Consider the following 122,627-nt stretch of genomic DNA (forward strand, 5'->3'; position numbering starts at 1 on the left):
TGACAGGGTCTACTGATTATCGAAATCCTCTGAGGTATTATTGTGGAATATATACACATTATATTTGGTTTAAATCCATTCTTAGTGATTCACGAGCCCCGGGCACGCAGACTAAAGGACAATGCTCCCACAGACGGCCGAGAACAATTTGACTGAAGGTGGTGCAACACTGGAATACAAACGGGAAAAAAAATTAAGTGATGAAGTTGAAGTGAATGCAAAGAGAAGTAAGAGACTATAATAGTTGAATGAAAAGTTGGTTAGTGTTGAGTAAAGGTGTGTGTGTGTGTGTTAAAGAATACAACACGTGGTAGAGAATAAGAAGATGTGAACGTCGGCGAATGGAAGGTAAAAGAAAATGCTGAATTGCTTTGGTCCAACGTCTAGGAAAAGGATAAAAAAAAATTAAATTGACAAAAAAAATAATACAGTATCCCCTCTCTCCCCATCCCATCCCCCCGCCCTCAAAAAAATCAGAATATTACTTTGTACGTCGAACCTGCAAAAGTCGTGAGTAAATTTAGATTAAAGGAATTCATGTTTTACTATAATATTATGTACAGTAGAAGAACAGAAAACTGGAAGATGAGAGTGTGATGTGTCGTGTGATCCTGCAGGAGGTTATTACGTATTAAAGAAAAGTATGTGTGTGTGGGGGGGTTATAATCCACCATCACTGGAGGAGACTGTGCTGTGGGCGTGGTTGGGTTGGGTTAGGTTTACATCTATGCAAAGGAGTGTTAGTTACAAGACTAGTGAAGTTATCCTAAAACTATATCTTCCGCTCGTGAGACTTCACTTGGATTACACAGTTCATTTTTGGTCACCGTACTACAGAATGGATATAGAATCCCTAGAGAGAATTCAGAGGAGGGTGTCTAGACTAATCCCGTCCATTAGGAACCTTGAGTACAGAGACAGGCTAAAGCTTCTTAATTTGCACTCCCTCGAGAGACGTAGAGTGAGGGGCGATATGATAGAGGTGTATAAATGGAAGTCAGGGTTAAACAAATGGGACATTACAAAGGTACTCAAACTATCCAACCAGGAGCGAACTCGTAGCAATGGTTTTAAATTAGACAAAGTTAGATTTAGGCGCGAAAGCGGCAAACATTGGTTTGGAAATAGAGTAGTGGATGAGTGGAACAAGTTACCAAACATCATTAACTTGAATACGCTGGGTAGCTTCAAACATCGGTTGTCCGGATATATGAGCGATAGGGGCTGGATGTGAATGGGACTGCCCAGTATTGGCCATTAGGTCTGCTGCAGTTTCCTCCATTCTAATGTTCTTATGAGGTTTGGATTGGGTTAGGTTAGGTGGGATTAGGTTAGGTAGGGTTGGGTTAGGTTAGGTGGGATTGGATTAAGTTAGGTAGGGTTGGGTTAGGTTAGGTGGAGCTGGGTAAGGTTTGGTTTTGTCCCTTTAATTTAGGTTAGGTTATTTTAGCATTGGGGTGATTAATTTTAAGGTGAAATAAACTTTGGAACTAATCTTTAAGTGATCCCAAATTTGTTAGGGTGTTTAATCATCAAATAAAGGTAGTAAGATAGGGTGCCTAATCTTCACTTGATCCCAAATTTCTCTACAAGAATGAATTCAATTATTACTAGACAAAGTTACGACCACTTGGTAATAATGACAGTACAGGATATAGCCTGGTGGAGGGGAAGGGTCAGAGGGGAAGGGTCACCTTTATGGCATTGTTATCAGTAAAGGTGATTCTAGACAAATAGGATTGGTAAGGAAGGAAGGAGGAAAGGTAATAATGATTGATAAATAAGGATACATTGTGATAAAGCAAGTACGGAGGAGTAAGAAATTAATATAGAACATAATGGGAGGGTGAAGGAGGGCAATAATGGTATGATAATAAAAAACTGATAGAAATATATATTAACAATAATGGTACAGATCAAAATTAACGAGAATGTATATGAAGAAAAACAATCTACATTATAATAGGAATAGAGAGATAGGGTTAATAATGCCGGAGAGAGGGAGACATAGGAGTTGATAAATGAGGAAGTATATAAAGTGGGAATGGATACGTGACACATGACAAATTGGCAATGTGGTGAGAGAGAGAGAGAGAGACCATAAAAGATCAACAGAGGTGAGTGAGTATACAATTAATGTCTAAGAGGGTATCAATACATTCTACTTAACCTGACCTGACCTGATTTGGCATTACTAACCAAAACCTTACTTGACCTGACCTAACCTAACCTAACCTTATGATACCTGACCTGACCTGATTTGGCATTACTAACCAAAACCTTACTTGACCTGACCTAACCTAACCTAACCTTATAATACCTGACCTGACCTGACCTGATTTGGCATTACTAACCAAAACCTTACTTGACCTGACCTAACCTAACCTCATCTTACTTTACCTGACTAACCTTCCCTTACCTGACTAACCTGACCAACCTTACTTAACCTTACCTATTTCTTTTAATTCTTGATGGTATGGATTAAGTGTAATTATTGACCTTGTTAAGCACTCAAATACCTCAGTTGTTTAGGTGCATTAATAACAGGCGACGTGAAGAATGATCGTAAGGTGGAATGGAATTTGGAGTAGTGAGCTGGTAATGAGATCCAGGGTTCGAAACTCCACGATATAAATATTTTGGTGTCTGTCTATCTGTCTGTTCGTGTGTATTTTTGTTTATCTTTTATTTTTTCTGTCTGTCTGCTTGTCGCCTGACTGTCTGCCTGTCTGTCTCCTTGTCGCCTGTCTGTTGTCTGTCTGTTTCTTTGTCTCTGGCTGCTGTGTGTCTGCCTCGTGTCTGCTTATCTCTTTATGTCCTGTGTCTGTATTAATGTTTTCTGTCTCGGTCTTTTGTGTGTGTGTGTGTGTGTGTGTGTGTGTGTGTGTACACCATAATCCAATCCATTTTTACCCTTCGCTATTAAGAAAAAAATAATAATAAATAACAAAATATATAAAAGAAGTTTGAAAAAGTTTCCTATTAAAAAGTATTTAAGAATATTTTGTATTAGCCAAACAATATTCCATATACGAGAGAGAGAGAGAGAGAGAGAGAGAGAGAGAGAGAGAGAGAGAGAGAGAGAGAGAGAGAGCTATGTAACAGTATATTAGATTACCTTGTTGGGTCCATTCCAATAATGACCTCAACCATCAGGGCTAAAGGTTAACTGCCCAACTGGCGAGAACTATGGGGGAGGGGGGGGGTCATGGATAGTTAAGGGGTCACGTTTGTATTGTGTATTTTCATGTATATTTTATTTTTCTTACTAGGGTTTGTTTTGGGTGTATTTTCATATGTCTTGGTATTAGTGTGTGTGTGTGTGTGTGTGTGTGTGTGTGTGTTACTGAGGATTTTACTTAATATCATAACTTTTAATGTACAGTTTTGTGCAGTACTCTGTATTTTTTAACGCATTTGAGTATTTTTCGGTGTATCTGTATATATTTTTGTACGAGGAACTTTTTAAATCTATATATCTCCTAAAGACGTGTTTTCTCTGCAGTCTTCATTTTTTTTGCATATTTTTCCAGCCCCTTTTTTCTGGGTAATTTTTTGTTGTGCATATTTACACGTCTTTTTATCTTCAAGAAAAATATACGTTAAACTCTTTTTCTTGTATGATGTACAGTATTATTTTTTTATCTAACGGCAGGAGACGTGTATTTTACTTTTTTTATATATCGTGAATCATTTTATTTTAATATTTATTTTTTTATTTTTTATTTATTTTTTGGTAAAGAAAATGTTTACTTTTTTTTTTAAAGTTTTAGGTGTTTGATATTTAATTATTTTTATTCTATTGTACCTCTCTCTCTCTCTCTCTCTCTCTCTCTCTCTCTCTCTCTCTAAGACAACAAGCTTGCCAGTACAGGTGGATACGTCCTTCACTCTACCACAATCACCAGCCCTTACGGTAACACTGGGTTGTGTAATATTTACCCACCAGATGATTGTGTTCAGTTACCTCGTTGATATACCGAGACAGAGATAAACTCAATAACGCTCACACTGGAGGACGCAAGTGAGTGTTGTCACCCTTCAGGAGGACGCAAGTGAGTGAGAGTTGTTGTCACCCTTCAGGAGGACGCAAGTGAGTGAGTTGTCACCCTTCAGGAGGACGCAAGTGAGTGAGTTGTCACCCTTCAGGAGGACGCAAGTGAGTGAGTGTTGTCACCCTTCAGGAGGACGCAAGTGAGTGAGTATTATTGTCACCCTTCAGGAGGACGCAAGTGAGTGAGTGTTGTTGGTGAAATATAACTGTACAGGGGAATATTTCTAGCGTGTGTGCCGGGTGCGTGCGTGGCTAACTCAGATACATCCTGACGTGACAAGTGGAAAATTTGAATTTATCGTCACTCACCGAGGAGGAGGAGTAGCGTCCAGGCAACACAACGACCTTTCATAAAAACATGTATATCAATTTTTTGGGTATTAATTTTCTCTGCAGCACTTGGTCCATGTGCTGTACAAGGTGATGCATATATAAACGTCTATAAAGATGAATGAGCTTCGTTAATTGGTAAAAAAAAATATAGAAGGTTCACACTTTTTGAACGGTGCTAATGAGGAGGCGAGAGAACCCTTGACGACATCCATCTTCTTTTACCCGACACTACACGGGAGTAAGGAGAGAGAGGCGTCAAGTTTTTCCTTCTGTCTATGTTTTTAAGAAAAAACTTTGTTTCTTTTATGAAATTTAAAATAAAGAAATGTGTTATATGTTTAAAGTTAATTGCATATTGAGAATATTAAAAGGAAACACTGAATATTTGAACGGGTTTTTATTATTTACATAAATTAAACGTTAATTACAAGACTAGCGAGGTTATCCTAAAATTATATCTTGCGCTTGTGAGACTTCACTTGGATTATGCAGTTCAATTTTGGTCACCGAACTACAGAATGGATGTAGAATCCTTTGATAAAATTCAGAGAGTGTCAAGACTAATCCCGGGCATTAGGAACCTTGAGTACAGAGACTGATCAAAGCATCTTAATTTGCAATCTCTGGAGAGACGTAGAGTGAGGGGCGATATGATAGAGGTGTATAAATGGAAATCAGGGCGAAACAAATGTGATATATCAAAGGTACTTAAACGATCCAACCAGGAACGAACTCATAGCAATGGTTTTAAATTAGACAAATTTAGATTCAGGCGCGAGATAGGTAAACATTGGCTTGGAAATAGAGTAGTGGACGAGTGAAACAAGTTACCAAACATCATCATTAACTCGAATACGCTGGATAGCTTCAAACATTGATTGGATGGATATATGAGCAATAGGGGTTGGGTGTAAACGTGACTGCCCAGTATGGGCCAATAGGCCCGCTGCAGTTTCCTCCATTCTTAAGTTCTTATGGTCCTGTGAGAGAAATATTAAATATTTTTTTAAGAAGGTATTATTCACAGTAAATAGATATACTGTACTGTATGTGTACTTAAAATTATAAGCTTATTATTTTTACGCAAATAACGAACCTTCACCACAAGGTTTAATATCAATAAAATAGTGAGAGTTTTATCACATAAGAAGAATGTAACTTGTAGTGGCCTTAGAATAAACCTCATAACGCTCGACGCCTCCCCTCCTCCCCTAAAAAACTGACAAAAATAAATAAAAAGTCTACGGTGAGCTATGATCACTGGACACCGTACGCGACGTGTAGTTCATGTATTAGTCAAATTGGACGTCACTCACGACAACAACTTGATGAGTTTATTATAAGCGTGTAATCTATTATAATCTAACTATTAGGGGTGAGGTTTACTCCTCTTAGGACCTATAGTTAATGTACCCCAGTCGTAATGGTAGAGCATTCTAGAATAGGTTGGGGTCCGTTAGCACCAGGACCCATATGGCTTGGAAACAGGAGATGATTGTAAACAGACTCTTGCATCAGTGTAATTTATCTACCAGTGTTAGCGAGGGTGTGGTCCTGTACAGACACAATAGTCCCATGTTCTTGCACATAGAACCACTTCTTGGACGTCTGTTCTCCCTGACATGTTCTGTTTAATATTTCTTATTTAGGTGTAGTTGAAGAGGAATAATATAATTTTTTGTTTTTATTTGATACTGTACTGTACCTGCAGCACGTCGGTCCTCTGTATGTTGCATCGTACAGCTCCCAGATTTAGTAATGTGTACAGTATTCAAGCTGACTTGTTCTGTACTATTTTAGACTTACCAGATTTCCAGTTCCCAGAGGCTGAATCCGGAGGCGGAAATGACCTCATAATGTGGGCACTTAGCAGCACAAAGCCCTTAAAGACCTTCTCTGGGGTCAAGGGCCTCAACCCTGCCACTTAGGAAAATGAATCACAAGGATGCCATGACAGATCTCATCATATAATGAGCCCTGTGAGCACACCCTTACGCTAACGAGACTCATAGTAAAAATAATAAGAATATGAAAAAGTCTTAGTTCAGATTTAGTTCTTCGTAATCCATGTTGATTGAGGCGAATCTGTATTAAGTTATACTCTCACCATCTCGTGTGGGGACGACAACTGGAGAGCCACATTACTGTACCACCAGTAATTAATGTCTGGGGTCTCTCTCCAACTCGTATTGACACCTTAATAGGAAGTTGCGCCAGGCGAATATCCTCCCTCATCCTGCCATCATTGGCGCTCTTTAACAGTATGACCTTAACACAAAATAAACAACAGGCGATATTATCGGATATTGGTAAGGGTCGAGACAGGGTGTTGATGAAGAGTGTTGCTGTACCAGAACGCTTGTGTAAATGAGGGCACGTAATAAGATGAACCTTTTTATTCGGTAATATAATGAGAAACGCCAGTGAGGGTGAGTTTGTATACCGAGAGGGGCGGTACTGTGGGGCAGGGAGTGTTTTGAGACGGTATTTTAATCTTAATGATATAAAGGAAGGAGAGTGGGGGTGTGTTTTAAAGGGAATCAGGGGGTGAGGAGGGGTAGGGGGGTGTTTTAAAGGGAATCAGGGGTATGAGGAGGAGGAGGAGGGGGGAGGGTAAGGTAAGGTATTAAACTGAGGGGTTAAACTAAGTTATCGAAAAAGCTGAAAAAATCGGGAGGATTTTCATTGTTATGGTGTTGAGGGATATAGAGGCGAAGACGATATGAATACGAGGAAGAGGAGGGATGAATTATGATGAAGCTTGTGGCAGACGGAGGAGGAGGAGATGAAGCTTGTGGCAGACAGGAGGAGGAGATGAAGTTGTAGCAGACGGAGGAGAGAAGCTTGGAGAGGAATGTTGTGTGAAGCTTGTCAGGAGGTGAAGTGAGGTGCTTGGAGGAGGTGGCAGGCAGACGGAGGAGGTGAAGCTTGAAGTGGACAGACGGAGGAGGAGGAGGGGGGGTCGATAAGTGAATCGGGGGTCGGAGAGTGGTTTCAGAAATTTACACACACATATATAACCACACACACACAGGGTACAAGAACTCCCCAAAGAACGAAACTATCACAGCATCACACGACAAACGCTACAAAAGATAACAAACAACTTCACGTGAGAAACAAGACGACCCAGACCTCTGTGACGGACAGTGTGCACTAGCCTTGTATTGGTAATATTGTCAGCAAGTAGTGGCTCGTGTTGTGATGATCTTGATGGAGTTTATAATATAATCTGGTCAGGCTGTGCAGATTATGTGGAACGTATACTTGTCCTGGCAAGAGAGTTTTGATATTTACTTGCCCAAATATTCTTTTTACTTCCCCTGACAATTTTTAAGAGGAAATTTACTTGTCCGGATATTTTTTTATGGGGGAAGTTAAACAGACATCTTAAAACATTTAAATTTATTGTGTGTATCAACTCACAGATCACTTGTATCCGACTAAGTGGTGTTAATGTTGAGATAACGTACCCGCCTCTTACATAGGTCACTGATCCTGACAAGCCGCTGGGGAATCTCCCTGGGTAAACATGTATAGTGAGGTGGTGTCACGCGGCACCTGACAAATTTCAGTCTAGATACTGTATTTTCCTCTCAAAATATTAGCTTGTCCGCCGGGCCAGTTTCCCTAGTCCACTCACTGCTATTCTATACAGCCTGGATATAGGGGTAGATGGTGTGTGTGTGTGTGTGTGTGTGTGTTGTATTCAAACAATACTTTATGTTATCAACAGAATACACAGACAACACCAGAAAAACAAGACTGACTAGACCTTTGGCGGAACCAGTGGATTATTAGTGTCTATATCTCTCTACTTAACCTCTTTTGCCTCGCCGACCGCCTCCCCTACCTTCCCTGCCTCCACCTCCTCACCCCCTCATCCCCACCTCCTCACCTCCTCACCCCACCTCCCACCCCCCACCCCACCTCCTCACCCCCCAACCTCCCACCTCCCACCTCCTCACCCCACCTCCCCCTCACCCCCACCTCCTCACCCCACCTCCTCACCCCACCCTCTCCCCTCCCCTCCCTCCTCACCTCCACCTCCCACCTCCCCCCCACCTCCTCCCCTCCCCTCCTCACCACCCCTCACCCCCCACCTCTCACCCCTCTTCCACCTCTCCTCACCTCACCCCCTCCCCTCACCCCCACCACCTCCTCCCCTCACCCCTCCCTCACCCCCCACCTCCTCCTCCCCCACCTCCCTCCACACCTCACCTCCATCCCTCCCCCCCACCTCACCCCCCACCTCCCCCACCCCCACCTCCTCCCCTCCCACCTCCTCACCTCCTCACCCCACCTCCTCCACCTCCCACCTCCCCCTCCCCTCCCCCACCTCCCTCACCCCACCTCACCCCACCCCTCCTCACCCCCCTCACCTCCCTCCCCCCCACCTCCTCCTCCCACCTCCCACCTCCTCTCCCCTCCTCACCCCTTCACCTCCCACCTCCTCACCCCCCACCTCCTCCCACCTCCCACCTCCTCACTCCTCACCCCCACCTCCTCACCCCCACCTCCTCACCTCCCACCTCCTCACCTCCTCACCCCCACCTCCCACCTACAGTTACTTCCACCTGGTTAACTCTTCGTTGGTCTTACATCAGATGAACCAATTTACATAATTTAGTTCCAAAACGGATGAAATTTTGTGTAGGTCTCGAGGCAATTTTGTTGATGACTGAAGTTATACATCGTTGACTTACCAGACCAGCTCAAAAAAGAACTATATAACTAGGAGTTGTTTGTGTGTGTGTGTGTGTGTGTGTGAGCAAGTATCATTCCTGCTTGCATGAGTCCTAGCGTATATGACTGTCTCTCAGGCAACAATAACACCTTGACGCCACATCAAACACAACACTGAGTACTCCTAAACACACAGCTGTACCTGGTCTAAGTCTCTGGAGCATCTCATGGTGTAACTTTGGAAAGGCGGAAACCTTGGTTTATTGTGTTATCTTGAGTATTAAACTTGCTTATTGACAACATTATCTCCTTGTCTTTCCTCTCTCAGACTCAACTCACACACACACACACACACACACACACACACACACACACACACACCCACACCCACACACCCACACACCCACACACCCACACCCACACCATAAGGGCGATTTCATTAAGCATCGATCCCCTCATCAAATTCAGAACCCACATTGAACCCCTCTCAGCCACCTCACTCACTAGTGTGTGTTAAAACATGCATTGGTAACCTTTCTCTCCCACGTAATTCCCAGTCATCCTTTGTTCATTACTAACCCAATCCCATTGATTCCCGATCGTTCCCGATTTTTGGCTATAGCCCACGCACACCCACGTGTTTCAAGAGCACACACACACACACACACACACACACACACACCGGGGTCTCATATATCCTTCCATCATCTCCATGTGTATTTTTCGGAAGCTTGTCTCTAATTTTTTAAACCAAAACTGCTTATTTAACCAGAATATTTACACAATATAATGGTTGGTAAATACTTCCATAAGATATAGTGTACATAGTTCAGCCTCTTGACAGTCTCTGCGTCTCTTGAAAGTTTCACCTACGAAAACAAAATTAAGGTTATGAGGTTAATTGCCATAAAGAATTATCTGGCGGTACATAACAAGGACACAGTTATAATTATGAGTTGAGTTACATGATTATACAAGTGTAAAATTATAATTATGAGTCGAGTTTTAGGATTATCTGGTGTAAGATTATAATTATGAGTTGAATCTCAGGATTATTTGGTTCACTGCTATACTGTTTAATAAAGTTTAGAATTATTAGTTTAATTATCATAGAAGGTAATCTGGTGGACGATCATATAACAATACTGTAGGTGGTATATGTAGTGTAAGCGTGTGTTATGACCTGTTAAAAACAACTAACTATCGTCTATATGGACCGTAGTAAACACATATTAAAATATATATATGGGTAAATTTACTACTAGTATAAGCCAGTGTGAATGGGATGCCTTTTATTAGTGTACGATTAATTTAATTTAGGTTGCATTGTATCTAGATAATTTATCGTGCGTCTAGTTAAAAGTTAATTATGGTTTGAGATTTTAAGAACTACTTTTAGGTTGCCGTATGTAAGATTAGTCGCACTTTCAGCCGTATTGATTACGTCTAAATTGTCACTAAATCCGCACCGAAAATACCTGGCGGCTTTATATTAAAAAACCTGATATTGAAAACTGGCAACATGTAGGTTTAATCAACATGGCTTAACAAAAGACTATACATGAATTAAATAACTTTCACTACACCCACTAACACCTAAATCAACTACAATAAATAACCGCTTTATCTTAAACACCACAATAAACCTACAGTACAGAACCATTGAATACACCTGGACGCAAGACTTGGGTGTTTCAGACCATCACCGTTCCCTGGGCAGCACCACCCACACACACACACGGTGCTTATTCTTGCTCGTGATATGCAACCCTCAGGGGGGACTGTCGGTAGAGGGGGTGGGGGGGAATCGTGTTGTGCAAATTGGAGGGTATGTCGGGGAGGTGTGTGGGTGGGGGATAGCTGTGTGTGTGTAATGTGAAGGTTATTTAGAGTAGGTTAACTGGGTTGACCTTGTTTATGAAAATTAACCGTGACCCAGGCTCAATCTAGATGAGATAATTCCCACTACCTGGACCCAAAGTGACCTGTTAACACCCCCCCCCCCATCTCCATCAGACTTGTAAATTAATAAATATAGTGTGGCCTCCATAAGGTCTCAAGCAAAAATCTGAGAACATGGATGACTGAGACCTAAGCACCAGAGACCGAGACCTATTTCACGGATTTCAGTTTAACCTAACCTAACCTAACCTAACCTAACCTAACCTAACCTAACCTAACCTAACCTAACCTAATGAACATATCCATTTATCTTTTGATTTAACTTTCTATCTACCTTTCATTGTATGTCTGTCTGTCCACCATATTTCCTGTATCTGTTAATATGTCTCTCCCTATCTCTTTGTGTCTGTCTGTATCTCTGTCTCCTTGTATGTCTGTCTGCCCACTTTATTTCCTGTCTGTCTCTGTTAAAATGTCTATCTCTACCTTTCTGTGTACCGTCTGTCTATCTAACCATCGGGTGCTTCTCTGTTCCGTGAATGCTTTGAAACATAGCCACAGATTTGCTCTTAAAGAAAAAAACACATTTTATGTACATTTTCGTCACTAACTCTCATGCTCAGGCAGAACACGACACGCACTTTACATCCACAGGAAAAGTATTATTGTAAGTGATTGACTGAATAAGTAAATAAGTTCAGGTTGAATTGTTGTGTTCAAGACCAGTGTGTCCAAGTGGTGAAGGCACGCACAGTTTTCAAGGTAGTAAACGATAACATACTGACCTTCGGCGAGCGTGTGACACAGACGTTAAGCGGTGGTGAAAAAAAAGAAATTATGGTAAAAAATTGAGTAGTCGACAGTGGGGGACATTTTTGGCCACGATTTAACCATTAACAGCGTAGGAGTTATTATGTACTTTAGTTTAATCTGTGCCTTTATTTTCATCTTTATCTGTAATTTTATCTTCACCTGAACCTCTTCACCTATTCTTGTATATATTTGTACCTTTATTTGTTTCTGTACCAATATTTGTGTGTGTACCTGCACTTGTATCAGCACCGTACCTGTAGTTGTATATCTTTTAGTAATTGTACCTGTATCATCGTTATGTGTGAAAATGTACGGTACTTAATTTATCGTCTCCTGCGTTATTGATTATCCTTATTATCCTTATTCCTTAATCATCGGTCAGTGTCACCTATGTATCATTCACCCTGACACATGTTACCTCCAGTGTTCTATCATTATCTATGTTTTGATTTGTTTCTTAGTTATTTCCGTTTTCATTTTAAGTTCTTCTTCTTCGTTATCCTCCTATTTCTTTTCTTTCTTTACCTCCCTCACTTCCTCCTTAAACTCTTTCCCATTTTCTTGATTGGCCTTTCCTCCTGCTGTTACACCTCTTTCCTCCTCAATCTCCTCGTTCTCCTCTTTCTCCTCTCCTCTCTCTCTCATCCTAACCACTATAATAACGCCTTCCAAAACCCTTCCCTCACCATCCTTCACTCACTCACTCACACACACACACACACACACACACACACACACACGGGAGAGAGATATATATGTCACTTGCCATTATATTTATCTTTTCCATAAAACAGTATTAATAACTTTCATACAATATTATTTTTTTTGGTTCTTGATGTAACTTTATACTGAGTCGCTTTTAGTTCACCATGACTCTGGGGAGGAAGAGTGGGAGGAGGAGGAGGAAGAAGAAGAGTGGGAGGAGGAGGAAGAGGATTTTAATGGTGAAGTGGACAATTTTATTACAGGGAGTGAAATATTAGTCTGCCTGGTGGTGGTGCTTGGTGAGGGTAGTGAAGATGTTGTATGTAGCTGGTGTTGGTTGGTTGGTGTGTGGTGGTGATGGTGTGCGGTGGTGGTGGTTTATAGTGGTGGTGATGGTGTGTGGTGGTGGTGGTGGTTTATAGTGGTGGTGATGGTGTGTGGTGGGGGATGATATGATGCGTGATGGTATTATTTTTTGCTCGTGGTGGTGATTGTGGTGATGTCAGTAGTACAAGTATTAGTTGGCGAGGACGTGTTTGGTGATGATGGTGCTGCTCCTCACTGGTGTTGGTGATGACGAACTATACTTGGTGCTTGTTGAAGGAGATAGTTACCTACTCCTACACCTACCTGTAATTGGTGACCTAAGGAATATTAACACCTCGAATATTCTATAAGATTCAAAATGCTTCAGGAAAATCTGTTACTTCAATACGAGTGAAAAATTATAATCTGTTCTTCTTTAACAATGATAATATGTTGCTGCTGTGTTTGAATTTACATATATATATTCATGAAGGTAAAACACATTCTGTATATGTAACTTTATCTGCTGTTTAGAGATATATGATAGTGCAAAATATTACAACAGTAGGAAACTTTGTATGTGGTTTAGGTAAGGCTAAGTGGGGATACCGTACCCAAGTGGTTAGAGATTAATTGGTAATTATCCTATTTAGCGTAGCATATGTATGTATGTATGATTGTATGTATGTATGTATGTATGTATGTATGTATGTATAGGGTATGTAGGTAGGTAGGTACAGTAGGCAGGCAGGTGTGCATGTAAGAAGCTCGGGGTCCCTGGCAACATGTCCTTTACATAACTCGTTTAAAAGTGAGGCCAGCGCGGTGGTGCAAATCATTCATAATGTTGACTTATATACAGCTATCAAGGGCGCCATCCCCCGTCCTCGGAGTCTTAATTTACACCCGGAGTTGTTTATTACCCTCAGGAATGTTTTAATACTCCTCACCGCTTGTTTGTGAGTCTTTCTTTGAGTCTAAGAATGTCTGTCTAAAGGGCGTCATGGTTAGGGCTGAATGTGAAGATTACTGACTTGTCGATTCAACTGGGTGTCTGTTTGTCCCCACATTCTTCCTTGCTGACTAATAGCCGCCAGAAGGTCATTCATATCATTCATTTTCTCGATCTATATAATAATGGCGATTGTGTAACGTCGTCATTACTTTGTACTAATATGACTTACATGCTCTCAATGGTGTAGTATTTGGTGATCATTACCATAAGAGACTACTAATCACACAGTTTTATCCTCAGCTTTAAGTTATTCTCTATATCAGGATAACTTGTGGGTCTGGATATTAACGCCCAGGTCATTGTTCAGTATACCAACACACTACGTAATGATGGTTCAACTGTATGTGTGTCTTATAACATTTAATACTATAACGATATCTTACGGGGATTCATTGTCGACCCGAGGGTGACCAAGAACTGTTTATGGCTGAGTTAGTGCGGTGTGCCCGGAACATAATATTTGTTAATACTTTTTCTGGCAGGTAAAATAAATATTGTCGGTCTGTCGGTCAGGAAGGAGTATATTGATCTGAGTAAACATAGGTGAAAAATATTAAATGTTTTAGCTCTCTCGTGTGCCTTATTATATATATAACTAATATAAATTAATTCATATATGCCATGCAATTTATCATAACATAATTACACCATAAATTAGGTTTGCTTATTTAAAATTAAGTTAATAATGATGTTATTCATTTTATAAATTACTGATATTTCTCAGGGTACAGATGACAGATGTATGTATGAATAGAGACACGCAGACAGATATAGACGCACACAAATACAGATACATGTAGATATACTCACAGACAGATAGACGGGCGAAGATAAACAGAGAAGCACTGTTATAGACGGGCAACTGAACATAAGGTAGAAAAACATAAAAATACCAACAAACAGAAACAGAATACAGACAGACCTATAGACAGAAAGATGACTATAATAAGACAGAAAAAACATAGCACATGGTAGAAAAGCAGACAGACAGACAGACAGACAGACAGACAGAAATAATTACTCTCTGACTTGTTCTAGTTCTAACTCTTGTCTCTCCCAGGATGGCCTAACGAAGATGGGGTGCGGACAGAGCACTGAGGGATTCTCCAATCACGGGGTGAGTAACTATACCTGTTGACCTATGATTGGTTGGTACCTGTACATGTTGACCTGTGATTGGTTGGTACCTGTACATGTTGATCTGTGATTGGTTGGTACCTATACATGTTGACCTGTGATTGGTTGGTACCTGTACATGACAGTGATTGGTTGGTATATCTGCACTTGACATAAGATTGGTTGGCATCAAAGGAAAAAAAATCGCATAGCATAGCACTGACGAGGTTAGTGACGTCACAGAGTAATTTCCGCTGGCTGGTTGCTATGGAGACGAGGGAAAGAGCTGGTTGCTAGGGAGGGGAGGTGAGGAGTTGGTTGCTAAGGGGAAGAGGGGAAGTGAATTGTTGATAGAGGGCGTGGTGAGGATTTGTTTACAAAGTGACGAGGGGGAGATGTTGGTTGTCAAAGGGGAAAAGGGGAAATGGTTACTGGGAGTTGGCATCCAAGTAGATACAACACTCGTCTTCTATCCTGGTGGTCGTTGGTTCGATCCCGGGGCATTCCTAGTTCACCCACCAGTTTACATGAGGAAGTGAAGGCGGTCGAATGCAGTACCGGCTACACTGGAAGAAGCCTTACTACAGTGTACAGCATCCACACTGCTTAATGGGTCGTCATGTCTTTGAGATCCACTTTAGCTCTGATGGGCGAGGGGGGAGGTTGGTCGTTAGGCGGTGAGGAAGGAGTCTATTGGTTGCAGGGACGGGGTTGCTTGGGTCGGGGAGGACGGGTTAGCTGGAAGAGGAGAATTACTTAAGGGATGAGGTTAGGTTGTTTATTGGGGCGGCGTCGGCGCTAGGGGAATGGGTAGACCTAGGGGATGAGAGGGAAGGGAGCAGTGTCAAGTAACTTATCTAAATTACTCGGCCTTAGGAGATATTTGGAGGTGAGAGCTAATAGGAATAAGGAGGAGGAGGAGGAAGTGAAGGAGAAAAGGAGAGGAAGAAAGAATAGTCGGGAGGAGCAAGTAGTAGAAGAAGGGAAGGGGGGTGGAGTAGGTGGAGGTGGGGGAAGTAGATGAGGGGGTGGAGTAGGTGGGAGGTGGGGGAAGTATGAGGGGGTGGAGGTGGGAGAGGGGGGGTGGGAGTAGGGGAGGGAGAAAGTAGATGGAGGGGGGTGGAGTAGGTGGGGTGGGAAGTAGATGAGGGGGCGGTGGAGTAGGTGGAGGTGGGGAAGTAGATGAGGAGGGTGAAGTAGGTGGAGGTGGGGAAGTAGATGAGGGGCGGTGGAGTAGGTGGAGGTGGGGAAGTAGATGAGGGGGCGGTGGAGTAGGTGGAGGTGGAGAAGTAGATGAGGAGGGTGAAGTAGGTGGAGGTGGGGAAGTAGATAGGGGCGGTGGAGTAGGGTGGAGGGGGAAGTAGATGAAGGGGCGGTGGAGTAGGTGGAGGTGGGGAAGTAGATGAGGGGGGGTGGGAGTAGGTGGAGGGGAAGTAGATGAGGGGGTGGAGAGGTGGAGGTGGGGAAGTAGATGAGGGGGCGGTGGAGGGTGGGAGGTGGAGAAGAGATGGGAGAGGGTGAAGTAGGTGGAGGTGGGGAAGTAGATGAGGGGGCGGTGGAGTAGGTGGAGGTGGAGAAGTAGATGAGGGGGGTGGAGTGGGTGGAGGTGGGGAAGTAGATGAGGAGGGTGAAGTAGGGTGGTGGTGGGGAAGTAGATGAGGGGGGGTGGAGGAGGGGGGGGTGGGGGGGGGATGGGGGGAGTGGGTGGGGGGTGGGGGGAGGATGGGGTGGAGGTGGTGGAGGGGGAAGAGATGAGGAGGGTGAAGTAGGTGGTGGTGGGAAGTAGATGAGGGGGTGGAGTAGGTGGGAGGTGGGGGTAGATGAGGGGGGTGGAGAGGTGGAGGTGGGGAAGTAGATGAGGGGGGTGGGAGTTGGTGGAGGTGGGGGAGGGATGGAGGAGGGTGAAGTAGGTGGTGGTGGGGAAGTAGATGAGGGGGTGGGAGTAGGTGGAGGTGGGGAAGTAGATGAGGGGGGCGGTGGAGTAGGTGGAGGTGGGGAAGTAGATGAGGAGGTGGGAGGTGAGGGGAAGTAGATGAGGAGGGTGAAGTAGGTGGGAGGTGGGGAAGTAGATGAGGAGGGTGAAGTAGGTGGTGGTGGGGAAGAGATGAGGGGGGGGAGTAGGTGGAGGTGGGGAAGTAGATGAAGGGGTGGGAGTAGGTGGGAGGTGGGGGAAGTAGATGAGAGGTGGAGTAGGTGGGTGGGGAAGTAGATGAGGAGGGTGGAGTAGGGTGGTGGGGAAGTAGATGAGGGGGGGTGGAGTAGGTGGAGGTGGGGAAGTAGATGAGGGGGCGGTGGAGTAGGTGGATGGAGAAGTAGATGAGGGGGGTGGAGTTGGTGGAGGTGGGGAAGTAGATGAGGGGGGCGGTGGAGTAGGTGGAGGTGGAGAAGTAGATGAGGGGGGTGGAGTAGGTGGAGGGTGAAGTAGATGAGGGGGGTGGAGTAGGTGGTGGTGAAGTGGTGATGGAGGGGGGTGGGAGAAGAGATGAGGGGGGCGGTGGAGTGGGTGGAGGTGGAGAAGTAGATGAGGGGGGCGGTGGAGTAGGGTGGAGGTGGAGAATAGATGGGGGGGTGGAGTTGGTGGAGGTGGGGGAAGATGAGGGGGGCGGTGGAGTAGGTGGAGGTGGGGGAAGTAGATGAGGGGCGGTGGAGTAGGGTGGAGGTGGGGAAGAGATGAGGGGGCGGTGGGAGTAGGGTGGAGGTGGGGAAGAGATGGGGGGCGGTGGAGTAGGTGGAGGTGGGGAAGTAGATGAGGAGGGTGAAGTAGGTGGTGGTGGGGAAGTAGATGAGGGGGGTGGAGTAGGTGGAGGTGGGGAGAGATGAGGAGGGTGAAGTAGGTGGTGGGGGAAGTAGATGAGGGGGGGTGGAGTAGGTGGAGGTGGGGAAGTAGATGAGGGGTGGGAGTAGGTGGAGGTGGGGAAGTAGATGAGGGGGGCGGTGGAGTAGGTGGTGGGGAAAGTAGATGACGGGGTGGTGGAGTAGGTGGAGGTGGGGAAGTAGATGAAGGGGGTGGTGGAGTAGGTGGAGGTGGGGAAGTAGACCCCAATCTTATAGGCCTTAACCTAACCTAACCCCCTCTGTCCAAGGTCGTCATGTATACAGGACACAGGTAAACGCCGTCTTTGACAGGTGCTGAGGCCCGAGTTAATTAGCCCCCACCTTGCTGCTTAAGACACCTTGTTAAACACCAAGCTTGATTACACCTTAATTAACCCCAAGTTTAGAGCAGCTCAAAAGAGGTTTAAATATATGTGGTTTTATTCCATCTCTTGGTTTGTTCTAGATTAATTTATTCAATAATTTTCATTTATTCAGAGTGTGTGTGTGTGTGTGTGTGTGTGTGTGTGTGTGTGTGTGTGTTATTATGGTCATGAACTCTGTATACCATAACTTAAACTCCATAGTATATTTGGATGCGTTGATTAGCTCTATGAACGCCTCTCCTAAATGATGCACTGATTTCCCCCCTGTAGGTTCACCCAGTCATGCCTGCCGAGCTAACACATCTTTATATATTTTCACGATATCTTTTATTTATCTCAATGTTTCTCTATATTTTTTGTAATTATTATTTTTATTTTATGCTCCCTTCGTTTATTTGTTTGTTTACATATCTCCGTATTATTTTAATCAGTTAATTATACTATAATTTGGTTTAGTTATTTTCCAATCTTCCTTCACTCATCTGTACAAACTCACACTGTCAAACTTGTTTTCAATTTTCTTCTCAGGGATAAATTTTGCTTTCGGGTCATTACTGGGAATTACATTACAAGGATTCGAGGAAGGACTGACACTTTACTTCCCAATTCCTCTAGGAGTTAGTATTCAGATCCTCAAATATTCACATGTTAAGTGAGTCCTTGTGGTTAGGTTAGGTTAGGTTAGGTTAGGTTAGGTTAAATGAGGTTAGGTTAGGTGACATTAGGTTAGTGTCTTAGTGAAACTGAGGTATAATGATTCTGTTTGATGCATTCCATTCATCTTCTACTGAGGGGAACATATTTAACTTAGGCACTTATAAGAACTCGGGGACCTGGTTCCTGTCTCTAAATGGAATTACGAAAAGTTTAAATTGTATTATCATTATTTATGTTGTTTATAAGTGTGTGTGTGTGTCCATGCATGTATGAATGAATGAAGGAATGAATGAATGCGTGTCTATGTGTGTATGTATCTACGCGTACAATTTCCCTCACCTCACCTTCACGCTGTAGTTGTTGTCTAGGGTAATAATCACTTCTTAATGCGTGTTTCGAACCTTAAGCACCTCGGTATTTTTAATGTTTTATGGTAAAGGATTTAACATGGGATAATAACAGCTGGACAGACGTGCACACAGACAGAGACGGTAATATGGTTTGTAAATAGGTGGATTGACGTTCATTAGATGGATGGTAACATACATAAAGAGACGAAACTAACAGAGACAGATGAATGTAAATGAACCAACAGACACATAGAAGAAAGTCAATTATAAGCAGCTAACCATTCATGTGAGAGGGGATTAACACACACACACACACACACACACACACACACACACACACACACACACATGACCTCCAAGACAATATACTGGGCTGCAAATTCATATCACGAACGATACCCATGAGGCTTGACCTAAAGTGATGGCGACAAGTGTAGATCCTTAGCAGGTGACCTACGACCTAAGTAAAGAAAAACAAAATTGTTGATAATTATGTCGATTTTTTTAATCCGCGTTTAGTTTATTTGCTCTTCATCTCAGGTTTCATATGTTAGTTAAGAACAGCTGACCTATGACCCAAGATTCGTACTTCGTCATCCTGTGGCTTAAATAAGGTCAAAATACCTAATGATCAATATGGTCATATACAGTAATGTAGGTCACTTTCTCATTCAAGATTATATCACTGGTACATCTTCCTGGGCTTTAAATATGCTCCAAATTGACGTTTATATCCCATTACTTAGATCACGTTATATATCTGTATATGACAGGTGGGTAATATACTTGGCCACTATGTATGATTGATACGTATATACATCACATATCCACCACATAACAGGATACAAGTAGTGAAGATTTGAATTATTTTGATGTATGAGTATTATTGACTGATATATACTGGTACAGAGGCGTGATAAATATCCTGTTGTGGCCTGGTAGTATTAGTATACAGTATGGTGCTAATCCGCAAACCCGTTCGTGGGGTATTTTGGACACACACACACACACACACACACACACACACGTAGAATAAATTGAGTGTCTTATCATGTGTGTAGTGCGTGACGCCAGGCCCAGTGTCTCTTGTCCTGGAGTGACTTGCTCGTTGCAGTATATGTTTCACGCTTCCACACCGAGAAGGTAAATCGTTGTTCGTGTTCTTTCATGTCTAAGAAAACAAAATAATACCCGCAGTCAACATACCATGGACTAGAAAGATTTCTTGATGACCAGTTTTATTTATTTATTGTTTGTTTCTTTCTTCGTTTCCGTCTTAACTGAAACATAGTGAAGTCCTCTGAGGTTAACACAGGGGCTGCAGAGATATAAACCAAACATAAGCTCCTTGGTCAAGATCAGCTGCCATGACGTGTTGCATTAACAGCTCACAGGAACTTCAAAGAGATTTTTAATGGCATGGCGCGAGGTACAATTTAAATTACACAGCGTGTATATATTTTGTTCTACTTTCACACACAATATCAAGGTGCAAAGTGGAGTATTGTGTGGTCACTCTCCATTCGAGAACAGGTCTGTCTGTGTTTTGTCTTCTCTGACTTAGTGACTTTCAACAAACCTTTGGATATATGTACAGGGGCAGATCCAGGAATATCAAAGTGTGGGGGGGTGGGGGGGTCCAAGAAGTTTTGAGTGGGGGAACATGACGACCATTATCATGGCCATTTTGAAGCCATGTGCACTTGATATTACGAGATATTTGGAGGTCAATAGTAATTACCAGGGCCCGGATAGTTATGCACTAAAAAACCATGAAATATGGTGGATTTGGTTGTAGGTGATAGCGGTGGTGCTGGTAGTTGATGGTGTAGCGACGGTATAATGATAATAATAATAATAATAAACGGTTTATTAATAGAGTTGCAGCCGGTGGCTGAAAATATACAGACATAATGATATAATATGCGTTGAATACATTTACAGGGCTGTACAATACATAAATCAGGAGCTGTTTATTATTTTAACAATAGATGGGATGGTGCTGTTCTTATATCTATCAGTGCGGGCTCTTATGGGCTGTATTTTGTTGTAGTGGCGGACTGCCCGAGTTGGGCGGGGGACTGCCGGTGGCAGTCGGTGGCGATGACGAGAATGGTGCAGTAGTCCACTGCCAAATCCTGCTAGTGCTTGGTGGTGGAGGTCATTGAGGGATGGCAATTCTCGGGTGGAGAGAGCGTTGTTGTAGCCCGAGTAGTCTGCGCCGAGCATGATTCTACAGGCCCTCTTCTGTACCTTCTCTAGTTGATGTTGGGTTGAGTTAAGAGAAGACGACCAGGCTGATGACGCATACGTTAACTTGGGGAGAATCAGTGTGTTGTAGATGGTCCTCAGCTCTGGTGTGGGTGCCCCAAGTGACCTGAGTCGTCGTAGCATGTAGAGACGGTACGAAGCTGCCTTGATTGTGTTGTTACCCCCAGGAGTTGAGTATGGTGGTGGTGGTGTGTTAATGTTAATTGGTGGTGTGGTATAGTGGTTATGGTGGTCATGGAGGGTTAACATAAGTCATTTCTATCACAAAATTACCCCTCCCATACCACCTCCCTCCCGGAAGCTTAGTATGAAATCATTAGTGAGGCTGAACCATATTTCGACCCCATCAACTCTTAAAGGAGGATCCGATGCTCATCTGTTCCTTATCATGTCTTATAACTATCTACCGCCTCGTTACTGGAGATTGGATCCTATCTCAACCCGCGTATATGGAGAATAGCGCGAAATATCCAGTGTTCAAATAATTCGCCAAAAGGGATCGTTTCCTATATCGACCAATAGACTATAAACACATCAATCCCATCACACATCTCGCAATAATAAGGGTAAAAGGAATCCGATGCTCAGTTGTTCATTATTTGTCTTCAATGTCTCGTCTTTATAGTTGAAATACGATCGTGTTTGAGGGGGTGACATACATTAGTTTATACAAGTTAACTCACTTTAGAGATGACGCATTACACACGGGAGACAAAAGATCCCACATGTGTTTTATAATGAAGGTAATAAACAACATGAGGATTATACCACACCACTCACTGTGCTAAGATGGTGGTGATGATAATGTTGGTGGTGATAATGGTGGTGGTGTTAATGGTGGTGGTAGTCGGTGGTAATGGTTTTTGGTTGTGGGGTTGTGGTGGTAGTATGGTAGTGGTGATGATGGAAGTGATGGTGGTAGTGGCTGCTGAGTTGTGGTGATAGTAGTACTTTGTGGTGGTAATGATGATGATGATGATGGTGGTGACGAGAAGGATGATGATGATGGTGGTGGTGATAAACATAGTATTAATAACTTAGCAATGATGATGATGATGATGGTAATAACATGACGATAGTGATGCTGACATGGAGTAGGATATTGTTGATGGTGAGGATGGTGACTTTGATGATAACTGTGATATTAATGGTGAGGGGGATGACTGTAATGATGATGATGACATTGATAATCCTGATAATAAAGATGATGGCGATGATGACCGTACTGATAACTACAGCTCGGCAGTAACACACGGGGTCAACGTGATGGGTTGAAGTGTGTCCAGCAAGAGTGAGTGCCGGGTCGATGGTCCATTGTCTGACTAATTGTTCTGGAGTGTGTGTGTGTGTGTGTGTGTAGAGGGGGAAGAGGGGTGTGTTTTGGGGAAGGGGTTGTGGTGTGTGTGTGGGGGAGAGTTAGTTGAGGGAAGAATTGAGGGTTCATTTGAGGGAGGGAGGGGGTGAAGGTTTAGATGGGGGGTGGTGAGGGTTCAGAGGAGGGGAGGGAGGGGTGATATATGGATTAGTGAGAGAGAACATGAGTGACTCAGACCACGTCACCATTGAACACGTCACCACACGCTACTGAACACGTCACCACACGCTACTGAACACGTCACCACACGCTACTGAACACGTCACCACACACCACTGAACATGTCACACACACTACCACAATCACACACACCTGAACACGTCACCACACACCACTGAACGTCACGTCACCGCAGACACACCACCACGTCATTACACACCACTGAACACGTCATCACACACCACTAGACTCGTCGAAGGCTTTGCTGAAGTCGAGGTAAACCCTATCATAATCGTGTCCGTCGTCACTTGATTCGAAAACAGTTGAAAAGAATGATAATAGATTTGTCAGACATGAACGATCACTTGTGAAGACATGTTGGGAATCATTGATCAACTTGTGTTTCTCGAGGTGATTTAGAATTGGGTTTGTTAATATTGCTTCCAGAAATTTTCATACAATTGATGTTTAACTGATTTGGCGGTAGTTAGAGGATGGTGATCTATCTCCCTTCTTGAAATCTGTGTCAAATTCGCTAACCTCCAGTGTTCTGGTACTACATCCATTCTCAATGACATTAGAAAATTTGCTAAGGTTTTAGTTTATTAATTTGTTTACTAACATCGTTACTAGTCACTCGCTTAATCTATATTCTTTGGAATCCCTGGAGATAGTAGGTACCTTGGGTATTATATTTAAGTACCTCGGGAACCTCGTTTGGTAAATTTTCCCTGTAATTGTTGGTGTGACAACTCAGCTAACTGTCACACTTGTGTAACAACACAGCGATAATGGCATAGAAACTGTCACCAAGAGAGAGAGTGGCAAAAAATGTTCTCCTCAGTTTATCGCAGAATTCAGTATCCCGGGTTGTCATCGGAACTGACCTGGCAATACCAGGCTCCAGCTTTATATTGACGAGTCTCTGTATTATTGAATCTACTACTAAATGTGATACCTGAATATTTTCAATCCTAAAAGGATCCAACTATGTAATTGATCTCCAGGCTGATCAAAGAGATATTCCCAGACAGAGTATCCAAAGCTGAAATATCTTTAATCAACTTTGGACCATTATTTAACAGTAACCTAAAGTGGATTAAATTCATTAAAAGTTTAAATCCAGATTATATACTGTGGCTATTTTCAGTCAATCTACTCGGAGACTGAGATGAATATGTGGCATCTTAAGTTTGACAGACAGCAGCCATCACTTCTCAAATAAAGAACCTCAGCTTACTCCCACGTTTGATTAAAGAAAGACAGGTAGTGTTTCTGTGGGCAGGCTGTATGCGAGTGATGCACCACCTGAACTAGTCGAGGCAGTTCAACAAATCTTACAAAGGTCATAGTTCGAGACCCAAAAACATTTCCATCGATTTTTGTCAGTGCACGAGACCCCAAAGCTAACTCAGTCCAATATTCATACGAGGTGACCAGCTGTCAGAATGCACAAAGAAACAAAAGAGAAAGTTTAGGACACACAATGGCTCGTCATGCTGCAATGCCAAGGACTAAAATTTGCAACATGACTGTCAATCACTAGAGCTGCACAAAAGGTGAGAGGTTTACCTGGTGGAAATAAATTAAGTGGCTGACAGGACAAGAACCAGACTATACTACACTTTACCTTAATTTACTATATTTTTATCCAATTTCTGGAACTTAATACATAAATATTAAATAAATAAAGCGACCTGAAGAATAAAGGTTCCAGAATCAGATCAGCTTTTATGTAGAGCTGGGAACTATTCCGGCTGGTACACTCAGGGTTGTCAATCCACCCTCTTCATGAGTTACGAGCTCTGGGAGTATTGTCTCACGAATCCCAAGCCTCTGAAATACTATGAGACGCGAGGTGCACACGGTAGCCTGGGACCAGAATATTTTACAGCAACTTGATATAATTTTACTCTTGTCATGGTCCGGCAACGTTGATCCTTCACATGCTTCTTCGTTTACATTTGTTTTCTTCTCTTCTTGTTTTTCTCGTCCTTTCGTTCTTCTTACTTATCATTCTTTTAGTCCCCCTTATCCTCCTCTTTCCGGGCATCGTCTCCTCATCCAAGGTAAAATGAACTTTTGTAAGTTTTAATTTATTCAGAGTGTGATGTTGTGTTGTTGGCGGACGACAAAATTTGGACCACTCTCACTTACTCTTTCTCACTCATTCACTTTCATTCTCATTTATTCTTTCCTACCGAGTTCTCTCTCTCTCTCTCTCTCTCTCTCTCTCTCTCTCTCTCTCTCTCTCACACACACACTTCATTGACTCACTCATGGTGCCCAAGCTTGGTTCACATACTCCAGATGACTCTCAAACTAGTGTCACATATGAACACTTACATATATTTCTTCATCTAGACGCACCAGTGTCACCCCTATGAGCCCTACAATTCGTTATGCCTTATTTATAATTTCTTCCAATTGATCAGCTAATCTTAAATTAATGTCAGTCACAACACCAATGTCTTTCTCGGACTGAATATCTCTCTTTTATAATTATAGTATATATTCATAATTACTTGTACCGGCATTTTCTTTTTTCATTTTGTATGTTATTTAGAGGAGGAATTTTCAGCATTTTTTTTAAATTCTCGTTTCATGTATAGAGTGAGAGGCGGTATGAGCCAAGTGTATAACTGGAAGTCATTGTTAAACAAAGGTAATATAACGACGGTACTTAATCCATCTAAACAGGAGTGAATTCGTAGTAATAGTTTTAAATCAGACAGATTTAGATGAAGGCGAGATATAGGTAAACACTGGTTTGGAGATAGGGATGAGTGGAGCAAGTTACCAAACATCATCATTAACTAGAACACGCTGGGTAGCTTCAAATAAACGGGACTACCTAGCATGGGCCAATAAGTCCTCTGCAGTTTCTTCCATTCTTATGTTATATCTATCTATCTATTTATCTATCTATCTGCGTGTACTTTTGTTTCATATAGATTGTTTCCCTGAAGCAGTGTTCCCGCCAGGCTAATTATGTTTATGCAACAGCGAGTTATTCAGCTAAAATAATCGTTAAAAAAGACAAACTACTGTTAGCCCGAGGTTAAACAAATTCAACTATTTTAATCTCCAATCTAATTAAGTGTCAATTTTCATTATGACAACACTTGCTGTAACAAAAACTGCCTCTAATTCCCTATACCATGGTTGATCGCTCGAATCTGTGAAAAACAGTTACCTAACCTAACCAAAATGTGATATTTTCTTTGATTTTTTTCAATTCAATTCAATTCAATTTTCAATTTCAATTGTTTATTCCTTGATAGAGGAAGCGGGATCCTAGTGCTGTCACTAGGTACCCCTTTACAATGACACCAGAAGCATCTGGCAAGTGTGACAAGTATATACAGTATAAATATTATAAAGAGGCTTACTAAAGCCTGAGGAAGGAAGGATATTCCTTTAACACATAATCAATGTTATTTACAAAATATCTGGCCAGTATGGGGAGGATCATCGTGTCTCCGTCAGGGGGTCGTGGAGTGGTGGTCCAGCAGGCGTCACGGGATTTTTTTCTTGTATACTTTTTCCAATCACCAATTGCTCGATGTAATATTGTCGTTCATCGTCGCGAACAGTCACTAATACAGTATACTGTACTTACATCTCATCAAAATAGTTTGAGTGCTCTCTTTAACTGTATATTACATGGCTCTGTTAACACCTTCTTTGAATACTTGAGTAACCGAGGGATGTCTTCCCAGGTCACCTGAGGCCCCCCCCCCCCTCCGCGTGCTCAAAATTATTTTGCCTGAAGAGTAACCATCATAAAGCCAACCTAACGTAGGCTTAAGCCACAAGTAATGCTATGGTGGTTAATTTTCAGGTTATATATATATATATATATATATATATATATATATATATATATATATATATATATATATATATATATATATATATATATATAATTATTGTTATATTCTGTATAAGTGAATAATAAATTATATGAAGAAGTAAATACTGTATGTAGACCAGAATAACAGGATTCTCTGAAGCGAACTATTGAACATCGTGTAGAGGATGCACTCACAACAAGGTTCTGACTCCCTCTGTTGTCTTATTTTTTGTTGTTGGGTGAATAAGCTCTCAGTTTGTTGATGCTGTTTCCTAGTATCGCCTCCGGAGTTGTAAAATACTTCATTGTGCATCACATTGACGGCAACAAAGGTTCGGATTCCACTGGGAGTGAGGCGGTGCGTGAACCTTATAGTCTCTCTGATGAAAGGCGAGTTGGCAAGAAAACACCTGTTTGTAACAGAGTGGCCCCCAGGGTGAGGGGAGAGTGAGGGGGTGAGGGGTGGAAGGGTTAGACAGGGGATGAGGGTGGGGGTGAAAGGGGCAGGATGAGGGGGGTGGGGGTGAGGCAGAGGCAGGGGGTGGGGGGGTGGAAGGGGTTAGACAGAGGATGAGGGGTGGGGGGGTGGAAGGGTTAGACTCAGAGGATGAGGGGGTGGGGGTGGAAGGTTAGACTCGGAGGATGAGGGGTGGGGGGTGGAAGGGGTTAGACTCAGAGGATGAGGGGGTGGGGGGTGGAAGGGGTTAGACTCGGAGGATGAGGGGGTGGGGTGAAGGGGTTAGACCTCAGAGGATGGGGGGTGGAAGGGTTAGACTCAGAGGATGAGGGTGGGGGGTGGAAGGGTTAGACTGGAGGATGAGGGGTGGGGGTGGAAGGGGTTAGACTCAGAGGATGAGGGGTGGGGGGGTGGAAGGGGTTAGACTCAGAGGATGAGGGGTGGGGGGGTGGAAGGGGTTAGACCTGGAGGATGAGGGGTGGTGGAAGGTTAGACTCAGAGGATGAGGGGTGGGGGTGAAGGGTTAGACTCAGAGGATGAGGGTGGTGGAAGGGTTAGACCAGAGGATGAGGGATGGGGGTGAAGGGGTTAGACTCAGAGGATGAGGGATGGGGGGTGGAAGGGGTTAGACTCAGAGGATGAGGGGATGCGAATAAAGATAGGGGGAAGGACAGGATAGGGGAGCGGGTGTATGAGGGATAAAGAGAAAGAATAGGCATAATGGGAGGGGGAGAGATGATAACAATATAATTAAATAAAGGAGGAGATAATAACAATGGGTAACAAAAGAGGAAATGGCAATAAAAGATGAAGAAAAGAAAAGATGAAATACTAATCAGAAGAACAACAACAGTAAATGAGGTAAAAAAAGATAATGCTGATGAACGTGGGAAGACAGACTGTAGAAGAAGAGACTTGTAATAACTTGGAAGAAGGGACCTGAAATAGATTGAACAGACGGCAGTTTAAATGACTTGAAGCGGGATTATTTATATCGGTTGAGGGGGAGGGCGAGACGGTCCCTGTAGCCATCAAAGTCCTGCCCCGATCACTGTGAAAAGAAGCGTCGGAAGAGGCCGGGAAATTGCGATAGAGTCCGGATAATTTAAATGGAGACGCAGTGCAGACATACATGGTGATGCAACACACACACACACACACACACACACACACACACACACACACACACAGTCTTTCTCCAAATACCCTGAGGAAAAAATACCGGCCATTCCCCTACTGTTCAAGAAATATAGTGCAACCCCTCCCCCTCCCCACACACACACCAGTTCATTCGATTCGAGGAGCAACTTGGGAGTACTGTAGGTGGCACTCGTCTACCCGTCCGTCCTTGAACAATATTTCCTAAGAGACGTCTTCATGGATTGCGATGGACCTTGGAATTTTTTTTTTTTTACCCCAGTTCTCTTCACCTCCTGGGATAACTCGAGTCGCTTGTGTGGACGTATTGAAAGCAATCAACGTGGGAGTAAATAGACTGAACATATGTTAATCTGGTGGGTATATCGTTTGACTGAGGGTCGATTTACATGTGAATGGTGATATATACGATAGGTATTGATGGACACACAGACGAGGACACAGACGAGGACACAGACGAGGACACAGACACAGATATACTCATACATATAGACATAAACATATAGAAATAGAAACACATACAGACATGAAGACACATAGACATACGCATACATATAGACACAGACATACAGACATGAAGAGACACAAACATACAGACATGAAAAGACAGACATACACAGACATATAGACATATTCACCGATATATAGACAAAGATAAATAACAAAGGTATCCGGAGAAATATGCATTAAAACAAAATGGTCTCCACAATGTGTACCCTCCTGACACTGAGTCGTATATCGTGAGAGTTTATAAACCAAAGCGTGAACAATAACCGCACGAGGGTAACTAAAACGAGAATTTCACACACACCTCTTAAACACTCTCTGATGTAAACGCTAACACTGTACATGGAGAATATTGTAATTAAAAAAACGAATAGAATTTTTATCCACGTTATATTTTTTTGCTCGTGTTGGCGTCTCTTTCCCGGTATGTTTGGAAGGCTGGTGAACCACGTGTTTTAACTTTTATTATTTATACTGCCTGTGACTAATACTTTACAATATTATGTGTATATTCTAGTCAGTTATTGAAAAAGAATGAATAAATTAGGAAAATACTTAGAGTAGATATATATATATATATGTTGAGAAAATTTGAGCCCCGCTGGCATTCAAGAAAAATATGTGATATTTTTATAGTGAGGATCATAAATAAACTTATAGACGGATTTATTTGGGTGGAGCATAATCTTATTGGTGCGGAAAATATAGCGGGAGAAAATGTTGGGTGTAGCGTAGGGACTGTCTTGGTATACTGTAGTGTACATGTTGTTGTTAACTGTCCATATATATATACTGTATACTCTCTCTCTCTCTCTCTCTCTCTCTCTCTCTCTCTCTCTCTCTCTCTCTGGTCAAGAATCACATTTCGCTTGACTTTGATGCTGACCTTTGACCGACCTCCACCAGAGTCAGGTTTAAGGTGATAGGCCAAAGAATTTAACAGTTACAGCACACACACACACACACACACACACACACACACACACACACACACACACACACACACACACACACACACACACACACACACACACACACACACACACACTCGGCAGATTTCCACCAAATAGCCGGATAAAATATCACTCACCCTCATATTAACCTAACCTTTACCAATCTAACCTATACTTAACATGACTAAGATTTAACTTAATATGACCTAAACCTATCATTTTCTTTATTATTTCAATGTATATCCCAATCTTAATAACCTAACCTAACCTAACCCCCACTCCTACCAAAACCCAATCTAACAAACTTAACACCTCCATTCTAACCTAACCTAACCTAACCTAACCCCCACTCCTAACAAAACCCAATCTAACAAACTTAACACCTCCATCCTAACCTAACCTAACCTAACCCCCACTCCTACCAAAACCCAATCTAACAAACTTAACACCTCCAACCTAACCTAACCTAACCTAACCTAACCCCCACTCCTACCAAAACCCAATCTAACAAACTTAACACCTCTAACCTAACCTAACCTAACCAAAAAAAACCTAGTTACATCCGATGTTTTAATACGATATTTAATGACCAATTTACCCTCCACTAACAGCTAATGAAAACGGAACGCTTGCTATTATTATTTACGTCAGACAACAACAGTACTTCATGGCGTCATTCTGGGTGTATTGTAATATTTAAACATTACAGGTTAATGTGTTTACCGTAGCGAATATAAACAAGATTACAGTGTTCGTTTTTATAACTGCGATGGACTGTATTATGTAGTGTTGTTATTATTTAGTGTATGTAGATTGTATGTTTTGTATTCTGTGGTTCATTGTATCTGAAATCTGTTTGGTAATTAGTTTGTATATGATGTATTTCGTAGCCCGTATTTATTACCTAAGTGATATAATTGTGTTTATTATCTCAGTAATGTATTAGTATTTTGTACTCGTAATATCTGTAATCAATTATGAATTTCGTATTAATATGTAGGTTATGTATTTTTGTGCTGTACTAATATCTGTTTTCAGTGATATATTCTGTATTGATATCTGTATGATTATATATATGTATTTTGTATTAGTAATTATGACGTGTTTTATGTTTAAGAATATTGTACTATAATTATACTGAGTGTAATGTCACAAACACGCCCTTGCTGGCACAAGCACGCCCTTGTCACAAACACGCCCTTGTTGGCACAAACACGCCCTAGTTGGCACAAAAACGCCCTTGCTGGCACAAACACGCCCTTGCTGGCACAAACACGCCTTGCTGGCACAAACACACCCTTTCTGTCACAAACACGCCCTTGTTGGCACAAACCACGCCCTAAGTTGGCACAAAAACGCCCTTGCTGGCACAAACACGCCCTTGCTGGCACAAACCACGCCCTTGCTGGCACAAACCACGCCCTTGCTGGCACAAACCACGCCCTTGCTGGCACAAACCACGCCCTTGCTGGCACAAACACGCCCTTGCTGGCACAAACAACACCCCGCCTGTCACAAACCACAATCACAAACAAAATAAATCACCCACGATGCGCCACAAACCCAACACAAATTATAACCAACAACACCCAAATTATTACAAACAAACAACTATCACAAACCACACAATTTATCACAAACAACACAGTCAGTCGCAATCAACACATAAATTATCACAAACAACACAGTCATTCACAAACCACACACAAACAACTTAAGTCACTCACAAACTACACAAACAACACAAGTCACTCACAAACCACACACAAATTATCACAAACAGTCACAATCACTCACAAACCCACATACAAAACACCACCCGTCCATTTTAATTGAGAAGCGTAAACAAAACGTCGCTATTACCACTAACAGATCCAATATGTATATCTTATCGGGATCATCAGCCCTATAAGGGATAAATGACCACGACTCACCCACTGTAATGTATACGTTAAGGGTTTCGTTGACTGAGATTACTGAAGCTTGGATCTGAACGTCTGACTGACTGACTGATTGAATTTTTTGGGGGCATCTTATTATCTTATTGGTGACTTAGCTAGTGCGTACCTTGTTACCTTATTGGTGATTTAACTAGTACCTTGTTATTTTATTAGTGACTTAACTAGTACCTTGTTACCCTATTGGTGATTTAACTAGTACCTTGTTATCTTATTAGTGACTGAACTAGTACCTTGTTACCTTACTAGTGACTTAACTAGTACCTTGTTACCCTATTGGTGACTGAACTAGTACCTTGCTACCTTACTAGTGACTTAACTAGTACCTTGTTACCCTATTGGTGACTTAACTAGTACCTTGTTTATCTTGCTAATCAGGTCAGGTCTCCGTCAATGTGTTTGTTTGTTTATTTAATGTAATTGGTCTTAGATTTGTTTTATTCCGTTGATTAAATAGTGTGATGTTTACATTCCTTTATTACTATTGACATTAGAGTAATTAAGGTTAGGTTAGGTTAGTCATTCAGAAAGTCGATCAGTCATTCAGTAAGTCGATCAGTCATTCAGTGAGTCGAGCAGTCATTCAGTGAGTCGATCAGTCATTCAGTGAGTCGATCAGTCATTCAGTAAGTCGATCAGTTATTCAGTGAGTCGATCAGTTATTCAGTGAATCGATCAGTTATTCAGTGAATCGATCAGTTATTCAGTAAGTCGATCAGTGAATGATTCCATTTGTCATTATAAAACATTTTTCTTCATGTCGGATCACTTGAAGATTAGTCACTCAGCTTACTCCACCTGACCTGACCTAACCTAACCTGACCTAACCTAACCTAACCTAACCTAACCTAACCTGACCTAACCTAACCTAACCACTTTAAACGGCGGCTCCAAACGATTTTATTCAGCTGAGAGAAATATTCTGTCTCCCAAAGAGTTAATTATCAGGTGAAGTAAGGTAAGGTAGAGGTAATATTCAGGTAAGAAAGAAGGAACTGAAGACCAACTTGTCCCGTCTACCACACACGTTGTACAGACACACTGGCGTCATTGGTGGGTAAACACGACGCGTTTTACTTTATATTTGATATTGAGGGAAAAATAATATAGAAAATAGAGGGAAAATAATGTGGGAGGGAGGAAAAAAGCGTATAAAGGGAAACGGTATTAATAGAAGGCAAAAATTAGGAAAGTTGATAATGATGATAATAATAATAATAAGTAAAATAACAAATTGCTTATAATTATAGTAAAAAATAATAACAACAATGATAATAATAAAAATAAATACCGAATACCCGCATGTAATAATAATAATAATAATAATAATAATAATAATCTAACTCCACGTATTTTGTAACAAAGAAAAAATACTTGCAGGACAAAGTTCGTAAGACTTGAGACTGCGAGCGGGAACCTGAAAGGCCAGGCACCGTGGGACCAACTGGACAAGGCTCTAATTAAATGGTGTGGCTACGTGTGTGTGTGTGACGGGGAGGATTGTGGCCAAGGTGAGGGGAGTACAGTGTTGCCAGGTGGACGGGGAGAGGGTGTGGTCAAGATAGGATAGATTGTGGTTATGGTGGGGGAGGGAGTGGATATGGTCGTGGTGGTGGAGTGGATGTTGTGTGGTCAGGAGGAGACAATGGATGTGGCTGAGGAGTAAGGTAGGTGGATATTGTCAAGGAGAGGAGGTGTGGTTTTGTCTAGATGGTGTGGAACAGGGTGTATGGGTCAGTGGAGGGGGGGAGGGGATGGCTCAGGCCCTTGAAACAGATGTGTGGCTCAGTGGAGGGAGGGATGGCTCAGGCCCTTGAAACAGATGTGTGGCTCAGTGGAGGGGGAGGGATGGCTCAGGCCCTTGAAACAGATGTGTGGCTCAGTGGAGGAGAGGGGATGGATGTGTGGAGTGGAGTAGGGGGGATGCTGATCAAAACCGTAGTCAAGCAGCCTAATCGAGACACTTGTTGAGCTTAACTCTGTGTGTGTGTGTGAAGCAGGCACTTCCAATTGTCCACTTACTTCCTCCACATAACCTAACAATGCCCCCCCCCTCCGCCCCACCTGGCATTAGAACAACATATGGATGGCCTTGATAACATCTAGTGTTCCTCACCCCCCCCTCTCTCTCAGACAGAGTGAAAGCTGATTCAAGACATGCTAGTAATTGTGTGTGTGTGTGTGTGTGTGTGTGTGTGTGTGTCTGTCTGTGTGTCTGACTGTATGCGTGCTTACATGCAGGTGCGTGTGCCTGTTTGTGTGCGTGCAAGACGTCTTACAAGGGACCGTGTATCCCTCACACACCATTAGTGAAGATATACCACGTGCAGGTATAATTGGCATATTAAAGGTTTGGTTGCAGGTTAATTGGTACATTAAAGACATGTTTGTGACTGGAAAAAGTGGACATTATGCCTGCGTGTCTGTGGTCCATCAAACACTGAACATGCTCTACCAGCAACATTCCATTATAAACTATGGCAGTATATACTGATCTATTGGTGGCAATTGTGATGGGTTACCAGTTCGTAAATATTGGCCAGTTTATTTGGCATTCGGTAACTATGGATTGTGTGGATACTGTATAAATTATGCAGTAGTTCTGGTGTGTTGTATTTTCATGTGTTTATGCGTGGCATGGTTACCCAGGCGATTACTATAAATATATGTAGTGTTGAGAAATTTATTGATTGTAGTGTGTGTGTGTGTGTGTGTGTGTTCCAACTGTAGATGGTTGTGTTAAGAGACGCTTCATCTCACAGCAGAGAATTGTTATTGTTCAAGGAAAATTCGGATTATTTTCCCCTAAAGCTATGGTCTCTCCCCGCCACCCGTCCCTTTTTAACGTTTTTATTTATTCCTAATCATATTTACATGCTTTTTCACACCACACATCTCAATGACTCCATCGAGCTCTTCATGTGAGGGACATTATTATGACTTCGTAGGTGAATATTTTGCTGCCAAAAAATTCACAAGTCTTAATCATCATTCACTGTTTATGATAAATGCGTTTCTGTTATATTCTTGATACCAGCGTAAGTGACCTTGTGTATATTTTACACGTGGTAATTTTTCTTTCCGGAGTGTCCAGGTACTGTTCACCACCATTGGTATCCTCCACCACCACAGGTACCCTCCACCACCACAGGTACCCTCCACCACCACAGGTACCATCCACCACCACAGGTACCATCCACCACCACAGGTATCACCCACCACCACAGGTACCCTCCACCACCACTGGTACCACCCACCACCTCAGGTACCATCCACCACCACAGGTACCCACCATCGTTAGCACGCGGTCAGCTGAATATTTTAAGCCAACCAGATAATTGCCCTAGTCTCTGGATGACCTCAACAAAAGGTCGACAATCCCGATAAACGACCCAGTATTATCGACCCTGTGGTATACCTTCTTGTCCCTTACTGTACTTTTGTATTTCCTGCCTTGTGACATAACACTCAGGAGCCCTCGTCATACAGGAGAGACTGGCCCTATGAGTAATAATTATACAAGGCTGCTAATCTTACCAGTACACTCATTTATCGTTCTAGATCATTCTTCACAGAGAATTTATGTTAGTAAAGTTATTATTCAATTTATAGATTTTTGTATGCCCCTGTATGTGTGTCTGTGTGAATTTGTCCACACGATAACTGAAACATAACATTAGATTGTACACAAACTTGGTAGGTAGATTAATCCCAAGATTAGGGCGAGTCGGGGGTCATTATTTCCCATCTTTCTCGTCCAGTTGTGGTTCCTTGGGCGGTGTTGTGGTGCTGAGGGGGTCTGATGAGCGTCCATCGTGACCAACACTTATATGGGGAGTGGATGCATGGTTAAATGGGCCCCTGTCCTAATGGAGCTGTATTATAATGGGGTTTACCCTTCATCTAACGTCGTTGTGATGGACCTGTTCTAACCTCGCCTATCATAATGGAGCCCAGTCGAAATAATCCAAGAGTCCTAACAGGCCTCAGTCCTAATGGTTATGTAAGAGGGGCTTATCAGGACTGGGACCCATTTGACCCAGCAACAGGTTACAGTACATGCTGACAGATGAAAGTGTAATGGTGTTACTGGTTGCATTAGTGACCTTTACACCACTCTTATAGTCCTCGTAATATTTATACATTATTTATCATTTATTCACTTGATGAGATGGATGTTGGGTTACTGTTAGGATAGTGAGTGGATATTTTATACATATTTAGTATCACTGGCTGTTGTTTTAGCATTGTTATTCATATTAATGTTCATGAGTAGTATTTATTATTCATATGAGGAGAATTGTGAGTGATGTCAGTGAATGTCGGAGGTTATCTTCTTTGTACATCGTAGTTATAAATAATTCACCTAAGTACCTGTTATTGTTTATTGTTGAGGCCATTATGTAATAACTGTTGTTACCTGATCAGTAAAAGACTGTGTATATTGAGGCATCGTGGCCAGCAGTAGTGAGGCTGAGGTTCCCGTAGGCTTTATACATGTTAGTTATTCACCATTCACTTGAGGAGAGAGAGAGAGAGTGGCCAGCAGTAACGTTAATTACTCCAGCCCACGGGGTCACCTGTGCCCTCTGTGGCTCTTAATTAATTAATTAACTACCTATCTCATCGTAAATGCCTGCAGCTAATCCGAGAAAGAAAAGAGCTACAGTTTTCTTAATTGGTTTGTGTAATCACCGAGACATGCCCCAGCGCTACAGTGCTTTACGGCCCAAAAGGTCAAAAGTCAAGGTGTTTGGGATAAAGTTGTGAGCCTTGGTGAGTTGACGCCATGCTAGAGCGTAGTTAAATTAATTAACGATGTAGTACAGTAGGTCTTAATACAGGGGCTCCTCATCCTGCACTTAAGTATGTGTAATGTTAGAACAGTATTAATCTGTGTTTTAATAAACCCACATATACCGATTGTACTGTAGTTTTAAACTTAGTCGGAAATTACGTTCTTAAAACTATACAATAAGTCACTATGCCTGCCCCACCCGAGGACCTCTCTTCTCTATACACAAATTCAAGTTTCTCTTAAAACCTCAAGAGAGATTCTGAATATACGAGTTTAATTTCATGTTTTAAAGTAAAAACTTGTAACATGATAATATAATTGTTCACCTCTCAACACCGGTACTGTTGGGGTGTTGTCCTGCCCTGAGGCGACAATGTGTTTGGGATTTCGGACAGCGGCAACATGCGTTCACTGTTACTGTAAGGTTATGAGGGTGAACTAGCTGACCCCACCGGGAGCATAAATGTACATCTTGCGTTTTGTAGTGAATATGACCTTTGACCTTGGTGTAATTGTTCGGATGATTTCTTGGGAACAAATTATGTGCCAGGAGGAGGAGGATCAATATGGCGCGTGGCGTCATTTGTTTCAAACACTTGTGACTTAAGGCCTTGGCAGTTTGATTATTTCTCAGAAGCTATGTAAGGTGACAGTCGGCCCCGCCAAAAGAAGTATATGTACAGTATAAGGTCAGACTATCTTGACCTATCATTTTATCCACACAACTTCCAAACTGTACCTATGTGGAGGAAGGTACACTCGGAAACCATATTCTCTAGCCCACCTGGGTCGGTGCTGGAGGTTAGTACAGTGTCCTTTCTGGACGGGGGCTTCACTATCATTATCATGTTATGGTCATCGTGCTCTGTATCTTGGTAACTAGTCATAGTATCAATACATGACAGTGTTATTAGTATAATATTGTAACTTTTTACCTACAGTTATTGTTGTAAATCATGGACAGGAAGGATACATAAATTGTAATATCAAGTGTATGGTTCGCTCAAAGCCACCCCAAGTCAGACAACGCGTCACACAAAGTTGCAGTGTGTGTGTGTGCTCTGTAACATTAAGCTTCATCCTTAGTAGGTAAGATGTTTCATAAAGAAGTTTCTCCCATTCGTCATTGTGAGCATCGTCCCAGAGCACATTGTTTCCATCAAAACCATAGTTCATCCTTATTTCCCTTCTTCCGTGTAACTATATCCATATGGCTAAGTGCTTGCTTCTCATTTCTTTATTTACCAAAATAATGTGGATCAGTTACTCGTTATTTAACACATACATGCACTTAGAGCATCAAGATTGTTTTGTAGGAATGACTATTGGTTAATTGAAACCCCAAAAATGTGGTTTTACGTCACTTCACATAAATATGCTTATAAAATCTATGCATTAATATGCATAACTCTTGGGAATCTGTCCAGACATTAAATATATGTTATATACTACAATAATCACATAGATATGTTTACAATGTTTATGCATAATAAATGTGAAAAATATTTTTTGGATTTCAATTAACCAATAGTCATGCCTACAAAACACTCTTGATGCTCTAAGTTGAACTTGATGAGTTACCTGTATGTTGGACTTGATGAGTTACCTGTATGTTGGACTTGATGAGTTACCTGTATGTTGGACTTGATGAGTTACCTGTATGTTGGACTTGATGAGTTACCTGTATGTTGGACTTGATGAGTTACCTGTATGTTGGACTTGATGAGATACCTGTATGTTGGACTTGATGAGTTACCTGTATGTTGGACTTGATGAGTTACCTGTACAGTATGTTGGACTTGATGAGTTACCTGTATGTTGGACTTGATGAGTTACCTGTATGTTGGACTTGATGAGTTACCTGTATGTTGGACTTGATGAGTTACCTGTATGTTGGACTTGATGAGTTACCTGTATGTTGGACTTGACGAGTTACCTGTATGTTGGACTTGATGAGTTACCTGTATGTTGGACTTGACGAGTTACCTGTATGCTGGACTTGATGAGTTACCTGTATGCTGGACTTGATGAGTTACCTGTATGTTGGACTTGATGAGTTACCTGTACAGTATGCTGGACTTGATGAGTTACCTGTACAGTATGCTGGACTTGATGAGTTACCTGTACAGTATGCTGGACTTGATGAGTTACCTGTATGTTGACTCACCACAACAACTCGCCACACCCCATGTGGTGATTGGTCTACTAGGTCCTGGTTAGATTTGGTTGGAGTCTATTGGCACTGGAGTCTATTAACGGTGGTGCCTATTGATCTTGACCCTGTTATGAATAGGGCCTATTAGGAGTGGGGCATATTAGGACTTGGGCCTATTAACACTGGGATCTATTAGGATTGAAACCTATTAGAATTGGGGCCTATAAGGAAAGAAACTTACTGACTTGGAACGCTACATACTGGTGTGTTGACTCACATGTCACACGCCAGGCACTTATTAAGGGCTGTCGCTCGAGTCACCTGATAAGAAAAAACTTTTTATATTATTTTTTAGTCTTTCATTAACAAAGTTTTCCAAGTCATCAGAGTTTAGGAACACGTAATGATGCTGACAATGAGTATTTTGTGCTTCATAAAGTAAATATATTTTTATCAATATCCGTTCCTTCTATTTTATTAGTAGTAATTTGGGATCTATGTTTCGTAGTATTCTGATGGTGTTTATAAATAATTGTCATTAATATTCATTATGTTTATATTTCTCTCTCTCTCGCGTGCTGCCGTAAGACGAATATTAACAGTAATATTGAGGTATTTTTCTTAAAAAAAGTTTTCACGTTTCGGTCTTCAAAATTCATCGTTCACTTGGTACCTTTTCCGTTAATCATCATTCACAATCTTAGCAGCAAATGTTCGCTACTTTAAATGAACTAATAGATGGCAACACATTAATGAAAACTCTGGACTTCATTTGATTTGTTTGTTAACACTGATTGTTAGCTGCGTCAGCAACTGTGTGAATACCACAGCTAGCTGACTGAGAAAACTTTTGGTCAACCCTCGCTGACGCGATCTTGGATTAATATTTGATCACTCTTATTAAATGGTGTACAGCAGTGTATGACCTCGGGAGGTGTCTAGGAATCATTCATACTATGCACTGTCTCAAACTCTTTCACAGTGTTGTTCTCTGTGTTGCCTTCTCTTTGTTGTTGTCGTCAGTGAGATGTTCTCTGGTGTAAACAATGTTAAGGTTCATGCCTAGAGGGTTCTGCAGGTGAGCCTCACTGTTCCCTCACACCTTTTGAAGTAAAATGTAATAAATGACTTCAGAAGACATGACAGAGCGCCTGCTGTACTATATATAATGATCCTATATTTCAAGGACAAGGTAAACTGTGTCAGCAGGGCAGTAAAGGTTAACGGGGGGTGACGGCCACAAACCGGGCCTGGAGTATAACCTCTCCTCTACAGTACTCTGTCCAGGTGAGCCGAAATACCGCATACCTCAGTCATTAATTTCCTAATAGAAAAGTATAAGTATGTCTATACATTATATTAAGAATATATATCCTATCCTTACTTATTTTACATAAAAAATATATATTTATATCGCTAATTCTTCGGTTTATACGAAAGAAACAAGTGTGGCCAAGAGCTGGTTTTCGGCTGAGTTAAAACGTACTTAAACATGACTTCTTTCAGCCAAAAAAAAAAATCACTTTACCACTAACAGCCACAGCGCCTGGCGCTATACCACTGTATTATTAGTTGTGAACCGTTCTTAGGCGAATAAATATGTCAAGTGTCTGTTTTACAGTTGTCACGAAAAAGTATTATATTGAACTATTGACGACCTTAGACCCTGACCTCCCCAGAAGTTGATTGGTTACTGTACACCCAACAGAGTTCATCCATGATGTTTGGTCACTTTTGGTGCTGACATAACTGAGGTATATTTCATTATGTTGCTGATGAGATTACGGAAACACACACACACACACACACACACACATCAACCCCACTCGTGGGTGAGGTGGCTATCTTTTCCTCACTCACATAAACGGACAAAAAAGTTTACACCAAAAGGTTCAGATGGGGGAAAAATTTTACTAGTTTACTGGTGTAGAAAATTACGTCTCTCCCTTGTTTGATATAAAACAAAGTTCTCCCCAAAATAATGATAATAGTTTTAATTCTGCTATTAGATTTTTTAACATGAAACGCCAAAACCGATTAATTTTTATTTTTTTCAATTTAAGCTCCTGAAAGCCCCTGTTTAGAGGCGGGCTCGGTAGTTACATCATTATGGAATTGTTAATTTTCGTACACAGTCAGACACACGTGTCTTTAATTACACGCTTGCCTGGTAATGCCCGCATCAGTTGTGGCTCTCGACTCATTGGCCGAAAAAACATGGCATTTGCCGGAGTTATCATGCTGTACATACCGTATATAATGAAGTGTGGACATGGAGACGACACCAATAGGACCTGGTTCTTGTAAATAATAACTTCTTTGTCTGCCATCAACCTAACAGTCTGTTTCACACTATAACTTTGGTAAATGGTATGTTTTTTGTCGACAGTGATGAATTCTGGTGCTGGTGATAATTGTGGGATTTCGACATTCGTAAAGCGCATTGAGCTTAAATAGACTTAATCATATTCAATAATTTTCATTGTACGTGGACCATAAGTTGTTAATTTCAAAACATTGGACAAGAATTAGGGTGTCCTTTTCTAAATGCAGTTTTCTGTTTTAGGGGTAATTACGTTAGGGCAGATTGATACGGTATTTTCCTTTTTTTTTCTTTTTTTTTTACGCTACATTAGTTTAATGATAGGATTTCATACTCCATAATATGAATTAAATAGTTGCACCAATATTACTATTAGATTCCTTGGGTCTGAAAACAGGCAAAGCCACAAAAATCGAAGGTGAAACTGCAAAAGAAGCTGAGATATTGCGTATTTAAATGTGATGTCACAGCCACCATGGCCACTAGCAGGTCTCCAGTCTTTAAAATGTTCCTCATGGATCCTAGTATTAGTGCACTCAGTATAATGCTTTAGTCAAAAAGTGCACGACTTTTTCCTTATCCTCTGGACTAATGCCTGGGGTGGAGATGAAGTCTAAATGATGACAAAAACTGAGGATTTAGCCCAGACATCAACAATCAAAGATTTACCAACCTGTTAAAAAAAAAGATTTAACCCATATAACGAGGAAAATGGGATACAGATACATATTTGTTTTCGACAAAGACTGGATAGCCATCTTATTTCTCGACAAAAACTAAATATTCAACCCAGAATTACCCAAAACTGAAGTTATTACCCAAATTCCGTCAAAACCGATGATTTTAGCTTAAATATCGACATTCTGGGCCAGTTACCATTTATTGCAGCTGTTGAGCGTTTTTCTATGCTAATGCGATTACTGTAACGCTAAAGTGGTTTTATTTCCCTGTATGCCAGTAAAATAGAGGCATCATATTTAGGTTTTGTTTTTTTAAGACGCTAAACTAAACCAGACGTGTTTACGGTACCTAAGCCTTCCATATTTATGGGCAATTAGTGGTTTAAAATTATTGAAACATAAGCATGCCAGTTACGGGAGGATTTAAATAAACTGCAGGAGTGGTCAGAAAAATTGCAAATGAAATTCAACACCAGCAAGTGCAGCGTACTTAATATTGGAAGAACAAATACTGTCAATGTATACAGCCTTAACAACATCAACCTAGAGAAGTCGACTTGTGAAAGAGACCTAGGGGTACTTGTAAGCCCGGACCTACGGCCTAGAAAACAGTGCGTTAATGTTCGAAATAAGGCAAACAGAGTATTAGGTTTTATATCTTGAAGTGTAAGTAATAAGAGTGCAGAGGTCTTATTGTAACTATATCTTGCGCTAGTCAGGCCGCACCTCGATTATGCTGTTCAGTTCTGGTGCCCTTATTGTAGAATGGATATCAATTCACTGGAGTCGGTGCTGCGAAGAATGACGAAAATGATTCCGGGACTTAGAAACGTTCCATATCAAGATAGGTTAAGGAAACTAAACTTGCATTCCCTAGAGAGACGTATTTAAGAAAGAAGTATTTAAGTGGGTGAAAAGAATCAGTAAAGGAGATATAAAGTTCTTATAATATCCGAGCAGGATAGGACTCGGAGCAACTAATTTACGTTGGATTAGTTTAGGTTTAGGAGGGAGATAGGAAGGAACTGGTTCACAAATATGGTAGTAGACGAGTGGAACAAGCTTAGCAACTTTGTAGTAAGTTCTGGAACGCTGGAAAGTTTTAAAAGGAGGCTAGATAGATTCATGGATGATAGAGAGTGGTAGTAACTCTCGACAGGAGCTGCCATGCACAGGCCAACCGGCCTATTGCAGACTCCTTATTTTCTTATGTTCTTATGTTATGTCCTGAATAAACTAACTGTATGATTACTGTATAGCAGCAAGGAGCCGCTCTGGGTGCTGTTATTATTATGCTTAATGTTTGTTGGTAATTTCGTTTTATGTCTTTTCTTTTAAATGGGTAACTCTCTCTCTCTCTCTCACACTAATAAATCCACCATGGTAGTTAAGACGGTCATACATCCGGCTGTAGTTCCTGAAGCGTCAGTCTCTATACCGGACATTGACTGAATTATCACCTGTCCGTTGATAGTTCCGTTGCCATTCTCCGCTATCCCGCCTCGATACAGATATGGCGAGCGTCCGTGTGCATGAATGTCTGAACGAGATTATGATGTGTAACAAATATCACGGATTTTGGTGTGTTTGTGTCTGTACAACAATAAGGTGTAACATAATGTTATCGGTAATCAAAATTTTCTGCCTTCATACGTGGTTTGTTGGAGCTATTTTGGCTCTGGGGAGTGAGGGAGAGGAAGGGGACTGGGGGAGGGAGGGGCTGGGGGATGGAGGAGGGAGGGACTGGGGATGGAGGGAGGGAGGGACTGGGAGGGGGAGGGGAGGGACTGGGGGGATGGGGGTGGAGGGGGAGGGGACTGGGGATGGAGGAGGGACTGGGGAATGGAGGGAGGGAAGGGACTGGGGAATGGAGGAGGGACTGGGGGATGGAGGGGGGTGGTCGAGGAAGAAGGAAGGAAATGAGTGTGAGGGGGGTTCTTCTTCTTCTTCTGTTAACTCGGAAACAAAATAAAAATGGAGTAAATGTATAAACATTTCAATAGATTTAAGAAATTTCGTCAGCTGCAGTTTAATAAATAATCCGTCATACTTCATACATATACAAACGCTGTTGTAAATTGAATCATACATAATTGACAATTGTGTTAATGGCTGTAATTAAAGTGCAGTATAATTAATAAGAATTTGTGATGATCTTCCTCGTCTAAATGACTAACTAATTAATTATATTTTTAATTACCAGTATGCCCGGCTAAACCATTTTCTATATTATATGTCTGAAGTAACTGTATCATATAATTACGTAAATGAGTAGAATTATCATTATCAGGTATTATTGAGTTATTATTATTATTATTATTATTGTGATTATTATTATCATCATCATCGTCATCATCGTCACCACAATAATGGTTGCTTGTTGACCATTATACCACCGGTCCCAATACACACACGGTATATACAGTATGGCATGATGACCTCTGACCCCACACTACCAGATAATTATAGCCTGGCAAGATCACAGTTAGATGGCATTATATTATTGCAATGCTTTATGTTAATCTTTAATAACGTGTTACAAGACTCCGGTGTAATACTGACCGGTGTTCATGCTTGTAAATGCTGGATATGTGTCTACATGTGACTGTTTTCTAGCGTTCATGACACAGACCAGTGGTGTACATGTGACTGTTTTTCATCGTTCATGCAGATAATCATACTGAGTGACCGGTTGAATGTGAAGTATAATAAGATAGACAGCTTGACTGACACTTCCAAACACGACGTCACTGGTTAGTTCTTGCTGAGAGATCTTCTCATAAATTTAGTATTATAATTACTGTCTTCTGACAATGGAATGTCCATCACAACCAGTGCGCGTAATATAGATGGCTTGATATAATAATAGGCTGGGGTCTGGGGTCCATTTGACCAGTCACCTCAATGCCGCAGGTGTAAACGAGGTGGTGGTGGAAGCCGTTCTTTAGTGTGAACGGCCCTGAACGTGGGGTAAACTGAGGCTGATCAGGCTAGGGGGAGGAAGGGAATAGGGAACAGATACAGGGAAGGGGGGGGGGCTGAGGAAAGGTGAGGGGGAGAGAGAGGAAAAGGAGGGTAAATAGGGGGGGGTAGATGAAGAGAGGAAAAGAGAGAGAAACGAGGGAGTGAAAAGACTGCGAAGGAAAGGAGAGAAGAATAGAGTGGTCGAGAGGGAAGAAGAAAAGGGAAGGAAGCAGGAGTGGTAAAGAGAGACGAAGGGAAGGAGGAAGGAGTTAGAGAGGGGTAGAAGAAGAGGGGAGAGGGATATATGGATTAATGGTGGGGTCATACACATCTGTCTTGACTTGTCTAGGTTGTGGAGAAATAAATTAAATCAACAGAGTGAGAAAGGGAGAAGGAAGGGGATAGATATATAGACAGAGGGAAAGAAAGAGACGGTAGAGAGGATCGATATATAGACAGAGGGAAAGAAAGAGACGGTAGAGAGGATCGATATATAGACAGGGAAATAAAGAGACGGTAGAGAGGATCGATATATAGACAGAGGGAAGAAAGAGACGGTAGAGAGGATCGATATATAGACCCAGCGGTAGAGAGGATCGATATATAGACAGAGGGACGGTAGAGAGGATCCGGACAGACCCAGTATCGTGGTCCACTCGCTGCCACGTCCGAGTGTGGGACTGGTACCCACTGCGTCCTGAGCGGGGAATGCAAAGGTCCGATATAGTCCAACTCGGCCCCGTGTCGGACTACGGTCCGACATTCTCAACAACAACAACGTAAGTGTTCGATAGCGTCTGTCATTTGACTCGTCCCTCACTCTCTGGCCGTTACATGGAGCGACCTCTTCCTCTGTCCCTATCAGCAGTGGTGCTCTTGGCCTTACACTCTCTTCTTTCCTCAGCTAGTACCACAGTTTACTCTTATGCTGATGATTCTACTCTGTGTTCCTCCCCATTTATACCTACAGCCATCTTTTTATTCCATTAATTCTCCCTCATTTTCCCAGTCGAATGAACGTAAACTTTTAAGTCAGTTCTGCTAAGACTCAATATCTGCCTCTCTACAACACTGCCTGACTCTTCCATCTCCTTTAATGACCTCATAATTCCGCCACTGAACACAGTACATATACTTGGCGTCCACGTAACCTCTAACCTTTCATGGAAACCTCACATAACTCCAACAACTTAATCTACTTCCAAGAAACTTGCAATTTTGTTAAAATGTCGAAGATTCTTCTCTTCTGAGTAACTACACGTTGGACTGATAAGTCTCTGTATGGCGTGTTGCTCCTATACCTGGGAAGGCTCTACCTGCATATACCAATACCGGACAGTTGTTAAGTATAAAGCACTTCATATTTTAACTCGCCCCTTCTAACTTCTAACCTAAACCTTACTGTTGTTTCCTTCTCTCTGTTTCATGAATCGTAATGAAGTTTCTCCTAGAGGACCTAGAAGCTTCCCTGTGTGGATGTCAGCACCTCAGGGTGTGTGTCGGTGGGAACACTCTTTTTCCGTCAACTGTTAAACTTCCCAACATTTTATTCGCCTTCTCGCGTCTTCCCAATCTACTATGACTCGTCTGTTTTTAAAAAGTAAATCCTCCACCATCTAAAACACTCTTGAGCCAACCCATTCTTTTTTTATTTCCTCCCTACGTGGTCTGGCCTCGATGACGACATGTGTCCGTGACTTGAGTCTTTATTTGTAAATTAAAATGTTTCCTTCAGATTGCCCCGCTGTAGGGAGGCGCCGCAAGAGAATTCCATAGAGTCTGGGTGACGCCTGTCCTTTTACGTGTATATTGACTCGGGTGTTTCATCTCGATACAATGTGAGACTGACACACCCACACGTGAGCTGACTCTTGACACATTATTTTTGTTGATTCTTGCGGACATCCACTGAAAACTGCTGACATCTACTCACGCTTGACTTCATGTTTTGTGAAATGTTTCTTTGAGACGTCGTTTATATCAACACCTCCGTGACCGCTGGTGCTGATGTACTGAAGGTGGATGGTTCTGGCTGCGTTAGTCAGATCTGTGAATTCCTATACCTAGCTGAACGAATCACTCACTGAGAGAACCTTTTGACCAGCCCGCCCTAGTCAGCATTAATCTTACTTATATCTTGTTGGTCTTCCTGTACACGACCAACACCTCTAGAAAACTGACTTTGATATTTTTTAAATAGTTTCTTAGATAATTAACAACTAATAATTAATCACCATTAAATAAATAAACGCCATGCAAGCAATATTTGGATCACTGAAGGTTAGGTTAGGTTAGGTTGGGGTTAATCTTCAAGTGATGCCATTATTTCTATTATCTACACAATCCCTACTAATCTGGTAACATCATCCAGTCAGAATAACGAATCAGTTAATTTGGTGATCCGTTTGCTCAATCCGTGTAGCCGACGCAGACTATTCACAGCGACGTTTGACCTGTAACCTAAAGGAATCTCATCCGTCCTCATGCTTTAGGTCAAAGTGAGGCTGACCTATTCTTGCATGACCTTAGTGACGTCACTATGCCTCCCTGTTACTTTCCTGCTGTGCTCTCTCTCTCTCTCTCTCTCTCTCAACCTCTTACTTCTCTTCCTTTTCTCCCTCCCTCCTCTCCCTCCACCGTCACTAGCTGGGGTCATCATCATAAGCCAGGGTCTTATGCCTCGTAGCTTCACCTCAATGGTTATATCATAGGTCGTTCTAGGTCACCTGTGGAATGAGAGAGAGAGAGAGAGAGAGAGAGAGAGAGGAAGAAGTAGAACCTAACATTTAGAAAAAAGAGGAAGAGGAGAAGGAGGATTAAAATCTAATATAGAAACGAAGAAATGGGGAAGAGGAGTACCCAAGACAATAAGCAAAGGAAGGAAGGAGAAATAAAAGAGAGTTAAAGGAGGAAGAGGCATAAAAGGGAATAATGTAAGAGTAAGGAGCTTCAAGAAAACCTGTATGAGCGTTGAGTGACATTTAAGACCCGGTTCATGTGCTCATAGGTGACAGTGAATACCTCCTCCCTCCCCGTGTGACCTCCCTCCCTCCTGCTGGTGTGGGGTGCAGGATAAAAGCCCCATCTAACCAAACCTCACCGCAACCTAACCCCCTAGCCTAACCCCAACCTCCCAACCTAACCCCCTAGCCTAACCCCAACCTAACCCCCTAGCCTAACCCCAACCTAACCCCCTAGCCTAACCCCAACAGGTTAATTAATACATGTATAATATGTATACTGACGGTGTACCTATCTTGATATATATTCATCTATGCATACCTCTGACTAATAACATATCTCTTACATAACACCTTTTTTGCCGAACTGTACTACTGTATGGGAAGCAGTAACTCACGCACTGAAGTAATAGTTCCCTTTATTGTCCATCATTAACGTGGCACAGTGTCAACATTGTTAGGTTATACCAACACCATGCCGTCGACATTACCAGTGTCGTGAGTGTGTGTTAACTAGTACCCATAGCACATAAAAGAGGCAACACCAGCTGTAATTACAATGGCTCTATCAATACACATGTGAGCGGTGAGGGATAGATAGATAGAGGGGTCATGACAGGTAGGAAATACTGACAGACAGACAGAAGCCATGTTCCCATTGCCAATAACAAACCACAACAATTGTAACCCCAAACTTACACTTACTGAGGAATTAGAAGCTTTACAAATATCCCATAAATCCAAGGTCAATACACAGACTACAACACGACAACCACATTCACCATCAGGGAATTAGACGCAGAAGACACATACCAGAAATGTCTGACGAGTTACAGCCGGTCAGTGGGTCAAGTCTGCCCTTCTCGTGTACAAGGTGTTTATAAAAGTCCCTTGTCGACGTTACATATTTAAAACTACCTGTACGTACGCCATCATATTTTGTATCTTACTGTATTTTGACTGAGATTTGTAAGTGGTATTGTAGATTTGTAAGTGATAAGTGGTATTGTAGATTTGTAAGTGATAAGTGGTATTGTAGATTTGTAAGTGGTACTGTAAATAACGCATCACATCCCGCAAGTCTATGCCACAGTGAATATTATGAAGGATACAGTTATGTGTAGGTAATGATGGAATACTTTTACGTACTGATGTCCTGATTATGTTATTTCCTCAGGGGACTATACACACAAATATCAAGGGACTTTATAAACACTGGGCTTGTCTTAATTACAATGTTGATTTTTTTTACAACACTTACAAAATACTTCTTAAAATACCATTAATAAATTACATCCAATAGATATCCAAAAAGAATCACCATTAGTTGAAGATTTACAAGTGCTAGAAATAAACCAGACGAGTATCGGAACTTAGGTCTATCTTAGGAACTTAGGTGTATTAAGAACTTAAGTTGATCAATACGTTGCTGCCATGAGTACTATAGCTAATATAATACACTGTAGATAATCGATATAAGGAACCAGAAACTTAAGAAATTCGTAGTAAAATATGAAAACTTATTAGAGGCGCCGGAAACATACCAGAAATGTGTGGTCAGTGTAGACTTGGTTACTGGGTCAAGGGGGTGTTCTCGTGATCCAGCCAGTACGACTATTGTTGAGGACTTACGGGCACCAGGGACATGACAAAGATACAGGGGTGTCCATAAATGATTACCCTGATTAAAGCATGGTCTATCTCTGTTTTTAGAGAAATCATTTATGAACACCCTGTATATATCCCTTTATGGTAGATCCAGTCAGTCTTGGTGTTGTAGGCCCTCGTGTCTAGCGGAGTACAAATGATTCGTAGGTACAAAAAATACGATAATAATTTCCTCGGTTTTTATTAAAGAATTAGAACACGACGAAACAATTAATTAAAGCATACAATATAATTAAGTAAAAAATACAATAATATAGAAACAAATATAAATACAATAAACACTGGTTAGTAGGGTAGTAGGTGAAGGCTGTGAGGTGTCGGTGGTCGATGGTTGTCAAGGCACTGTGAACGTGGTGTTTCCCTGCGTCCTCACTTATACTGTTGCCTCTGCTGACGTCTTCCCTTCCATCACTGATAACAGGAATTACTTGGTTAAAGAGTTCCATATAGTTTCCCGTTCATTTGAAATAGGAATGGTGATGATGGTGGTGGTGATAATACCTGTTTCTGTCAATGATCTATAACCCTCTTCTTAATTTCTTTAGAGTGGATCACATGCTTCACAAACCTCAAGAAAGGTGATGAATTGTAGACGAGTGACACACACACACACACACACACACACACACACACACACACACACACACTAACAATCTCAGCTTAAATTTCAAGGTCACAGCACCGAGTCGTCAGTCTAACTTAGGTCAGGTTTGGTTAAGTCAGGTTAGGTCAGGTCATGTTATGTTATGTCAGGTTAGATTAGCTTCGGTCACGTTAACTTATGTCAGGTCAGATTAGGTTAGTTCATGTTAAGTTCTGGCAGGCTAGGTTAAATAAGGTTAAGTTACAATAGGTTAGGTTAGGTCTGATCTGTATTTTTTTTACCTATAGGGGCGATATGAGAGAGGAGAATGACAAGACTAATCCTGGGCATTAGGAACCATGAGTACTGTACAGAGACAGGTTAAAGCATCGTAATTTCCACTCCCTCGAGAGACGTAGAGTGAGGGGCGATATGATGGAGGTGTATAAATGGAAGTCAGGGCTAAACAAAGGGGACATTACAAAGGTACTCAAACGATCCAACCAGGAGCGAACTAGTAACAATGGTTTTAAATTAGACAAATTTAGATTTAGGCGCGAAATAGGTAAACATTGGTTTGGAAATAGAGTAGTGGACGAGTGGAACAAGTTACCAAATATCACCATTAACTCGAATTTGCTGGATAGTTTCAAACATAAGTTGGGTGGATATATGATCAATAGGGGTTGGGTGTAAATGGGACTGCCCAGTATGAGCCACTAGGCCCGCTGCAGTTCCTCCATTCTTATGTTCTTATGCCCCATCGGGTTGGTTCACACTAACACCATCACGTACAAAACGGCTGCCCAGTGCATGTTCCACGACCACTCTTCTACCGACTGCTAACATGACGCACTCCCAGATTTCACTTATTCATCCAAATAACTCATCCATCTTTCTCATCCATTCTTCTGTCCCGTCAATCGTCACCCGCTCATCAGTCACACGTTCCATACTATTATAAGATGTTTTTCACTCATCTGTCCAGAGATTTGTCGACCTCACACAGTCTTGGTTCATATCCATTCATTATAATACTGTAGAAGTACGTGTAATAGGTGTTAGTACTACATGCAATAACTACATTGATGGTAATATTTGGGTAATAATAGCTAAGACTTCGACAGGGTCCCCCACGAAAGACGAATACATAAAGTGGAGGCTCATGGTAGTGGAGGAGATAGTTTAAATTGAATTAGGGCGTGGGTAAAGAGAGTCAGCATTAATGGCACTAAATCCGACTGGGGTAACATCACTAGTGAAGTACCCCAAGGCTCAGTACTTGGATCATTACTATTTATTATATATATAAACGACATAGATAGAGGCGCAAACAGGTACATAAGTAAATTTGCTTAAGACACTAAAATAGGGCGTGTAATTAAATCTGACGAGGATTCCGAAAAATTACAGAAGATCTAAATAAACTTTTTGTATGGTCTGAAAAATGGCAGACGAAGCTTAATACGAAAAAAAATGTAAAGTATTCAGCCTAGGAGATGGAAATAGTGAATCGGCTGCTTGTGCAATTAACCAGGCCGTTCACATATATTTATTATTTGGGTTTAAGTAACGAAACCCAAACGGTAGTTCCTTGTTTTATTATAAAAGGGTTGTATATATAATTCCTGAGTGTAGATCGACCGTAAGTTCCACTGTCTAGGAGTGATTGAGAAAGGGACGGCGTTTATGTATTATAAACGTTAGGTCACGTCCTTACGATATTATTTTCTGTGAGCGACTCATGAGTAGTGACCCATCGAGGGAGAACGGTATGGGTACGTCGTTCCCCCTCAAGGGAAGACGGAGCCATCCACTGCGGCTCTCAAATAACGTCTTCCTCTAGTCAAGGATATCAAACTACTGCTCGCTTCAGGTGGCCAGAGAGCCGGCTACTTATGCCTTTACTCAGCATAGTATGACGCAGCTTCCCGTGGGCACACCTTATCACATGCATTGAACATGTCACCTCATAGCCAGTGGAAAGTTACAGGGTGGTGAATCTGAATATAATATCAGATGTATTGACCCATTTATATAATATGTTCTGTTGATGAGACAGGGGCCCATTACAATAGAATAACCAGATATCAGACGAACAATGTTGATATAGAGAAATCCGACTGTGAGAAAGATTTAGGAGTAATGATAAGTAAGATTCTTAAACCAAGTCAACAAAGTGTATTTGCTCGGAACATGGCTAACAAAGTGCTTGGATTCATACAAAAGGAGTGTTAGTTACAAGACAAGCGAGATTGTCCTAAAACTATATCGTGTGTTTTTGAGACCTCACTTGGATTATGCGGTTCAGTTTTAGTCACCGTTCTGTATAGAATGGAAATTGAATCCCTAGAAAACAATTAGAGGAGGATGACAAGACTAATCCCGGGTATTAGGAACCTTGAGTATGGATTCATTGAATAATCTGATTCCCACTCTCGAGAGACGTAGAGTGAGGGGCTAAATGATCGAGGTGTATAGATGGAAGTCAGGGCTAAACAAAGGTAATATATCAAAGGTACTACAGTTAGGGCGTTGGTTAATATAGGTTAGGGATGAATCAAAGTTGAGTTAGGTTAGGGTAGGCTTGGTTATGTTAGGTTAAGCGTGAGTTAGATTTGGCTGGGTTAAATTATGCTATGATTAGGTTATATTAGACTAAATCAAGTGAGGTTCAGTGTAGGTAATGTTAAACTAGGATATAGACTAGGGTGAGTTAGGTTTAGAATAGGTTAAGTGAATTTAGGTTCAGGTTAGGTTGGATTAAAGAAAGTTACATTAGTATATGGTAAGATTAGGCTAGTCTAGGTTAGGTTAGGATAGATTAAGATAAACTGGGTTAAGTTTGGGAAGACAAAGTTAAGCCAGTTTAATTTAGGTTGGGCTAGGTTAAGTTACAGTAGGTATGGCGAGACTAAGTTAACGTAGGGTCTAGGTTAAGTTTGGCTTGTGTAGATTAGGTTAGGTTAAGTTAGGCAACACTGACAACACATAAATATATGCATTACTGTTCCTTCTTTTTCTCCTCCCTTTATTCTTATCCACCTCTCCCACTTCTTCCGATTCCACTATTCCTCCTCTTTTTACTCTTCCTTTTCTTCCTTCATCTCCTCTCTTCCTTACCCCCTTCCCTTCCTTCTTCCTCATCCAATTACTTTCTCCTCTTCCTCCTGCTCCTTTTTCCTTCCCCCTTAAATAATTCTCGTCCTTTTCCTCATTTTCCAGCTCCTTACCTTCCTCTTCCCACTCTTCCTCTTTCTTTCAACTCCTCTTTCCACGTCACATATTACCTCCTCCTCCTCCTCCTCCTCTTCCTCGCTCTTCTCTTCCACACTGCCTGATGTACGATAATGTACACTAACAACGGTATTGATTCCGTCATTCATACCTTCAAGCTATTCCCCCCCGGCCTCCGCCTCAGTGTTTTTCCAAGAACCACTATCATCGTATCTCGACATCACCCGCAACTGACAGACAGGTCTATCAAATATAAACATGAGCGTTGTGTCGTTCTTAATATAGGTAGCGTTAAGAGAGTGTATTGAAAGGGAAAATGAAGTATGTTGTGTCGTCATAGCAGCTGGGGGGGGAGGGGTGTTGTCGCGTGTTTGAGCCAGGCAGTACACCACCGTTGCTACAGCAGAAGTGTGTGTGTCAGTCACAGCGACACAGGTGGTTGTTGTCGATAATCCGGAGGACAGCTTTACCACGGCGTCCATCTATTATGTTAGAAAAGTACCACGAACGTTATGTAACTTCAGCACCATTTTTTTTTTATTTATTCACAAAAGAACCACAACTATTTTTTTTTACAAATAATATAATCAAACCTAATTAAGACTATCTCAGGGTCGTTGGATCAGGTTAAGTTGGTTTGTGTCGCCTGGAAAAATATTTAGTGGTCGATATCGTCGTACTTTTCCAACATCATGCGAGTTGTCATGCCGTAAACGTAAACAATGTATCGTCGATGTTTTTGTGGCCAGGACGCCTAAGACAAAGTCGCCCAACCCAACACTCAAGGCAATCACTTCTGTTCAGTTTGGAAGGATTTATTGTGACGTGAATGTCAAATTTATAACACACACACACACACACACACACACCTTGTTTTTCTTTTTATCCCATTTCTCCTCCTCTTCTTCCCCCATTTACTCTTCTCTCTCTCTCTCTCTCTATCTAACAATACAAGAATTTATTAATTTATCATATAAATTCACCTCTAAACATATTAGTTACTAACACAAACTCAGTCAGCCTTAAAGATACATCACTACGAGTCATAATATTATTCACGAGACAAGAGGCGCCATTAAACCTTTACAATATTATTCATTCATTATTCACGAGACAAAATGAATCTGTTTATCGTTACACTATAATCGGTTTATTTAGTTCCAAGTTATGTTGCGTGTTTGAGTGTATAGGTTAGGTTAGGTTGATTGGGTTAGGTTAGGTTTGGTAATATCTTGAACGATTTCAAAGTTATGGTTCAATTTTTTGGTCGAGGAGGAATATTAATTTTTCATTGCGTTAGTCAGCTCAATGAATGCCTTTCTTAGGCGACTGACTGACTGACTGACTGTCCATTGCGTTAGTCATCTCTGACTGACTGACTTATAATAAAGGTCTTGGTCACGGGTGGATATTGATTTTTTTAGTTGTATATGTATTAGCTGACTAGATGAACGTCTTTTTCTGACTTGCCTGACCCACTGACATTATTGCCCACCCAACTCACCCCACCCCACCCCACCCCACCCCACCCCACCCTGCACCCCACCCCCAACCCCCAAACCCACCCACCCCAACCCACCCCACCAACCCACCCTGCACCCACCCCACCCACCCCAGCAATTCCCACCCCACCCCACCCCACCCCACCCAACCCACTCCTGCCCCAATTTCACGCACTGTCATGGTCTGTAAGGTTTATTTACGTCTTGATAATAGTGAAGGACCTGTGACAATGACTTTATCGAGGATTGTTGAATTTTTTATTGATTTTATTAATTTAAATCTTCATTCATTCATTTATTTACTTATTTAGTGTATTAATAAATCTGATTATTTATTTATTTATTTGTGCTGCTGCCGGGAAACGTTCAATTATGATCTTTTGGTTCTACGTAGTGAAAAATTGTAATTATAAATTTACTGTTTATTTCTGGGAACTATGTACACTGACTCGCCCCTCAGAATGTCAACCCGTTTTGTGTGTGTGGTGTGAGTGTGCGCGCCTGGGACCTCCAAATTTTTGTAACTGAGACACCTGAATTTATGTAACTTGGACCGCCGAATGTATGTACCTGGCAGTGTTTCCATGATGTGTCAGTGCAGGTTGGAGGGCGGGCGAGTCAGGCAAGGGTGTTGGGTTTTGTTGACGTGGAACTGTACACACACGTCCATGACCAACTCAACACAACAAAGTAGAACAACAACTTGTTTGTATTGTCCTGCAGCCTTAGTGACCCTGTGGTAAACAAACACTACTACTACTACTACAGCACACACACACACACACACACACAAAACTGCCTCCACGCACAACACCTGTAAGTAACATCTTCAAGTGACTGTAAATGTATAATGTGAGGCATAATGTGGTATCTTAATGGTTCTGTGAGCTACCTTAGTCCAGATTCTCATACATACATACATACATACATACATACATACATACATACATACAAAGGACATAATCTTGTAGTTTCGCCGTGAGGGAGACAGGCGGCAACTCACTTTCTTGAATTATTCTAACTTGCTCAAGCTTCCGAGTTTTTAGCCCAGTTAGTTCGCTGCGCAGATGACGATGACTTTTTTACCTCACCGTACCTCGCTCCCTTAAGGACTCTAGCGAGACATTTCCTGATTGTCCCCTCTTAATATGCTGAAGATTCTAAAAAGGTCCGTAGCAACAGAGCCAACATAAGCACTCAACAGCGTTTGACGTTTCCTCCCATCCAGTAATAAAGTATGTATTGAAGCTGATCGTTTCCGCCTTCTGCCTGCACTGGACACACGAGGTTACTTTATTTCTGCTATGTTGGTGTGTGGACCTCCGGCTGTATGACTGTCCGTCTGCTGGCGAAAAGTTTAAGTTACTTAATGAGGTATCGTGTGGCTGAGCAAAAAATACGCCATGGCAGGAGTTCAACAGAAAATCTGCAAAATGGAATATCGAGAGAAAAGTCACGGGCCCTCCCAGATGATCTCGTAAGCTGATGAACGGAGCGTGGTGGTCGCCTTGCTCTGTTGCGGTCATTATTATTGGTTGTTTTGGTGTTGTGCAGCGAATCGAGGAGGCACAGGCCACCACCACAGTCCATAGACGACACCAGTACTTTACCTTGGAGCTCGTATGTTTGTCAACTGTTAATAGGTACAGCTGGGTCTCGCTTTGATCATGAACTCAAGTTTCACAGAAGCAATTTTGGCCAGAGAGCTAACAAAATCTATCATCGTAAGACTAGATGTTTAAAATAAATATTGAATTGTGCAACATCTCGCCTGCTACTAAATGTTATGTATTTTGGAAGCGTCAGACTCAGCTATTTTGTGCGAGGTCTTGCTGTAGCGATGATACTGTCTTGTTTGACATTTTGTTTGGGTAGAGTAGTCAGGTTGACGGGTCCATGGAGGGTTGAGTTATTTGCTGGAGAGTCAACTGAACTATTTGTCAAGGAAAGAAGATAATCAGTGTTAACTAAGAAAAGAATTGGTGCTAGACGGATCCTTGAGGAACCTCGTAAGAGTCCAGATCTACAAATACTTTGAGCTCGGGTAGAAGAGAAGAATTTGGAGAGATAAACGAGGAAATGAACCCAGGTGGAGAATTTTACAAGCTAGGATCGATGTCAAACTGTGTGCTGAATATTTTAAGATGTCAATAGTTATTTTAGTCTATTGATCGGTGGAATGAATGAGTGAGGAATGACGTCAATAGTTTAACACCACCGAGGATAAGAGGAAAATTGGCTCTTGATTATACCGTTACAGGAATCTTTACTAGTGCTGAGGTGAGAAATTGAGAGATTATTTGATTGATTGGACTCATCATCTTCCTTTGAGATTGGATTGATGTTGACATTATTCCATGAAGAGAGGATGACTGAAGTGCTAAGGGAGTGTTAAGAGTTTGGGCAGAACAACAAAAAGCTCTGTAGAGAACTTGGTAAAGAACATGTATAGAGGAATCTCATCCTGGCCTGCTGCTTGGTCAGCTTCTAAGACATTATGACTTCTATTACCGGTTGTTTTAACTTTAACGGCTGGCCCACTCACCCGCTCATCCTCCTGCAGGGGTGAGTGAGTTAGTGGCACAAATTTTGAACGAGGGGATTGATCTTTTCCTGGGAATCCGAGATCACTGAACCATAAGCCTGTGTGACTGTGTGTCTTATGTACGGTTGTTTGCTTTGTTAAAATAATGTACGTACACATGTAACGTATTTGGCGCGCACTTTAATATTTATAAATGTGGACATAATTTCCCATGTAAATATCACTCCGGCACAGGATAACCCAGTCAGTGGGGCATATGAAATTTAATCATTTTAGTTTTACAAATTCTGGGGCGTGGTTGCACGACACGGAGTAACTAGGTTTTCACGTTAACGTCGTATCTTATTTTGAGCGATGTATTTTGGGGTGAATGAAAGACTGTTTACAAATATGGCCGAAGTTAGACTATGGCGTAGACAGAAGCAGTACAATGGGACGTCCTGTATTTAAAATTTGCTTAATATCACACTAACACTCCACAGTAATGGCGGCTTCTACTGCCCCATAATATACTGTGTCTTGTGTTTGTTTACGACTCTAACGTCATCCTTCTTAATACAGTGTTTCATTCTCAAGCCCCCCCCCCAAAAAAAAGATCCACTAACTGGATATATAAGAACGTATTTTAACTGCCTCATGTAAGCAACAACACCAAGAGGGCGGCTAAACTTTACTGAGTCTCTTGCGTAGACTACGTAGTGTGTTCTGCTGTCCCAAGTTAGGTAGAAAAATACTCTGAGACTCCAGGTTCTGGCCTTATTTTTAGAGGAACGTCGACCACCATGTTCGCAAGTGTTCCTGTTACTTTAACTACGCTAATTCTCATTTCAGTTCCTGGAGAGTAGGATAGCGAGGCCGCCTTCACAATACTGTTACTTGCCTCGGCTGTAAATGTGAAGATTTTAGAGATAAATTCTGTGTCAGTTAATAAATATTCTCACTATAGTTATCGCCTTGGTCATAGCGTTTAATACCTTGAAGACGATGCTTCTGTAAGAAATATGTGGTGTGACAATAACTTTTAAATTTACACATTATAAATACACAGGAATATTTAGTCCTCAAAAGAATTACCATCAATTTAATTTTATAACTATAAACTTATGTATTCATACTTTAGGCTTACCAGTGAGAACATATCTTACCAGGTTGGTTGGCGGAGTACACCTGCTGGTCCCAGATACATACAGTACATCATGAAGGCGTGGTAACTTCACCCACCCAAGCAATACTATATCTCTATACTCTACTTAATATCAAACTGGTGGATAATAATTTAGAATACCTCACAGTGTGTTCCCTCCTTGTACACCAGACATGGGGCTCTGTACGTGAGCCTTTTGGGGTGAGCTTAATGATGGTGGAGCGACCATTGTGTGGGTCAATATCCTACTAACTAACCCATTATCTACTGCATCATACATAATTAATGAATCATAAATTAATAGCATTATTACTAAACTAACCTTACATGGCCTAGATTAGATATAGTTTGGTTATCTTGTTTTGCTTCACAATGCATTAAATGAATTTTCCCCATATATTATCTAATTTACGTTAAGTTATCACAAGAAAAACAAAGTTATCTCTGCAGAAAACGTCTCTCTCTCTCTCTCTCTCTCTCTCTCTCTCTCTCTCTCTTTTTTTTTATAGACCAGCGGATATATCCAGTGTGTCCCTGAAAGATCTATGTCGTCACGCTCCTTTGTTACGTAAGCGATGTATTAAACTAGATATAGTGTTATGGTGACGTAAGATCGATGTGCCCCGCCACCCTGAGTGTGATATATTTCAACGCGGTGTGTTAGGTGTGGCTCTTAATTTAGTGTGATATAGTGTGGTTCGTTTTTATTGATATATATATATTTGGCTATATGGTGTGGTCATTTTTTTAAACATAGTGTGGCTGCTTATTATAGATACTTGGCTATATGGTGTGGTTTAAACAAAAAAGATAAGAGAGATGAATAGATAGATAGATACAGTAGATGAATAGATACAGTAGATAGATAGATACAGTAGATAGATAGATACAGTAGATGAATAGATACAGTAGATAGATAGATGGATTGCAGAAACTTTTAGACAGATCCAATTTCCTTAAACAGATGACCTCAAGTTCTGGTATCGATTAATAGACAGATTATGCTCCTGTCAGGCAGTTGGTGAGACAGTAAGTAAACTGTCTGATTAACACATTCAGATTGACAGACACTTATATAACACATGGCTTAATAGACAGACTGACAGATGACAGACTTGTAAAAAATAACACAAGGCGTCAGTTGATAATCATTATAAAGCTGAGTTATTATGATGAAGAGAGAGAGAGAGAGAGAGAGAGAGAAGTAACATACGAGTATATAAGGAACGAGAGAGATTGAAATATAGACAGATAAACAGACATAAAGGACGAGAGGGATTGAGACAGACAGAATCAACCAATCATCCATCACCACACCTGGCACCTCTCACACCTGGCACCTCTCACACCTGGCACCTCTCACACCTGTTATGGAACGAGAGTAATATATCTAGTTAACCCCTCAAGGCAGCTCTCACCACTGAGGTACGGCCCCGTCACCTTTATGTACCACACCTACCTCCTACTGTGTTGCCTATAGTCATACCCTGTATATACCTGTCCTTGTGTGCATAAGTGGAATATTAATTTGAGTTTATATGTTTTTGTTCTTGTGTGTATGACTAGGAGGTGATGTGTTCTGTTATGTTTATCCCTGTTTGAAGGATCTTATAGGGGAATTTAGTGTAGTGTCCTTCCATCCGTCTTTTACCTCAGACATGACCCGATGGATTGTATTGAAGCAACATCAACGCTTTATATCCTCAGGTAGCGATGCACGCCTTGAAAATTTCGGGAACATTTCAAAATGGCCAACTCTTGTCATTCATTCATATCTATACCAAAGTGGGCTGTTACTGTGAACGACGATATCTTAAGGTAACGCCCACACCCTGATGTAGATATATATACCGCTCTCTTGTGATATCACCATTTTCTTGTCTTACGAAATAGTATAGAGGTGGGAGATGGATTCTACTCCCTTTGTGAATGTCAACACATCTGTCTTTCAATATTCTCGCCGTGTTTTCTGCTACAGGTGTTGGTCTTTTATCTTGCGGTCCCCTACCACGGCCGCCCTACCAGGGGACCGCCAACGCCAGTCCAAAGCTCTTATCTAATTCCAACATCATGAGTGACGTAAGTACCCGGGTTTTTTTGTCTCGTTTTGATCCCTGTTAATACCTACCTTGTTATACCTAGTAGTCTACACACCTTATGATTCCTTATAGCTTACGTAGTTACACCTAGGACCTACCGGCCCACCCAGTACTTATCTGGCCACACCTAGTACCTACCTGGTCACCCAGTACCTACCTGGCCACACCCAGTACTTATCTGGCCACACCCAGTACCTTCCTGGCCACACCCAGTACCTACCTGCACACCCAGTACTTATCTGGCCACACCCAGTACCTACCTGTACACACCCAGTACCTACCTGGCCACCCAGTACCTACCTGGCCACACCCAGTACCTACCTGGTCACACCCAGTACCTACCCACAGCCACACCCAGTACCTGCCTGGCCACACCAGTACCTACCTGGCCACACCCAGTACCTACATGGTCCGCACCCAGTACCTCTGGCCACACCCAGTTCTATATGGTCACACCCAGTACCTACCTGGTCACACCCAGTACCTCACCTGGTCACACCCAGTACCTACCTGGCCACACCCAGTACCTACCTGGCCACCCAGTACCCTACCTGGCCACACCCAGTACCTCACCTGGCCACACCCAGTGCCTGCCTGGCCACACCCAGGTACCTACCTGGCCACACCCAGTACCTACCTGGCCACACACCCAGTACCTACCTGGCCACACCCAGATCCTACATGGTCACACCCAGTACCTACCTGGTCACACCCAGTACTTATCTGTGGCCACACCTAGGACCTACTCTTGCCACACTCAGTACTTATCTGGCCACACCCAGTACCTACATGGTCACACCCAGTACCTACCTGGTCACACCCAGTACCCTCCTGGCCACACCCAGTACCTACCTGGCCACACCCAGTACCCTACTGGCACACCAGTGCCTGCCTGGCCACACCAGTACCTACCTGGCCACACCCAGTACCTACATGGTCACACCCAGATGCCTACTTGGTCACACCCAGTACCTACCTGGCACACCCAGTACCTACCTGGTCACACCCAGTACCTACCTGGTCCACACCCAGTACCTACCTGGCCACACCCAGTACCTACCTGGCCACACCCAGTACCTACATGGTCCACCAGTACCTGCATGCCACACCCAGTACCCTACCTGGTCACCCAGTACTTATCTGGTCACACCCAGTACCTACCTGGCCACACCCAGTACCTACCTGGCCACACCCAGTACCTACCTGGCCACACCCAGTACCTACATGGTCACACCCAGTACCTACCTGGCCACACCCAGTACCTACCTGGTCACACCCAGTACCTACCTGGCCACACGTACCTACCTGGTCACACCCGGTACCTACATGGTCACACCCAGTACCTACCTGGTCACACCCAGTACCTACCTGGCCACACCCAGTACCTACCTGGTCATACCCAGTACCTACCTGGCCACCCAGTACCTACCTGGTCATACAGTACCTACCTGGCCACACAATACCTACCTGGCCACACCCAGTACCTACCTGGTCATACCCAGTACCTACCTGGCCACACCCAGTACTTATCTGGTGAAAATAATTCCTCATATTTTGCTGAATATTAATTAAATAATTTTGCATGCTTTTCTCCATAAATGCCCAATAGAGGTATACTGTAGTTTAATATTACAGTTTTTAAATTAATGTATAGTATACAGTATACTTGATATGTTTAATTATAGTTAATGCATCATGTGTACAGTCGATGCTTTCCTCTATATAAAAAATAACAATATTTTTCTATACAGAATATTTATCTTTCAATCCTTTTTTCTTTTTGAGAAATGTGTGTTTTTATGTCTGCTATAAAACCTTTTCTAGTGGAGTTTTATTTTTTTCGTAACTAAAAGAATGCTATTTTATTTTTGTGAGACTGATTCTTTGTTTTCTGTATATATATAGCTCTTGAATCTTGTTTCTTCTATTTTTTGTCACGTAATTAAAAAAAAATTCCTCTTGTTGAATTCATTTGGCTATTTTTACTGAGTGTATAATGAAAACTAGTTCTTAATAAGTGTCTTTTTTTTGCATATTATTGCATCGTTTATTGCAAGTGTTTCATGTTTGTATTTAAACTAGTAACTGCATCTGATCTATATTTTTGCGTATAAATGTATTTAAAAATACTTTTGTCCTCATACACAATATACTCCGCTACTTTGTCCTCATACACAATACTTCGCTTCTTTATATCATACACAATATACTTCCTTCTTTCGTCATATCCACAATATACTCCGCTTCTTTGTCCTCATCCACACAATATCTCCGCTTCTTTGTCCTCCTCTAAACAATATGTCTCCGCTACTTTGTCCTCATACAATATCTCCGCTACTTTGTCTCATACACAATATCTCCCTTCTTTGTCCTGCTCACACAATATACTTCGCTTCTTTGTCCTCATACACAATACTCTCCCGCTACTGTCCTCCTCAACAATATACTCCTTTGCTGTCCTCATACATACTCCTTCTTTGTCCTCACTTGTACACAATATACTCCCTTACTTTGTCCTCATACACAATATACTTATACTTTGCCCTCATACACAATATACTTTGCTTCTTGCCCCTCCTTATACTCCCACTACCTTGTCCTCCTTACACAATATACTCCCTTCTTTGTCCTCATGCACAATATACTCACTACTTTGTCCTCATACACAATATACTCCCTTCTTTGTCCTCATACAACTCCTCCCATACTTTGTCCTCATACACAATGCTCTCCGCCTATTTTGTCCTCATACTAATATACTCCACTACTTTTGTCCTCATACACAATATACTCCATACTTTGTCCTCATACACAATATATCCCTTCACTTTGTCCTCATACTATTATACTCACTACTTTGCCCTCATACCTGTCTCTCCACTTCCTTTGTCCTCATACAATATACTCCCTTCTTGCCCTCCTTCTATGCTCTTTGCTTCTTTGTCCTCCTTGTATACTCCACTTCTTGCCCTCACCCTGTGCTCTCCACTTCTTTGTCCTCACCACAATATACTCCTTTCCACTTTATTCTCCATACACACAATATACTCCACTACTTTGTCCTCCTTACACACAATGCTCTTCCTTCTTGCCCTCATACCCTAATATATGCTACTTTGCCCTCCTTACACAATATACTCCTTTACCTTGTCCTCATACAATATACTCCCTACTTTGTCCTCATCACACAATATACTCCCGTTCACTTTGGTCCTCATACACAATATACTCCACTACTTTGTCCTCATACACAATGCTCTCCGCTTCTTTGTCCTCCTTACAATATACTCCCGCTATTTGTCCCTCATACAATATATCACTACTTTGTCCTCCTTTAATACTCCCTTCTTTGTCCTCCTTCACACAATACTCTCCCTTTACTTTGTCCTCATATGCTCTCCTTCTTTGCCACACAATACTCTCCCTTTACTTTGTCCTCATACACAATATACTCCCTTCTTGTCCTCATACAATATACTCCTTTACTTTGTCCTCACATAAACAATACTCCACTTCTTTGTCACTCATACAATACTCACTACTTTGCTCATACACAATATACTCCCGCTACTTTGTCTCATACACAATATACTCCCACTACTTTGTCTCATACACAATATACTCCCTTGTCCTCATAAACAATATACTCCCGCTACTTTGTCACTCATACACAATATACTCCACTTTACTTGTCACCAGTACAATGTCTCCACTACTTTGTCCTCATAAACCAATGTCTCCGATACTTTACGTCCTCATACACAATATCCTCCCTTCACTTTGTCCTCATACTAATACTCCTCCCACTACTTTGTCCTCATACACAATATACTCCACTTCTTTGTCCTCATACAATATACTCCACTTCTTTGTCCTCATACACAATATACTCCCACTACTTTGTCCTCATAATATACTCCACTTTACTTGTCCTCATACACAATACTCTCCCTTCTTTGTCTCATACACAATATACTCCCTTCTTTGTCCTCACCACATGCTCTCCACTACTTTGTCCTCTATAAACAATATACTCCACTTCTTTGTCCTCATACAATATACTCCCTTTCACTTTATCATACAATATACTCCCGCTACTTTGTCCTCTATACACAATATACTCCACTTCTTTGTCCTCATACACAATATACTCCCTTTACTTTGTCCTCATACATAATATACTCCCTTCTTTGTCATCATACACAATATCTCCACTTCTTTGTCTCATTACACAATATACTCCCTTACTTTGTCCTCATACACAATATACTCCTTCACTTTGTCCTCATACACAATATACTCCACTTCACTTTGTCTCCATACACAATATACTCCTTTACTTTGTCCTCATACACAATATATCACTACTTTGTCCTCATACACAATATACTCCCTTCTTTGTCCTCATAAACAATATACTTCGCTACTTTGTCCTCCTTTAATATACTCCACTTCTGTCCTCATACACAATATACTCCCTTCTTTGTCCTCATAAACAATATACTCCACTACTTTGTCCTCACATACAATATACTCCACTTCTTTGTCCTCGTACACAATATACTCCACTTCTTTGTCTCACAAACAATATACTCACTACTTTGTCCTCATACACAATATACTCCTACTTTGTCCCTCTTACCCAATATCTCCTTCTTTGTCCTCATAAACAATATACTCACTACTTTGTCCTCATACTGAAAATATATACTCCTTCTTTGTCCTCATACACAATACTCCACTACTTTGTCCTCATACACAATATACTCCACTACTTTGTCCTCACTTGCAATATACTCCCATACTTTGTCCTCATACACAATATACTCCTACTTTGTCCTCATAATATACTCCTTCTGTCCTCATACAATATACTCCACTTTGCCCTCATACACAATATACTCACTACTTTGTCCTCATACACAATATACTCCTTCTTTGTCCTCCTTACTGTATACTCCTTCTTTGTCCTCATACACAATATACTCCATTACTTTGTCCTCCTTAAAACCTTAATACTCATGCTGTCCTCATACACAATATACTCCCGCTACTTTATTCATCATACAATATGCTCACTTCTTTGTCCTCCTTACACAATATATACTTCTTTGTCCTCATAACATGCTCACTTCGCTACTTTAATCCTCATACGCAATATATCACTAACTTTCGTCCTCCTTTAATATACTCCACTTTGTCCTCATAAACAATACTCCACTGCTGTCCCTCATACACAATATCTCCTTTCACTTTGTCCTCGTACCTGTCTCTCCCTTCTTTGTCCCTCATTACCTAATGCTCTCCCTTCACTTTGTCCTCATACACAATACTCCTACTTTGTCCTCATATACTCCACTACTTTGTCCTCCTTGTGTCTCCCTTCACTTTGTCCTCATACACAATATACTCCTTACTTGCCCTCATACCTATGCTCTCCCTTCACTTTGTCCTCATACACAATATACTCCCTTTGTCCTCCTTACACAATACTCTCCCTTTCTACTTTGTCCTCATACAATATACTCACTTTGTCCTCATAAACAATATACTCCCTTTACTTTGTCCTCCTTACTAATATACTCCCTTTACTTTGTCCTCATACCTAATATCCTCCGCTACTTGTCCTCATACCTAATGTCCTCCTTCGCATCCTCATAAACAATATACTTCCTTCTTTGTCCTCCTTTAATATACTCCGCTTCGCTTTGTCCTCATACACAATATACTCCACTTCTTTGTCATAAACAATATCTCCACTACTTTGTCCTCATACCTAATATACTCCGCTACTTGTCCTCATTACAATATACTCCACTTCACTTTGTCCTCGTACACAATATACTCCCTTCTTTGTCCTCATACACAATATACTCCACTACTTTGTCATATCATACAATATACTCACTACTTGTCCTCCATACACAATATACTCCACTACTTTGTCCCTCCCTTACACAATATACTCCACTTCTTTGCCCTCATACACAATATACTCCCCTTCTTTGTCCTCACTTACTATGCTCTCCTTTACTTTGTCCTCATACACAATATACTCCTTGCTTTGTCCTCCTTACACAATATACTCCTTCTTTGTCCTCATAAACAATATACTCCCAAGCACGTCCTCATACACAATGCTCTCCGCTAACGCCCTCATAAACATGTCTCCGCTTCTTTGTCCTCATACACAATATACTCCCTTCTTTGTCCTCATAAACAATATACTCCTTTGTCCTCATACCAATATACTCCTTCACTTGTCTCATAAACAACTCCACTACTTTGTCCTCCTTACCTACTCCACTTCCTTGTCCTCACTTGTCTCTCCCATCGCCACAATATACTCCCTACTTGTCCTCACACAATATACTCCCTTCACTTGCCCTCTGCACAATACTCTCCCGCCTACTTTGTCCCTCACCCACAATATACTCCCTTCACTTTGTCCTCATACAATATACTCCCTTCTTTGTCTCCCCACACGTATACTCCCACTACTTTGTCTCATAAATAATATACTCCACTACTTTGTCATCATACACAATATACTCACTTCTTTGTCTCATACTAATATACTCCTTCCTTTTCATACACAATATGCTCCGCTACTTTTTCCTCATACCAATGCTCTCCTTCTCTGTCACCTCATACACAATATACTCCACTACTTTGTCCTCATACCTGTGCTCTCCCTTCTTTGCCCTCACCACACAATATACTCCACACTACTTTGTCCTCATACATATACTCCCTTCTTTGTCCTCCTTTACAATATACTCCTTCTTTGCCCTCATACACAATATACTCCGCTACTTTGTCCTCATACAATATACTCCCTACTTTGTCCTCATACACAATATATCCCTTTACTTTGTCCTCATACACAATATACTCCGCTACTTTGTCCTCATACACAATATACTCCGCTACTTTGTCCTCATACACAATATACTCCGCTACTTTGTCCTCATACACAATATACTCCGCTACTTTGTCCTCATACACAATATACTCCGCTACTTTGCCCTCATACACAATATACTCCGCTACTTTGTCCTCATACACAATATACTTCGCTACTTTGTCCTCATACACAATATACTTCGCTACTTTGTCCTCATACACAATATACTTCGCTACTTTGTCCTCATACACAATATACTTCCTTCTACTTATATTTTTTACATGTGTATTTCTCTGCGTTTTTGGTGTTGCCCAGATTGCTGTTTGATGGAGTATTATAATGATAATGTTGTTACCTCCTCCTCTCCTTCACCACACCACCATAACAACAACTATAACTTACCACATTATCAACCACTATCAACCACTATCAACCACAACCAACCACTATCAACGATAACCAACACCTATCAACGATAACATTAATAACCACGACTTACGATATCATTTACAACAACCATCGTCTACCATATCAACAACCATCATCATATCTACAACAACAACACCAACCATCGTTACCACCAACCATAATAACCACAATTACTAACCATAACAATCATACACCATTATCATCAACCACCACCAACCACACAACCACCACTCTAACTACAACAAAAACCACCACAAAATACCACAACAACAACAACAACCATCACTAACCACAACAACAACCATTACTAACCACCACAACAACAACCATCACTAACCACAACAACAACCATTACTAACCACAACAACAACCATCACTAACCACAACAACAACAACCATCACTAACCACAACAACAACCACCATTACAAACTACAACAGCTACCACAACAACAACAACTACACAAACAGGAGAACACCAAAGACGTGGCTTCCCTGGTCTCCAAGGAAGTAAGTTAAGTCTCCTATGGCCTAGATGTGTTGTTGACCCCTGGATGAACCCCCAAGCTTAGTCACTGTTAAGCTTAGTCACTATAAAGCTTTAACACCAATTTTAGTTAGCTATGTTGAGGTGTGAAACTGTTAACCTTAGACATTTAATTTTAGTTACTGTTAAGCTTGGACACTGTTGAGCTTAAATACTGCTGAGCTTGGTCACTGTTATGTTTAGTCACTGTTAAGCTTAGTTACTGTTAAGTTTAGTTACTGTTAATTTTTTATTACTCATAAGCTGAGTCACTTAAGTTTACATTGCCGTTAAGCTTATTCACTTAAGTTTATTTACCGTTAAGCTTAGTCACTTAAGTTTAGTTACTGTTAAAATTAATCACTGATAAAAGCTTGAGCACTTATAAGCTTGATACTTGAGTGGGGAAAGTCCCTTAAGCTTTCCATATTGCTGTCTTGACACCTTGTGTCTCTTAATAAGCTTTCGGTATTCTTTGAAGTGTTTTTATATCTTACTTCCACAAATAAGCTTAAAGTGTTGCTTGTTAACCTGATTTCTCTAACAAGCTTAAATTGTTGCTTAATATCTTCACCTATTAAGCTTATTGTGTTGCCTGATATATTCTCCATATAAGCTTATTGTGTTGCTTGATATCTTCTAATAAGCTTATTGTGTTGCCTGATATCGTCCCCTAATAAGCTTAAACTGCTCTTAATATCTTGTTTCCCTGACTAAGCTTCGTGTAATCTCCGAGATCCTGCATGACATTTCTTGAAGAACTTTTGACATTTCTTGAAGAACCTCTGTCACTTCTTGTAGAACTTTTGACATTTCTTGAAGAACCTCTGTCACTTCTTGTAGAACTTTTGACATTTCTTGTATAACTTTTGACATTTCTTGAAGAACCTCTGTCACTTCTTGTAGAACTTTTGACATTTCTTGTAGAACTTTTGACATTTCTTGAAGAACCTCTGTCACTTCTCGTAGAACTTTTGACATTTCTTGAAGAACCTCTGTCACTTCTTGTAGAACTTTTGACATTTCTTGAAGAACATCCGTCACTTCTCGTAGAACTTTTGACATTTCTACAACAACCTCTTTGTTTTCTTGTAGTATACAGTTATCCTTCTTATAAGGTCAATTCAAACAGACTTTACACACCCGTTCAACTCCCCTTTGACCATCCTTCTCGTTCACCGTTCCCATGGTCGTCCTCGTGTCATTGACCAAGATAATCGTAGATGGTTCACCTTTTGTTGGACACCGGTTTTTAGTGCAATTTAAGTAAGTCAGAATTGAATCTTTTGATCTACATAAGGTTATGTGGGAGGAGAGTTAGTGTTTGATAAAAAACTTTTGACAGTTTAGAATATTAATTTGTTCTTAAGTTTTTTAATATAGTTAAGGATTAAATTCAAATATCATTCAGTATGCTCTAGAGTCAAGACATTCTTTCATGTATCTTTATTATACAAAACTTCACAGAATTGATAACTTTCTAAACTTACATTAGACTATCTGGAACACAAATAAGTCGTATGATATTAAATAAAAACCCTTAGATTCAACATACTTACGTGTCTAGAAAAAAAAATCAGGTGTTTTTACTTTACTATGCAAACGTTTACAAAAATTAATTACAACTTTCTAAAATTAAATAATATTTTAAAAATATTCTCAAGGCAATACTTTCTAAAATCATATAAAGGATTTCTAGATTAGATAAAACTGCATAAAATTCTATATATGTTTCAAATATTAAAAAAAGGCTTAAATAGACTCAGGGATCCGAAAAACCACGCCACAAATGACCATCAGAATATTAAGTCAGAATTAACTGGACAAAACTAATGTCATAATCACACTCCCTCACCAAGGAAAAATTTACCCCAAATGATGTGAACCATTACTTTCTATTGCCAGTTTAGCATATTATGTTAAGACGATTACACAACGTCTCTTAAGTGCACTTCATCTAGTATGTAATATTGTACTGTAGATACATAACTTACAAACGTATATTTCATCAGCTACTTTAGGTTGAGATTGCAGTGCAGGTTAAGGGGGGAAAATGTTATACGCGGTCACTGTTTAGGGGAATCATGTTTGGGTTTTTAGTTTATTTATTTATTTGTAATCTGAGTCCACTAAACTAATACACCTATACATTTATTATTATTATTATTATTAGTAGTAGTAGTAGTAGTAGTAGCAGTAGTAGTAGTAGTAGTAGTAGTAGCAGTAGTAATAGTAGCATTAATCATGTAAGCTCTTCTGACATGTTTTTCCCGACTTAAAATACATCACATTTACCAACGGTGCATCATGACGCACAGTAATCATTCATATAAAGGTACACAACAACTCCATTCACTCTATGTCCTCAGGTTACTTACTGGTTCTTGTGTTCCACCATGCGCAGCTCACGGTAACTTCTTGTCTGGCCTTGGCTGGTGTGATTCTGTTGTTGTGTGAGAATAATATCCCAGAGGTGCGTCCTGGCGGTAGTTACAACGGTTCTCATGGTTGTACTCACATATACACATCACGTTTATGTCCTTTGGATTACATAATAAATAAATTAGGAGTTCAGTTAATTCCCTTGAATGCTTCTTGAGGGAATTAAGATGTAAATATATTAAAGTTCTGCAAAATATAAACTTTCCCGCAAAAGTTTTAAATTCCATCAGAATTATTTACATAACTTAACGCCGAGTGTATGTAACTTGATAAAGTTGAATATGCTAGACTATATATCGTGGCACACCTCAACATCCTGGCTATAAAAATCATAAGAAGCTCCACCGAGATACTGGGAGGAGGACAGGTGTTCGGCCTAGAGTCAGATGTGTCCTCAGTACCTCGGTCACACGGCCACGGCGGCAACTGACAGCCAGAGCGTGAAATTTCATCATATCTCGCCAACTCGGTTAAAGATATAATATAAATTTTACCTCCGAATTCTTGTTATTTATGTGACAGTCTTATAGCTGCACAGTGAATGAGACAACCAACACACTAAGTTGCAGCTTATTCTGCCTCCGCGTAAATCTTGGTATGAGTTTAACATGATAATTTTTCTCCGTGTGTGTGATCACCGTGACCGTTGCAGCTTATTCTGCCTCCGCGTAAATCTTGGTATGAGTTTAACATGATAATTTTTCTCCGTGTGTGTGATCACCGTGACTGGCTAATTCTTCCAGAGTAACGAGTGTCCAATTTAACTTGATGGGGATGTGCAGGATAACAGTTGTCTCTGAGATCTTAGACCAATAGGCTCTTGCTGGTAGTGTTTACAAGGAAGCTGCTGTATAATGACGCGCTCACCCGGATCCCTCTTACCTAATTTGCATATTATTCTCCAAACACTCGAGATTGCAGGAGTTGTATATCACTTTTGTTATATCCAGGTAAGACTTACAGTATAACACGGTTTCTTTGTATTAGCGCTGCGGTTTTGTATTTTACTTGGTTAAAATTAAAACGTACTGTATATTGCGTAAAACACAACAGCCAATCCAGTCAATCAGTTAATTATACCAGTTAAGTTAACCCAGTTAGTGTTGTGTTAACAGTGTTTATTAGCTGACACAGAAGTGACATGTTATTGTTATTTAAGTGTATATGTGAAGAATATATATATATATATATATATATATATATATATATATATATATATATATATATATATATATATATATATATATATATATATAAAAGCATGTCCTGACTGTATAAACGTAGCTTTAAGCATGTCCTGACTGTATAAACGTAGCTATAAGCATGTCCTGACTGTATATACGTGGCTATAAGCATGTCCTGACTGTATAAACGTAGCTATAAGCATGTCCTGACTGTATATACGTGGCTATAAGCATGTCCTGACTGTATATACGTAGCTTTAAGCATGCTCACCTCTATGTGCCTGTATCATATAGCCTATGACTAACTGGAGATCTCGCTGTACTGTCTCTAGTTTACGTCTCACGTAATGGAGTTACTTTAATCCTCATCTGGACTCGTTTACTTGTACTTAAACCTCTCCATAAACTACCTAATCCTGTTGAGCCTTACAAGCACGCTGTTGCTGTACTCATTGTAATCATGTGCGTTTTCTCTTGACTTGTGTCCTGCTAACATGTGTACGTGCCTCCGCCTGATGCCATGTGCCCTCTACCACATCATCAACAACACACTCTGACTCACTAGTCTGGCCTGGGAGACACTCAGAGTGACCAGGACTCCAAGGATGTAAGTCTCTGTGTCGTGTGAAGATACAATAATACAACACTTGAGTTTTATGTATCTTTCCTGCACAAAAACTTGAAGTAAATAAAATGATATACGGGCGTACAGGTAGACTCCCACCAGTAACTGTGTTGTATTTACTATACATTTAACGTATTCTAACTCTGAGAAACACAAATAACATGTCCTAATATAACTTAGCCCATGTAAACAGAACTTCACCCAACCCAACTAAAATAACCTGAAATTATGCAAATTATCTAACTTAACCTTAAACCAGATGGTGAGGGACTCTACATATATGTCGATATCTGTGTTCATTATACCCGTGGGTGTGTCTAAAGTAAGCTGGTTATGAAGTGAATATATAATGATTTTACTCGTCTTTGTGTGGTCTTAGAAATTATTCGCACATGGGACTAAAAACTCTTCCTGATTGGTCGCCGTCATCCTCACTCTTGGGTCACTTAACGATACCAGTCTTGTGTTTTATATCGGTGTGTTTGTGTACATAACGAGTGGTGGCTGATGCACCGTGTTTCTTGCATCCGACTGATAATTTTTTGCAAATATCTTAATTATGTTAATAATTATTATTTTTTTACAGGCTTATGGTTAATTAACTAGCTAATCTGAGGCATATAACTTGTTAATTTGCAATCTAATCCTCCAATGCAATCAAACTCACAAATGGGTTTATAGTATGAAAACTACGAGTGTTTGTGAGGGGTGAGGACAGCTGTGGAGGACACCTGACGTAGTGGTGTCAGGACAGGTGCGCACGGTTAGTGTTCCGCTAATTGGTCGAGAATAAGAGGAACTCAACACGATACGAAAGAGTCTCAGTAAAATTTCGAGGACTTTTTTTTGTCATGCCTTAAGTCAGTCAGTCAGTGATAGGTTTACCCTCATCATCCTCTCATAATACACAAATAAAACTTGAAAATACTGTCAAGATTCTCAGTGTGACTCACCTCACGGACACCACAGTGATGACAGGCTAAAATGGCGTCGAAATTGTACTGAGACTACTGTTACTAAATACATTCTCTTAACCTTGACGGGAAAATTTATCTATGCTGTTTTTTTATAATCCCGACTACAGTATTTCGTAATTAATTTGTCTAATTAATCCTGAAATAATTGATTAGATACAGGTACCCGTGAATTAATTTATACATTTTGTTTATTAAGTTACACTACAAGTATATATATTTATGTTTTTAAATAATGAACTGATTTACTAAAACGTTTTAGTTAAGAAGACGCGGAAATTAAAGTAAAATTTGTTCGTTCATTCATTCGTGTTTTTAATTCGGAAACACCCATCCAGGCATAATAACAAGTACAGCTACAGAAGCTACAGGCAGGAACAATGATAGTTACAAAACAGTGGTACAGGTACATAAAAAATAGTACAGTTAAAGGCGGCTTAGAGCTGCCACAGTCTCCAACAGACATCTTCAAGGATCCACAGATGTCTCGTGTGTGTGTGTGTGTGTGTGTGTGTGTGGGCGGGCGGGCGGGCGTCTTTGATGGTGAAGTGTTTGTCGAGAGACGCACAAAGCCTGTGGAGTTTTATGGGAGTTCTGGGATAAATATTTTCCCTTTCCAGAAACCTTACCGAGAGAATCGCCACCATCATATGTTACGACTCACACAAAAATGAAAAAAAAAACTATTCTCAAACGATTCAATAAGATTTAAATTTTGTTGTTGTTTCTATACATGATTTGAAAAAATGAAGTGAAATTGGCTCCCGCACAGTAAGCATGATTGCCCATTAGTGACAGTATGGATACAGCACACTATATAGGGTGTCCCTGTCTCCCTGCCTCCCTCTCTCCCTGCCTGCTCCCTGGAACACTGTGAGTTGGAGGGAGAGAGGAACATTTTTCTGGGACACGCTATATAAGCCTACAGATGCAAGGAGGCAGCGTGGCCGGCATAGCCCTCACTGCCTTCACACACCCGTAAACTTAGGTAGTACCCATTCACAGCTGGGTGGACTAAGACTACCACGGAATCGAACCAACGACTTTAGAACAGGGGACGATTGCTATATCCAATCGACCGCCGCACTCCAGTAGCGAAAAGTAATTAAGTAATTGTGTGTGTGATGTATGTAACAGCTGTACCCAAGACTGCCTGATGAGTATAATGACAAAATGATGTTAATAATACAAATAGGTCGAGACACCGATGGTACAAAGAAAACGTGATGCTGGCTCACCTTAAAATGAAACATCCCAGTTTAATTCACCAGAAGTTTAACTACCCTAACCTTACCTGGGGTTGGATTAGGTTATATTAGGTTAGGATAGGTTAAGTTTGGCTAGGATAGGTTCGGGTAAATTAAGTTAGGTTATTTTAGGTAAAGGTAAGTTAGGGTGCCTTAAATTTGGTTATGGTTGACTTAGGGTTAAAGTGGTTAATCCTCCGGTCATCTGTTATATCTTTATGTAGATTAAAACCCACAACACAAATACTTGACGAGACAGTTTCCTGAAGACGTACTGTACTGTACTGTACCGTCTACAACTGTCTAGTATAAGACAATATCCCACCAGCTGAAGATTAACGACTGGTGGTACGATTTGCTCCCTTCTGTAGTGTCTGGTGATTTTAATTTGTATGAAACTAGTGTGATGGGATTTTTTGAGGTAGGATTTTGATCGTGTTCGTGTCTTCATCAGCCGTCGGCACCGTGACAGTCATCCTGGCGAGGTATATCTGACTTTTAAATTATATGACGCTTGCTAACTGGTGAGTGCTGCGGCCAATCAACACCCCGTTACCATGGCAACCGAACGTATGACGCTTGTTGATTGGTGGTGGTGGTGGCTGCCAATCGGTAGCGCGTCACCATGGCATCCAGCCGTGACCTGTGACCGCCTGGGGTGTGTGAGGTGTAGATGAAGTTATTTAAAACACCATCACGAGATACGAGCATGTTGATGAACGCCCCCAGGTAACATGGACATAATTCTCCTGTATTTTGATATGTGGTATCATAGTTACGTTACGTTTTGGTGTTAAAGGGGTGGCGTTATCGACCTGTTTTTGTTTTTAGTAAATGCTCTAAGTTGATTAATTTCTCTTAGAATGAAAAATACGGAAAGTTTTCTCTTTTAAATTACAGTCAGTGTAATTGAGAAGCCATTAACATCATATATCTGTTTATGATCACCTGTAGAATAGACCTCAGCTTATTTCACCTCAAGATTAACCACTCTAACCTAACCTAACCATACCATTATTAATTTACCCCCCCCACCCCCCCTCCAGATAGCGTTAGAGTGTTTAATCATCAGGAGAAATACGCTTGGGTGGTGTAATCTTCAGGTGATCCTCTATTTATGCATTTCTGTCAGCTTGAGGGCAGTACTGACGTCATCTAGTCGTCCCGTCACCTGCTCGCTACACCTGTTGGGGGTAAAGGCTCACCTGTAATTTAGTTCCCATAGCTTATATCACCTGAGTGGATTAGATTAGATTATATTCGTTTAGATTTGCCTTAGGTTAAGTTAGTTATGTTCGATAAGATTGGGTTAGGTTAGGTTAGATTAGGTTAGGTTAGGCTAGGTTAGGTTAGAATTCGGGTGACTGGTGCTACTATAGTGTGCGGTCTACAACATATTTAGGTTAGATTAAGTCAGGTTAGATTAGCACAGGTTGGTTAAGGTTAGATTAGGTCAGGTTACGTTAAGTTAAGTTCGGTTAAGTTTGGTTAGGTTAAGTTAGGTTACATGGTAGGATTTGGTCCAATGGAATTTCGTGTGTTTATATCTGGGTATTGATCGTCGTGGTAAAGGAAATTGGTCATTGTTTTTAGCCTCAGTAAATAACTAGAGCAAAAGTCCCGACGGAAACAGAGAATTAAACGTGAAATGGAACGAGAGAATGACGGAGGAATGAAAGAGAGAGACGGGAAAAAAATTGAGTAGACAGGGGAGAGAGAGAGAGACAGAGATTGGAAGGAAAGCCAATTTAGCAGAATCATTCAGAGGAGAGAGAGAGAGAGAGAGAGGGAGAGAGAGAGAGAACACAAGAAAATAACAACTAAAAAGAAGATAATGGCAGAAGAGAGATAAACAGAGGGAGACAAAGTTAGTTCTCTTTTCACATTTATACGTAAGTCAGTCAACTGTTGAGCCACACGCACAAATTTCTTCAGTTGTATAAATGTGTCTCAGTATCTCTGTATATCTACGTTTATTCATACTTTTGTCTACCCAAATGTGTATTACCTGTTGAAGTATGAAAATTTATATGTCAATGTATATCAATATGTGGGTGTGTATGCGTGGATATATGTGTGTGTATGTGGATATATGTGTGTGTATGTGGATATATGTGTGTGAATGTCTGTTTAAATACATAAACTGTATACTTGAAGCTACCACCAGACCAGTACTCTCGTCAGGTCTCAGTACAATACTCCGCCATTTCATACTTTCACAACCTTTAATAAAACCTGAGAAGCACTACTTGTAGGGAGGAAGCAGTGTGAGGCCTGGCACTCTGGGTGATGTAACTGGCGCAGTCTATCTAAGTTGACACCGTTTTTGGCACTGGGTTAAGCCGGGCTTACCCTCAATACCTCGGGATGAAAAAGTTACAGTTTTCAGATTATTCAACCGTGAAACAATCGCTGGAAAACCCGGAAGTAATGTTGAGGGTCCGTGTGTTGTGTCTACATAGTGTATGTTAAGATGCCATTGTTTATGTTGCTGTAACTACACTGTAACCCCTGTACCCGAATCTCTACCTCATACTATACTGTAAGTGCTTCTTGTTTGTACCTGTACTCAAACCAGTACTTGTTGATACATTACTAACACTGTAACGAGAAAAAAATGAATTTGTTACTAAAGAGTTACTAGCCTACCTGTACCTCATCCTGTACCCAACACTTGATCAACTAGAGGACTATAACACAGGAAATTGAGAAATGTAATAAGATATCTAAGGTCTGACTTTTCATTTGTTGTGACTCGAATGGGCGAGCATCACCAGAGGCAGAGGGCGGGTTAGTGTTAGTTAGAGAAATGAGGATGAGAAATCTCTATCCCCCCTTTCATCTCTCCCTCAGTTTACCTTCCACACTCCCTCCCAACCCCTCCTCCTTTCACTCCCTCCCTCCCTCCCTCCCTCCCATCCCTCCCTTTCCAACTTCCGATTAAACCTTAACTAACACGTGTCTCTGGGTCGAGCAGATCATGATCGACCGGTCGACCTTGGAGGAGTACCTCAAGATCGAGAGGGAGATCGCGGAGGAGGAGTCGAACAACCCCATCCAACCCCTCGAGCTGAAGACCGACCAGATGGTAAGGCTGACCGAAGAGATAGACAGGATGGAGGAGGACCTTCAGGACCTTGAGAGAAAGACGTGAGTGAGAGACCTTTGTTGTTGTTGACAGTTAATGATAATAGAGGTAGTAGTGGTAGTATTATTAACAGTGGTAATAATAGTAGTGATATTAGTAGCTTTAATAGTAGAAGCAATAGTAGTAGTAGTAGTAGTGTTTCTCTCATTGTATCATTTTTGTTCTTACTATTATTATTAGTAGTGGAATCGTCTTTTTTGTGGGGGTGGATTATTTTTTTATTTTATCCTTTCTCTTCTCTTTCTTAGTCTTCTGGTTATTATAATTCTCTTTCTTTATTTATATTGACTTTTTATCTTTTTTTTTTTATTGGCGTAAAGTAACCTCAATTATCCCGGGTGATTTAGATCATTAGTTAGTGGTCATAACTCCATGTTTAACCTGTACCTGATCATATTTTTGTGTGTTTTGTTAATCTTTTTAATCTATCTTGTAGTGACATTTATTAACCCCTTTGATGAGCTTAATTACTTTTCCTGTGTGGGCGTCATGTCAGTGTTTTTTTTTATGAGGCAGATGTGGATATTAAGTCTTTATACGTCTACCCTGTGCCACCGTTAACACTATCTTTGGGAAATGGAACAGTTCAGCCTTCGGGGAGAAAACGGTGGATTCGGTGGAGACGCGGAAGTTCTTCATTGAAAACGGGATACAGGAGAACCCGCTAACAGATGAACAGGAGAAGTACCTGGACTCAGCCAACAAGAAGGTAGAGATATCGCCTGGAGTCGAGTTGTAGGAGTACCCGCTTGGTGTTGTAGGAGTACCCGCTTGGTGTTGTAGGAGTACCCGCTTGGTGTTGTAGGAGTACCCGCTTGGTTTTGTAGTACCCGCTTGGTGTTGGGTGGGTACCTTGGTTTGTGTAGATACTTAGCTTAGTTTGGTCAGCTAAGAGGGCTAGAAATAAGGTGTACCAACGTACAATGGTGATATATTGTACCTGTGTAAACACCTTCATCCAGCACTTGCCCTCAGACTACACGGTATGTAAGGCTATGCTTAAAGCCTCAGTATATCACCACAGCTTACAGAGTCTATCACAGCTTCACACAGCTACAGTTAAATCCAACTCTCAGGGCATTTTTAGTATACAAAGTGGTGAGCTATTTAAACCTTCAGACTCTCTTGCCTGCCCCACCACACACAGAAGGTTCACCACTTTTCCACACACACAGTATCAGATGAACCCCTCAACCTCACCGTTGAGATAGTCGATTCATATACTGTAAATCATCAGTTTTTAAGGTTTTTGAAACACACGATAAAAGTGTTTTTATGACTGTTTATCATATTTTAAGTCGATGTAAACACTGGGAGTCCTTAGTTTATTTGACCTAATCATTATTGGAAAGTTCGTAAAGAATGCCCTGACCCCATCTTGCCCGCCTCGCTTCTTGCGGTCGCTCAGTATGACAGTAGAACGATCCCACCTTGTCTCTCCCCCAACCACCCCGCCCCTCCACGTACACAAACACTTCACATGGAAAAGTATCTGTATCTTCATGTTTTACATAACTATGGCAGTTTTACGTCCTCGTGATATAGTGAAGACTTTAGTGACGTGAGGAGATGGCTTTGGCTTCCCGAGCATATTACACTATGTCTCTAACTTGGGTCTGTCATTCAAAGAGTCTTAATATCTTTTCATTCCCATAATCATTATTTTAAGAACATAAAGAAGCCGTTTATGATGGCGTCATATTTACAATTCGCCTCTAACAGCTTTCTTATCTTAGTGATCATTACCACGACTGACTTTGTCTCGTAAGCCGAGTTCCGCTGATAAGGTTTAAGGTGATGTTTGGGAGTGTTGTCACATCTTCAAGTCCTATATGTTCACCTGGCCACGTGGGACATCACCTAGGTTTTGTGCTAGATTGTTGGTTGGTGGTGTGTGAATGACTACACAAATACCTGTATGGACACCTAGATCATCACCTGGACTGGACACCTAATTAGATCACTTGGGCAGCTAGATCATCACCTGAACACCCAGATGGTCATCTAACCACCTGGATGTCTTGGAAAAACAATTGTTCATACATTTCCCGCCGCACGTCAAGTCTGTCCTGTCCAGAAAATACAAAGATCTGTTTACGGAGAACTGCAGTGAGAGAAGCTGTCCTTTCACTGACGGGTTTGTGATATTCTGACACACGCTTTGGACGTAAAATGTGTCTAAAATAAAGTTCCTGAACAATGACAACACCAGGAAAATGGGACGGGATTGCCTTGGATGAGAAAATGGGACTCATCTTGTATTAGTGATGTTTTATGTTCACGTATAGCAAAAATTTATATGATAATGTGCCTCCAAACCCTGCTTCGGGGAAGAAGGACCTATGGTGGTGGAGGAGCAACTGGAGCTTCATAGTGGCCTCTTGATCACTGTTGCCAGACAGATTATATGGTTACAGATTACATTATAGTCACAATGCACCAAGTTTACTTGACAAGACTATTCAAAGTGGCAGGAAATTTGTTAATGTCCAGTGGCTTGTACAGTACTGCAATCCTGTAAGTAAGTCTACTATTTTTGTAATTTATTTGTAATCAAATTGTAAACAAATTAAGACGACTTTTGAGGCGAATAATGGTTACAGTTACGACCACAAACTATAGATGAAGCTAGATTACGATTACAAGTGTAAAAAATGTTGGATTGTGGTTAGATTACGAATACATGGATATGAATTATTTTGATTACAATTACGATTATGAATACACCGTAATCGTAATCAGTTGCGATTACGAAATTACGGTATGATGATAATGAACCCCACATCTGGCTCACACACACTGAACATCCTCTCCAAGATATTTGGTGTATGTTGCCTCTAGCCAGTATTGTGTTGTGTTGCCGATGACACAGACACTGCGGGAGGATAAATGAACAAGCAAAACAACATGATATATTAATCCAACAACCTCTGGCAAAAAACAAGTTCAATTATCACTAGAACACTGTTGTCTCTGCAGCTCAGTCACGTGAAGGGAACCGACGGCTAAACGAGACGGTGGTCCTACAGGGAGTAATGACCCTAAACGAAAGAAAACAAGGCTTACTGCTCAAGACGACCACCTCATAGCACAGTGCAAGAGACAACAAAATTGGCTGAATTATTGAACTCGTCTGATTTCTTGGTGTGATGTATTTCTTTAACAAGTTTGGTTAAAAGCCATTGTATTTTTGCGAGTGTTGACAACCCCAAGACGCACAGACACACGAAGGGAAGTATATGCATTTTCAAGTGAGGATCCCAGCGATTGTCTCTCTCTCTCTCTCTCTCTCTCTCTCTCTCTCTCTCTCTCTCTCTCTCTCTCTCGTGTCTCTCTCTCTCTCTCGTCTCTCTCTCTGTGTTCTCTCTCTGTCTCTCTCTCTCTCTCTCTCTCTCTCTCTCTCAGTGCGCCCGTAGAAGCAGTACTCAACACCACCTTCCCTCCAACACTCAGAGAGAAAGAGAAGGCGGACGTGGACCATTTGGCCTCGTCGGACAATGAGATCAAGGCTGCCCTGCTGGAGATGGAGACCTTCGACGACCAGATGGCCAAGGAGAAGGCCGAGTACGTGGCCGCCCTCAACAAACAGGTGGAGTAGCTCCTCCAGTCGAGTGCTTCTGAGTTTGATTGGACTTGTTCTTACGTGAGGGTTGTTCCTTGAGTGGGTTTGTCCTTTCCTGACTTAAATACTGAACGTCAACTAACTGGTGGAGTTGTTACTTCAAGTGAAGTACTTGGCTCCAAGGTTATTTGTTTTATCTTGTTCCTTGAATGTTTACAACTTGTGTTAATTGGATTTGTTGTTGTTTGTCTTTGAGTGATTTTGTTCCTCTGTGTTGAGTACAGCATCTGTTTAATTCCTCAAGCAAGTGGAGTAGCTCCTCCAGATAAGTGATTTGCAAGTTACATCTCCTCTTTGTTATGTCCTGTGTGATGTTTTTTTCCGTGAGTAGTTGTTTATTCACGAGATTTGTTCCCCTGAATGAATTTTCTTCCCTGGGTGGCAATGTTCTGATAATCGATTTCTTCCGTGAGTTGTACTTTTCTTCCTTATGTGTAGCTGTACTTAAGGAATAAGTTGTGAACACAAAAAATCTCAAACTGTAAACACATTTCTTGGACTCCTTTTACTCTTTCCTCTTTTTGCAAATATATTCCACCTAGTTTTAACACTTTTGATCTGTGACTCCCTGCATCATGGTGTCGATGTGTTCATGCCCACCAGTCAGTCGTTCAGGAAACCTTCTGGTCATAACTCCTCACATGGACTGAATACTGGATTATGTTGAGTGATCTAAACACAAGGCGGAATATTTTCTGTGGTCGACCTCTAGGACAAACCAGGAGACGTCAAAATCACACAGTAAATCGATAGTAACCTTTCCAATAGAACTCATTGATGATTCACTCTCCCACACCACCACCTAATTAACCAAAATCAAAACCTGTGATGTTAAAAAAAAAAAAAAAAAAATACGTTTTAGCTGTAATAAATATACATCCTTAACTTTATGGTATCTGGAGCACCTCAATATCAAGTAGTGGTGTTCCCGATCTGTAACACATGTGAGTGAACCTTTTCCTCGGGCCTGAGAGTCATAGTTCTTCCTGATAACAAAGATAACAGCTTTAGAGAGATAACACCACCAGGAGTCTCCGTCTTTTCAAGTGTAATAATTCATCTTGAAGTATTAGACTTTTTTTTAATGTTAGTTTCCGTCCTCAATGTTTATGTTCAATGACCATACACGAGTAGGTCATTCACACTCGTGTAAATTTAATTGAAACACAACCATTAGACTGTCATAAACGATACACAGATTGAAATGCGAGTAAAGAACAGCACTTACGGGAATTACACTTGGCATTGTGATATAAACCTTGTGAAGCGACGTCAACAACCTTCCTGGGTCCAGATTCTCTTACGATAAATATTCCTCGTAAGTGAAAATTGAAGAAAATACTTGACTGGTTGAAGTTCAATTACAAATAGCACTCATAAATGGCATCAAAATTACACTGAGACTCTACCTTAACCAAATACATTAACTCTGTGCCATTAAGAGACAACATTTAGAAAGAAAACACCTTAATTTTGTCTGCTACTGAGTGAACATATCTGATCAAGGTAGAGTTTTAGTGTATTTTTGATGCTTAACCTAACCTAACCTAACCTAACCTAACCAAACCAAATTTCAACCAGTCAGAAACATTCTTACATCTTCACTTGCGAGGAATATTTATCGTAAGAGTTTGTGTGAGAATCTGGTCCCTAAACTATCCTGCTGCTGGCATGACAGGAATCATTACATCAACGGCGAAATTACTACTTTAATTACAGGTGTTACGCGTTGATTATACACGAACTGCTCTGAGGGCAAAGGTTCTGTCCGTCAGGAACTGCATTCATAGAGCTTTCAGGCGCAGCGAAATATTTGTATAATATCGCATATACAGTTTCTGGTGGCGGACTTAGGAAGCGATGAACAACACTAAGAAACACATGATTAGCGGCAACACTAACACACTCTTTCGGCAAAACAAAAGTGCAAGAATCACAGCCATGGAAGAAGCTCAGAACACAAATACAACACATTTACCTCTTCCAGAAACACAAGCTGCAACACCCACATCTCCTCAGAAACACATCAAAACGAGGAAGCGGGTTGATCCTGAAGCAAAATACCACTACAAGAACGCCTCAGTGACGTCAACCGTTCTTGTATATAGCTACAGATTATGAACACACACACACACCCGCCCTTGTTTCTTGTAGGTGAAAGAAGACGTAACTTGACGGTATATTCTCACTGTTATGATATTATTTGTGGAGGTTGGACAAGATCGCGTAAGTCTCGGAAATCAAGGTTTATGTCATATATAGACAGACAGAGGACGGAAACATTTTATGATTAATGTAAAACCTGATGTAAATGCAAAAACATGATGGTTCTCCGGACTCTTAGCTGGACTTTTGATACTTAAGAATTCAGTTAGACATTTGGACTCATGGTTTTTGGACTCAATTTTAGGTTAATATATCGTCTTGGTAGTGTACACGCTTAAAGACCTTAGTTGTTGGAGCTCAGTGATAACATTATAACGTCAACTCCTACATGGTGTCATTTTTAACACTGGATTACAGATGATAAAGAACTTTTACCATGTCAAGAGTTACTGGCGATATGGAATCACCGTTGGAATGGCTATAATAAATTTATTTCGAAATAAAAGTTGAAAATTCTAAAGTTTCAAGAAAATATATTGTAGTTAATACGTTTTGAATTAATGAAGCGACAATAAAAACCGTATTAAAAGCTGAAATAACATTCCTTTTATAGTGATAGCTTCCATTCTCACGTCATGTGCGTTTTGATGACGACACAAGATGGCGTCTCAATACGACTGACTGTACAGTAACGCAGAAATCTAATTTAGGGAACCATACAAAACCTCAGGTCAGAGTTAGGTAGTGCCCCTCTGTTGAAGTCCAGTACATACGCGTAGGTCCTGAAGATCAAGACCTATTTTACGAAAAGAATTCACCATGCATCACCACGTATTACTCCCCACGTGTACCAACCCCACATGAAGGTATACCAGCCATTGCTATACACTTGCATGACCAGACACACACACACAGACACACACACCTACACACACACACACACACACACACGCACGCCTGTTCAACTCACATAACAATTCATTAAATCTTTCACAACTATTTTTAACACCTGCAATAGCACCTTCACGCATGTCTTGAAATAAATGGCTTTTATATCTACCTGTGTGTGTGTGTGATGACAGGTATGGTGTTTTCCTCACCTGTGACTCATGTGATTAATTACAAGGTATTATTTTACCTGAAAAATTTATCTAATTAATTAAAACACCTGAATACTTGTATATGGAATGTTTGTCTGTGTTTGTACTGTACCTTAACGTTTCTGAGTTGGAACGTCTTGTAACGTCCTGAAGTCAAGGTGTGTCTAGCAGTATTGTATTCGCTATTGTGACGTCACTAATACTCGGTCGCTGACGTCATTGTTGATTACTATCTAACGTCATCAAGGCTGTGAAAATTTCCAGCTAACTAATCAGTTTCTTTTTGTTCTTCTCTGACATTTACTCACATATACTGTACAGTAGGTCGTGTGGCTTAACTTTCCAGGTAGTGAAAGATCTCATTAAGGTGATCATGTAGGTCACCTGCGTACTTATTGTATCAGTAATGGTAATAAAAAAATTAGGAATGGTTAGGAAAACATTTATCAATCAATTAATTCATAAAAAATAAGTTTATTTTCGTCTTTTGTCCTACGAATTAAAGTTTACATTGTGTTTCATACGAGACTGGTACATAATCCACAGACACTTCTCAGTACAGTATCTGCCATCTACGTAAGGATCAAAATACTAAAGAGGAGTTGAGATTTTAACTTCTATTGACTCAAATTTTCGAGGCAATATAGAGTGATCTTTCATGATATAATGACATAATTTATAATGAATGACAGCGTTCCAGCAGTCATAAACCACTCGCAAATAGATACCAGATATTGTCAAGTGTTCGGGGAATTTGGGCCACAACTGTACACAAAAAATAATACCTCACGTGATTAAACAAGTAACCTGATACAACAATAATTTTTTTTTTTAGAAGTACTTTGGATATTTTTACTAATTAGTCTGTTATTATTGGTGTATTTTCATTAGTTAGACTTTTATTAATTATTCCTTATTCTCTCTCCCATCAACTAACTGTCCTTCTACGCCTTTTCATCTTCTCTATCTCCATTTTATTCTCGTTGCTTCTTGCCTCCTTCCTCACCCTCTCCCTCCCTCCTTCCTCACTCTCTCCCTCCCTCCTTCCTTCTCCCTCACTCTCTTCCTGCCTCCTTCCTCACTCTCTCCCTCCCTCCTTCCTTCTCCCTCACTCTCTCCTTCCTGCGGCCTCCTCTTTCCCCCTACTTTCTTCCCCACTCCTTCATCTACCTCCTTCTTCTCCCCTCTCCATTCCCTCCTTCCCTCTGCTTTCTTCCCCAATCCCTTCTCCCCCTTCCCCCTGCCCCCTACCCTCCCCGTGTTCTCCTGGGTTGGCCGTGTAGGAGATCGCAGCACAAGAATTGGAGACCCACAAGAAACAGAGAGAACAGATCTCCCAGGAGGTGGCTGAACTGGAGACCCGCGCCAACCATCTCCACGATTTGTACAAACGCCATGACAGTCTCCTAGGTGAGTACATGTGTGTCTGAGATGAGTACATGTGTGTCCTAGGTGAGTACATGTGTGTCTGAGATGAGTACATGTGTGTCCTAGGTGAGTACATGTGCGTCCTAGCTCCCTCCACTCACCCCACTTTATCTCTTCAGGTCCCCCCACTCACTCCCCACTCTATCTCTCCAGGTCCCTCCACTCACCCCACTCTATCTCTCCAGGTCCCCCACTCACCCCTAATTCTCTATCTCTTCAGGTCCCTCCACTCACCCCACTCTATCTCTCCAGGTCCCTCTCCACTCACCCCACTTCATCTCTCCAGGTCCCTCCACTCACCCCACTCTATCTCTCCAGGTCCCTCCACTCACCCCACCTCTATCTCTCCAGGTCCCTCCACTCACCCCACTCTATCTCTCTCCACGTCCCCCACTCACCCCACTCTATCTCTCCAGGTCCCTCCACTCACCCCACTCTATCTCTCCAGGTCCCTCCACTCACCCCACTCTATCTCTCCAGGTCCCTCCACTCACCCCACTCTATCTCTCCACGTCCCCCCACTCACCCCACTCTATCTCTCCAGGTCCCTCCACCCTACCTACCGTATCTCACCAATTCCCTCCACTCAGTGCGTTTTATCTCTAATTCATCTCTCCACCCCCTCGTATTGTCCCGCTGTCTCGCTCAGTCTCTCTCCTGATCCCCTGGGAGAGAGATGCGACGCGCGACAAGAAAGGAACCAATCTCACGTTGTCAGTTTAGCGAGCCCGGGGTCCTCCCTAACATTTTAACATTGATAAGTTTTGCTTTTTTGGTGGCATTGGTGATTCTTCTTTTTTAACATTGGTGATTCTTCTTTTTTAACATTGGTGAATCTTTTTTTTTTTTTAACATTGGTGATTCTTTTTTTATTTTAACATTGATTTTTTTTTTATTTTAACATTGGTGATTTTTTTTAATTTAACATTGGTGAATCTTTTATTTTAAATTGGTGAATCTTTTTTATTTTAACATTGATGATTTTTTTATTTTAACATTGATGAATCTTTTTTTATTTTAACATTGGTGAATCTTTTTTATTTTAACATTGGTGACTTTTTTTATTTTAACATTGATATTTGTTGTTGTTTTTAACGTTATAATATATATTTTTTTGAGGAACATTATTATTTTATTTTAATATTTATGTTACTCGTTTCTTACTCTTGTTTACATTTGAACCTTTATCAATGTTATTTGGTTATTTTTTTTGCTCTATTACAAATGTATTTATTATTAAACATTGCTACCAATTTTTATTTGAGTCCGTTGTACATAAGAATAGATTAATTTTGATAGAACAACTATTTTTGTTTATTACAAATCTAGTATTTTATCATTGGTATCTCGTTAATTTCTCCTGGTTTTTTTTTCAAGTACATTTATATTTGTAGATATTTCAGCATCACTACCTTGTTATTTTCTGTTTCTTTCAACATTTTTAACAAAATTATTATCTTTTCTTTCCGTTTGTTTACTTTTTATCTGTGTTTCATCATGTGTGAACTTTAGCACTGGTATATTTTATTTACTATTTATTTATATTTCATTAAATTAAACACTGACGCCTGTTTACTGTACTACTGTATAATGTTCGTACCAGCCACAGTGAGCCTGTTCCTTCCTTCCCCCAGGGTGTACCACGGTGTATTGTACTGTATAATATACATTGTTTAGTATCTCCTGCTACAACCACCAGTGTAATTCTCAGTTGTATTATATTGTGTGTGTGTGTGTGTGTGTGTGTGTGTGTGTGTGTGTGTGTGTGTGTGTTTATACCAACTTGGACACACAAGATAGTACCAAAGGGGGTGTTAATGTGCATGGGGGTGGGGTACCAGATGAAATATTTTTATGATGAAAAACTGTGTTAAAAGTGTTCAGTATTCATGGCGTGTATATAAACAACATTCACTGGGGTGTACAGTTTGTGGATCAACTCTTTTTTTTTTTTACAATATTCAGGTAGTTGCTTTGAACCTTTCCACTGCTGTTGCGGGTATGAAGGCCACATATGCTGTATATAATATCATGGAGGTAAACATGAATAGTATTAAGTAAAGACCTTTGAGTTTACAGCTGTGTGTATCTTAATCTATAACTACTATTTTATCCCCAGATCTTAGTAGATGTTGTGTTGAGGTCAGTATCGATAATTAATCAGTATTGTACATCTTTATTTCCCAACGATGTGGTCCATGTTTCCACTCCTGAATCTTGGTGGGGAAACATAACATTGGTGATTATGTGGTTATTGCCTATGTTTAGTTAGTTAGTACCCACATTCTCTCTCTCTCGTGTGACTTAACTCCTCCGGTGATCAATTTTTGCTCAACCTATCTTCATAATCCTACAAAATACTTTAAATACCCTGTCTTTTAGATCTTAATAGCACTCTGGGTCGTGGGAACAGTGTGGGCAGAATTTACACACTGAGAGATACGAAAACCAGCTAAATCATGATAGTATACTGCGACGCACATTATGGTACACTAGGGGGGTGTTAATATATGTGTGTGTGTGTGTGTGTGTGTGTGTGTGTGTGTGTGTGTGTGTGTGTGTGTGTGTGTGTGTGTGTGTGTGTGTGTTGTATACCAGCTGAGACACACATCATGGTACTCAAGTGGGTTAATATCTCTGTACTGTTTATTTTCATTTCTCTTTATCATTCCTGTTATTCTTCCTTACTCTTAAGATGTCATTATCTGTTTTATTTATGTCTATGTCTTTCTTTGTATAATTATCGCTATTTATTGGTCTTCAGTATAGCTGTCATATCTCTTCTTCTGTCTCTTTATCTTTCCCTTGTTTACTCCTTTCTGTGACCACCTTTACTATTCTATATCTTCCTCTCTCCGTCACTCTCCTCATTCCCATTCTTTTCTCCTCTGTCTATTCCCCCTTTTAATACACATTGTCTCCATTTCCCCCCCTCCTCTCATTTCTCCCTCACCATACTTAACTCTTTATTGAGCGACTGTTTGGAGGGGAAGAGAACAACAGTTGTCTGGAGGGAATTGATGGTGATCTATCCCTCTTCTTCCATCCTCTCACCTCCCTCCCTGTATTCTACCTTTACGCCCCTCCAATACCCTCCTCCTTCCCTCACTACACCTCCCTCCCACAGACCGCCTGTTTGGAGGGGAGTATGGGTCGGTGGCGGAACTGTTGGAGGCGGAACTGGATGAATTGGAGGCCCACCGTGGGAGGATCATGGAGGCTAACTTCAAGTGGAGGCAGGCACAGATGATGCTTGAGTACGCCTGCAAGCAACTGGCAGTCGCCGTCCAGAAGTGGCAGGACCTCCCAACCATACCAACCATGTGAGTACACCAGTAGTGTTGTGGTAGACGGTTCTCCTGTGTCAACTCTTTGAGGACGATGACTGTCACCCTCGTGGGGTTGAACCATCATTGTCAATTTGTTAGACTTTCGCCATTAAAGGGGTAAGTCTTCAAAAGGTTAATTAATTATATGAATCAATAAATAGTTCTGTAGGTTTATCTGCTATATCATGATTACCGTATGAGTAGTCATAGCTATTGCGTCTTGTACCACTACACCACAACCACCATCACCTTACCCTCACTGGCTTATCACTAACACTAAACTGTTTACACTACACTGTCATATCCACACCACCACAACCACGCCACCACATCATCACAACCACCTCACCACCACACACCAACACCACCTCACCACCACACACCATCACCACCACACACCATCACCACCACAACCAACACCACCTCACCACCACACACCAACACCACCTCACCACCACACACCAATATCACCTCACCACCACACACCAACACACCTCACCACCACACACCATCACCACCACACACCATCACCACCACACACCAACACCACCTCACCACCACACACCATCACCACCACACACCATCACCACCACACACCAACACCACCTCACCACCACACACCAACACCACCTCACCACCACACACCAATACCACCTCACCACCACACACCAACACCACCTCACCCCATCACCACACACACCTACATGTATGTTACCAAACACCATTTTTGAAGGGCTTCCATTATATACCTTAAGTTCTTTCCGTAAACGAACGCCACCGCTGGGTAGGTGAGCTAACGCCCTAGGTTTGTCATTGCGAAGTGAAGGGAACGCCATACGCTGTTGATTGCCCGTGCTGGTAGTCTTTGTATAGAAGGATTAAAAAATAAGTTAACACGCTTCCTCTGGCAGATGGTGATGTAAACATTAACTCGGGCACTGAGAGCCTTAGTCAGGGGGCTGCTCTTTACCCTCTCTGGGTGTGTCCTCGGTAGATACCTTGACTTAGGGACGACCTAAATAGATTTACTATAGTTACCTAAGGATGTCCTGAATTAAAATAAATTTAAAAGAATCTAGTCATACCCAAATTGTGTACTGTACCACCAATACTATATTATATTGTCTATTAATCAAAATAAGCTTGAAAGCGAAGTCATTTCCCTACAGTAATGAACAATACGATCCCCTGTAACAAAAAAAGTTGGTAATTTCATTACTGTCACAGTTGAAAGTCCAATAAATTGTAACGGCAATATTTTTTATCCCTTGGCTGCTTTGTCCTGGATTCTCGAAGGCTCACACGTTATGTTATATCGTGATTGAAATATATAGATAATTACCTTTGAGTGTGTATAAGATAGCTCTTACAGATTATCAAGGTGCATATATGTCAAGTGTAAACCTTATAGTTCTTTCCTTTGTCCAGTTATACCGTTATCATAATTACCTGTCGTGTTATGTCGTTGACCTTTGACCTCTTGACTCACAAAACACAAATGCACTAAGGATTTGTTGTAATGAATATATACTGTATATTAGGTGTGAATGTTGGGAGCAGAGGAAGCTTTTGAGGGCCCAAGCTTCTATGACCTTAGGATTGACGAGCTTAACGCTACTCTACCCTACCCTACTCCTACCCCACCTACCCTACTCCTACCCTACCCTACCCTACCCAACCCCTTATCCTCCCTTACCTTACCCCATCCCTACCCTATACCCTACTCCTACCCTACCCAACCCAACCCTATCCTACCCTACTCCTACCCTACCCAACCCAACCCTATCCTACCTACCTTACTCCCCTACCCCTACCTCCTACTCCTTACCCTACTCCCTACCCTACCCCTCCCTACCCTACTCTACCCTAAGCATTAGGTGAAATAAGCGAAGGGGATGGGGGACGGCTAAACTTGACGTAAACCAACTATCGTAGTGTGAGTGATTATCGCTTACACATACTAGAACGATCCTCAGCCGGTGTTATCATCTTACAGTGTTCACCTTAAGGCATTACTCCAGAAGAATGATATGGGTGGATTGGTGGTGTGTGTGTGTGTGTGTGTGTGTGTGTGTGTGTGTGTGTGTGTGTGTGTGTGTGTGTGTGTGTGTGTGTGTGTGTGTGTGTGTGTGTGTGTGTGTGTGTGTGTGTGTGTGTGTGTGTGTGTGTGTGTGTGTGTGTGTGTGTGTGTGTGTGTGTGTGTGTGTGTGTGTGTGTGTGTGTGTGTGTGTGTGTGTGTGTGTGTTTTGATTTATTGAATATTAAGTTGGTCTTCAAATACACTCTTTTGCTTATATGATTAATCTGCTGCGTCTGGTCACTGAGAAATAACCTGTGACGTCAGCCAATTATAACCCTGCTTTAAAAAGTGTCCTCAAAAGCATCCAATAGAAAGAGACGTAACATTTCTTTTATTTACTTAAAGAATTAACAGATGAAGTTACCTTGTTAACCATAATAACCTTCCCTAGATATTACGTCACCACCATTAAGGACACTAACTCGCCTGGTCTAAAAGTCACCCAGTCATACCCTCTTGTCTTGATGCTCCCCGAATAAAAAAAACTATGGAAATATATTAATAGATATGGGGAAATATATCGGTCTTTCATTCTCCTCCCTCCTTACACGAAAATATATCATGTATAAGGAAATAATGTGAAAACTACAAGAATAGATAAATAGAAGTCAAATAAATGAATTAAGAATTAATAGTAAATTTTTTTAATTACCTCTAAAAGGCTGAAAGCTCTCGATTGACTTGATATATAGCATTAATATTTATAACAACAATAAAGTTAATGGTATTTCGCACGAGCTAAAGTTATATAGTCAAACTTTTAATAAGTGTATGTACCAGAGGATTCATTTTGATATTACGCTTTCAGTAAAAACAAGAACACCATATAATACTCTACCTCTCAGTCTGTTTACTTTGTGTAGTATATAATCCTCTACACACAGATGCTACACTTATTTTATATCGGTATTGTCTTTGTTGTTTTTTGCTTTCTTTGTTTTTCGCATAAATTTCAATTCCCACATTTAATAACCACTAAAGGAATATTTAAATACAGCTTACAGTAACTCTACTTAAACCCCGTATTGACACTGTGCGAGCTTTTATTTCGGTTTCAAGTCTTTTATTTACTTGAGTCTCCTGCCTCTCCATTAGCTGCATCGAGTAAGAAGTCGGTAACGTCACAGAGGTTTGAGATTAGTGACTTTTGTTGAGTTTGTTTTTGTGAGTTATAAAAGCGATTTAAACAAAGCAACTTCGTGTGTGAGTTATTATAGTTTTGGGCTTGAAGAGCTGCAACATGCCAAGAACATTACAATGCCCACATCTAGTATTCGCATGTCATTTGTGGAGTGGTAGCTGAGGTTAGTGGAGTGGCTGGCTGTTCGTGATTGATAACCGACTAAACGGAAATGAAAACAGAGAATTCGGTAGGGTGCGTGCTGACAGTATTCTAAACACGAAAAATACAACAAATGTATTACTTTACACGACCTGATGTATAACGCTTTCCGTTATGGTAAATGTTTTTAAAATTGAATTAAGAGTTTGGTAAAATACAGGGTCAGCCAAAAACAATACCCAGGTGTCAAATGGTGCTATGCTGTATTTACTGCATATATGTGTATTACAATTTGGTCGTTTTTCGGTGACCCTGTATAACTGTGGATATATATTTTTAAAAGATCATAGAGGTTGTTGGTGTGGTTAAACATCAAGATTATTAACGGAACGAGATACTTTGTAGGTTTTTCCATTTATTCATGTTCACTACTGTTATATTTTCTCTTGTTACTCACACACACACACACACACACACACACACACACACACACACACACACACACACACACAAATAAAACGAAAGAAAAAAACTAAAAAGAGCAAGAGAGAGAGAACGCGAGAACAAACAAGGTTCGTATTCATGTAAGCTAGCTGTCAACAAGTTATATTTACTTCTCTGAAAGCAAAGAAAATATCACTTACCTTGTCCTGAGATATAGGGTATTACTATTTATTGAACCAGTTTCAATATTCCGTTTTAAGTTTTAATATCGCGTTTTAAGAATTTATTTTAATTTTCTAGTATTTTATTCAGTTATTTTTTTAACATTTTGTTTTACTGTTCCATTTTAATCTGTCTTGACATTACACCTTGCCATTCCGTTTTAAGAACTTTCAAGTTTCTATCGTTAGCGAGAGAATAAAGGTAATATATCATTATCTATTTATCAAACTTAGACATTATTTTAATTACTGCATAAAATAATAAGTTGTGAAAAGTTGAAAGTCATTAATATGATATACTTTTATATATAGCGAGGTATAACCAAGTATACTAATAATATAGGGGTTATTATTAGTTAGGTGTATATAATGAAATGTTGATCAAAGCTGTGTAAGAGAGAGCATATATAATTCACATTGACATTCCTTTAACTAATGAGATTAACACCAGTACTGTACTACTATAACGGTACAGTAAAACTCTATTAAGCGGACTGAGAGGGAAGTCCGTTAGATGTGAAACCTCCATGTAATGAATTATATAGAGAGGAAAGTCCGTTATATCGAGGGTCCGTTAGATGTGAAACCTCCATGTAATGAATTATATAGAGAGGAAAGTCCGTTATATCGAGGGTCCGTTAGATGTGAAACCTCCATGTAATGAATTATATAGAGAGGAAAGTCCGTTATATCGAGGGCCCGTTAGATGCGAAACCTCCATGTAATGAATTATATAGAGAGGAAAGTCCGTTATATCGAGGGCCCGTTAGATGCGAAACCTCCATGTAATGAATTATATAGAGAGGAAAGTCCGTTATATCGAGGGTCCGTTAAATGTGAAACCTCCATCTAACGGATAATATGGAGAGAGAAGTCCGTTATATGGTTTCATTGTCTTCTATATAAAAAAAATCGTATATACTTCATAACGACTTAATATAAAGAATATATCCTGGTTCGTTTACACAGTATATAACAAGAATTTATATAATGACAACTATTATATTATATTTTATTTTACTTTTTATAATCGTCACAGTTTTTTATAGCATGGAAATAAACATCACTCGACCTGGAATAATCACACTCATACTGAATATTCCCACTCATTCTGGAATATTCCCACTCATTCTGGAATATTCCCACTCATTCTGGAATATTTTTACTCATTATGGAATATCCCCACTCATTCTGGAATATTTTTACTCATCCTGGTATATTTCTAATTAACCTAGAATATTCTTAATTTCACTAGAATATTCCTACTCGCACAATAATATTCCTAATCTCACTAGAATATTCCTAATCTCACTGGAATATTCCTACTCGCACAATAATATTCCTAACCACTAGAATATTCCTAATCTCACTGGAATATTCCTGTATCCGTGTCGTGTCCCGGGAATGTGTCTCAGCAGGGGTGTTCCTATTTTATATTAAGATAAATGGTAAACATTACTGGGGTAGCAAATTGGATTTTAGGCTCCAAGTCATTTTGCTATTCTCTGTGTAACTGAAAATTAACTTATTTATTTTATTAAGCTATTTTTATATATTTATTAACTTATTATAATTTGTTGTTTGTTTGTTAGTTAGATAAGATTTAGAATTGTTTACCTTTTGTGCTGTTACATTTATTATTATTATTATTATTATTATTATTATTATTATTATTAGTAGTAGTAGTAGTAGTAGTAGTAGTAGTAGTAGTAGTAGTAGTTATAAAAAAGTAGTAGTAGTGGTAGTAGTAGTAGTATTAAACTGAAATTCGTTCATTAATCAATTTTTAACTATTTTTATTATCCATGCACTATATTCATCAACTAACTCATAACAGCTATACTTACCCCCGCCTTTTAAGTGTTGTTGTGTGAGGTAAAGGTGATGTGTGATTGTGTCTGTCTCTACCTGACTGTGTTGTGTGTGTATAAAATATGTTTTGCATCCTGCTCACTAGCCCCCAGATGATCGTCTTACACGGCAAATTCTATCTTTTTTACATTGATACACGTTAATACATTCTAAAGCCTCATAATAGTCATTTTTTCTCGATATTAAGTTTCCAGAAATAAGACAAAAATATAATAGGTAATACTGCCAACAGCACCTGCAGCTGATACAGTTGAGGTCGTCACATTTTATCATCATATGACCTTTACACCTGTTCTGGACCCTTGGTGATGGTGGGTGAGGGATGAAGACCGAAAACACGAACTTAGGAAAAGGGCTTCATACATGACGAATAGGCTTAAGGTAACTTTGATACCGTCAGATACTAATAACATTTGCGTCAAACTAATTTATTAATAGTAAAACAAACACGAGTTCTTAAATTGACCATTTAAGACTTATATCAATTAATTATGTTTTCCCTCTCCAACAGTGTTCAAGTTAAAAGTAAACAGAAGTGACCACTAATAAAAACTTATTATTAACAATAACAAAAAAAACATTTCGTTCCTGGTTATACTTTATAAGAATCAGCTCTTCAAGGCCCCCGGGTCCCGCTTGGGGGTGACACTTAAGTTTGGTTCATTAAGTCTGCTTATGTTTGTTTATTTCATGTCACCTTCCATAAATGAAATAATGACGGAATCAGATATTCTTTCTTTCCAACGTCCGCCACATCTCTCTGATTTTTTTACAATGCAAATAACAACTGGGAAAATACTGTATGTACTAATACTAAGACCGGGCAGAGATGTAAATAAATACAATATGACCAAACTAATGAAAATATTCTGTCGCCAGAAGCGTAAAAGTAAATTATTCAATTCACACAAACAAACAATATTTTGATAGAGTTTCCTCCCATGAACACGTTTTTGATTTGTTTTATTTTGCCGACGTAAATTCAAACAACATGTTAAAGCCCAAGAAGATAAACAGACACCGGAAACACATAACTATTCCTTCGATCAAGTTTATAAATGACACAAATTCACAGAACCCGACATTTTAGTGTAGTTCCCCCTTCGTAGCTTATAAAATTAGTTATTTCACCCATGTTAAGTTTCAAGTTTACAAAGGAGAAAAATATAATGAAGTGTTTTTTTTTTTATAATTTCTCATTTTTTTTCAGCACGATGTCTGGCGAGAATGTGTCTAACGTTGTCTGTGTGTGTGTGTGTTTACCTTCAGGCGTCTGTGTCCACTTGTAGTACTTTGTCTGTAGTTATGTGTGTCTGTCTGTAGTTTCCTATGAATTTGTATCTGTATGTTTATTTAGTTCTTTCTGCCTGTGTGTGTGTGTGGTTCTGTCTGTATTTCTGCCTGTATCGTATTTTTTTTGTAATTGTGTACGTCTGTGTGTGTGTGGTGCTGTTGGTCTGTGTGTGTGTGTGTTCGTTGATCGCACATCTGTCAGTTAAATCAGGAAGGACGCAGGTTGAGCTGACTATAAATATCTAACCTTTGCTGTAGGAAGTAAATGAAAAATAGGTTAACAAATGTCAGTGACGTTGAGTTATGTTACACCTGAGGCGAGGCTGTGGGCAGTGACACAAATACCACAGGTGAGAGGGCTGACCACACTGAGCTAAAATGCACTCGAGTGAAGTGCTAACACACCTGGTGAAGTCTCTCTCTCTCTCTCAAACCTGTGATCTTATCATTTTTATCTTCTATAGCCAATAATAAATAGTTTATCACTAAGTTTCATTCTATAGATGTACTTCCCCATACACTTATACACACACGTACAGTACAACACACACACGTACAGTACATCACACACACGTACAGTACATCACACACACGTACAGTACATCACACACACACGTACAGTACATCACACACACGTACAGTACATCACACACACGTACAGTTACAACACACACACACGCATTACAGTACAACACACACACGTACAGTACAAACACACACACGTACAGTACAACACACACACGTACAGTACAACACACACACGTACAGTACAACACACACACTACAGTACAACACACACACACGTTCAGTACAACACACACGTACAGTACAACACACACACACGTACAACACACACACACACGTACAGTACAACACACACACGTACAGTACATCACACACACGTTCGAGTACATCACACACACGTACAGTACAACACACACACGTGCAGTACAACACACACACACGTACAGTACAACACACACACGTACAGTACAACACACACACACGTACAGTACAACACACACACGTACAGTGCAACACACACGTACGGTACAACACACACACTGCAATCGTACACACATACCAGTACATCACACACACGTACAGTTACAACACACACATGCAGTACAACACACACACACGTACAGTACAACACACACACATTACCAGTACAACACACACACACGTGCAGTACAAACACACACACGTACAGTACAACACACACACACGTACAGTACAACACACACACGTGCAATTACCAACACACACACGTACAGTACATCACACACACGTACTGTACAACACACACGTACAGTACAACACACACACACGTACAGTACAACACACACACGTACAGTACAACACACACACGTACAGTACATCACATCACACACACGTACAGTACAACACACACACGTACAGTACAACACACACACACGTACAGTACAACACACACACACGTACAGTACAACACACACACACGTACAGTACATCACACACACACGTACAGTACATCACACACACGTACAGTACATCACACACACGTACAGTACATCACACACGCCTCTATAAACGATATTGACTGACCTACTTAGGCGCCCCCATGAACGTAAGTAGTGTGGTCTATCACAATCTCCCTCATATTATCCTAACCAGAAACTCCTGCTAATAAGGGTTATCGTAACAACATAAATAGTATAATTAGGATATATTGCCATAACACACGTTATTACCATTAAGTTACTCAGGTAAATGTCAGAGTTGAGGTGTTATGCCACCTTTTACCTCCGTAATTATTACACCTTGATGGACTAATAAGTGATTAAAATACGGTAATAGATTTTATGACATTTAGATATATATGAGTATTTTTTTGCATACGTTAGTTAGATATTAACATTAACTTACATCAGTTAGTGAAATACTGACATTAACTCACAAGCGTCAGTCAGCCCAGTGTCTTACCTTCCTTGACTGACATTAAATCAACATAAAGGAGTCTTTATTATTTTTATTTTATTATTTTATTCCAGTTTTTATTTGATCTTCCATTATTATAAACACTTCCGGACTTACGACTCTCTCCTCACTAACGCAGCTTCAACCATATACTGTATCTACGCCACCGTTTTATAGAGCGTTCACAGACACACACACACACACACACACACACACACACACACACACACACACACACACACACACACACACACTCTCAAAGTATATTAGTTCCTATATCAACAAGAGAAACAGTCTGGAATAATATAAAGAGTTGGAATAATGTTTGGGACATATGAGAGGGGAGAGAGAGAATAGGGAAGAGGAAATTTGAGTGGGATATGTATTACGGTGAGAATTTGAACATTTTGGAAAGTTTAGAGTGGTGTTTTGGGAAGGGGGGTTTGAGTGGGATGATGAGAGAATTTGAGTGGGATGAGGAAAGAATTTGAGAGTTATGAGGAGGGGTGGGGGAAGATAAACAAGTCCCACTGAAAATAATAATAATAAAAACACCAAAATAAACAAATAAATCATAAAATACCATCCAAACAAGTCACCAGTTCAGCCTCCGACACCGACCTTTCAACCTGAAGACCGACAGATACAATTGACAGTTACACAGACACATGACAGTCTGGGATAATAAGGAGATAAGAAAACAATATTTTGTATATATTTTTATTTTTTTCCAATCCAGGAATTTTTTAATATTTTAGGTGATTCCTTGTACTCTCTCTCTCTCTCTCTCTCTCTCTCTCTCTCTCTCTCTCTCTCTCTCTCTCTCTCTCTCTCTCTCTCTCTCTCTCTCTCTCTCTCTCTCTCTCTCTCTCTCTCGTCCTCTCCATTCCCCTTCCCTCCATCCTCCTCTCTTCCCACCAGCTTTACTTAACCCCCCATTTCTGTCTCCCTCCATTTCTTCTCCATTTCTCCCTCCCTCCATTTCTCCCTCCCCTCCATTTCTCCCTCCCTCCATTTCTCCTCCCCTCCATTTCTTCCCCCCCTCATTTCTCCCCCCCTCCATTTCCCTCCATTTCTCCCTCCCTCCATTTCTCCCTCCCTCCATTTCTCCCTCCCCTCCATTTCTCCCCCTCCATTTCTCCCCCCTCATTTCTCCCTCCCCCCATTTCTCCCCCCCTCCATTCTCCCCTCCCCTCCATTTCTCCCTCCCTCTTCATTTCTCCCTCCCCTCTCCATTCTCCCTCCCTCCATTTCTCCCTCCCCTCCATTTCTCCCTCCCTCCATTTCTCCCCCCCTCCATTTCTCCCCTCCCCTCCATTTCTCCCTCCCCCCTCCCCTCCATTTCTCCCTCCCCTCCATTTCTCCCTCCCCTCCATTTCTCCCTCCCCTCCATTTCTCCCTCCCTTCCTCCCTCACTTTTATCCGTCCCATCCAAAAATTTAATTCGTTTCATATTGACATATTTTTCCCGGGATATATGATCATAAAACTGGTGAAGTGAGCGTTAAAGAGAGCGGCTGTGTTGTGAATGGTGAGAAAAATATGTGTGAGTCTTTCAGTTTGTTATTACTGAAGGATAAATGTATATGAAGTCAAGCTTAACAAAATAACAAAGTAAAATAAAAGTAAAGTTATAGAACAATGTGTATATTGTTTTCCCCGGAGTTAACTTTGGTTTTTTTTACTTTATGTTAATTTATTTAAAAAAAATATATATATAAAATTCCCAAAGTGAAAAAAATAACTGGGGTCAATGTAGTATGACGTATACTGTACAGCCTTGACCTTGACTTAACCTGATTGTGTTGTCACCGTGATGACTGTTGTAGGAGTAGAAGGATTGTTGTCTTGAAACTTGGAACCCCCCCCTCCCCCCTCCCCACACACACACGAATTAAAAATGTCATCACATTGGGTATAATCTGATTAACGTGTCGTGTACTGATTACTTCTATTATGTAAATGTCATTCAGTTTAGGGATAATCGGGCTCATACTTTTAAGGGCACTTGCGATAGGTGGAGAGTTTTGCTATATGTTTATGGAAATTGTCTCATATAATTGTTCAAGTGACTTGGTCTCCTTTAAGGCGTCTTTTGTTATGTTATCTTAATAAAACTGTACCTACATTATATTAGGTTAGGTTAATTATAGTTCCAAGTTTAGAAGCTCCAAAAGCTGTTGGTAGCGAAAGGCAGAGCGGGGAAGATGACAGAGGAAGGAGCAGGAGGTTAGGAAGGGAATTGTAGTGGGAGAGATAGTGCTGTGGCTTTACACGACTGCGTTTATTTGGTTAGCGCATAGCGCACGTATTGGGTTTGTCTGTGTTGGGTGTGTGATCCTCGGGTCACCACTCCTCCGGATTGTGTTAGTTTCAAGTTTAGAAGCTCCAGCAACTTTCCCTGAATACGAATTCGCAACCTTCCGATTTACAACAGGTACCTACTTTACTGCTAGGTGAACAGGGACCAAGGGGGCTAGGAAGAGTGTCCAGACAACTTCCACCTGCCCGGGAATTGCAACAGGGGCCTAGAGTCACTTGGTAGCAAGGCAGGTGATTGGCTGTTGGACGGACACACGAAGAGAAACTACAGTTCTTTATTATTTAATCCATCATATTTATATACTAATATTGTAAGGGATTATAACTTTTCTGTGTTTATCTCTGATAATTTTCACACTTCATTAAATAAAAATTAGCTGTCAAACGTTCAGGTAATAGTATCATAAAACAACTCGACGTGATGAAGTTTAATGACGTTGAAATTTTATAATTATTGTTTATAATATTTTTGCGATGATGCGTTTCACATGATAATTTTTACTCAGATATCAACACAGAAAAGTCATAATCCCTTAGAATATAAATATGATGGATTAAATATTGAAGAACTGTAGCGGCTCTTCGCGTGTCCGTCCACCAGCCAATCAGCTGCCTTGCTGCAGACTGACCCGAGGCCACAAAGTCTGAGTGAACAGACTATAGGAACGTAATGGTGCTGTCCACTTACAGATTATATCGTGTTTGTCTACATAATTGTTCCCATATTAACATCAGTTATATTTTCGAGAAAAAAATTAAATAAATTGAAATAATTCGCATGACGCAATAAACCTTGGAGTTGTTGATATACACAGTAAAAAAAATTCTGTTTTCTCTGTTCTTGGTTTCCGGGTGAGATTTTGACATGGTCTCCACCGATTTACCTCATATTTGAAACACGCGCCTGTTGCTTTTGTGTCCATGTTATCCTCCAGGAAAGGTCAAGGATCAGGGCCCCTGCGTCAAAAGTGAAGGTGAACACTTGTTGATGACTGATGGAAGCTGTTAGTTTTGCCTTCCTTATGGACGACCAGTCAGTCAACTCTCTCCATCTGTTTAACTGACGTTCATAGTCAAGTCATCGTACTCAAGGGTTACCATAGTACTCAATAGGTTAAGTCATCGTACTCAAGGGTTACCATAGTACTCAATAGGTTAAGTCATCGTACTCAAGGGTTGCCATAGTACTCAATAGGTTAAGTCATCGTACTCAAGGGTTGCCATAGTACTCAATAGGTTAAGTCATCGTACTCAAGGGTTGCCATAGTACTCAATAGGTTAAGTCATCGTACTCAAGGGTTGCCATAGTACTCAATAGGGAGCCGAGATTCTTCAGCTGTCACTCAGGGTATCTCTTAACGGGAGCGTCTGGGTGGGGTAGTTCTCTTCCTGTATTTCACGCCTTTTACATCAGTTTTTCGGATTACATGAAGATTAAACACCCGAGCTTATTTCAACTTAATATTAACCAACCTAACGATAACTTAACCTAACCCCCCCCCCTTACAGGTAGCATTAGTGTTTAATAGTGAGGTGAAATAAGCCGGGGTGTTCAATCTTCAGTCTATTCCCTTTTTCTAGTATGACCTTGGGCTCGTTGCTTCATAATGATAATACAACCTGGATAAGGAGAAGAAAAAGGTTATAATCCAGACACACTGTATATGTCAGTCGTCGAGTGAGTGTCCTTGTTTATAGATACAAAAAGTTTATTTGTTTTCTTATTGTTTGTGTTGTTCGTTTACGGTTTTACTTATTGTGGTTGATGTTTGTATATATTTAGCAGTTTTGTGGAAATTATTATCCATTGTTATTTAGTAATATATGCCTAAGATCTTACTGTATTATACGAATCACCTGATAATTAATTAGACATTCCAGCTTGTTTGAATTAAGTTCGGTTAAGTTAAATTAGGTACAGTGTGGGTTAAGTTAGATTAGTTTAGCTTGTGTTTGATCATCAGATAATATAAGCTGGGATGCCTAATTTTCACCTGCTTTAATATTTTTGGCACTGCTATGAATTCTTCACAGCTTAAAAACTATAGACATTACCCTCCCGCTGTTGTTCATGAACAAAGGAGACATTATATTTTCCACCGTCCACCCGCCCGCCATAAATCCTGAGCACGAGGAGGAGGTCGCAAGTTCCAGCAATTTGTCACGTGTATGTCCTCTGAAGCCGCCTCATATTTCTCACCCGCGAATTCTTTCACTTCAACCTGTGATTTTTATTATTATTATTATTATTATTATTATTATTATTATTATTATTATTATTATTATTATTATTATTTTCATTTCCTAGTTGAGATACGTAGTCGTTAGGTAACGTCTTTTGAGAGCATTGATAGATGATATTAAGGCAAATATATATATGCAGGTGGTCATCAGAAGAGAGGAAGGTTTATGCGTTGTTGAGGATTCGATAAAGTGCAGTGTGGCTAGCGTGTATGAAGTGCATTGTGGGTAGTTCGTGTTATGACATGGGCAGAGTGCATGGTGTTAATTCTGCAGATGCCTTTTAAGGAACCTATTCGTGGGTATTCGACCAGTGCATTAAGAAGGGTGAGTCGTCTCTAGGTAACTGAGGAGGGTCTACAAAGCCCTCGAGAGGTAATCATCACACCCACGCCGCACGAATGCTGAGCACTGTCCTGGTGACACACACTCTCTCTCTCTCTCTCTCTCTCTCTCTCTCTCTCTCTCTCTCTCTCTCTCCACACATTTACCCCTTACCCACTGTTCCTCTTTCCTTCCTTCCGTCTCCCTCTCCTCCCGTCCTTTCCCTGTCACCATTCGTTCCCTGGGAGGACAATGCAACACGCCAGCAAACTTGTCCCGCGATTGTCTCCGTGAACGACTATCCCGCGCGGAAAATGTCGCCTTCTAAAACGTGTGTAAAACGACGATTGGGGTGTAAACAAGAACGAGAGAAGAAAAAGAAGATGTAGAATGAATAGAAGTGGATAATGGGAGGTTAGTTATAGTGGTTACTGCCTCTCTCTACATTAGGCTTCTCTATGCTATGGGTTATAGAGTTAAACTGGCTGCCATCCATGTTGTCATATACGTAGACAAGAGGTGTGTACAGTATAGGCCAGCGACGGGTCTGGTTGGCTGAGTAATGGGTTAGATCTTGTGACAAACTATGAGCATCAAAATATTATGATGATATATATTTTAAACTGATATATCATTGAGAGTCCAGCTTGCTGACATATATCTTGCTGGTTGACATGCGAATAATGTACCGTTCTACTGCGTATGTAAATAAATATAGCACGTGGAGTTATTAATTAATTATTTATACCATTTCTAAAAGTTACCAAAGAATCTAAAATCTATTCCATGCTTATTGAAAGAGGTATAATATTTACGTCCGCATGATGTTCTTTCCCCGTCCTAGTTAGCGAATCACCAATCAGATGCCAGTACATACCTGTTACCTGTGTACAGTACCTGGCAATAAAGCACTAGTGTACTGTAGGTCATGACTGAATGACATTGTCCTCACGTAGAAAATATTGTACTTTAGACCAGATACGTAAATATGTCCCTCTACTTCTGATACATAAATCTTCTTTGTATTTATATTCACGGATAAAAGAACTTGAATCTGAATTAATATGCGAATTTTACCTTTATAAGTATGACTGTTGTACCTCAATAAGTGTAACTTGTACCTCTGTAAGTGTGGCTTGTACCTCTTAGAGTGACTTGTACTTCTAAGTGTGACTATTGTATCGTTGTAAGTGTGAATGATGTACCTCTATAAGTGTGACTTTTACCTCAATAAGTGTGACTTGTACCTATATAAGTGTGACTGTTATACCTCTATAAGGGACTTGTACCATTATAAGTGTGACTTGCACTTTTATAAGTGACTTGTACCTGTATAAGTAACTGTTTTACCTTTATAAATGTGCCTGTTATATCTTTATAAGTGACTGTTTTACCTTTATAAGTGAAGTGACTGTTGTACCATTAAAAGTGTGACTGACTTTTACATACATAAATTGTGCTTGTCACTTTTACCTACAGCTGGCCGGTCTCTCTCACAGGTAATAAAGATTTCACACACACACCTGAACAATTAACTAGAGTGACAGAATTTTATTTTTGCGTCTGGAAGCTTAAGTTTAACTCTCTCTCTCTCTCTCTCTCTCTCTCTCTCTCTCTCTCTCTCTCTCTCTCTCTCTCTCTTCTTGTTTTAATTGTTTCCTCCTCCTCCCCACCAGTATGTTTTTCCCCAGGATAGCCTCCACCTCTGTCTAATCAAAGCTCTAACAAGCCCCAGTTCTTTTTTTTTCCAGTTTACAAGAGAACAGGAATTTAGTCATGCATTAACTTCCACGTAGCCAGTTTCAATAGGCCCCAGTGTATCATAACCATTGAGATTAGAGTACAGTGTTAATGGGCCCTACTCTTAATGTGTCATAATCCTTAGTACCGGTGACCTTTTGACCTGTAAATATTGTATGGTAGGTTTGGTCTATCTGTCTTGTTAGGTCAGGTAGAGTTTCGATGGGGTTAAATGAGGGTTAATTAGGCCATAGATTAGATTGTTTTAATAGAATTGTTTCTCTAGATGTGAAGTAAAATGTATATACGCTCCACAAGGCAGGATCCCGACTCGCCCTCTTTTTATCAGGACATTATTCCCCTCTTCTTGGTCTCTCTGCCGTGGTCATATCTCATTATCTCTCTGTCTCTCTACTCTTCCTCCAGATTGTATGAAAACAGACGCTCTATTCTCTCCACCATCTGTTTTATATGACGTGGATGATTATGACAGAAGAGGGTTGAAGGTTTTCCCCCGTCCGCATGTTGATTAAGTTTGGTTTAATGTAACAATACAGTTCGTCTTTAGTATTAAATGTGGACACTAGCTCACACATTAGTCTCCCTCACTAATTCTCTCCCTCAGTCGTTTTCTTCCTCTCCTCCATCCCCCATTCACTCCCTCCCTCCCTCCCTGATGGCTCCCAGTACAGGAAGTCTTTGAAAACAAATAACATTTCCCTGTACCCGACAGAGACCTGGAGATCCGGTACAGTGTGGCGGCCGAGACGAGAAACAACCTGGTGGCGGCGGGTCAGAACATCCACGGGGCACAACGCTACCTCGACAACGTCAACTTCCCCTACTGTGCTCCCGGCGAGGTTGACACTCTCAACAAAGTAAGTCAATGAGTGATGTTGCTTCCTCCCTCACGCACACACACACGCCCACGCCCACCAGGTTACATATTCCCACGCCCGTGTTATTTATAAATATTAAAATTAGGACCACAAGGTAGACCTCTTGGTTACTGTATCTTGTTGGGGTCGTAAGGTAGGCCGCTGCAGGTCCCCACGCCATGGTGTCTGATGGACTTAAGTACGTAACCCCCCTTCAAAGGTTGCCACGCCACGCACTCTCCCACGCCCACAGGAGTCCAAACACCTAAGAATTACTCAGCGGCCCCCACGTTAATGTTCCTCATGATCACACGTGTCTGGCTCATTCAGCAGGTGGTCACAATGTTATCCAAACCAATTATAGACTGTCATAGGTAGAGGTGTTGTTGCGTCTGAAATTAAGGGGAGGGGACTCCAATTTACAAAGCTTAATCAACCTACATCTTGGTCATGATGCGACTCACAAACTTCCACAAAGAAATCACCAGACGGAAGCTGTTTTAAATGCTTTTGTCAATTTATAAGTTTAGCTTCAAAGTTAAACCAAATTTCAAAAGTTATTTAGGAATTTCTATTAAATATTCTGGTTTGGTTTTCTCGAAAACACGCAGTTCTCTTTTTTGTCCAGTTTGATTAAGAAACTGAACTGAGTTATACTAGAGTCTGAGAACAGTTACTCCACAATCTTGCCTGTCGTCTTTATGGTTTAGTCTAAAACCGCTTCTACACCTCCAGCTACTGGGACATTCTACTGACGATTCTAAGGTTAATATTTTGTTTTATTATAAATTTGAATGTTTGTACACCCAGATAATGCAAAGCATATAATTGTATAACACTGTCTGTCTGACTGTCAGTCTGTTTATATCCGAACAGTAACTCAGTCCATATACTATGCAGTACCAGTATACAGAATACAGGACCATATAGGTATTCTTAGCCCTCGGGTAATAATAACCCATGACGATTTTCGGGGAAATGGGTCAGAGGTTGAGGACACTGTTGATAAAACCGGAATTTTGGTTTTCAAACCATAACTGGACTTTCCATGGACCAGATAACACGGCCTCCCCCTGGGGACCACAAGAGGCCGTATTATTGACGTTTGTAATACTTTTGTTTTGTTTTCACACTTGTCATTATCTTGTGTCACGGTTGCACTTGGTCTCTTAATCGTAATCTTTACAGAAACCGCTAGAATTTTACTGTTTATGTACACATTAAAAAAATTGTATTGGGTTGTTAGCTGTGTCTACGTCGACCAGACACGTCGAAGCATAAATCCTTACTGAAACATCTTGGAACGTGTTGGCACCTGTTGAAACATGAAGGTAAAATGTTTTGATCAATTGAACCGTGATGAAATACGCTGAAACTTGCTAACCCTCTCCCACATGTCATAGAAAAGATAAGCTGAATTTTTTTTGAGTGTAGCCTGGAATGGAATTCTAATTAACTGATGGAGTGACATTCCCTCCAACGACACATCTGGCAGCCATGATTCAAACTCCTGTGATATGTTGTGGATGGTAAATGCAGTGAATGGGTAGAAAATAATAGACATTTCATAATCTTCAATATACATGTTTGACATAACATACATACAAGAAAGCATATTAAAACGGACACAGGAGCTATGTGTATATATATATATATATATATATATATATATATATATATATATATATATATATATAAAGTTTCACAAATAGCTAGAATTAATGTATAAAACAAGGCACTTAGGAATATGTTCACTTTTCAAGGACCAAATGCTTACATTTACAAGATTCTTGGGTCATGTGCAGCAGCGTTCATCCTAGTCACAACTTGAGGGTACGAGCTTGTAAAGTAATGCTGTCAGCTGTTTCTCTCGCCAGATAAATGAGAGCCACTGGAGACAGCTCACATCCCCTGCTGAAAGTGGCTATAACTGTGAAATTACCTCCACCGGCTTCAGGCAACAACCCTCCATAATTCACTTTGCGCCAAAAATAAAAAACTCCATTGAGTTTATGGAAAGTTACTGAGCGGATACTGACTTTGTCTTAGAGGGACAAACAAACAAACAATGGTATCATTAGATCTCTCCCGAACCTTTTTTTTCAGTCAGGGGAATAAAAATAATATAAGTTATCAATATAGCCAAATAGATATCACTTAAGACCAGAACTATATATACTGTATATATATATCACTTACGAGTTAATTAATTATGGTATTTGATCTTGTAAGTAATGAGGTTGATTTTACTTAATAAATGATATTATAAGTTATATGTTCTTAATATATGTTGTGTACTGTGTGTCTACGTTGTCTTACTCTGTTATTTTTTACAGAAAACGTATTTGTTTTTGTTTTATTATTACTATTAGTATTACGTCCCTTCGTTTGTTTATAAATCAACTTATCTATTCACCCATCCGACATCCGACGATCATTCATCTTATCTATCTATCTATCTATCTATCTATCTATCTATCTATCTAACTATCTATCTATCTATTACCCTTCTTCCTTACGCAACACCTTACATTCCTCTCCTCCATTCCTGGGATTATTCTCTCCAGTGAATTTCTACCAATAACTTCAAAAGCCGTGTGTGTGTGTGTGTGTGGCACAGCGACAATACACGGCTGATATACACATCATACACCTATAATACATAGTTACATACACTGTACACACTCACTATAAAACATACACGCAGTATCCACAGAGTATACATGTATATAATCTGGAATCACGTGAATTATGCATAATTTACACACGTCTAGCGTTATGTATTACACAAGTTAACACAAGTAGGTAATGCTTACTTATAATTCTACTCATTATTTCTTTTTCATGCTAAAATCATCGTAGTTTCTAATTTTACCTTTTTCTCCAATTCTAGGTCACCACTAATACCTCATATCACTATTTCTGGGTCGCCTTTTATCTAATACTTAATATATGTCGTTTCTAATAACTACAGAACAACAGCATGGCAACATTTACACCTTAATGATGTACTGTACAAGGTTGAATTGTCTCATTATCAAAAACTTACTTTCATTAGTCAGCCTTAATCCCTCTCCCATCCTCCCCATGTGTTCTATACAATAAGGTGTACTATACTTAATTTGTGTTTTATTAATATTATTGAATAAAGTATTTATTAAAAAAGTCCAAAATTAATTATATTTTAAGAATAGTCTACCAGGCAACTAATCTTTAAAGAATTTATATAATGAAGAACACTAGAACATTTATATCTTGGGTCTACATATTATTAACTAGAGTCGCCGGTATTTACAAGCTAATGCATTTCATAAGACTTTTACCCAGGATATAAATATATAATAAGTCAATAAACAGATAAGATCTACTCGGATATGGGACACACTTACCGTAGTTCAAGGTAATATAGAATCAGTAAACAGTTCATAACACTAATTTTTGTTTTGCTGGAGATAATGAGTAAAGAATATAGTTCACCCAAAATCAGTCTAGAGGGAGACAATGTGTATGTATCGTGATGTATATTTTCAAAAAGCGTTTGTGGGGAAAATAATCCTAAACCGAGACAGATGATGAAGTAAGGTACAGGATAACATGGTAAGAGGGAACGTTTTTAAAGTAAGGTATAGGATAACACTGTAAGGGGGAACGTTTTTTTAAGTAAGATACAGGATAACACGGTAAGAGGGAACGTTTTTTAAGTAAGATACAGGATAACACGGTAAGAGGGAACGTTTTTTAAGTAAGGTACAGGATAACACGATAAGGGGGAACGTTTTTAAAGTAAGGTACAGGATAACACGGTAAGAGGGAACGTTTTTTAAGTAAGGTACAGGATAACACGGTAAAGGGGAACGTTTTTTATTATTTAAGATGTTGACCCACGAGAGTAAAAGTTTTGATAACATGGCTGAGTCTTTTTTGTTGTTGAACACCTGAGCAGCACGACGCCCACACCCCGGGAAAGGACACCACCAGTCGTGACCTTGATATGAAGAAGGTGTGTAGCCTTGTGGATGGTTCTAGCCGATGGAGAGGACGAGGGAGGTTCTTATCCTTCCTAATCTCACTCTATCTTATTTCTAACCTCGTGGCTGTTGCTGCTGTGGCATGGTTTGGTGTGATGGCATGGGTTGGTGTAGGAGCATGGGCTTATATTATTATTATTATTATTATTTTATGATTTGTCTTTGATGATAGTTTTCAGTGACATAAGAACATGGGCTGGTGTAGGCGCTGTTCTGATGAGGGGACTATGGGCTTGCTTACTGACATACTGCAAGTGGTTCCTTATCTTCCACGTATTAGTTGTCGCTATTATCTTCATCACATAGCTCCTCGTATATATGTACTGGAACATGTGCGTTTCTTTGTTCACTTCATTATCTCAAACACGTTCCTAAGTCTCCTCATTTGTTGGTCTCACCTCCTAATTGAATTTTTTCTTTATATTCATTTGTATTTTATAGTTTCTCTTACATATTTTTCTGAGCTTCGTTCTCTGTATTTAATTCCGTTTTCTCTGGTGGTTGGTATCGACACAGGCCCTATTGATGATGGCGTTACCTCCTCTTGATAATTATGACGGAGGGAAATTCTGAACTTGGTAATGATTTTCATGGAAAGGTCCGTAAAGTCCCTGGAATGCATGACGAGTAACTAGACCAGTGAACGGTTGATTATTATTTTATGAATTAAATAACACATCGCTCGCCACACATAGAAAAGTTGCTTTTATACTTAAGGGGCTGTCACACTGGGCAAATTTTCGCATTCCTCGGTAGATAAAACATATTATTAGGAAAAACATTAAATGATTTTAATGCAAATATATTATCATTAGAATATTTTTTTATACATACAAATGAAAATTACAGATTTGACTTTTGTTACATCCTCTAAGTGCGGCCAGCATGGAATTTCAAGCCTCACGAATTGTTTGGTTAAGTGATTGAAACTTCCTTGGTTGATAAAGTGAGAGAATTTTAAGTACGAGAAATAAGGTTTGGCAGGTTTAAATAGGAATACGGAAGGTGGGACTGTACTGCTCTGTATGGTACGAATAGCCCTTCACTACCGGGATACGTACTGTACCTGTCTCAATAACCATTGCCTCTCCCTTCACCCACTGTACGTGTTACTACCAAAGTCTTGTTCTTAATCTCTGTACTAAATGTTATGTTTGTACTGTAATTTGTCTTCTTGAAATTATCACCAGTCACGCAGCAGAACTACCTACACCTCCTCACCACCTGCACTGTCCTCACCTTCACTCTCACTTTCGTCAAGTTTCCTCATACAACACAGTTCACTTCTCTCTGTAGTTGTATTTACTCTCCATTATAGTCCACATTTTTCAGTATTTTATGTAAACTTTGTACTCCAGAATACATTATTTAGACTTACATATACATACCCATAGGTGGATTTGTATGCATATGCCTGGTTATATCTTGATACATTTATGTGCGATCACGGAAAAAAGTCCTGTCAGACCTCCGCCCGCTCCATGAACCCTGAGACTTATGAAGCAGTGAATCCGATACATCACACGGTACACCATCTATGAGTCCAACAATGTGTGATGTCTCGGATTCACAGGTTCATGGAGCGGGCGGACAGGACTTTTTTTCCGTGACTGTACATAAATTGATAAGCTTGTGACTGTACTTTATATCCAAAGCCAGTACCAGTATTATACAGCTGACCCGAGGGCAGGTCACACTTATGCACGGGGTGATCTGATTATATTATGACTCAACAAATCAGTTTCTTCTACTATTTATTATTGTCTTTTTTTCCTCTCCTTCCTCTTATTTATCTAATCTAATTGACATCCTCTCATACTTATATAGTTTTGAGAATTAATTCGTGGCTTTCGTGTAATATTCCAGCGATTGTCTAATTTACTATAGATAAAAGGTGATATAGAAGTTTACCCTTGAATATGAAAATTTTTCAGAGAAAATGTTAATCTTTTAACACATTTAGAGGATAACTCTCATTCTGAACTGACTCTGTGGTCTGGTAGCTTTACGGGTATAAATGTGTATTGGGTGCAAAGTAACGAGTGAATAGTAATAAACAATTTTTTTTATATTCGCCACTTGTCAGGTTACTAGCCGTTTGGGCGGTCTATCCAGTGTTAATACAAGAGGAAACCTGTTGTGTTTGGTAGGGTCACCCTGGATAACACCCTTCTCACGTGTGTCTGGGCCGAGGCTCGAACCCTTGACATATCCGCGAGAGTTATTAGCGTTACCACCCCACCCGGAAGAGTATTAGTTTCTGTATGTAAATAAGACTGGAACAAGTTTTACTGTAGGATTGGATTCCAGCTAGCCAGGTACCATTTAGAACAGGTTACTGCCTCAGGTATTTTGAAGCCTTGGATGTGATCGTCGAGGGTTTGGGAGCTACCGAGGGCGTGGGAAGTAATATATGGCGTGGTGGACATGACACGGGCGTGGAAATATAGCAGAGAGGGCGTGGATGTATTAGATCTATAGATGATCACAAAACACATTCAAAGAGCACAAAGACACTTATCATACGACCTTATAGTGTAGGTATTTCTCCTTCATTTACACAGTGTCTCCTTCCTCCTTGTGTCTCACCTCCCCCGTTGTTGACGTCACCAGTTGCTCCCATTTTCCCGGCGTGGAGTCATCTTACTACCTGCCATCTACCGGACGAGAGGTCGTTTATTTATTTCCATCTTTCCATCACTCCTTCGCGATGTCCTCACCTTGCCCCCATTTTTCATTATGACGTCACTTGTAATTATTATATATGAAACCTCGTGTGTAGACAAATTAAGAAGGAAAATCGCACACAGAGAACTCATTCAAATATGGAGTTTTATATTGTGACACAGAAGCCAGGAAACTATAATTACTAAGTTTTACATATTATACATGTAGTTACATGTGTATGTATGTATGTGTAAATTTGTAATGGCTGCTGTGTATGTAAGTATTATGAAAATACTTAGTACAATTAACGCTCATCCTCACAACCCTGGCACCAGGTTCTAGTTGTGTACGGTGAATATTACTCGTTAATGAAGATAGGAGACATTTGACAGGTTGACTTGAGATAAAACTCAACTAATTACGTTCATTATCATCACCCAAGAAATTCATTAGGCAGTGTTCTTTTTCAAAATTCTGTGCTAAGTGATGGTGTATAATTAGGGTAGAGCGTCAGTATAACAGTTATGCTATTTTTACGATGTTTTTGTGCCAAGGCTTAAAGCAACCGGTCGTGTGTATTCTTGCGTCACCATCATTTACGAGGAATGTTCTTCGTTCGACCTTCTGGGAGTCTGGACACTGGCGATATTCTCAGGGATTCGTTTTTACTTTCAACTTTTTTTTAGAAAGAAGACAACGTGAACGTTTACGGTAGAGTCTGATATAAATGTTGATGCTCTTTTGACTCAGTTTTGTGACGTAACTTAATTGTTTAATATTTTCTTACAGTCTCAATTAAAGGGAAATATTTACATAGGGATCCATGATAATCTTAGATACTTGTATGTTTATATGATCTTACCTCACTCAGCGTACAGGAGGTGATTGGTCTTTTGTTAACGTTAGTTTATTCTCATGGTGGTAAAATGTTAACTTTAACTGATGGCAGATGAGGTTAATAAGTCATAAGATTGTAAACCGGATTTATTATTTGTGTTCACCTATCCTGTGTGTCCAGTTTGTATTGTGGTGTTTGTGTACTTTTATTTGTTTTGTTTTTATTTGTTTGATAGTAAAACTTGTGTTAGTGTGTCACTCTTGTTTTTATTAATAATTAAAAAGTTTCATAAATGACGAAGCAGAAGTTGAAAAGTTTTGACTGTTCTAATAAGTTTATGTGACTGACGGGGTTCTTCCCTTTTGTGTGCCACCTGTGCGGCTGTGCCATCCCGTGGTCACAACTGACCATGTATCACCCTCCGGCTTCCTTCCCGCCAAGGTAAACAAACCTTAGCCCAGCTACCTGGCCACGCCGTCTGCTGGTCAAGTCCAAACAAATTTCAAGCAAACGATGTTCTCAGATGAAGATGTTCCTTTGGGAAAAAAATATAATTAGATTTGAATACAGTTTATTTATTGTCATTATTAATGTAAAGTCCTGTGTAAAGTTTATACAAGTTTGTCGAAATTTGTAGGGCCATCACCCCCAGACGGCTGCTTCCTCCGTCAGCTGAGGGGGCAAATACAACCACGTCGAGATCCAACCTAAAAGTTGTGTCTCGCTTTGATTGATTTTCAGTTTTAGAATTCTCTCTCCTCTGGCCAGCACGTGCCCTTCCAGTTCCGACTTTCTAAAAGCCTGTAATAGAGTGGATAATGTAGTACTGCTGCCAGGGAGCAGTTCACACACACACACACACACACCGCTGTTTCATATTATCATATGAGATTACAATAGATTTAAACATGAAACTGGAAGAATTGAAGCATTGCCTTTGAACCCAGATGCTAAATGAGTCATGATCTATTTTCCCCAGACTTGGGATAAGAAAACTCGCCTGTGTTTACCTTTTTGTGTCAGGTTTAGACTGGATCAGTTAGGAACACTTGCATCTTCACTTAGGGGAAATTTTTACACACCAACCTGTAACAATCTGTGCCACATTTGTCTGACTAAAACAGTCTTGTGGTCGAATACATTATGGCAGAGGCTTACCCACTCTTGCTGGAGTACACCGTGTGTCACACCCTGTGCGTCACCCCGGCAATATCAGTGGACACTGACACATTGCTGCTCAGACCAGCGCATGATCCCTCCTTAAGCTTACTACTTATCTTGGCTGCCACTAAATTGATATAAACTGCTACAAGACGCAGTTCTTCTTTTATATTGTCATTTGACCTTTATCTTATTGTCTTGCAGATATACTTCTCGTTTACTTTAATCATCTTCCTTGACTGATACTGTAGATCAGTTGTAAACTCTATGTAGAAAATATTAATTTACATACAACACCTAGTAATAGTAGTTGAAGTATTTAGTTGTAGATTTATAAAGAGGTACCTCAGGCTGGGAGCACGTACAGTAGGTCCCCGCCATAAAAGAGTGTCAACGCAAGCAGAAGGAGAGCGAACTCCCCTGAGTATGTCAATGCAAAGTGGATGGGAACGCCAGGCGCCGCTGACTGCTCGTGGTGGCATTGTTTTTATGGTGGAAACCATGGACACACCTGTAAATACACAACTTAGTAGTGAATAAGACTACACCCAGCCTTAAGGTGTAGACGTAGTATGTATGTGTGTTAGTCTTGTAAGATGAATGTTAATGAAAAACATATTTTTTTCAACACCAGTGTTTTCAGTGGATAAATTGATGAATAATGTATAAATATATATGACTGTATATAGTACATATTAGTGTGTAGAACCAATTAGACGTGTGTGTGTGTGTGAGAACCCTTAAGCATGTTATACATCTTGGTCTGGATGTGAACAGGTGACTGAGGCTGCCTCCACCTGAGCCTATCATGGTGAGTATGTGTGTCTGGGTGTGAAACGCATCTTAGCGTTTGTGAACATGTGTATGTACATAATTATATAACCGGGTATCTAGTAGGTGTACTTGGGGTGAGGTCGGGTGTCTTGGGCCGCCTCTACCTGTAAGTTTGTCTCCAGCAGGCGACGGAGTATGTGTTCACGGATATGCAGAGTCCTGAGCGTCATGATCACGCCCAGTCCTGTTACTCCACCACACACAAGAGAGCCAACGCCCTCCTGCAGTGGTTCGACACGGTGAGTACACCTGTCTGTCTGTCTGTACAACAATGCCATCTTCATGAATATTTCGCTCATCTTCTTCGGAATGATTTAAAATCAGACACAACGGATTAAGTTACGTGATAATCAAGGGCTTAAGTCATTGTACTGAAGTAATTAAGGTAACTTACTCAACTGGCCCATTCACTGTACTCTACTGTACTCTACTCTACTCTACTCTACTCTACTCTACTCTACTCTACTCTACTCATACCTAAAAAACTTAACCATTAAAAGTTAAAAAAAAAATTGGCCAAAACTAAAAGTAACATAAAAAGATTCACCTTCAACTTTAACTACACAATTTTGAACCTTTAGGAGTTTGTTGCCTGTCATCTACTTAATAGTTACTAAAACTGAAATGTATTCCATCTTGATTAGGTTAGGTTAGGAGTTTAAGACTAGTTTATTAGTTCAACATGCTTTCAAAACAACATCTTAGTGACCATGATTGTGAGATCTTTATAACATTGACCATTTTGCTTAAATATTCATCAACATTTAAGCACTTTAAAGTTAGTAAGTCATGATCACAAACATCAGTCATCAAGGTCCTGTACTATAACACACTGCTACACCGGTAATTTCACAACACAGGTCCGTAGGTAAAGAAAGGAAAATAGTGTGTGTTAAGAGAGATGGTAAATAAAGTGTTAGTTCCCTCCGGCAGGTGATCAACACGACCATCATGAAGGACCTGAACGACATTAACGCCAAGGTGAAGGGTAAGACGCTGGAGCTGAGGCGGGAGAGAGTCCGTCTCATCCAGGAGAAGGTGGGTGTTGTACCTCACATTATACACTGTAGTTAATTGTGCAGTAGATAAGCACAGTGTTTGACGTCCTTACTGTCATCACAAAGGTTTGGGTTCTGTATCACAAAACTTTGTGTAAGATGTATATATTTGAAGAATGTTTAGTGTCACTGTCGCAGCAATGCTGATCATATAGTGCTCCAGCTGTTGCCTAACTGAGCTCGTAAGATGTCCTCTCACTTCTACAGATAATTTCAAACAGTGAATAACATTTCGAAACAAATTAGCATCAATGACCCCAAACACATTTGATCACAGTACAGCATTTTTCGGCCTGAATGGACAGTTTTTCAGTTGGTGGTGACGTTCGAAGGCTAATAAATGGCATTTTACACTTTGAAATTACAGTTATAAAACATGAACTGAGAAATATAGCAACAAATAACGTAGTAAATATACTGTAAGTTCGATCAATCACTCGAATGCTCAGACTCTTAAGTATATGTCACCAACGTCATTTGTTGCTACACGAGTATTTATCAGTTCATATTTTAATAGTTCTAAATTCACATTGTAAAATGCCATTTATTAGCCTTCGAACGTCACCACCAACTGAAAAACTGTCCATTCAGGCCGAAAAATGCTGTATATCAGTGTGTCTTAATATAGATGAGCCAGTTGGATATCTCACCTGCCCTGTTAGAGTGGAATTTAACGTACTGAACCTTTGAGAATTTTAGCCCAGGGCTGCTATGTATGCATGAAAGTAATTCCTGAAGAGCCGTCGTCATTACGGTGAAGGAGACGGGGATGTTGGTCTGCATGACAACCTGTTCACTGATGCTGTCGTCACGTACAAGACAAATTACAGAAACGGGTGGAAGGAAAGAAACCTGGGGAGGAAGGAGAGGCAGAACGAGAGGTAGAAAGAAAAGTGAGGAGGGTAGGGGGGAAAAGTGGCGAAAGGAGAGATGGGGAAGAAAGAGACGGGGTGGGTGGTGGAGAAATATAGAAAGAATGGTGAAGAAAAGTTGAGATAGGGCAAAGGAAAGCGAATAATAAGAAAATGAGACATAAGTCGAGATGAATGGGAGAGAGAAACAGAAGGGGGATGAAGAGGGTAAAGAGAGATGGAAGGGAAGGTGTGATAGAAAAATGAGAAGGGAGGAGGGTAATGACAAATAGGAGAAGGGAGAGAAGAAAGAAAGGTTGAGAGGAGAAAAAAATAAATGAGGTGAAAAAGAAAAAATAATAGAATTTAAAGATGGAAAAGAAAAAGAGAACAAAACATAAACGGAACGAAGATAGAGAGAGGGAAGGGGAGATAAACGGAAGATGTGGTAAACGAGCCACAAAAGAGAAGAATGGAGAGCGAGTGAAAAAAATTATACAGATTGAAGAAAATACAGAATAAAAGATAAGGGAAGAAACCAGAGACAAGGAGCAATAAAGCAATAAATGTGATGAGTAAAATAGTAAATTGTATAAAGTAGCAAAGAAATCGGAATACCTTGTAGACACGCAGATGAAAGGTGTAAATAAAAGCTCCAGATACGACCCTAATCATCATAAAAGAACAAACTCCATCATTTATCAATACGCCAACTCATACACATACAAAAACCTGAATATTAGATGACCTACACCGAAGCATAGGAATAATGTATAGTGAAATTTGAGGGAATTGATTAAGGGAAAATTTTAAAGGTATTTTTTTTTTTGGGGGGGGGGGTGTGGGGTTAAGTGGTGAAAATATATACATGGTCTCCTCCAATGTAGTCTAGTAAACAAGCATCATCGTGTTATTGTGTGTTAGTTCTGCTCAGTATGTAATAAGATGGGGGTCTGGTGTTCACTTATTTGGTTCTTTCTCTTACAACATAAAATTCGCAACAGTAGAATCTCTCGCTTCAATAACAGGTCCCCCATCTATGACAGGTTCATATTTTCTACATGTCCCCATCTATGATATGTCCTCATCTAGTAGCAAGACCTTATCTCTATTATCGGTCTTTGTCTTATCACCACTACAGTTTATAGTTAATCTTCTGGTTTTTCTTGACTTAGCATTCTCATTATCCAAACTTTCGCTCCTCACTTCAATTCATCACTTGTATTCTTATTCCCCGGAAGAAGAGGTAATTAGACAGCACAATGCCTCCAATAACAGCGTCCCATCTCTCCCTCCCTCACATACCAGCACACCTTTCCTCCCTCTCTCACATACCAACACACCCTTCCTCTCCCTGTCCCGTCTCTTCCGCCCTTACTTTCTGATTTTCTAGCCTTTTTCTCCCTTACCTTCTCACCTCTCACCTTTGTCGTACCTTCTAACTCCTCAACTTTACCTTACCCTGGCATCTCCTCCCGTCACCTCCTCATTTCCTCACCTCTCTCTCCTCTCTCACCCAACTCCTCACTCCTCCCGTCACCTCCTCATTTCCTCACCCCTCTCTCCTCTCTCACCCAACTCCTCACTCCTCCCGTCACCCCCTCATTTCCTCACCCCTCTCTCCTCTCTCACCCAACTCCTCACTCCTCCCGTCACCTCCTCATTTCCTCACCCCTCTCTCCTCTCTCACCCAACTCCTCACTCCTCCCGTCACCTCCTCATTTCCTCACCCCTCTCTCTTCTCTCACCCAACTCCTCCCTCACCGGTTTCCTACGCTGCTGCAGGTGCGGGAGTTATGGGGGACGGACATAGAGCTGGACTCAACACTACGGATGCAGGACGTAGATGTGGAGCAGATGGCCCGAGGCATGTTGACTGACGGCCAGGTGGTGAAGCTCGACGGTGGTGACGTGAGTATCTACCCCACTACCATAGTATACTGAGACAGGAAAAAGGTTCAGGGTGAGGATTCTACACAGACACTTGATTTTAATCCATTTTGTAGAATGATAGAAAATGGTGACTTTAGCCAATGTGCATCAAATAATAAGGTTCTGGGGTGAAATGAATTAGGTGGGATGATAAACACGGGTGATAATAATCAGACGTGTGACGAGTGTAAAGATGCGACAAGAAACGTTCACTATCCATGCTAGTTAAAGATACAACAGGTAATTAAATCTTAACTAATGCAATTTTAATTTCACACACAAGTATATAAAGTAATTAGTCTAAGCTTTAAATGTTATATCACGTAGGCACTCGGTAGTAAGTGTTATTGACATTCTTACAGCTGGAGAGTCAGAGGGCTGGTACTCCTCCTTTGTTGAGTGAGGATGAGTTGGCACCTATGCCCTCAAACAACGTCATCTTCGGCAACATGTACGACCACTACCAGAGTAAGTAACACGCTTTCCCATTCTCTGTTCATGTATTCAATTTTCTCTGATTTGTTACCCGTTTTCTCTTGTGCAACTCGTTTTCTATATATATCACTCACTTTGTGTTGTTACTACAGGCTCACTGTGATGCTGACACACTTGGTATTATGAATATGTTCTCCACTACATTGCTATTTTCTGTGTTATGTCTAGTTCTTCTTGGCTCACTTATAATTTTCCACATTATCCACCATTGTATATTTTGTTTTCCAACTTCCATTTTTTGCATTAAGCAGATAAGTTTGTGTTATTATTTTTATTCTCTTCACCACTGATCGGTTTGTTAGCTGGTGAAAGGGGTGGTATCTCTCAACTCAAGCTGCCCCCCTTGTCTTACTTATGCTTCTCTTGTCTTAGTTCCTTCAATGGTTCTTTCTACTTATTTCAGTTCATGGTTACTACATAACCTCAGTTCTTTGGTAGCATGGCGAGGGTCTAGGGAACATGGGTATTGTAATTCTGATATCAAGTCACTTGGACGGAAATAAAGGTGAAATACTGCAGGAAAATTAATACCCCTAATCTACTCTAAGAAAAGGTTTATTAATATGAAATCAAAGTAGGGACAAAGATATCATTAACATACAACTCCAAGGTGCAACTCCTCGCCTTAACCCAACTGCAGATTACTCAGATACTGTACTCTTACTACACACAACCTTACTGGTGTTACATTACGTTACAGTTACCAGGACCAATTCCTTGGCTTTACTCACATTACTTATACAGTAGACACATGACAACTCCTTGGCTTTACTCACATGCCATTCCCAGTGGGTACTCTACCTTCTCCCACATTACTGGTGATACATTTCATTACAGTTACCAGGATCAATTCCTTGGCTTTACTCACATGCCATTCCCAGTGGGTACTCTACCTTCTCCCACATTACTGGTGATACATTTCATTACAGTTACCAGGATCAACTCCCTGGCTTTACTCACATTACAACTCCAATCAGATCCTTTACTTCTCACACCTTCTGGTGCTACATGGCATAACATCCAGTTATAAGACAAACTTACATATGATACCTTCACAGACTGTTGTTAGTACATATGAGATGCACTCACAACACAACACGTTAATACTGAAACCAACAACTTATTCATGGGTTCACTACCCAACATGGGATAATTATTTCCAGTTAATTATCCCCAAACATATACAACAGACACTGTGGACCATAACTGCCAGGAGTGCTCCAGGGTAGAACACTCAACAACTGACGACCGTTGTTGTGATTGGTGGAAGCCAGACACATGGCGAGTCTGGGGTTTAAGGCCCACGAGGCGGACTTGGAGCAAGTTAATCATGTCGAATCAACGACATCGTCCATATATCGCTCACTGCTAGGTAGCCACCGACTCCGGGCAGCTGGTGGGTGTTCAAATAAGCCCACCCTGGATCTGGGGAACAACGGGAGAGGGCGTCACGGGAGGCCGAGCTGATGATGATGATGATGATGATGATAATAATAATGAAGTAAAGTGACAAATGACTTTGCACTGGGAAAGGAGAGGAGAGAGAGAAGTAAAGCATAGAAACGGTAAGAAAAGTGGGAGGGGTAGATAGCAGGTGGGCTGTCCACCTAGCGGAGACGAGTTGAAATGTTGGGGTGGTGGCCGCAGGCAGCACACGCCCGCCCGCTCAAGGGAGGGAGGTGGAGGGGAGGGAAGCTAAGCTAGCTAGGTATTCATTATTGTAATGGGTGTTAATTTATGTTTGTTCGATGGTGGTGTTATTTGTTCACATATATGTGTAAAGTGGGTCTTGTTCTGCTATGTCAGCATGGAGGCTCTTGGGCCACCAGCTGTGTGTTTTAGTAGTTCCTTCTTCTTTTAACTGGGAGAATTATGGGTCTTCCATCTCTTCAAGTTTGCTCCATATTCTCTGTGCTTGGCTGTGTGTACGTATGTTTAGTGGCTCGATATTGTATAATTCGTGAAGTTCTTGTATTTTGGTGGTGTATGGCGGGAGTTGCTTTGATGCTCTACGGATAGCTTTGTTTTGTACTGATGATTGAAGTTTAAGTTGGCTGGATTTGCTGATCGTGTTGGTGGTATTGGTGGATATACTCTAGGTGTTAAGGCGGACAAAGGGTGCTTTGTAGAGATGTATTGAATTTTGGTGTCCATTTTGCTGGATCTTCGTAGTTTCGTGAGTTGTGATTGGGCAGTCTGTTTGCGTTGTTTACGTGTTTTTTTACTATGCCTGTTCTTGTATTGAGTCCCAATTTTTGCCTTCGTTGGAGTATTGTATAGGTACGTTGTTGACTGTGATTTTGGGGTTTATTTTGGCAGTAATGTATTATCATTGGTTTCTGTGAATTGGTTTGAATTTTTCACTTTTTCATATTCGTTGATTTGCTCGATGGCGTGAGCTGTTTTACGCGCCATCATCTGTTTACCCACTTACCTGGATGTCGGATGATTTGGGCGTCATCAACGCAAGCTACGTATTCTCCGTATAGGAGTGGCATGTCCGCCGTATATATTGTGTGTAGAGTGTGGGCGAGATTACTTCCCTGTGGTACT

At 40.7% G+C, this 122,627-nt stretch overlaps 1 protein-coding gene across 1 annotated transcript; it reads left to right on the forward strand.

Annotated features, from left to right (window-relative positions):
* Positions 1-60,394: 60,394 nt before the first annotated feature.
* On the forward strand, positions 60,395-120,047 carry LOC121864729 (the record flags this gene model as incomplete). The annotated part of the gene is given in 13 exon segments (XM_042363889.1): positions 60,395-60,469; positions 68,265-68,333; positions 72,541-72,582; positions 77,799-77,971; positions 81,423-81,558; positions 86,081-86,207; positions 89,353-89,548; positions 106,066-106,210; positions 110,154-110,210; positions 115,864-115,977; positions 116,672-116,776; positions 119,433-119,558; positions 119,942-120,047. Coding segments are annotated over 13 exon segments (1,405 nt in total), but the record flags the coding sequence as incomplete, so codon positions are not given.
* Positions 120,048-122,627: the final 2,580 nt, after the last annotated feature.

The sequence above is a fragment of the Homarus americanus genome, unplaced genomic scaffold (genome assembly GCF_018991925.1).
Source record: "Homarus americanus isolate GMGI-L3 unplaced genomic scaffold, GMGI_Hamer_2.0 scaffold26298, whole genome shotgun sequence".
Lineage (NCBI taxonomy): Eukaryota > Metazoa > Arthropoda > Malacostraca > Decapoda > Nephropidae > Homarus > Homarus americanus.